Genomic DNA, 144,179 nt, shown 5'->3' with positions numbered 1-144,179 from the left:
TGTTTTAGCTTCCAGCAATTGCGTACAAATCCGTACAACATGGGGCCATGCATTATCATGGTGCAACATGAGGTGATGGTTGATGGTTTATTTGTGCATTCTAAATGTCTTCAATAAACTTCACCTTTGATCATGGACAGCCTAAGGTAGGGCTGCTTAACCTTGAGGTCGGGGCACAACTTTTCCACTACAAAGGAAGCGCCTGGGGCCCACTCAAATATTAACACTGAATTAGTGATCTAGTCTTGATTTTAATCATATTCATTAATTATATCTAACTTACTTACATCTTACAACCTTGTCCAATGCTATGAAAGCATGTGTTAATTAAAAATATTATTATTTATTTAACACATAAACTGTAGGCTTAGGTCAAACTGATTAAAAAAATAAGTACCGGTACTAACCAAATTTTGCATAAGAAGGGACTCATAAATAAATAATAAAAAATACATTACATACAATTATGTTGTGCTAAAATAAATAATCTAAATTAATAATACATTTCTTAACTAAACTGTCAATAAAATCAATGTGCAAATGAAAATACAGCTTCACTTTAGTCACATTTTTTGCGCTTAAGAAACTTCTCTATGACTTTAGCTCCAGACTTCTTCTGTTTATTTGATATTGTCATTACTGCCACAATTGATGGAAAAGTGTATTGCAACTTACGGACCACAGTTGAGAAACAGATATTTTTTGGCTTTCCTCTAGAGGGCGCTTGCACCCCAACAATAGGCCCCCGGCCTTATGGCTAGGAAACACAGGCCTAAGGCACACCTATGCAATAATTATGCTGTCTAATCAGCATCTTTATATGTTACATCTGTTAGGTAGATGCAATATCTCGGCTAAACAGAATTCTACATAGATTTGTCAGCAATATTTGTGGGAAATACGCCTTTTGTGTACGAAACATTTTAGTTCAGATGATGAAAAGGTAGGAGCAAAAACAAAAGTGTAGCATTCATATTTTGTTTAATACAAGAACTCATTGCTGTTTTTTGCAGGCCTGAACTGCACTCAAATTAATATTTATTACTCACAATTTGTATTATATTTTATATTATTTACATTTTAGAATGAGCCCAGCATATAAAAAGGACAGTGCTCTTTGTAGATTGGGTCCATTAAACAGGGTTTATACACTTTTTCATCGGTAATTTTCGATGATTTCGCCTAACTTTTTAATGAATTTCTGTGGCCAAAATAAATTGTTTTATCTCTATGGGACCACAGAAAACTAAGTATAATTCCACTGATACAAAATTATTAGGTACGTACTATTTTACTTGTGGTAGTCATTAGGCTAAATTTGGAACCTCAGGTTCTACATTTTGTGACATTTTATGTGTGCTGCTATGACAATAAGTTCCTGGAACCCTACATAAAATCAAATACTGGTGAAATGTATGGTGCCTCTCAAAAACAAAAAATACTTAACAGGCACACTTAGATGCATTGTCTCATATTTTAGTTCCAACATATTTAGTCTTTATTTTTCTCCAGTCCACACCGTCACGTACAAATCCATTTGCTGGACAATTGGTTGTTTAGTCTTTTGTCAAACAGCACAATATGGGCTCTTTGGTTGGGACACTAATGGGAGTAAAAGGCTTTGAAAGTGCAGAGCAAGTCCAAAAGCACAGAAATAGGCACACTTGTTCTCACCACAGGTACATTTCGCTGCAATCTGTCTGGGAACAAAGCGGAGAAAAGGCAGCTCTCTCCTCGGATTACTTGAATAAGTTTCAGAAATTCACACATTTAAGTGTATCTCAGCTTTGAGAACTTAATTTTTTCCCCAAAGTTGTCTGTTTTGTTGTTGTGGAAACTGCAGTAAAGTTGCTAGCTGTTCTCACAGGATCAGCGTTCACTGACCTCTGAATATTGCACTGCTAGCAACTGTGGCTACAGTTTCATACGTTCCCCACTTCAAGTGGCAAACTAGCACTGTCTCACCCACATTACAAATGTCAAATGTTTCACAGCACAGTTTGCATTTAGCACGTCTTGGGTCATTGTCTTTTGCCAACCACAAAAATACATGATCAGTTGATGAAATGTCAGGAGCAAAACCAAAATTGTTGCATTCATATTTTGTTTAGTACAATAACTCATCGCTGCAATGACCTCTGAAAGTGCCATACATGTAAAAAAAAAACATGTATTATTGAAGCTAGTGGGCGTGTCTGCAGGTCGATGCGCTTGCACGCCACATGCTAACACAGACTAGACTGAATACATTTTTAACACTACCAAAACATGACGACCCATTGCAATTCACATTTAATCACGGCACAAAGATATATTTCAATAACTTTTCAAGACTTTTGAAAAATTATAATTTTCCATTACTTTTTCAGGGCCTGAAAATTGAAATTTAAAATTATGTGACTTCCAGGTTTGACCCTGATATAAGTATTGTTTGTTTGTGAGACCATTATTACAGAGTATTTATTTCGAGACTTTCACACAATACCGACAGCAAAGTTCCTTTTTCTCTTGCTTACTTGTCAATTCAAGAAGATACGAGTACAAAGGCAGCATAATGACCAAATCTATCACTTTTATCATTTGGTAAAAAGACACTTCCATCTCGTAACCTATCCTTGTGCGCTCTCATTTGACTTTAATGAAGTCTTAACACTCTTCATCAGTGCATTCAGACTTAATGACAAAGAAGTCATTCAGTTTGTGTTGGCAAACACTTTAATTTGTGCTTTTAAACAGACTAAATCAGTGTGGGTTTGCGTTGTGTACTAATGGACGCTAACATTAGATACTCCTGTTCATTAAAGCTAATATCTAATGTAGCAATCAATACATTGGGGTATGGTGCTTGCGGTCTACTTAAAGGGGAAATGCACTTTTTTTCTCTATTTTTGTGCCTATCGTTCACAATCATTATGAGAGACATGACGATGGATGATTTTTTTTTTGCATTCTAAATATTTAAATAAATGCGATCAAAGGTCTGCCTAAAATGGAGCCTAAGGGAGCCACTTTATTCCGCCTATAGAGCCCTATAAAAACATCCAAACACCTTCATGTATATGTAATGTAGTAACGGGTACGTTCATAATAACATTTAATATTTAAGTATTTGAATCATTTTAAGCATACGCGGCGCAATAATTAAAAAACCGCATAACATCGTTTGCTTTTTTTCATCATTGATTACTGCTTACTGCAGAATTCATGAGAGCCAACAAACATAAAACATCACTTATTAGTGTCTTCTCGTCTCGTTCCCGCCATTTCCGGGTCCTAAAAGGCTGTTAAAGTGTACCAACTTGTCAGAATATATCCTCTGATTTCTTCTGTCCAGGCAAAACGCATGATTTATGATCTACAATAAACTTCCAGGGAGCAAGGAAGCGAGGAAACACCTTGCCAGTTGATCATGCCGAAATTGTACACAGGCTTGCGATCACAGCGCCGCTATAAATAGTTTGTCCGCGTTAAAATTCAAATCACCAAATGTAAATGGGAGTATTGTTGGCGGTTTTTGAATGACTATTTATTGGATTTTATGGGATAATTAGAGGACCTTCCATTGGCTCCGCCGTAAGCAGACTTTTATTTACGTTTATTTACAAGAATGCATTAAAAAATTCCATCCGTCCTCATGGCTTTCATAATGATTGTGAGCAATAGGATATATTCCAAAAAAAGTGCAGTTCGTCTTTGAGAGCGTCATAAAGCTGACTTAGGAGTGTGGAAGGGATGTCGGTCCCAGATGGGTGGGTGGTTTTCACACTGAATTAAAATTATACAGAAAAAAAACAAAAATCCAGTGTGTGTGAAAAGCAAAGACTTGATCAAGTATGTTTATGTTAAGTATATTAACTATAATGTGTGATCAAGTACATCTGTATTGAAACACCCCATTTAGCCCAAATATGTACAGTATGCGATATTGATGTGTTTGTGTGAATGTGTTCAGTTACCTGCTCCTCTGACAGTTGGGAGATGTGGTTCACAGAAGCATACGACTCAATCTTCGGATTAAAATGGTTTATGATCGCCCTTGAAGACAAAATAATTATGGACTTTACACAAGGTGGATAGCTGTATGTGAACTCATTCCAAATCTACGAAATGTAATCCTCTGCGTAAGCTTTTGGAAGCATGCTGCAGATATACTCCTCCAAAACACCAACAGGAGCATTAAGAACACAGGGCACTGATGAAGACCTGGTTTAGTCTGATACCAATTTATCTCAGAGGTGGGAGATGAGGTCAAGACTCCAGCAGAGTGGCCACTTTGCACATTGAAGTTTGGACTGCCCAGACTGAGATGAAAATGTTTTAAATTACATTTCACCTTGCAAATGATCGATCGAATACCTTGGTGCGGTTTTGATTAAATGTAAAGTCACTAAACAGCGATCAGTTATCCTGATTGGCTACGTCTAAATTTGACCTTTACTGAAATATAGGAGGAAATGATGGTGTGTTAATAATGCACATTTATTAAAGTGCAGCTAGCAAGTGAAATTATTTGATTACAGTAATAAATACAGTCATCCCTCGCTTATTGTGGTTAATTGGTTCCGGACATGACCGTGATAAACAAATCTCCGCAAAGTAGGAATCATTCATTATAAATAGACTATTTTCATAACTATAGCATTAAAAATGTTTTACTACCTTCTCAGTATTTTTTTTTAACATTATGAGAGCCCTCCAGACATGAAATAACACATTAAGTCACCTTTACACTTGTTTAATCCAATATAGTACTGCTTCCTGAGGCTTAGCCAATCAGTCGCCCCAATACAGTACAGCGTGCTCTGATTGGTTTGGTCTCCCCTAGCGGCCAATTCTACTATATTATTGATAATTTTAGTTCATTTAGCCATTGTTGTGCTTGAAAATGCTACATTTATACATTACATATTATAGAATATGCTTTAAAAAAAAATCTGCGGTATGGGGACGTGTGCAGTTTTGGAATGTAGACGGGACATTTGAGGATGTTATATAACAGTTGGTTATTTAAACACCTCGTTTTTTTTGCTTACCATTTGATTGGATTTGCCCGTTTCATATCGTGCCAGCCCACTAGGGAATTTCAAAGACAATATTTTCCTGCATTAGCATTAATATATTCGGAATAAACAACTTTATGATGCCATAAGCAGAGCCGTGAGATAGAAAGGCTTAACTTGTACTTGCAATTGATATAAAATAAATGATGGTGACAACAACAAAGACAAATTATATTCTATACTTTGTCAGGAAGGCTAGTGAATTGTTGGAACAGGATGAGAACTATCTCAGCTCTTTATCTGTCTCTACTTTCATGGAAGAAGTGCAAAGTTGGATGAGGTCAGGGTAAACAAACATAATTAAATTAAATACCTTTTCTCCAGCCTATGTTTGTGTGCAATTCCTCCAATCATATATGGCTCTTTTCTCCTTTGCAAGATGCACACAATATTTACTGTTTAAATGTCTGGAAGCGTGTTCTTACCGAATGTTAATAAGGGCATGTGTGACTTTACTGGCAGCTTCCTTCCACTGGCCGGTGTTTGTTGACACTCTCAGCACTGAAATGCAAATGTGTATTTAGGACAATTAACAGAATTGCTGGTAATATCAAAATTTATTTTAAACTTCTATTTTTTTAATAATTAACACGTAGGATAATCTGGAGCCAGTCTATTATGCTTCCACAAAACCCTGTAGCTGTCAGGGCTATGAAGCATTCAGACTGACTTGAACGAATTGTTTGAGGCCTTCATCTGGACTCATGTTTGAAAAAATGTTGTAGAACTAACATACCCATACAGTAGAGGTTGTCGAAAACTTGGTGCATTCGTACAATCTCATAGTAGAGCTCGTCATAGCTGTTGGAAGTGGGCAGAAATGTGTCGCCGTATGTGATGAACATGTTAAACAGGTTTACCACCTGGATGGAGAGAAAGAGAGAGCAAGCCAACCAACATCTTTCAGTAGATGCACAAATACTTTCTACAAAGTGAATAAATATTCTTGGGAATGTGCAAGTGTGTGTTTCTCACCAGGAGAGCCAGCTGAAAAATGTTGTGCTTGGACAGCAGTGTGGTTTCATTTGACAGGAGAAACTTGAGAAGGTTGATTAATGCTGCAAAGAGAGAGATGTGCACGCGTTATTGAAACAATTGTGATGATTGAGATGTTTACGAGCAGGAACTTATGGGAAATCGCTAATTTTTTAAATTTTTAACAAATACGTAAGCGTAAGAATAAGTAGCCGCATGCCACTTTTACAATTTTCACACAAATTGTCCCTTCATCATATCTACCAAGTGTAACACTTTTCTTCTATAGGCAGAGCGTCAAAAAAAGGAAAGTGAAAAGTGAAGTGTAATTAGACATCGTAAAATGCACAAAAAGTGGAGAATTGACTATCTTTTTTGTAATGTTCATAACTTCTCATATATATATATATATATATATATATATATATATATATATATATATATATGTATATATGCTGTGAAAATCTGCTGCGTATGTGTGATTGGGTCCTATTTTTAGGAACACTAATACAAAACCTCACAATAATGTCTGTTTGAATGCTAAAAACATTATGACAGAAAGCCTTAAAAAAAATGATTCTACATTTTTTTACTGAATGAGACACCCAGAATAATGTACATGAAAATAAAGAATGTGGGATTTACAATATTAACTATGAACGATAAAACCCTGAATATTGACAACATATGAACGTCACACCCTCTCTCAATCAACATATTTTACAATCAAGCGAAACGCAACAAAAATGCAACCAACACAGCAAAATAAATATACAATCTGATACATCACTAAGCTTTAGAACTTTGTTGTAAAAATCTCTGTCCGCGTCTGTCCCTGACACCCGCATTTCAGGCTAGCCGCTCTGGAAACACTCTGTGGAAACGCACCCCAACCACACTGCTTGGTGCTTCTTCTGAGCTGCTGTGACTTAGATTACCATCGTAACTTAAATTTAGACAAACTTTAATGATCCACAAGGGATCACTAGTATATAATGCAAAAGCGCAGATTCCTACCATTGAAATACTTTGTATAGTTCAAGACTTACGGTCCTTTGAAAACATCACTGCACATCATAATGGCAGCTAGTTTCCATCTTAAGATCTAAAAAGTTTTTTCGAGAATGTCCGGCGGGCCAGATTGAAAATATTAACGGCCCGCAGTCCTTAATTTGCCAATATCTGGTGCACAATATAGTGTGCAAGGTTCTATCGTTCAGGATATGTTTTGTTTCGCCAACTATTCCAATACTTTTTGCTAATTTGACACTTACATATATGACGTGAGGTTTCTAGCAGAACTTGTGATCCAGTGGCATCCCCAAAAACATACTTTTATATGCTCGATCAATCTTTTATCAATTTCCAGTTTTACATAGATTTGTACTTTCTGATTTCCAAACGTGAAATTGTTTTTCTTCAAGTTTAGAGGTAGTTTGCTTTTGTCAAAGTAACATTTTAATGTATTAATTTCTTTCATTACTACTGCCAAGAACTGCTGCAAGTGTTTCCCGGAATAGAAAATATTTGTGTCATCAGCAAAAACCACTAACGTCAATGTATCGGATAACTTATAAATGTTGGTGATACACATAATGGAAAGTAGCGGACCCCATTCGGACCCCTGTGGGACACCACATGTAATACAGAAGTTTTCTGACCTACATTGACCAATTTGTAGAAACTGTTTTATCCAATGTAAAGCCACTCATCTAGCTTTCCATTTTCATTATCAATATGTAACAGTGGTTGGAGTATATTTGTACCAAGATGCTGGTGCAGTCGAAAGATAATTTACCGTATTTTTCGGACTATAAGGCGCACTTAAAATCCTTTCATTTTCTTAAAACTCGACAGTGTGCCTTATAACGCATAATAAAGAATAATTTTGGTTGTGCTTACCGACCTCGAAGCTATATTTGGTACATGGTGAAATGATAAGTGTGACCAGTAGATGGCATTCACACATAAGAGACAAGTGTAGACTGCAATATGACTCAAGTAAACAACACATAAATGTTATATGTTCCACTGAAAATATATAATATTACACGTGGCGCTCAAAAATCCATCAAAATGTTTTAGTACGACTTTGGTAAGCTATGAAGCCGCACTGCTTGATGGATTGTACTGTGCTTCAACATACCAGTATTATTATGGTGTGTGTATAAGGTAAGACATATTATCTGGCGTTTTGTTTCGCAATATCATGCAAGAGCAACTTTTCTTACCTTCTGGTACCTGCTGATCTGTATTTGGGATCTGCATAAGTCCAGAAAATTTGCGTGAATCCACCTTTGTAGTACATGCCGACAACGTAGTTGATAAGCTTCTTTTTTTTCTCTATCTTCTTGTTATGGGACATTCATCCTCCGCTGTTGCCATTTCTAATATAAAGTAGGGTAAAGTTCTTACTTATATCTGTTAGTAAACTCGCCATGAACGCGCTAAAACATACTGGTGTAGTGAGTTTACATTATTCCTTACTAAAGCCTTCCGGTCGGACGTGTTTTCACGGGACACATTTCCAGCGTTGTTATTGCACTAATGAGCCACTGATGAGGAGATGCTGCTCTGTTATTGATTGAAGTAAAGTCTGAATGTCATTAAAACAGTTAGCTCCATTTTTTGACACTTCTTCCCCTCCCGTCCTTGCACGCTACACCGCTACAACAAAGATGACGGAAAAAAGACGCTGCCGAAGGTGAGCCACGTAAATAAGACCGCCCACAAAACCGCGCATCCTGAAGCGACTGTCAGAAAGTATCTTGAAGATGATCTGTACAACATAATCTATGCAACATTTTGACCAAATAACCACCATTAAATGTTATGTAGACCAGTGGTACCCAACCACCGGTCCGTGGATCGATTGGTACCGGGCCACACAAGAAATAAAAATAAAAAAATAAAACTTTTTTTTTTTAGTTTATTTTTTATTTTTATTAAATCAACATGAAAAATACAAGATACACTTACAATTAGTGCACCAACGCAAAAAACCTCCCTCCACCATTTATACTCACTTTTTTATGACAAAAAAAAAAAAAAAAAAAGTATCCTCCAAATTTTCAAGCGTTGACCGGTCCGCAGTTACAAAAAGGTTCAGGACCACTAATGTAGACCACAAGGAAGTGTTTTCAATTTAGAAAAAAATAATAATAATGACCCCTTTAATGCGCCCTATAATATGGTGCGCCTTTTGTATGAAAACAGAACTGACTAGACCCGATTATAAGGCAGTGCGCCTTATAATCCGGTGCACCCTATGGTCCGGAAAATACGGTATTTAGGGAAAACAGGAACGCTTGCGAGGAGGAGCAGGCCACTCAAATGTGTGAGTTACAAAGTGCAACAAAAATACAGAGGCTGGCAAGAGAGTACAGCTGAGGCACAAGTAGGCAGCTTCAACCCAACTGTGCGTATTGTGCTAACAACGTATTCTAAACACAAGAAGCCGTGATACAAAATAAGTGTCTTTCAAGGGAATAATGTACATAAAGGAAAACAAAAAAAGTCCAACCTAAGTATATTGTATTTGTATATAGCACTTCTCAAATATAAACTCACAAAGTGCTTCACAGGTGGTACAAACAAACATTACAATCAAATGTCTATAAATGTTCTCATTCATATAGTTCATTGTAATCTCAGCGCATTCAATTGTTTCAATCGATTGAATGCCCTGAGATTACAATCAAATATCAGCATGTACTATAATCAAAACAACAAATGGTGCACCAATATTGATTTATTAAATTTTGTATTTAATCTTTTTATTATGGTATATTGTATGCAATTCATATGTTCTGTGAAGTGTGAGTGTTGATGCAGGTACAATTTAGATGTGTTCCGATTTACATTAAAACTTGACTTACAACACAGTTGTAGGAACAGAACTTGCAAGAAGAATCAGTACCTCCCGCACGTTGTTATTAAACCATATAGCAGTAAATAACAGAGGAAAACGAAAAGCCAAGGGGATAAAGCATTAAATAAATAGGTTTTAAAAACATACTGAATAAAAACAAGCGTCTCCCAGATTCATTTGACTCGTTCTATTTACTCGCATGTGATGGTGTCCCATTATCACCACCACAAGGAGAGCACTCAGGGAATGAGGCTGATTATGAGTCTGATTAGACGAATCAGTATTTTAATGAGACACAATGCAATGGGACCATTAAAGAGTGCAATGTGATCTTGCTTTGTGTTGACCAGGCTGAAACCGAGGCCACCATGATGGATTGTGCTTCCTTTAGAGACTCATTATCCAAAGTCAATGGTGCAATATATTTCCAAATGCGCATGACAACGACTTCGGAAGGAAATTACTTTCAGCTCGCAGAGGGTGTAAACTCTTACACACTGATGCCCAGCAAAGAGAAACATCAAGAGGTTTACGACGCACATCCTAGAAATAGAACCTTGTATTTTGTTCAAGTGAGAATAGTTATTTAAAAAAAAAATAGTGGTCAAGTAAGTAATGTTCCAGGTAAAATGGATTTCATTGTTCGCAACGGTTCATACCTGACCAGAGCTCTCTCCAAGTGTAGTGTAACCTGATCCGACACTTCTTCTGGTAGCAGAGGAGTTTATGAATGATCTGAACACAGCGCCTGTTAAGGATGGATAGAAACACAAAAATGTAATGGATGGATGCAATGGATAGACTTTTGTGTGTGTGTGTGTTCTTGTATTTCTACCCTACTTGAGATATCAACAAGGGAAAGTACCTTCCATGGACCGGTGAACAAGTTAGGACCGATATCATTTGCACCACTGGTGGTGAAATCTATCAAAATTAGGGTGGTCCCAAATTGACTGTGTGTCGGTTTTAAAAGTGCTCCCCCTCTGGTCAACATATAAAATAACAAGTGTGTGTAAAAATTTGAAGTGCTCCCCCTCTGGCCAACATATGTAATAACAAGTGCGTGTAAGAAATTGAAATGCGCGCCCTTTGGCCAAAATTGATGAAAAAAATTAAGTAAATATGTATATAGAGACATACTGTAATAACTTGAAGTAAATAATGAAGATTAAAAACCAATTACAAACAAAACATTTAAAACATTTAAATAGATTACCTAAAAGCAGTCTTTTCTCACAATGTGTCGACTTCTTTCTTATAAAATTGGGAACAATTTCTCATAGTCTTTCAGTTTCTGTAATATTGCAATATTTTCTCGTAAAGTTATTATTTATTAATGCAAAATGGTGATATTTGTCATTAAAAATTCTGACTTTAATCACAATATTGCCCACTTTTTTGTTGTTCTTGTAAAATAGTGAAATTGTTTGAGTAAAACTTTTACTTTTTCATAATTTTGCCAAGTAAAATTCAGATTATTATTATAATATTGCCAAAATTGTGAAAGTTACTTTTGTCGAGTAAAATTACGAGTCTTATCATAAAATTGCCAAAATTTTAAGCTTTTCCTGTAAAATTACGACTGTTATTGAGTACAATTCCAACTTGTATCATAATATTGCACAAATGTTCAGTTTTTCTTGTTAACTTTTGACTTGCGTTAGGTAAAATTACGACTTTTATTATATTACTGCCAACATTCTAAGTTTTTCTTTGTGAAATTATGACCTTTTTCTTGTGAAATTCCAACAAATTTTTCACAACAAGCTTTTTTATATTTGCATAGTTTGTATATATTATTAATGATGTAAATACACATCTTTATATATCTAGAAAGGGTGGTCTTAAAGAGGTAACAAATACAATAATGTGTGTGTGTGTGTGTGTGTGTGTGTACTCACAAGTATAAATCCATGGGAAATTCTTTCATCATATGGGTGACGACAAATTCTACCATCAAATCTGGAAAATTTTAAAATAAATAAAAATATCATATACCAATTAAAACTAAAACATATTGACGCACAAATGTAAGTTTTATGCAAATAGTAACTAGGAGACGCCAACAACAGTTTCTAATTTAAATTGGAAATGAAGGTAAAAATGTTAAACCGCATGATCTACATACCTAGAACTGCACACACCATTGGCCGAGAAGGGATGTTCTTGTCCACTGCTTTTTTTCTGTGCCTCATGGGCTGCAAAAGATGTACAAATTGCACGGAAGTATATACATGAGTAGACTGCAGTGCACATGCTAAAGATGGCAGTTACGTGAGCAATTACACAAAAATATGATATGTTACTATTTGTATATATACACGTGCATTTACTACTGCCTTAAGACCATGAGAACACTTAAAAAGGTGACACGCAAAACACAGCGCTTTCCATGCATTTATTTATTTGGGGCGGCCTGCCACAAACAAATTTGAACCGCCACAATGAGATTTGGCACATTATTATGTAACTATTATGCAGCTTGTTGTTAGATCTGTGTACAGTAAATGGCGTCATAACTGTGCTCATTAACACACATGGATACGATCAGGGATCAGTGTTGCCAACTTATTTGAGTGCGTATTAATTATGATTAGGGATTTGCTTACTTCCCATTTTTTATGAAGTTGACGAACATGATAGTCAAGTCGGCATCAACCAGGTCGCTGATCTGTCATTCATATTTTTCTCCCGTCAAAAATAAAAACCCTAGAGTAGTGAATGCTTTGCAACAATTTGTATTCACTGACAATAGTCCTTAATGCACAGCAACGCCCCTCTCTCTCCCCCAATGTGTTTACATGTTTTTTTTAAAATTATTATTATTACTTGTTATACAGCGGGAGGGGCAGCATGGTGGAAGAGGGGTTAGTGCATCTGCCTCACAATACGAAGGTCCTGAGTAGTCCTAAATTCAATCCCGGGCTCGGGATCTTTCTGTATGGAGTTTGCATGTCCTCCCCGTGACTGCGTGGGTTCCCTCCGGGTACTCTGGCTTCCTCCCACCTCCAAAGACATGCACCTGGGGATAGGTTGATTGGCAACACTAAATTGGCCCTTGTGTGTGAATGCGAGTGTGAATGTTGTCTTTCTATCTCTGTTGGCCCTGCGATGAGGTGGCGACTTGTTCAGGGTGTAGCCCGCCTTCCGCCTGATTGTAGCTGAGATAGGCTACAGCACCCCCCGCTACCCCAAAGGGAATAAGCGGTACAAAATGGATGGATATAAAGCAGGAGGCAAGAAGTGGCAATGTCCGTGTTTAAATCAATGTATTCGTTTATTGATGCCTATGCATCTGATTCCTTTTTTACATTTTACAAATGTTTTTTTAAATACTGTTTTATTGTAATTGTGTCCTGGACCCAAGGTTAATAATTAATCTTGAATTTAATCAGACCCCTCAAGATTGTCTTTTTCATACAGGTGATCAGCAACATTTTCTGGTCTTATAGGACACTTTGAGAAAGCACATATTGTTCACGGATAATTATGCAAAATAAAAAATGGCATTGTCTACTGCCACCCCTACACCCCACAGACACATTATATATTACTGCCTTTGTATATGTCAATGTTTATTTTTGTATTAATAATAAATCAACACAAAATCCGTACTTTTGTGCAATGTTCACGGAGTCTCGTGTGCTTCCCGTAGCAGTTGAGCTAGGATAGTTGTGGACTCATGGTTGAGTGAAGAATTGTTTGATGTTGGATGCTAAAAAAAGGCCGATTTGTTGCAACAGTTAAACATTCAGTCATTGTTGGAGTGCGATGATTTATGAGCACGTCATTCAATGCGCGTTTGCGAGACAGTCACTGTTGCAGCGCGATGATTTATGAGCACGTCATGCGATGCGCGTTTGTAAGACGAGTGGGTGTAGCGCACGGCCGCGCTCAGGGTGTGTGACCGCGGTGTCGAGAACCGCGTGATCTGAGGCCAAAGAGAGACAGAGGCGTGCGGGTGTGTTCGGGGGTTAAAATGGGTGCCTGTTTGCGGTTCTGTTGGTCATTTTCGGTTGGGGGTGTCGCTGATGCCATATTCTTTTTCTTTCTAATATTTTCGCGATTAACCGGTAGGGTCCCAAAGGTCGACTGGTCGATTGCGATCGACGGGTTGGCGACCCCTGCCTGAGACTTACCATTTTATGTAGATTGACCCTGAAGTTGATATTGTCATCATGCAGAAAGGCATTAGCATACTGGTCCTGTAACACACACAATGCAGTAAAGACAAATAAGATGCATGGCTCAGTAGATTGGAGAATGTGAAAGTATGTACACTGGTCCTACTTCAGCTATACATGTGAGGATGATTAGGCACAGTCTGCCACTGTTCAGACGATGCTCATCTGAAATTACAGAAACATTAAAGCAAATGAGTCAAACTTGGTTATTAAAGGCTTTGAGGGATATTGTTAAATTTGAACACTATCAAAAGTTCAGTGTTTCCCAGACAATCATTTATTCGTGGCAGCAGAGTTGGAGTACCACAAAGAGATTTGGCGCTATGTTTTCGTCTTAACTGATAAACGCATTATAACAACCTGGGCCCTCATGTATTAAGCTTGCGTACACACAAAAATCTGCACTTTGCATGGCCACATTTGATTTTTACAACGCAAAAAAGATTGAGGCAAGGACACAATATTAACTTTTTGACCAATGCATTTAATGCTTCATTATCATATTAATATTTGTAAGGACATATATTAATTTATCGAGGCGATCATTTTGCCACCTATTGTTGTCATGATCCTGTGACTCCATGGCCATGTCAAGCGGACAGTAACAGCGGCACCGGAGACCAAGGAGGATGTTAAGTATTCAGCTGCTACTGCAAGACGCTCTTCTTTATTTTATTAATAAATAGGGATGATGTTCGAAAACCGGTTCTACCGATTGTTCAATAAGAAAACAACCGATTCCATGGATTCGAATCCCTTTTTGAGAAACGGTTCCCGTTATCGAAGCCACTATAGTAAAGAAAAAGATTTGGTTCTTTATTTGAATCCTTGGGAACAAATCCTGTGTCACAGGAAATGTCCTGTGGCACGTCACAAGAAATTACGTAGCTCAGTCATTCCTTAGTAGGAGCTCCAAGGCATGGCTTCACTTTACTAAGAAATATGACAAGGAAACGGCTATCTGCAATTATTGCCAGGCTTCGCTTTCCTGTAAGGGGAGCAGTACAACAAACATGATGAAACATGTTCAGGCCGTACATAACCTGAAGGATAGAGAAACGTGTCGCGTCTTCGACACATGGAGAAGCAGCAACAGAGATGACAAAGCACGCCCCTCTTCCTCTGCTTCAACCTGCAGTCCCAGTAATAGTGCCGGTGAGTAACTAACGTTAACTGTTGCCGGTTAATTTCCATATCTGTTCACTTGTAGCCTTTAGGCTAAAATAGCGTTACCTTTTATGTCAACCAGGACTGCAGTAATGTTAGCTAGACTAACGTTACCTAAGCATAGTCAGTGGCTAACGGTAACGGTAGCTTTTTTGTATGTGTCTGATAACGCTAACGGTATCTTGTAGCCTACCCCACAACTCCAGAGTTTGCAGGTCTGTCTAATAAATTAGTGCTTGCAAGATGTGAATTAAGATAATGTTAACTTTATCCTATTTCAGATGATGACATTCATGACAGCCAGAGTGACCAGGGCAGTGTTTGCTCTGTTTATTTTATTTTTTTCTTAAAAAATAAAAGTGAGCTTTTGTTAAACTAAGTATTGTGTGTTTTTTTCCATATACAACAACCTATCTGGATTCTATAAGAGAATCGATAAGGAATCGGTGTGATAAGAGGATTCGATAATGGCATCGAAATCAATCATTTCTTAAACATCATCCCTATTAATAAATTGTGTAATCGAACAAGAGTCAAATTATTTTGTATCCTTTGTGATAAGCTGGGATGTTTACGTTTAAAAGATGTCAAACATATATCCATCCATTTTCTACCACAATTGTCTCTCTCAAGATCGAGAGGGACACTTTTGGTGTAAGTTACAACAATTATTTTTGTTTATTTATTTATGGGGTAATCACTCACCCACCTATTGTAAAGTTACTTATCATTGTAGCGACTATATTTTCAGATGGAGTGCAGCACTAATTTCTCCGAGTCAGTTTTGGACACGCACATCTATCTTCTTTTTCCCTTTCTTACTGACACAACCGTCTCTTTTTTTTCCGCCAGTGTTCAGTTCTCGGAGACACAGCAATGACAGGCACACAATTGCTGTGCCGTTCACTCGAAACACGAGAAAGAAGCCGTGCTTAGCTCAAGCACATGCCTATTTTCAATACGATTTGCATATTTATAAGGATCATGGTCTGGGCGTGGTCTGAGCGTGCCAAGCCATGTACACGCCTGAGGCGGATTCCAAGTAAATTGAAATGTAGCAAAGAAATGTGCTCTGATTTGTGCGTGCAAATACTTTAATACATCTGAATGTTTACTTGCGTACGCCATTTTATGGATTTGATCATATGTCCATATTTAGTAGGAAAACCCACACAACTGTTGTTACATGAGGGCCCTGGTCTGCCGGAGCATAAGAAGACGGAGCATGAGGGATCATTAGCATTGCCAACTTAGCGACTTTGTTGCTATATTCAGTGAATAATTATAGCCCTGTAAATACTCTATATCAAAAAGCAACTAAAAACACATTTTGTGGATACTTTTGGAGACTCTGAAATGAATGAGTCTATCACGTTTCTGAACAATCACTGGAATCTGCTGTGGGCCCCTTCCTAATCTAAAAGCACTGTAATGTCTACCATTCATATTGCAAAAACAAAACAGGCTACTTTCAGCCACAACAACGCCAGAACAACATCAGAAAACTCAACTCTCCTCTCTACACGCAGCTGTCCTCCTAGGCTCTGTTCATGTTCACAGCCTCTAAGACAGTTGGAAATCACAGAACTCTTACACTACACATAAGTGCCAGGTTGCTACAACACTCATACAAGAGAAAAAGTAGCAACATATGAAAGTTTGTCTGTTTTAACATTTTTGTTTTAATTTTTTACTTTTTTAAAATGCATTAATGCCAATTATTATTATTATTAATTTTTGTTGCCGCCACCCAAATACCCACCACCGCCACAAACACATTGCAGTACTGTGGAAAACACTGAGGATAAATAATGAAAGGGGGAAAAGGGAAGCACTTAAAGAAAGCAGATTAACCATGAAGATAAACATTTTATTGGTTTACCTTTAGTGTCCTGCATTACAATTGATGCGTACTTGAGGAAGGTGATGAGAAGGTTGCTCGTCTGCAGGTTTGGATCTAGTGGTAGCTCAGGGTTGTTCATCACTACACAGAGAACCAACAATTAAAACTTGTAGCCAACAAAAGTGCACAAAAACTATAGTGAATATAGTAAATGAGCTTAAAAAAGACCAACGCTTCACCCAAAGTCTGTCAAGTCAGTTCCAGGTCAGCTATTGATTTAACATACTGTTTCAATGACCTCTTTAAAAAATCCCTGCACCTTAAACTGGGCTTCTAAAAATGAGAAAACCCTCTTCTAGCGGTTTTGCTCATTCAAGCAAACATTGACAGAAGAAGGAACATCTGAACTTTTTCACTGAAGCTTCTGTGTCATCCAGACAATTTATGTTCGCTACAGATCGTTTCATACATGAAGATGTCAACATTTATATTCCCTTCCTTTCCTAAAACCTTTATCTGTTTTTGACTTATTTTAGACTACTGCAGACCCACAGGAGAAAAGCATTTCCCGCTGTCTGTACACATCCATCACAGGGAGATGTAGTGTGCTTCAACATCCATGACAAGAGTACACGTGCGACCAGGTTGCAACTAGCAAAGCATGCAGCATGTGACAGGTTCATCTTAACAGGTGTTAAAATTTCATATAGAAAATGGCTCTCGTGTTTGAAGCAGCCACAGAGAACGAGCCTGAAATAGAAACGTGTACCTATTAAAAGCAACAGTGTTTGTGCATCCCAAATGCTATGTATGTGGAAAGAAGAAACCTGAAGCAACAGTCATGCATCACACTTCAAAAAGAATAAATGCTTTTGGTTTGAGGAACAATGTGAGCATTAAAGGTGTCTTACACCTGTCAAAGTGCATTTAACTCAACCAACCTTATTTATACAAAAAAAAAAAAAACTGGTAATATTTGAAAAGGTTCCTGGTAAGAAAATGTGTGTTAAAAGAGATCTTGCCTGTAGCTGGAGAAGGTTGCAGTGTTTTGTGGGGTACTTATAAAAAAAATGGATGTAACAACTAAGTTTACCTCAAACTGAAACAAAGATGCAGCTTTTAAATTCTTTGTTGCATTTGGCTACCCCTTCAGATGCTTCAAATTGTTTAAAAGGTGTGTTGAGGTTTTACACTTCTCTAAGCACTATAAGCCCTATTCTCTCGTTTGCGTTAAAGTGTTTTTGTACGCATTTGGAGTTACGCACGTTTCTCTTATTCAAATTTTCCCATCAAGACCCTGGACACGCCCACCCTGCATAAATAAGACATGCACGTATGTTACGAATAAAGGCGGTCTCATAACATTCATTTAACTCGGAGGACCAGACTTTCCCATTAGCCTTTTTTTGGCTGTGAGAAAACTATGTAACATGGAGCTTTACTAGCACTTGTGAATGTCATTGAAATCTATGAAAAAGATAACACTTTACATTCCAAGAGGCCAATGGTCATTTGAGTGTGTGTGTATGCACGTGCAACAGCCTCTTCGTCCTGGCTGGATGTAATTTCATAGATGTATTATTTAGTGCCGCCACTCTAAAGGATAGTGTGATATTAAGAGTTCTGTTACAAATGTTCGTAAAGCCTTTACACATTAGAGGGGCTCAGACAGCTGCTTGTGTGTCTGTGCTTCTCTCTGTGTGTGTGTGTGTGTGTGTGTGTGTGTGTGTGTGTGTGTGTGTGTGTGTGTGTGTGTGTGTGTGTGTGTGTGTGTGTGTGTGTGTGTGTGTGTGTGTGTGTGTGTGAGAGAAGGGAAGAGTGACAACTGACAGTTTGACATTAACTGTCCAAAAATAAATTATTTTTATGGCATCTCTCAGACACTACATTATATTTTTATTCAATAGTCACATAGTTCTGTGATGGCTTCTCTTCCACTCAAGCAAATGAGACAAAACCAGGTAAACAATGAGCATTTAGATTTTGATAGTTAATACAGTTACATTGTGTTCCCTTTATGTGCATCTAAATAGATGTTTACAGATGTCTCCAATTGAAGTGATCAGAATATTTTAGTCATCTTTTATCATTTTATTATGTGTCGTGTATACTGCATCCAAACTTCAAGTGCAACATAATGTTTTACCTTCCAGGGGGGTTGGATTAATCACAGCGCATAAGAGCAAAAGTATTTAAGTCAATGGGAGAATACGAGCAATGCCAGATTTGACACGGAACGCCCACATTTTAGGGTTGCTCCACCCAGAGTGCACATACTGGATGAAGGCGCGCAGTGCCGGACTTATGTCTAGGGGTAGAATCCGCACAACAGCTTTTTTACGTAAAAGCATAGGAGAATAGGGCCCATAATGTAGAAACAGTGGAGCGTCCTTAAAAAGTTAGTTTGCTAGTAGTGGGGAAAATAAATTGTTATTCTTTGAATTTAAAGGTTCAGTGCAGGGGTGTCCATGGAGCAGCCCAGGGTTGCATGGTTCAAAACAGCAAAGATTGGAAAAAACATAGCAAAAAAAGGCACAATCTAAAGATATGATACTAAAATGTGCATTAAATTAATCACAAACTATCACATTAATCATGTACAAATGCAGATTTATCCCACAATTTGTTTTGACCGCACATGCTCCTTTACCTTAACATTGGATAGATATAAATATGGCCACCGAGTGGCCGTATTTATTCTGTAAATTAAGCTCATAACGCAGTTAGCTGAATGTTGGGACACATATGTTACTTGATATAATACGTTTCTGTCTTGGAGACTGTATTTGTAAGTAATATGCAACTCTGATTAGCTGTTTATATTGACAAATAAGGTGTTTTAGACTGCTATATTGTTCAAATAAGGACACTTATTAGATATGTATCGCTGGTGTGCTATTGTGGTGTTAGATGTTGTCTAGATCAGTGGTCCCCAACCACCGGGCCGCGGCCCGGTACCAGTCCGTGGATCGATTGGTAACGGGTCGCACAAGAAATTAAATTTTTTTTTTTTTTTTTTTTTTTTTTTTTTTTTTTTAATTAAATCAACATAAAAAACACAAGATACACTTACAATTAGTGCATCAACCCAAAAAACCTCCCTCCTCCATTTACACTCATTCACACTCATTCGCACAAAAGGGTTGTTTCTTTCTGTTATTAATATTTCTGGTTCCTACATTATATATCAATATAGATCAATACAGTCTGCAGGGATACAGTGCGTAAACATGCATGATTGTATTTTTTTATGACAAAAAAAAATAATAATACCGTATTTTTTAATTAATTAAAATTATGCAACCAATACATTTATTGCAATTAATCGGGATTAATCAAAACTCTGAAGTGGGATCAATCTGATTTTAGAAATAAGAAATATCAATGTGGCCTCCACGTCCCATGATTGTTTTATGATGTTGCCCTCGGTGGTAAAAGTTAAGACACCTCTGGTTTAGGGCATAAAAAACCTATGCTGCGACTCTATGAACTATGTGGGTAACAACAAGAAAAAGAATGTGACATACTGTCTAGGGAGGGTGGCGTTGTGCCAAGTGGTGTTGTTGGTGTGGTTGGAGCAGGGCTGGCAGGGGTCACAACAATGTCAATCTCAGGGTGGCTCTGTTGCAAGACCGAAGACATGGAAGATGTTATTCAAAAGTGTCACTCAGTGAACAACAGTCTTCCCATCTACGTGCTAAAAAGAACAAAACTGTCATTTGACTCGCATAAAAACAACTACATTTTAGGCAATTTCAGCTAAATCTTGTCCCTTGCCAGTAAAAATGGCAATTAAGATACAAATGAATATTTTGTAAATGCTGCCACCATGAAATGTGAAATCATGAAATGTACTATAATGTAAATTTTGCATCAACAACTTTGTAAATACACAGAGGAAACCCACATGTAAACAAAAAATGGTTACCTGTGCTAATACAGTGATGAAGTTGCGGTTAAGGTGCACAGCTTCATACAGCGCCAGCAAAATTGCTTCATTGGTCCTACAGGCAAAACAGAAATGATTATTGAGAGTTCAGGGTTTCCCCCAGCTTGCCAATATACTTGTGGCGATGGGAGCGTGGCTAGGGGTGCGGTCAATACGATATCAACATATAATTTGCAAAATCACAGATGATGCATATATTTTCTGAACAGGCTACTTTTTTTTTTTTTTTAAACAAATCTGTGTTACTAGTAATTAGCATGAACATATATGTTTTTATATCTTAGATAGTTTTGCTCTATTTTCTTGATTATTATTGTTGTACAATGTAAACTGAACAAAAATATAAACACAACACTTTTGTTTTTGCTCCCATTTTTCACGAGTTTAACTCAAATATCTAAAACTTTTACTATACAGGTAAAAGCCAGTAAATTAGAATATTTTGAAAAACTTGATTTATTTCAGTAATTGCATTCAAAAGGTGTAACTTGTACATTATATTTATTCATTGCACACAGACTGATGCATTCAAATGTTTATTTCATTTAATTTTGATGATTTGAAGTGGCAACAAATGAAAATCCAAAATTCCGTGTGTCACAAAATTAGAATATTACTTAAGGCTAATACAAAAAAGGGATTTTTAGAAATGTTGGCCAACTCAAAAGTATGAAAATGAAAAACATGAGCATGTACAATACTCAATACTTGGTTGGAGCTCCTTTTGCCTCAATTACTGCGTTAATGCGGCGTGGCATGGAGTCGATGAGTTTCTGGCACTGCTCAGGTGTTATGAGAGCCCAGGTTGCTCTGATAGTGGCCTTCAACTCTTCTGCGTTTTTGGGTCTGGCATTCTGCATCTTCCTTTTCACAATACCCCACAGATTTTCTATGGGGCTAAGGTCAGGGGAGTTGGCGGGCCAATTTAGAACAGAAATACCATGGTCCGTAAACCAGGCACGGGTAGATTTTGCGCTGTGTGCAGGCGCCAAGTCCTGTTGGAACTTGAAATCTCCATCTCCATAGAGCAGGTCAGCAGCAGGAAGCATGAAGTGCTCTAAAACTTGCTGGTAGACGGCTGCGTTGACCCTGGATCTCAGGAAACAGAGTGGACCGACACCAGCAGATGACATGGCACCCCAAACCATCACTGATGGTGGAAACTTTACACTAGACTTCAGGCAACGTGGATCCTGTGCCTCTCCTGTCTTCCTCCAGACTCTGGGACCTCGATTTCCAAAGGAAATGCAAAATTTGCATGGTTGGGTGATGGTTTGGGGTGCCATGTCATCTGCTGGTGTCGGTCCACTCTGTTTCCTGAGATCCAGTGTCAACGCAGCCGTCTACCAGCAAGTTTTAGAGCACTTCATGCTTCCTGCTGCTGACCTGCTCTATGGAGATGGAGATTTCAAGTTCCAACAGGACTTGGCGCCTGCACACAGCGCAAAATCTACCCGTTCCTGGTTTACGGACCATGGTATTTCTGTTCTAAATTGGCCCGCCAACTCCCCTGACCTTAGCCCCATAGAAAATCTGTGGGGTATTGTGAAAAGGAAGATGCAGAATGCCAGACCCAAAAACGCAGAAGAGTTGAAGGCCACTATCAGAGCAACCTGGGTTCTCATAACACCTGAGCAGTGCCAGAAACTCATCGACTCCATGCCACGCCGCATTAACGCAGTAATTGAGGCAAAAGGAGCTCCAACCAAGTATTGAGTATTGTACATGCTCATATTTTTCATTTTCATACTTTTCAGTTGGCCAACATTTCTAAAAATCCCTTTTTTGTATTAGCCTTAACTAATATTCTAATTTTGTGACACACGGAATTTTGGATTTTCATTTGTTGCCACTTCAAATCATCAAAATTAAATGAAATAAACATTTGAATGCATCAGTCTGTGTGCAATGAATAAATATAATGTACAAGTTACACCTTTTGAATGCAATTACTGAAATAAATCAAGTTTTTCAAAATATTCTAATTTACTGGCTTTTACCTGTATACACAAAATACCTATTCCTCTCAAATATTGTTAACAAATCTGTCTAAATATGTTAGTAAGCACTTGTTTTTTGCAAAGATAAACTTCACAGGTGTGATATATCAAGAACCTGATGGTTATTGGGGGCCTGGGGGGAGGGGGGATGGGGGGGGGGGGGGGCAGAAAAGCAGTCAGTATCTGGTGTGACCACCATTTGCCTCACACAGTGCAACACATCTCCTTCTCATAGAGTTGATCAGATTGTTGATTGTGGAATGTTAGTTCATTCCTCTTCAATGGTTGTGTGAATTTGTTTGATATTTGCAGGAATTGGAACACGCTGTCATATACGCCGATCCACAGCATCCTAAACATGCTCAATGAGTGACATGTCTGGTGAGTATGCTGGCCATGCAAGAACTGGGTTGTTTTCAGCTTCCAAGAATTGCATACAGATCCTTGCAACACGGGGCTGTGAATTGTCATGTTGCAACATGAGGTGATGTTTTCAAGTGAATGGCACCACAATGGGCCTCATGATCTTGTCACGCTATCTCTGTGTATTCAAAATGCCATCAATAAAATGCACTTGCGTTTGTTGTCTGTACGCCTGCTCATACTATAACCCCACCCCCGGGCCACTCGATTCACAACGTTGACATCAGCAAGCCGCGCTCCCACATGACGCCACACACACACTGTCTGCCCCCTGCCCTGAACAGTGAAAACCGAGAACACCTCTCCAACGTGCCAGACGCCATCGAATGTGAGCATTTGCCCACTCAAGTCGGTTACGACGACGAACTGGAATCAGATCGAGACCCCCGCTGCTCGTCATGAGCATGAAGATGAGCTTCCCTGAAACGGTTTCTCATAGGTTGTACAGAAAAAATAATTGGTTATGCAAACCAATTGTTGCAGCAGACAATCATGGAGGTGCACTTGCTGGATGTGGAGGTCCTGAGCTGGTGTGATTACACGTGGTCTGCGGTTGTGAGGCTGGTTGGATGTACTGCCAAATTCTCTGAAACGCCTTTGGAGACAGTTTATGGTAGAGAAATGAACATTCAATTCACAGGCAACAGCTTTAGTGGACATTCCTGCAGTCAGCATGCCAACTGTACGTTCTTTCAAAACTTGCAACATCTGTGGCATTGTGGTGTGTGATAAAACTGCACATTTCTGAGAGGCCTTTTATTGTGGGCAGCCTAAGGCACACCTGTGCAAAAATCAGGCTGTTTAATCAGCATCTTAAAATGCCACACCTGTGAGGTGGGATGGTTTATCTTGGCAAGGAAGAAATGCTCACGAACACAGATTTAGACAGATTTGTTCACACTATTTGAGAGGAACAGGTCTTGTGAACACAGTAAAAGTTTTGGATCTTTTGAGTTCAACTCGTGAAAAATGGGAGCAAAAACAAGTGTTGGGTTTATATTTTTGTTCAGTAGCAACAGGCTGTGGCGGCTGCTGGAATTTCAATTAGGGGAAAGCTCATTTTCAGCTAATCTCTAAACACGAATCCAGTCTCCGATAACAGATAAAAGATATAAAGATGTTAGATTTTACAAAGAAAACGTCACTTAAGGGGTTGTAAAATTCTCCATATCAACACAGAACAACGGAATGAAACGTGAAAAATTCTGACAGTGGTTTACATTTCAATATTGCTGTTTCGCTCATTTTGCTGTCAATGAAAAAGGGATTCAGCCTTAGACAGATCATCCAATCATCATGCAGAAGATCAGTGTCCAGGCCAGCCGAGCCCACTTCATTCACTTTTCTAGTTTTGCTGCAGTGGAACAACCCACTCTATGCTCCCCTATTGAAGGCAATGAACGCTGGGCTTCAACACTGTTTAATGCACTGTGACGCTACCACAATGAATGTGAAGAAAGTTGCGTCAGCTGTCGCGAAAGTAGCTAATTCTAAACAAAAGTTCAACGCATTCAATGAACTGTAAACACAAAGGTTCCTATTTAAAAACTTATTTTTTATGTTTTAGAAGAAGCTGAGCTTCCCTTCCAGTCTTTGAGCAATTGCCATTGCTGTATACCCAAAACCCAGCAGGTCACCAAGGTCAACAGCCTTCTGGAATGTTTGAACAAGGTGAGTAAGGGAAGTCTGTAAGTCAGATTCGTAACTTCAGGACAAGGATTGGCTCCAAGGGCCTGGTTGGTCAGGCTGGAGTGCGAAGTTGGGATGTGCGCATGCCGTGGTTGGAGGAGCTGCTGCCTCAATGCCTAAGCCGCCAGCCGCGAGAGCTAAGGTTCCGGCAGCGCCTCAGTCTTACCGCCGACACTAGCCACCCGCGCCATTTCTCTCCTTCAAAGAACGGCACTATCCTCTTAATATTTGCGCATTGCACATTTTGTAGATTGCTGTGCGGGGGGTGGGTATATCTTGGATATATTAAAGTACCTCCAAATTGCAGACATGCTGCCAGGATGTATTTTAACAAGGCGTCTTGCTTACGGTTGATGAAAGTTTTTTGGTGGCCAAACCTTCGGTGCATCAATAGTCAATACTGCGCAAATAATAAGCTATATATATCTGTACATACAATGTATTACTTTGATTTGTTTTGACATAAAATACACTTATTTTCAAGCATAGCAGCTTTTATTTTGCCATAGCGCCACGATCAAGTGCATGTTGGGGAAACCCTGGAGTTATAGTCAATATATGAAAAAAGCTATGGTCATAACTGGTACTGGACGGAATGAAACAATATATAATGTGTATATATGTGCCTGTGCGTGTTTTAATATTAATTTTGTTTTTCAACACAATGACTCCCCTCTTTTTTATTTATGATGATAAATTTAATTTACAAATTTGCTAAATTAAAGAAATTGCAATAAAAAAACAAAGGACTACTTTTACTGTGTAAAATGTCCTCATCTGTTCTTCATGTTGCACTTTATTTGATTTGAGTGAGCAAAGGTTTTGTAGCTTTATGGTGGAATCACATAAAAAAAGTGTCATTTGAGAGGCGCACTTACTGCACTGAGAGCTTCTCATCTGCATCTGCTATAAACATGTTGCCCACCTGCAAGCAGTTAGAAAAACACGGCATTGTTCAATTTGAAGAAACAGACTTTGAAAGGAAAACTCCACTTTTTTGTTTCATTTTGCCCATCATCCACAATCTCTATATGAGGCATGTCCGTTTTCTGTGTGTTCTAAATAGTGAAAAACTAAGTACAAGGCAGTTAACAATACAGGTAACTGGGATTCATCTATTAAGCCTAGAAAGCATTCTAAAAATATTTTCCTTTAATAGTAAATAGTCTCAATGAAACAAGAGAACCTGACCTGATGATATCAATATTTTCAACATGTTGAAGATGAGGTAAAAAAGTCAATGTTTTTAGTTGCACTGCTACTTTCAACACCTACCATAGTGGTGAGGGTGGAGAAGAAGCCACCCTGGTTCTCTTCTTCTTTGTCTTTGTACTGCCTGTAGTACATAAGAGAATGAGGAGAAACAATCAGCAGGGAGTCAGGGGTAATGAACGTTCCAGAATTACAGGTTAAAACACACACAGGCAAGTAAACAAAGAGGCTTTTTGTATTACACACACACACACACACACACACACACACACACACACACACACACACACACACACACACACACACACACACACACACACACACACACACACACACACACACACACAGACACACAGACAGACACACAGACACACAGACAGACACACAGACACACAGACACACACTCATTAACAGACTACGCAAAGTTGCTCATCACATAAATAATCTTTCTCTACAAACAGCATTTTGTCTCATGCAAACACACGACTGAACTGTTAGCTATGCATACCTTTTTGTATTTTTTATGAGTTAAGTAGAAATAGAATTTAAAACATCAACACAAACTCATGGGGCTATTGGCATGATCATTCTACACTCTTGTTTTTGTTTTTCACCTGTTATATTCTGTTAAAGCTTGGTGAACAACCATGCCCATTCCCTGGGGAAGAAAAACAATTATATTTCAATCTGATTTGTTTTGAAACATCAAATAAAGACAGGCTGTTTATTGAAACTACAATTATAATTGTGGGTGTGATAACAGCATACTTACATCCAGTGTCGGCTCATCATCCACGATAGAGAGCTTCACAATATATGGATTTACTGACTGAGAGAGACAAATAAAAGGTCAATTTTATGCACATTATGTCAATAGTTAAATTGAATATTAATGACCAGTGACTGAAGTTATTTTCTGCAAAGTGCATATATATAATTACCAATAATAAGACACAGACAATATGCAATATGTGCAAAGAACAAACCTCATACTTTCTGTAGTTGACCAGAAGGGCCAGTAGAACCACAGCATCATAACCATGCTGCCCTCTACTGGTCGCATCTGAAAGAATCTGTTGGGTAGAAATACAACAGCACTGAGAAGTGTTGAAAGCCACCATCTGTCATTTAGACACATTCAATTCCTCAAAAGTATAATATACAACACAATAGGGTTGCGCGATACAGATGGCATATGACATTAACATTATAAATTTGACCGATGAAAGAGCTTTTAATACTATCCTTATATTGTGATAATGCATGTTGAGGACACATTCTAGCTGTGTTTGCAAACTTGACAGCAACAAGCGAATGAACGCGTCCCCAACACTGTAGTATTCTTGCTAGCGGCTAATAGTCCTCCACAGTGCAAAGCCACTTCTAAGTCTGTAAGTACACTATATTGCCAAAAGTTTTTGGCCACCTGCCTTGACTCACATATGAACTTGAAATGCCATCCTATTCCTAACCTATAGAGTTCAATATGATGTCAGTCCACCTTTTGCAGCAATCACAGCTTCAACTCTTCTCGGAAGGCTGTCCATAAGGTTGCGGAGTGTTTATAGGAATTTTCCACCATTCTTCCAAAAGTGCATTGGTGAGGTCACACACTGATGTTGGTCGAAAAGGCCTGGCTCTTAGTTTCCGTTCTAATTCATCCCAAAGGTGTTCTATCGGGTTCAGGTCAGGACTCTGTGCAGGCCAGTCAAGTTCATCCACACCAGACTCTGTCATCCATGTCTTTATGGACTTTGCTTTGTGCACTGGTGCACAGTCATGTTGGAAGAGGAAGAGGCCTGCTCCAAACTGTTCCCCCAAGGTTGGGAGCATGGAATTGTCCAAAATATTTTTTAGTATCCTGGAGAATTCAAAGTTCATTTCATTAGAACTGAGGGGCCAAGTCCAACTCCTGAAAAACAACCCCACACTATAATTCCTCCTCCACCAAATTTCACACTCGGCACAATGCGGTCCGAAATGTACCGTTCTCCTGGCAACCTCCAAACCCAGACTCGTGATTTCTCAATCCAGAGAACGCGTCTCCACTGCTCTAGAGTCCAGTGACGACGTGCTTTACACCCCTGCATCCGACGCTTTGCATTGGACTTGGTGATGTATGGCTTATATCATGGGTGTCAAACTCTTGCCAACCCTCCCGGGAGACTCCCAAATTTCAGTGCCCCTCCCAAAAATCTGCCCCGAGCTGTCGTCACGTCCGCTTTTCATCCAGTCCAACGACCTGCTGGCTCAGTCACATAATATGTGCGGCTTCTGCAAGCACCAACACAAGTGAATGCAAGCATACTAGATCAACAGCCATACAGGTCACAATGAGGGTGGCCGTATAAACAACTTTAACACTGTTACAAATATGTGCCACACTGATAAACACATTTCGGGGGAACATACGCACGGTAACACAACATAAACACAACAGAACAAATACCCAGAACCCTTTGCAGCACTAACTCTTCCGGGACGCTACAATGTGTGTGTGTGTGTGTGTGTGTGTGTGTGTGTGCGTGTGCGTGTGTGTGGTTTGGTGGTAGTGGGGGTGTATTTTGTAGCGTCCTGGAAGAGTTAATGCTGCAAAGGGTTCTGGGTATTTGTTCTGTTGTGTTTATGTTGTGTTACGGTGCGGATGTTCTCCCGAAATGTGTTTGTCATTCTTGTTTGGTGTGGGTTCACAGTGTGGCGCATATTTGTAACAGTGTTAAAGTTGTTTATATGGCCACCCTCAGTGTAACCTGTATGGCTGATGATTCTCGGGAGGGGCAATTCCCGGGAAATTCGAGAGGGTTGGCAAGTATGCTCTACCGCCGTGTGCACACAGTTTGCTGGAAAACTCAGTGTACTCGGCGCTGAGTTAAGCCGGCGATTTGGCGACTTTAATGGTCAGAAATGTAGATTTGAACTGCTTAGTAATCTCTTCGCAGTTGATGTGGAAAACGCACCAATTAACCTCCAAATGGAGCTGATTGAACTCCAGTGTGATGACACGCTGAAGTCAAAGTATGATGCTGTTGGCGCCGCATAGTTTCCACAATTCATCCCTGACACAATGCCTCAGCTCCGCACCCAAGCTGCTCAAACTGCTCCATGTTCGGCAGCACTTATCTATGTGAGCAACTTTTCTCCTCAATGAAGATGACGAAAACGTCTCACAGGATACGTCTGACTGATGAACACCTTCATTCGATAATGAAGGTTGCCTCAGCTCAAAGCCTGAGCCCCGACATTAATGAATTAGCATCCAAGAAAAGATGCCAGGTATCTGGCTTGGGCACATCAGATTAGATCAGTGTGTTGTAAACTGAGCAGCTTAAAGTCCTGAATGGTTGGTTTATTCACTGCTATTTTATTTTCAAATGTATTAGCCTGTGGAAAAAGTTAATGTTGATATTTACCTCAGAAGGCTGCAAATAGAAAATAGGCATTCAATGTTTATTTAAATTGTATTTGATATGCCATTGATATTTTTTAATAATTATTATTATTATTTGAAACTCGATTTTGCATGTCACTATAAAGTTATATAAGCCTTGCTTGTTCAATATTCAATGCAAAACTTGTTTGGGTCCCTATTAAAAGGTTAATTTGTTCAACCTTGGCCCACGGCTTTGTTCAGTTTTAAATTTTGGCCCACTCTGTATTTGAGTTTGACACCCCTGGCTTAGATGCAGCTGGTCGGCCATTGAAACCCATTCCATGAAGCTCTCTGCATACTATACATGGGCTAATTGGAAGGTCACATGAAGTTTGGAGCTCTGTAGCAACTGACTGTGCAGAAAGTCGGTGACCTCTTTGCATTATGCGCTTCAGCATCCGCTGACCCCTCTCTGTCAGTTTACGTAGGCTACCACTCCGTGGCTGAGTTGCTGTTGTTCCCAAACTCTTACATTTTCTTACAATAAAGCCGACGATTGACTTTGGAGAATTTAGGAGCGAGGAAATTTCACGACTAGATTTGTTGCACAGGTGGCATCCTATGACAGTTCCACGCTGGAAATCAGAGCTCCTGAGAGCGGCCCATTCTTTCACAAATGTTTGTAGAAACAGTCTCCATGCCTAAGTGCTTGAATTTATACACCTGTGGCCGGGCCAAGTGATTCGGACACCTGATTCTGATCATTTGGATGGGTGGCCAAATACTTTTGGCAATATAGTGTATCTAAACATGCTACACTATACACCGGAAGAGGATATGCTAATGCAAGCTAGAGCTATTGAATGACAACAAATATTAACAGTAACAATACCAATTATAGTATCAGTATATGGGTAATACTACAATGATTAAATTGACATTTATTATCAAAAATATTTACAGTGGTTGGATCGATATCCTTTTACTATCAAAAATAATTGTGTCATTTCTTTATATTGCTTTACAAACTTAGGGGGGAAAAAGTCTATGGACGCAAAAGGACTTTAAAGACGTTCTATTATGCAAAATACAATGTTCTTACCTTATGGAACATGTTTTTTTTGTATTTGGGATCTCCATAAGTCTTGAAAATGTAAATCAAAACATGGAGGCATGGCAGAAATATTCATAAAACAATCTTGCCTTCCTTCATATTTTCTCCAAACGAGGCGTTTGGAATTTGAGTAGCTATGTTAGTATTTGTCACTTGTCAGTGGATATCCCCATTTACAGGTATGGTAAAGTTTTGGGCCGAGTCGTTATGGTCCTTTTTCTCTATCCTCTTGTTGTTGGGCCGACTGTATAAACACACACATTCTAAAATCCTCCGCTGTTGTCATTTACTTATCTGTCAGTGAACTCTATTTGGAAGCGCTAAAAACTACAACATGGTTGATGGTGAGAAGTCGCAGTCAAAGTGGAGGCACATAAATAAGACCGCTCATAAAACAGCGCACCCTGAAGAGACTGTCAGAAAGTGACTTGAAAACAGTTTATAAAATATAGTTATGCAAAATTTTGACCAAAGCACTATCCTGTTCCCATGAGGAGGTGTTTTAAATATGACCCATTCAACGGCAAAAACTAAATGATTTAAAAATCTAAACCAATATAAGGAAATAGTCTAAATATTTAATTGCTATTGTTACACCACCAACCTGTGTTCTTGTCTGGTGTAATTAATAATCAATTTAATGATCAAAATTTTAATTATTAAATGATGTTGAAAAGTATCAGAATTGGTATGACCGATACTGTCCCTGTTATGACTTGGTACTAGAAGGATTGATAGCCAAATTTGTAGTATAGCCTAAGACTAATGTATCTAAACAACAGAAGAATATGTGCTTTATACATTTTAACAGAAGAGTAGATAGAACCATGTTACAACAGAAAGAAACCAGCTATTAACAGTAAATTATCAAGTAAGTTATTTATAGTTCTGATGCATACGTCAGCAGCCAATTTAGGAGCCTTTGTAACTCGTTTTAAAATGGTTCTATTATCATTTATATACCAAATAATATATTATGATATATAAAGTTGGCTGCAATATAGATTGTGATAAAGATTTTAGGCCATATCGCCCATCCCTACAACACATAAAAATAGTATTTCTAATTTAAAACATGTCTTCTTTGTCAATTAATACTCACATTAATAATTTTAGTTTTTACAACTTTCCAATGGCTGAGTGTTGGGGCCCTGGTGGGGAATCGAACCTGAGTCATCTGCACAAAAAGTAGCAACTACACGACCAGTGCCCAGTCTGCAATACTACTTAATGCTACACTAAATACTAAAAAACGACTAAATGACAACAAGGCAAACCTCTTATCTTGAAATGTAATATTATTGTTTTCATTAATACTACTTTGTTATTGAAATACATATTTTTTATTTACTTATATTTGAGAATTGAGGAAAATAATTTAATAATCTAACTTTAATACTTATTTTATTCCGCAATTATAGGCCGTTATACATAGAAGTAAAAAAAAATATTTTTGTATTTTTACTGGCACACAGATGTGAAGTTGCAGGTTTGCTTATAACTTACCTGCAGAATGGCTTCAAATATGCTATTGATCATCACATATTCCAAGATGGTATTCTGACTGATATTGTCGGTTACCTGCAAACACATAGATTGAAGTGATTTCCCCCCCCACTTAAGTAAAATAATCTGTTACATGAAGGTCTTCTATATTGTCTCACCGTCACCAGACACAGCAGAAGTTTGAGACAAAGGCTCTTTAGACTTTCTGAACCATCTCCACAAAGAAGGCTATCCAGGCTCTCCATTAAGTCCTGCAGCAAGCACAAACCCCTTGTAATTCTTTTAACGTGACGCTGTGTATTCATGCTGGAGATTCTCTGTATACCTTCATCCTTTGCTCGGCTTTGTCAAAGCCCATGAGCATATTAATGATGTCAAAGCCAGACGCCGACTTGTTCTTTTGATGAACCCCACGAAAAAGTGCACATAGAGTCTGGGGGAGAAGCACACACAGGTTGCAATAAGAGAGAACTGCGTTACATATTCTACATGCTAAGATAGTAAATGTAGTCACCTGGAGAGCATTGACTACTTTGATCTGATGCTCCTCTCCAAGAGCCTGAACGCTGTGATGGAACAGCGAGTTAATGTTGTCCTGGATCCGCTGAACCTCCTCGCCATCGACACTCTCGAGCTTCGACTCAAGGTACTCTAAGTTCACCTGGAAGAGCAATGCAGTCATTTTGAAGTGTACAAAAAAGCAGTGCTTAATTGTGTTAATGCAAATGACTGGAGGATGATAACACATTTGAGCATGAAGGAATTGTTCACTTGGCCATCTCTTAATTCCCTACAGACAACACAGCACACTCTCTGCCTAATCCGGCCCAGGAATGACACCAACCCAAGTTCAGTTCAAAACTTGGGAAAGACTAACATAGGGGTCCCCAAACCTGGGGGCCACATTGGGTTGAAAGAATTTGGCCGGGAACCGGGCTATTCATTTGTGTGTGTGTGTATATATATACACACATATTACTACATATACAGTACAGGCCAAAAGTTTGGACACACCTTCTCATTCTTTGAAGGAATAAAGGAAGTCTTTATTTTCATTCTCCAGCAGAGCCAACAGCAATGCTAGCTCGACAAGCAAGATATATATATATATATATATATATATATATATATATATATACATACACACACGTTAGGTCAGGAAAAAACACAGGCTATTTCATCCCTACAAGCCTGTTTCCCAGGTTTCACTGCTCTTCAGGGGATTTTATAACATTTCATACAAATTTTCCTGACCTAACGTATATTCCACTCTACCCCGGTATTGAGCACTGTATAACGGATAAACCACAGAAACCTCGACTATAGATATATACATATATATGTGTGCGTGTGTGTAAGCAGATATTAACAGGAAATCAACAAGTAGATTAATAAGAGTCTAGAAGGGAATATAATAACTGCTGGTGTCACAGTCAGGGCAGATCGATCCATAAAATGGTGAAGTCGATACCAGGGGTAGTAACAGTATATACTAGAGTGATTAGGTCAATATTTCAATGTTCTCAAAATCTTTTTTGTTTTTGTTAATGTTTACAAATTCAGGGAAATATTTCCTGGACACAGGGAAACTTTGAGGGATATAAAAGAGTAGTTGATAGTAGTTTTTGCTTTTCTTTAGTTATTGTGTACTATTGACTTTATTTTGCTCAAGCAATTGTATTGTAAAAAAAGGGAATAAGGAACTTGTTTAAATATTGTGTTGATATTATCAAACTGTCAATAGCACTAAGCATAAATAATTTGAAATATTTACAGTTAATACATGGGATGTATAGGCTGATCTCAATATACGAGTCGGCAGCAAAAAACCCTCATCGCAATTTAGTAATGTTAGAAATAGTATATTCACGTTTAGTGGCAAGTATTTATGCATTACTTAGGGTTTCCGAGATGGTAAAATCATATTTGCCACAACAAAATCTGTCGCCACAGCTTGAAAATATAAATATATTTTTTTTTACATGAAACCAAATAAAAGTAATATAATGTATTGTAGCCTCCAGAAGAATTCACACAAAGTCTGACACTATTTTTTACTTGTTTTGCCAATCTTATGATAACCGGAACACTCTAAATAACTAAAGTTCCTTGGGTGAATTAAATAAACTCACTACACCGGTATGTTTTAGCACTTTCTTGGCGAGTTTACTGACAGTTATACAGTAAGTAAGAACTTTACACTACTTTGCATTAGAAATGGCAACAGCGGAGGATGAATGCCCCATAACAAGAAGATAGAGAAAAAATAGGAAGCTTATCCACTACAGGCACTGACCTCAAAGGCGGACGCGTGCAATTTTTCAGGATTTATGCAGATCCCAAATACAGACCAGCAAGTACCAGAAGGTAAGAAAACTTGCTTTTGCATAATATTGCGAAACAAAACGCCAGATAATATGTCTTACCTTATACACACACCATAATAATACTCCTATGTTGAAGCACACCAAGCGGTGCGGCTTCATAGCTTACCAAAGTCGTACTAAAACATTTTGATAGATTTTTGAGTGCCGTATGTAATGTTCTATATTTTCGATGGAACATATAAAATGTTGGTGTTGTTTACTTGAGTCATATTGCCATCATAGTGCAGTGTACATGTATCTCTTATGTTTGACTGCCATCTACTGGTCACACTTACAAAATTGCTTCGAGGTTGGTAAGCAAAACCAGAATTATTCCGTACAATAGGCGCACCGGGTTCTAAGGCGCACTGTCGAGTTTTGAAAAAAAAATAAAACAATTTTTAAGTGTGCCTTATAGTCCGAAAAATACGGTAATTTAAAAATGTTTAATACTGATTTTTTATAACTTTTTGAGCATTTTTAAAGAAAATCTTATCATCATAGCAAATTATACAATGAAGACATGCAGACCACACCCCCACTGCCACAGATATCTCGTCAATCTAGGTGAAACCCTGATCACTCTACTGTACCTTCATTAGAAACAGCTCATCCCAGAAGCGAGGGCTGTTTTTAGCAGGGTCTTCTTTCTGAATTGAACAGACAACGCATCGTTTCAATAAACATATTTAACATTCCTAATATAGTTTGCAGTTGTCATGCTCATGATACTCACTGCAAAGATCTCATCGTACATCAACACCACCTTCTCCTTTAGGGGTTTCTTAGAGGACGACGTCCTCCTTAGCAAACCTGCCTTCTTCTCCACCTGAGACATGACTGGGCCTGGGGACGAGGACAGATACACACTACAGCAGTGTTTTTCAACCTTTTTTGAGCCATGGCACATTTTTTACGTTGAAAATATCTGGAGGCAAACCACCAGCAGAAATGATTAAAAAACGAAACTCAGTTGACAGTAAAAAGTCTTTGTCGCAATTGTTGGATATGACTTTAAACCAAAACCAAGCATGCATCACTATAGCTCTTGTCTCTAAGTAGGTGTACTGTCACCATCTGTCACATCACGCTGTGACTTATTTTGACTTTTTTTGCTGTTTTCCTGTGTGTAGTGTTTTAGTTCTTGTCTTGCGCTCCTATTTTGGTGGCTTTTTCTCTTTTTGGTATTTTCCTGTTGCAGTTTCATGTCTTGCTTTGAGCGATATTTCCCACATCTACTTTGTTTTAGCAATCAAGAATATTTCAGTTGCTTTTATCCTTATTTGTGGGGACATTGCTCCACAGTAAGTCTTTGCTGTCGTCCAGCATTCTATTTTGGTTAACTTTGTAGCCAGTTCAGTTTTAGTTTCGTTCTGCATGGCCTTCCCTAAGCTTCAATGCCTTTTCTTAGTGGCACTCACCTTTTGTTTATTTTTGGTTTAAGCATTAGACACCTTTTTACCTGCACACTGCCTCCCGCTGTTTCCGACATCTACAAAGCAATTAGCTATCGGCTTCCACCTACTGATATGGTATGGTATAACATGGTTACTCTGCAGAGCTCTAGACAGCACCGACACTCAACAACAACACATCATTTGCAGACTATAATTACTGGTTTGCAAAAAAATATTTTTACCCCAAATAGGTGAAATTAGATAATCTCCCACGGCACACCAGACAGAAAATTACTGCACTACAGTACTGACAAAGAGTTGGGTGTATTTGGATAGACCTAAAATGTATTATCCAACTGTTTTTTACTGTTTCGCACCTTTTTGCACGAGTTGCCGTTCTCTAACAAGGAACTGAATGAAACAGATCACAAGTGTGTGATCCATAAATGGACCAATAAATGTCCTAGTTTAATGAGAATTGGTATTTAAACATTCCACATTTGATATCATCAGACCAAGACAGCACCTAAGGTTTGATCAACGTTATCTCGTCATTTCGAGGCTTCAAAAAGAATGTTCTCAGAGGCAAGTAGCCACTGATCTTTGATTGTCAACAGCAGTATTGCAACAGAGCTACAGACTGGAAGAGTCAAATAAAGGCATACTGTATAAAATGCAGTGTTCCCATACATTTATTTGTGATGAATTGTTGTTACAACTCTGTACAGTGGATGATATTGTAACTCCGCTCGGGATGGGCGATATATATTGTAGCCTCCTGTGATGACGACATATATTACAATGTATTCTTTGGTATATAACGGGAACCATTTCAAAACGGGTTACAAAGGCTCCTAATTTGGCTGCTGACATATGCGGTAACATAGTGTCATTTCCAGTTGTAGTATTTTCTCAAAACTATCGGTATTATTTATCTAGTTGCTAATGTACTGTTAATAACTGTTTACTTTCTTTTGCAACATAATTCTATCTACATTTCTGTTAAAATGAAAATACACACTTATTATGAAAATACATACTTATTATTTATCTAGTTGGTAATGTACTGTTAATAACTATTTACTTTCGTTTGTAACATGTTTCTATCTACACTTCTGTTAAAATGAAAATACACACTTATTATGAAAATACACACTTATTCTTCTGTGTTGTTTGGCTACTTCAAATTAGTTTTGGCGATACTATAAATGTGGGTATCGATCAAATAAAGTAGTTACAGGGGCAGTAATGGGCACACCAATGCACACAAATGCTGATAATTCAGATTGTCAACATCATTGAACAACTACATTTTTTATCAAATGTATAAATCAGACAAAAACAGGACAGCGGTGAAAGAATATCAATCAAATATTAATTTATTTCCTGCTACTGGCTCTGATGGCCCTGTGATGAGGTGGCGACTTGTCCAGGGTGTACCCCGCCTAACGCCCGAATGCAGCTGAGATAGGCTCCAGCACCCCCCACGACCCGAACGAGACAAGCGGTAGAAAATGGATGGATGGATGGGCTCTGATTTAAATAATAAATTTTTTCCCCCCCTTAAAATCTTTGTGTTAAGGGACTTATTTTCTGAGCTGGTAAACAACAACAAAACCACTGTAACCAACTGGAAGTATCAGCCATATACTGACACTATACTTGGTATTGTTACTGTCGATATTTCTATTGACACGCCCACCTTTGTTAACATTCAAGACCTCTAGCTTGCGGTTAGCGTATCCTTCTACGGTGTGTAGTGTAGAATGTTTAGCTATTCCTCGTCCTCCACTGACGAGAAAAGGAAAAAATAGTTTATTTGTTACGTGCATTCCTCGACGCGCACCGCTGGGCACGCTCCTACTGTTACGGTTCAAACACCTGCCGCCTCTCACTCTGCTGTGTGCGCCTCGGGACAGGCCCACGGGCGTTCCTCTCCTGCAGCGCGGCTGCACGCACTTTGCAATCAACACACGCTGATGAGACTCCTGCCGTCTTAAGCCAGCGTGTACTGCGTTCCAGGGCCAGAACGTAGCTACTTGTACATGTACAGTTAGCCGTACACGTCGCTAGCTTCCTTGCTCCTTGTGTTTTGCTTCCGTTGTGCTCATTGTGTCTTGTCCTGTGTTGCCATCCAGCAGCCCTTCGTCATCCCCTGGTTTCTAGCTGTGTGTCTTGTCTTCCTGGATCCCCTCTGGACTATCTGCTGCCTTCCTGGATCTCGACCTCACGCCTGCCCTCAGACAACGACACCTCGCTCAAGCCCCTGACCTTCTGTCTGACCCTGGACCTTCGAGCCTGCCTTACACTTCCTGGACTTCTGCATCTGCCTCAACACGCACCTCCAACACCTCCCGGTAACACTCAACAGATAATCGCTTCACATAGTCACACATCACATATTTGGTTTAATTACACATGTCACACATTTGTGCAAATACACATGCTCCAAGCTAACGACGTCCCTGCCTCCGTGCCGTCTCTCTCTCCCACTGTACCGTTACATTATTTGCCGCCATGGAGGTGAGGATTGCTGACTTAGAAGTGGCTTTGCACTGTTAGGGACAATAGTCGCTAACAAAAATGCTCCACTGTGTTGAGGATAGGGTTGTACGGTATAGCGGTATTAGTATAGTACCGTGATACTAATGAATCATATTCGGTACTATACAGCCTCTAAAAATAAAATGTACCGGTCCCGCCCCTGTCGTCATCAGGTCATGACATTGCTGGTTTACAAGCAGACGAGCATGTTCAGCACCGCACAATCACTGAGTAAATGGTAAATGGCTTGTACTTGTGTAGCGCTTTTCTACCTTTTTTAAGGAACTCAAAGCGCTTTGACACTATTTCCACATTCACCCATTCACACACACATTCACACACTGACGGCGGGACCTGCCATGCAAGGCCCTGACCAGGACCCATCAGGAGCAAGGGTGAAGTGTCTTGCTCAAGGACACAACGGATGTGAATAGGATGGTAGAAGGTGGGGATTGAACCAGGAACCCTCAGGTTGCTGGCACAGCCACTCTCCCAACCGCGCCACGCCGTCCCCAAGCAGCTACTTACAAGCAGACACAGTGTGTAGACAGAAAAGGGAGAACGGACGCATTTTGGCTTAAAAACGATAAAGGTGAAGTTATAACACTGAAACGCCCTCGGGAAGAGGTGCTTTAAGACATGGCTAGCTACCTAGCGGCGAAAGTCCATCCGCAGTCTGCAGTGTTGTAGAAATTTCTAAATCACTAATTCTCGTCTCCGTGGCTACAAATAAAGTAAGTTTCTTACAAGTATCATCCCTGCAGGACGAGGAATTGCTAAACGTGCTTCACTACACACCATAGCTCACCGGCGTCACAATGTAAACAAACGCCATGGGTGGATCTACACCTGACATCCACTGTAATGATACCAAGTACAGGAGCGTATCTAGGCGATACTACTATGATTACGTCAATATTTTTTGGCATCACAACATCTTCTTTCATTTTTTTTAAATGTATATTATGTTTGTAAACTCAGGAAATATGTCCCTGAACACATGAGGACTTTGAATATGACCAATGTATGATCCTGTAACGACTTGGTATCGGATTGATACCCAAATTTGTGGTATCATCCAAAACTAATGTAAAGTATCCAAACAACAAAAGAATAAGCGAAACTCAGTTGACAGTAAAAGGTTGTTGTCGCAATTGTTGGATATGACTTTAAACCATAACCAAGCATGCATCACTATAGCTCTTGTCTCAAAGTAGGTGTACTGTCACGACCTGACATCATGCCGTGACTTATTTTGAGTTTTTTGGTGTTTTCCTGTGTGTAGTGTTTTAATTCCTGTCTCGTGCTCCTATTTTGGTGGCTTTTTTTTTCTTTTTTTGGTATTTTCTTGTAGCAGTTTCATGTCTTCCTTTGAGCGCTATTTCCCGCATCTACTTGGTTTTAGCAATCAAGAATATTTCAGTTGTTTTTATCCTTCTTTGTGTGAACATTGTTGATTGTCATGCCATGTTCGGATGTACATTGTGGACGTTGTCTTTGCTCCACGGTAAGTCTTTGCTGTCGTCCATCATTCTGTATTTGTTTACTTTGCAACCAGTTCAGTTTTATTTTCGTTTTGCATAGCCATCCTTAAGCTTCAATGCCTTTTCTTAGCTGCACTCGCCCTTTGTTTATTTTTGGTTTAAGCATTAGACCTTTTTACCTGCACACTGTCGTCTGCATATTGTGATCACGACAAACCATGTTCCCGACATCGACAAAGCAATTAGCTACTTGCTGCCACCTGCTGATATGGAAGAGTATTACTCTGCCGAGCTCGAGACAGCACAGACACTCAAAAACGGCATGTTTGCAGATTATTATTACTGGTTTGCAAAAAATATTTTTAACCCAAATAGGTGAAAATACATAATCTCCTACGGCACACCAGACTGTATCTCACGACACACTAAATAAGTGTAATATATTTTGACTCTGTACCTACCCTAATAATATCTTATACCAGTGTTTTTCAACCTTTTTCGAGCCAAGGCACATTTTGTTCATAAAAAAAATACAGAGGGAGACCACCAGCAGAAAAGGTTAAAAAATGAAACTCCACCAGGTTGTTGTGCCTTATTTTGAGTTTGTTGTTGTTTCCTGTGTGTAGTGCTTTAGTTCCTGTCTGGCGCTGATTATTTGGTGACCCTTCCTGTTTTGTTGGTGTTCTCCTGTAGCAGCTTCACGTCTTCCTTTGAGTACTATTGCCCGCACCTGCTTTGTTTTTGCAATCAACACTATTGAAGTTGTGCGTACGCTATCCTTCTTTGTGGGGACTAAAGCTGCAACTAACAACTAATTTGATAATCGATTAATCTGTCGATTATTACTTCGATCAACCGATTAATAATCGGATAAAAGAGACAAACTACATTTCTATCCTTTCCAGTATTTTATTGGGAAAAAAAACAGCATACTGGCACCATACTTATTTTGATTATTGTTTCTCAGCTGTTTGTAAATGTTGCAGTTTATAAATAAAGGTTTATAAAAAAAATATTTTTTAAATAAATTAATTTTAAAAAAGTGGCCTCCGCGCATGCTCATAGCATAGATCCAACGAATCAATGACTAAATTAATCGCCAACTATTTTTTATAATCGATTTTAATCGATTTAATCGATTAGTTGTTGCAGCCCTAGTGGGGACATTGTTGATTGTCGTGTCATGTACGGATGTGCTGTGTGGACGCCGTCTTTGCTCCACACGCTGCAAGTTTTTGCTGTCGTCCAGCATTCTGTTTTTGTTGACTTTGTAGCCAGTTCAGTTTTACTTTTGTTTTAAATAGCCATCCCTATGCTTCAGTGACTTTTCCTAGCGGGACATGCCTTTTGTTGATTTTTGGTTTAAGCGTTACATACCTTTTTACCTGCACGCTGTCTCCCGCTGTGCTCTGCATATTGGGATCACGACAAACCATCGTCGACGCGCTCCGACTTCTACAAAGCAATGAACTACCTGCTGCCACCTACTGATATGGAGTATTACAAGATTACCCTGCCAAGCTCTACACAGCACAGGCACTAGACCAGTGTTTTTCAACCTTTTTTGAGCCAAGGCACATTTTTTGCGTTGAAAGAAATCCGGAGGCACACCACCATCAGAAATCATTAAAAAACGAAACTCAGTTGACAGTAAAAAGTCTTTGTAGCAATTGTTGGATATGACTTTAAACCATAATCAACCATGCATCCATATAGCTCTTGTCTCAAAGTAGGTCTACTGTCATGACCTGTCACATCTGACTAATTTTGAGTTTTTTGCTGTTTTCCTGTGTGCAGTGTTTTAGCTCTTGTCTTGCGCTCCTATTTTGGTGTCTTTTTCTCTTTTTTTGGTGTTTTCCTGTAGCAGTTTCATGTCTTCCTTTGAGCGATATTTCCCGCATCTACTTTGTTTTAGCAATCAAGAATATATCAGTTGTTTTTTTATACTTATTTGTGGGGACATTGTTGATTGTCATGTCATGTTCGGATGTACATTGTGGACACCGTCTTTGCTCCACAGTAAGTCTTTGCTGTCGTCCAGCATTCTGTTTTTGCTTACTTTGTAGCCAGTTCAGTTTCAGTTTCGTTCTGCATGGCCTTCCCTAAGCTTCAATGCCTTTTCTTAGGTGCACTTACCTTTTGTTTATTTTTGGTTTAAGCATTAGACACCATGAACAAGACTCCGAGGTACTTGAACTCCTCCACTTGGGGCAAGATCTCCTCCCCAACACGGAGATGGCACTCCACCCTTTTCCGGTCGAGAACCATGGACTCGGATTTGGAGGTGCTGATTCTCATCCCAGTCGCTTCACACTCAGCTGCGAACCGATCCAGTGAGAGCTGAAGGTCCTGGCCAGATGAAGCCATCAGGACCACATCATCTGCAAAAAGCAGAGACCTAATCCTGCAGCCACCAAACCAGATCCCCTCAACGCCTTGACTGCGCCTAGAAATTCTGTCCATAAAAGTTATGAACAGAATCGGTGACAAAGGGCAGCCTTGGCGGAGTCCAACCCTCACTGGAAACGTGTCCGACTTACTACCGGCAATGCGGACCAAGCTCTGGCACTGATCATACAGGGAGCGGACTGCCACAATCAGACAGTCCGATACCCCATACTCTCTGAGCACTCCCCACAGGACTTCCCGAGGGACACGGTCGAATTGTGGTGAAGAAGGAGCTGAGCCGGAAGGCAAAGCTCTCAATTTACCGGTCGATCTACGTTCCCATCCTCACCTATGGTCATGAGCTTTGGGTTATGGCCGAAAGGACAAGATCACGGGTACAAGCGGCCGAAATGAGTTTCCTCCGCCGGGTGGCGGGGCTCTCCCTTAGAGATAGGGTGAGAAGCTCTGCCATCCGGGAGGAGCTCAAAGTAAAGCCGCTGCTCCTCCACATCGAGAGGAGCCAGATGAGGTGGTTCGGGCATCTGGTCAGGATGCCACCCGAACGCCTCCCTAGGGAGGTGTTTATGGCACGTCCGACCGGTAGGAGGCCGCGGGGAAGACCCAGGACACGTTGGGAAGACTATGTCTCCCGGCTGGCCTGGGAACGCCTCGGGGTCCCACAGGAAGAGCTGGACGAAGTGGCTGGGGAGAGGGAAGTCTGGGCTTCCCTGCTTAGGCTGCTGCCCCCGCGACCCGACCTCGGATAAGCGGAAGAAGATGGATGGATGGATGGCATTAGACACCTTTTTACCTGCACGCTGCCTTCCGCTGTTTCCGACATCTACAAAGCAATTAGCCACCGGCTGCCACCTACTGATATGGAAGAGTATTACACGGTTACTCTGCCGAGCTCTAGACAGCACCAACACATCATTTGCAGACTATAATTACTGGTTTGCAAAAAATATTTTTAACCCAAATAGGTGAAATTAGATAATCTCCCACGGCACACCAGACTGTATCTCACGGCACACCAGTGTGCCGCGGCACAGTGGTTGAAAAACACTGCACTAGACAACGGCACATTATTATGATTATTGATTTGCAAAAAATATTTTTTGGACCAATTAGGTGAAGTTGCATAATTTCCCACGGCACACCAGACAATTGCTGCGGCACAGTGGTTGAAAACCACTGCCTTATACACTAAGGTATTATTAGGGTAGGTTCTGTACCTACCCTAATAATACCTTATGCTATAAGGTATTATTAGGGTAGGTACAGAGTCAACATATATTACATTTATTTGTACCCCGCCTTCCGCCCGATTGTAGCTGAGATAGGCTCCAGCGCCCCCGCGACCCCAAAGGGAATAAGCGGTAGCAAATGGATGGATGGATGGATGAATAACAGGCCTTATTGCCCAAATAACTGTTTTAGGCTTTTCAAATGGACAAAATGCATGAAATTGTGGTTTTTAATATTCAGGCTAACATTGTGTTAGCCATGTAACTTGTTGTCATCAACTTTCAACGTTTTGTTTATAACATCATGCATGGCACAGGATGTGTGGGATGGGATGCTAACCAGTTAATGTTACTTTGTTCGGTAATGTTTGTTAACTTACGTGTAAGTCTGCGAAACAAACACAACACAACGTTGGACGTGTTCATATTTTAGCATTGCTAATAGCCGATTGCATTATATCTGTTGGCCAATGCGCAGCTAATGCTAGCTAGCTAAAGCCTGGCCAGACAAGGTTGTTATCATTAACGTAGCGAGCTTCGACGACAAAACGGTTGACATGGACGCATTTAAGTGCTAGTTGCGTTGCGTTGTTATTATATTGATTCTAAGAGCGTCTTCCATTCTTACCTCACTTTCAATGTATGGAGTGTGTATGTAGTTCATAAATCCTTCACACAGCAATAGCTTTTGCTAGCATGCTGCTAACTCTCCAGCCCCCTAGTGGTCGACAGTGTCCCTGCACCCAAACATGGCAACAATAATACGATACGGTACAGTCAGTAATCATTTTTATACACTTAGCTCGAAGCGGCATCTATCCTATTTCAATAACTGGTATTATTATTATGTCGTTTTGTTGTTTTTGAATAATGTTTTTTTTGTGTGTCCAAAGTGCGTTAACCTCGGCCCTTATAGAAGTAGAATAATTGTCTCACATCAACTTATATACAAACCTCGTTTCCATATGAGTTGGGAAATTGTGTTAGATGTAAATATAAACGGAATACAATGATTTGCAAATCCTTTTCAACCCATATTCAATTGAATGCACTACAAAGACAAGATATTTGATGTTCAAACTAATAAACTTTATTTATTTTTTTTGCAAATAATAATTCACTTAGAATTTCATGGCTGCAACACGTGCCAAAGTAGTTGGGAAAGGGCATGTTCACCACTGTGTTACATGGCCTTTCCTTTTAACAACACTCAGTAAACGTTTGGGAACTGAGGAGACACATTTTTTAAGCTTCTCAGGTGGAATTATTTCCTATTCTTGCTTGATGTACAGCTTAAGTTGTTCAACAGTCCGGGGTCTCCGTTGTGGTATTTTAGGCTTCATAATGCGCCACACATTTTCAATGGGAGACAGGTCTGGACTACAGGCAGGCCAGTCTAGTACCCGCACTCTTTTACTATGAAGCCACGTTGATGTAACACGTGGCTTGGCATTGTCTTGCTGAAATAAGCAGGGGCGTCCATGGTAACGTTGCTTGGATGGCAACATATGTTGCTCCAAAACCTGTATGTACCTTTCAGCATTAATGGTGCTTTCACAGATGTGTAAGTTACCCATGTCTTGGGCACTAATACACCCCCATACCATCACAGATGCTGGCTTTTGCGCCTATAACAATCCGGATGGTTCTTTTCCTCTTTGGTCCGGAGGACACGACGTCCACAGTTTCCAAAAACAATTTGAAATGTGGACTCGTCAGACCACAGAACACTTTTCCACTTTGTATCAGTCCATCTTAGATGAGCTCAGGCCCAGCGAAGCCGACGGCGTTTCTGGGTGTTGTTGATAAACGGTTTTCGCCTTGCATAGGAGAGTTTTAACTTGCACTTACAGATGTAGCGACCAACTGTAGTTACTGACAGTGGGTTTCTGAAGTGTTCCTGAGCCCATGTGGTGATATCCTTTACACATTGATGTCGCTTGTTGATGCAGTACAGCCTGAGGGATCGAAGGTCACAGGCTTAGCTGCTTACGTGCAGTGATTACTCCAGATTCTCTGAACCCTTTGATGATATTACGGACCGTAGATGGTGAAATCCCTAAATTCCTTGCAATAGCTGGTTGAGAAAGGTTTTTCTTAAACTGTTCAACAATTTGCTCATGCATTTATTGACAAAGTAGTGACCCTCGCCCCATCCTTGTTTGTGAATGACTGAGCATTTCATGGAATCTACTTTTATACCCAATCATGGCACCCACCTGTTCCCAATTTGCCTGTTCACCTGTGGGATGTTCCAAATAAGTGTTTGATGAGCATTCCTCAACTTTATCAGTATTTATTGCCACCTTTCCCAACTACTTTGTCACGTGTTGCTGGCATCAAATTCTAAAGTTAATGATTACTTGCAAAAAAAACATGTTTATCAGTTTCAACATCAAATATGTTGTCTTTGTAGCATATTCAACTGAATATGGGTTGAAAATGATTTGCAAATCATTGTATTCCGTTTATATTTACATCAAACATAATTTCCCAACTCATATGGAAACGGGGTTTGTATATCAATATGATATTAATACATATGCATATATTAATACATAAACGAATACAAATACAAATGTGATATACAGATAAATAAATAATTTGTATACATAAATGCATATTTGTACATTTATTTTGGAGGTTTGAAAATATATACAAATCCATCCATCCATTTTCTACCGCTTGTCCCTTTTGGGGTCACGGGGGGTGCTGGAGCCTATCGCAGCTGCATTTGGGCGGAAGGCGGGGAAATAAAATGTATAAATACAAAAATGTGACATACAAATAAATCAAGAATGTGTATAAATAAACGTGTATTTATAAATATATTTTTGAGATTTGAATATTAATATGCTTGATTTTGTATTTGTATTTGTATTGAATTTGCTTACAGGGGTTAGTGCATGTGCCTGACAATATGAAGGTCCTGAGGAATCCTGAGTTAAATCCCGGGCTCGGGATCTTTCTGTGTGGAGTTTGCATGTTCTCCCCGTGACTGCGTGGGTTCCCTCCGGGTACTCCGGCTTCCTCCCACCTCCAAAGACATGCACCTGGGGATAGGTTGATTGGCAACACTAAATTGGCCCTAGTGTGTGAATGTGAGTGTGAATGTTGTCTGTCTATCTGTGTTGGCCCTGCGATGAGGTGGCGACTTGTCCAGGGTGTACCCCGCCTTCCGCCCGAATGCAGCTGGGATAGGCTCCAGCACCCCCGTGACCCCGAAATGGACAAGCGGTAGAAAATGGATGGATGGATGGACCGCTTTTTTGCTTTTGTGTCAATGAGACATTCCTCCCACAAACCAGATGCACAAATAAATGTGACCTACACACTCGCCTGAACAACCAGCAGAGGGCACTGCAGCCAGAGCGTGTTGGTCATAGACATGGTCAGAACCTGGCAAGCCAATCAGAGGCACACTAGGGAGGGTCATATGATGATTGATATATGATGATGATTCAACACACATTGCACTGATAAGAGATCAGTATCTACATCAGGACAAGGTCATTAAACGGCATTGATATAATAAAATAATCAGCTAGCACGGTCTTTCAGATGAACTGGATGAATTAGCATTAGCTAATACAACGCTAACGTTAGCTAGCTCAGGCCCGTTGTGCGTTCTCTCTGAAAAGACGTGGATTGTTTTTGTGCAGAGAACTCCGAGCATTTTGCACGAAATGCATATAATGCGCTGTGACCCAGACCGCTCTGGCTGCAGTGCCCTCTGCTGGTTGTTCAGGGGAGTGTGTAGGTCACATTTATGTGTGCATCTGGTTTGTGGGAGGAATGTCTCATCGACACAAAAGCAAAAAAGCGATCCACATATGCAAATTCAATACACATACAAATACAATATTTATATTCAATTCTAAAATATATTTACAAATACACGTTTATTTATACACATTCTTGATTTATTTGTATGTCACATTTTTATACTTATACATTTTATTTGTATATATTTTCAAATCTCAAAAATATATTTACAAATACGCGTTTATTTATACAAATTATTTATTTATTTGCATATCACATTTGTGTTTGTATTTGTATATTTAATAATATATGCATATGTATTAATATCATATTGATATATATAAGTTGATGTGAGACAATTCTACTTCCATAGACCCTGACCTCTGACCCCCGTTTCCAGTACAAGCCTAATAATGAATATGATTAATAAATAATATTAATGAGTGTTGAAATTACAAAACAATCTACACAACTTGTGGCACTTGACAGCTTTGCCCTAAATATAAATATAAATGAATTGATTAACGTCGACCCCGACTTAAACAAGTTGAAAAACTTATTGGGGTGTTACCATTTAGTGGTCAATTGTACGTAATATGTACTGTACTGTGCAATCTACTAATAAAAGTCTCAATCAAGCAATCATATTCTAAATGTTGAATGTTTTGGTTCCGCACTGTTAGTCTTTTTCATCTGTTTTTAACATTGTTAACTAGAGATGGCCCTGCCATGAGGTGGCGACTTATCCAGGGTGTACCCCGCCTTCTGCCCGATTGTAGCTGAGATAGGCTCCAGCGCCCCCCGCGACCCCAAAAGGAATAAGCGGTAGAAAATAGATGGAAAATGGATAACTAGAGATGTCCGATAATATCGGCAGTCCGATAAATGCTCTAAAATGTAATATCGGAAATGATCGGTATCGGTTTCAAAAAGTAAAATGTATGACTTTTTAAAACGCCGCTGTACGGAGTGGTACACGGACGTAGGGAGAAGTACAGAGCGCCAATAAACCTTAAAGGCACTGCCTTTGCAATCACATAATATCTATGGCTTTTCACACACACAAGTGAATGCAATCCATACTTGGTCAACAGCCATACAGGTCACACTGAGGGTGGCCGTATAAACAACTTTAACACGGTTACAAATATGCGCCACACTGTGAACCCACACCAAACAAGAATGACAAACACATTTCGGGAGAACATCCGCACCGTAACACAACATAACAACATACAGAACAAATACCCAGAACCCCTTGCAGCACTAACTCTTCCAGGACGCTACAATATACGCTACCCCCCACCCCACCTCAACCCCGCCCACCTCAACCTCCTCATGCTCTCTCAGGGAGAGCATGTTCCAAATTCCAAGCTGCGGTTTTGAGGCATGTTAAAAGAAATAATGCACTTTGTGACTTCAATAATAAATATGGCAGTGCCATGTTGGTATTTTTTTCCATAACTTGAGTTGATTTATTTTGGAAAACCTTGTTACATTGTTTAATGCATCCAGCGGGGCATCACAACAAAATTAGGCATAATAATGTGTTAATTCCACGACTGTATATATCGGTATCGGTTGATATCGGAATCGGTAATTAAGAGTTGGACAATATCGGAATATCGGATATCGGCAAAAAAGCCATTATCGGACATCTCTATTGTTAACTGTACTTTTTGACTTATTTTGTTTTTAACTGATGCCTAGCATTGTCAAAGGTACGTTTTAATCATTATCCTTTTATTTGATCTAGAAAGAGGTTCCGCAGCCTCCGTAGCAGAACCTCTAGGTTCTATAACAGCTTCTTCCCTCATGCCATAAGACTCTTGAACGCATCAAAATAATCCCCTCAATTCCCATCAAAAACTGATTAACTGGCTGGAATATAAAGACAATATAACATACATCCATAAACGTGGATGCATATGCAAAAGTGCAATATATTTATCTGAACAGTAATCTATTTATTTATATCTGCACCTTATTGCTCTTTGATCCTGCACTACAACGAACTAATGCAACAAAATTGCGTTCTTATCTGTACTGTAAAGTTCTAATTTGAATGACAATAAAAAGAAGTCTAAGTCTAAGTCTAAGTCTAAGTCTAAGTCTCTTAAGGTAAGACACATGATTCTGTACTTACAATGTTTCTGTCAACGCTTACTCTTTATTTATATTACTGTAAAAGCTACCAAATAGTGATGGGTAAATGACGCCTGAGGGAATGAATGTGTCGCACACTTACTAGCTGTATTGACACTGCACTGATACGGCGTTGGTGTCTCACGGCCGCTGCTGCTGCTCACTGCTCCCCTCACCTCCCAGGGGGTGATCAAGAGTGATGGGTCAAATGCAGAGAATAATTTTGCCACACCTAGTGTGTGTGTGACAATCATAGGTACTAATAATAATTATGGTCAGCCGCCATCTGCTGGATTTAAATAGTCACTACATTAGACCTGAAAATAAATCTATTAGAAAATACGATTGTTTTTTTCTAATAGCTGTGCAAAAAGGAATATGAAAAACACAACTGTGGCGGTGTAAAATTAATTAATTGTTTTTTACTTTTTCTTAGTCCAACTTAGATCGATGGAGTGATATAGATGAAAACTGGTGTGAAATTAATTTAGCAAGAGTTACACCGAAAGTTTGTCTCTTCGCAGTTTCATAAGTTTCAGTCATTATCAAAGTGTGGTACGTGTACCACTAGTGATATGCGGGCTCTATCTAGTGCGGGGGTCAGCAATACGCGGCTCTAGAGCCACATGCGGCTCTTCAACACTGCCCTAGTGTCTCCCTTGACCTCTTTCAGACATGTGTGGAAATGGAAAAAAAAATTAAGAAAAAACAATATTTTTTGTTTTAATATATTTTCTGTAGGAGAACAAACATGACACAAACCTTCCTAATTGTTAGGAATCCCACTGTTTATGTTAAACATGCTTCACTGATGACAGTATTTGACAAGCACCATTTTGTCCTACCAATTTCAGCGATCCTTGAACTCATCGTAGTTTGTTTACATGTACAACTTTCTCCGATGCTGCCACAGAAAGACGTGTTTTATGCCACTCCTTCTTTGTCTCATTTTGTCCACCAAACATTTTATGCTGTGCGCGAATGCACAAAAGTGCGCTTTGTTGATGTTATTGACTTGTTGGAGTGTTAATCAGGCATAATGGGTCAATCCATGACTGCAAGCTAATCGATGCTAACATACTATTTAGGCTAGCTGTATGTACATATTGCATCATTATGCCTCGTTTGTAGGTATATTTGAGCTCATTTAATTTCCTTTATTTATGTGCTCTGTGTATTTAATTTATATTTGCATGTCTCATGACACATTATCTGTATGTAATATTGGCTGCATTTCTCATAGTTGTTTGTGTGCCATGTTGTTCCAGACCACAGCAAACGTTACCCAGCTTGCAAAGATTGTAATAAATCCATTAAAAGAAGACAGCCTGCCGTTTCTTTTAACTTGGACACACACATCTATACCTTTGGCCATTCTAAGACAGTAATTTCCAGAAGTTATCTCATCCTGTGAGAAGTCTCCATTTTACTAATGATTTCCAATGTTGCAAAAATGTGTAGAATAAAAATTTAAATACAACATTTCTGTCAACCAAGATTTGCGTCAGCCTTTGATAGCCTAGACACTTACATCATGTGTTGCCTTCATTGTAACACTTATTTAAGGCTTTTAATTTTTTGTGGCTCCAGACAGTTTTTAAAAAAATATATTTTTGGTCCAATATGGCTCTTTCAACATTTTTGGTTGCCGACCCCTGGTCTAGTGGTACGCCAAATAATCACTTGATTCAAGTATATTGTTTTATTTTCCTATACTGAAACACAGTGAGGGCAGCACGGTGGAAGAGGGGTTAGTGCATCTGCCTCACAATACGAAGGTCCTGAGTAGTCTTGGGTTCAATCCCAGGCTCGGGATCTTTCTGTGTGGAGTTTGCATGTTCTCCCCGTGACTGCGTGGGTTCCCTCCGGGTACTCCGGCTTCCTCCCACCTCCAAAAGACGTGCACCTGGGGATAGGTTGATTGGCGACACTAAATTGGCCCTAGTGTGTGAATGTGAGTGTGAATGTTGTCTGTCTATCTGTGTTGGCCCTGCGATGAGGTGGCGACTTGTCCAGGGTGTACACCGCCTTCCGCCCGATTGTAGCTGAGATAGGCTCCAGCGCCCCCCGCGACCCCAAAGGGAATAAGCGGTAGAAAATGGATGGATGGATGAAACACAGTGTTACTGTTCAAACTGTGTGTAATGTTACAGTAGACACAAATATTAGAAGCACTTGTGAAATAAAATCGCTGCCTTGTTTTCAATCAATTCTTAAGCCTACTGCGCTACTGTATTTTAATATTTGTCATTTGTCAAGATTTTTCTGAGGTGGTACTTGAGGAAAGAAGTTTGAGAACCACTGCAATATAGCAATGTTGCCTGAGGCTGAGACAATCATTGGTTTGGTCTCATCGAGTGTCCAATACTACTGTGTGGGGATATTTTTTCGTTTATTTAGGCCGGGGGTCAGCAACCCGCGGCTCTCGAGCCGCATGCGGCACTTTGGTGCAGCCCGAGTGGCTCCCAGGAGTATTTTTTTAAAAGGACTGAAAATGGAAAGCGATGGGGGAAATTTTTTTTAAATTTGTTTTAGTATGTTTTTTGTTTGAGGACAAACATGACACAAACCTTCCCAATTGTTAGAAAGTCCACTGTTTAATATGTTTGTGTGTATGCTTCACTGATGAGACTATTAAGTGAACATCGTTTTGTCCTACTAATTTCGACGGTTCTTGAACTCACCATAGTGTGGACTGTGACGTTTGCTTACATGTATAATCTTCCACTCCTTCTTTGTCTCATTTTGTCCACCAAAAGTTTTATGCTGTGCATGAATGCACAAAGGTGCGCTTTGTTGATGTTGTTGACTTGTTGGAATGTTAATCAGGCATATTTGGTCAGTGCATGACTGCATGCTAATCAATGCTAAAATGCTATTTAGACTGGCTGTATGTACATATTGCATCATTATGCCTCGTTTGTAGGTATATTTGAGCTCTATTTATATCCTTTACTTGTATCCTCTTTGTATATAATCTATATTTGCAAGTCTCATGACACAGTATCTGTATGTAATATTGGCTGCATTTCAGATAGTTGTTTGTGTGCCATGTTGTTCCAGACCACAGCAAACATTACGTAAGTTGCCAAAGATTGTAATAAATCTAGTAAAAGAAGACAGCCTGCCGTTTCCTTTAACTTGAACACACACATCTATACCTTTGGTCATTAAAAGTCAGTAATTTCCAGAAGTTATCTCACCTTCTGAGTAACCTCTGATGTACTAATGATTTCTAAAGTTGCAAAAATGGGTAGAATAAATATTAAATTTCAACATTTCTGTCAACAAAGATTTGCTTCAGCCTGCGACACAGTCGTTTTGATAGTAGGCTATTATAGTTAATATAGACACATCATGTGTTGCCTTCATTATAAGACTTATATACAGATTTTCAATTTTTGCGGCTCGAGATTTGTTTTTTGGTCCAATATGGCTCTTTCAACGTTTTGGGTTGCCGACCCCTGATTTAGCCATTCTTATGCTTGAAAATGCCTACTACCAACAAATTGTAGAATATGCATTAAAAATCTGTGATGTTCTAAATCATGTGCTGAGACACAAAGGAGTGCTTGGATTTAGGCTCGGCTTCCTCCTACTCACTTTCTCTGTAAACATGTAACGTTCAATACATGTCCCAAACAAACTAAACCATCACCAGACGGTATACAATTATTTCAAGTGTTTTATTTGTACTAAATCCAATTTTTGTAAAGACTTCAGAAACAGTTTCTTAAAGTGAAAATGTATCTTTTTTTTATTGGTACCATACATTAATTAGCAAGGGCAGAATCTAACCAAATCAAAAAATAGATATCAAACAATGATTCTACAGGGTTTTGCGGAAGGTACAAGTCACCATTTGAACTGAATTGTAGGTGTTTGACAAAATAGAAATTTACAAAGAGTCAGAATGTTCCACATCACATGTAATCATGATGGATCCCAGAGGGGCTAAATCGAGGACAGCAGGACGTGTCAATGAACTTTGACCTGAATTGTTTGGCTCCAAACAAGTGTTGTTTTTTTTTGCGACTTAACCCAATTGACAGACTGCTGTGCTACAAAGTACAATGGATAAACAATGTTAGGCTGGTCTTGGAACAGTTTTGAATGAATAGCAACAAAAAGTCATCGAAAAACATTACTTTTGAAGCCAGTAATCGACGTGAAGATCACTGGTTAAAAGCAACAATTTCAGCATATTCACTTGACATCAGGTTGAAAATTGTGACAAATGTGGAGAGAAAAAAAAAACATGAAAGTGACTTTCTGTCTAAATAAATACAGAAGAAAAACAAGACAGAAGAAGACTTCCCATGGTGCCTTTGTACCCCCAGGGTTTTGGTAACTTCAATTTACACTACCCTTTAAAAAAAAGAGGGAGGGGATAAAGCTGGGGGAGGATAGAGGGTCCAAGTTCATGAGTGTTTTTCCTCATTTTTCCTATTTTTGTTTCTTTACATTAGATCAGGATGGCTTTAGGTTTATCTAAGTAAGAATACATCTTATTACAGTCAGACATAACTTTGCTACTACCTTAAATATACAAGCACAAATACACAAAATGTCAAAAGGAACAGAAAAGACAAAATAAAACATCCACACTAAATAATTTTTCTTTTTATAAACACAAAAGATAAAAACAATATATTTTAGGGGAGGAATAAAAGTCCTGTGTTGCTCCTTGGTCTGTAGCTTTTCAGTATTGGTAAAAAGAAAAAAAAAAAAAAAAGAAAACAGTTTAAATGAATATGTTTATTAAAAATTAAAACAAAAGCAGTCTAGGGAAATATATACTGTATAAAAAATCTTAAAAGGTGTAAGTGTGTATGTTTATGTTCTCGGCTTAGGAGAACAGCTTACACTGTAGTCCACTCAGAGGGACTGAGACTCCTTCCATCAAGTATGTGTGTGTGTGTGTATAGATGTGTGTGCTTTGGGTGTGTTTAGTGTGAGTTGACTCATAAGGAGTGTAAATATTCTGACCATTTTCAGAACAGATTCTCAATTCTGATCTGCTTGATTTGACAAAGCCACAATCAAGTTTAGACTGCTTCTCTCCCCTTCTCTCGCTCACTCACACACATCAACCGACACACACTATTAGCAAAGGTTTTAAGTGACTTGATGCATCAGAGCAGCCAATAATAGAGAGTCGCTGTAGAGGCCGGGAGGACACGCCGTCACTAAGCAACTTGCCACCATTGCCGAGCCACATCGCTTTGTTTGTAGCGTTTAGCGTAGGGTGCACCCTTCTGTCCTGGCTTCAATCCCTATTTCTTCATCTTAGTCGCCACTAAGGAGTCAGGACATTTTGAGTATGAGAAATGGGAAAAGGACCAGACGGGGGAGGGGGCCCACAGTGCCTGTAAATTGGGAAGCCCTGTGATACTTCCTGTAGATCAGTAGAGCTGGCAGGAGGTCAAACTGAGCTCTGTCAGGCGACGCGTGTTTGAAGAGTCTGAGCTCTAAATGCATGTTGGGGGCCGGTGAGCAAGCGGTTACTCTCATGACGTTTGGCTTAGGGTCGGGGTCGGATAAAGGAGCGAGGGATTTGTGTTGCAGACGTGGGGCCCCGACTTTATTGCGATGCTTGCGAAGTGGGGTTGTCGCTCTTGCTCTCCTGGCTGGAGGGCGCTTTGTTGTTCCACGGCGAGTTGGATCCCAGAGCCGGGGAGTTGTTGAAGCTGTCCTCGTCGTCGATGCCGTTGGCCGCGTCAAACTGTGTGTTCTCCAGCCGCGTGATCAAACGCTCGTCTTCGTCACCAAACTCCCCTCCCATCAGCGTGGGCTCTCCCACCACCATCACATCCTGTAAAGGCAAGACAAATTGAAAGGGACCTTTTATTCAAAACCCACTTTTCTTACATACTTTTGTGTATTTGGGATCCCCATAAGTCCCGAAAATTTAAAATCAAACCATGGAGCCATGGCGGGGATATTTATAACACAATTTTGCAGGGTTGTACGGTACACTGGTATTAGTATAGTACCGCGAAACTAATGCTTGTAATCTGTCAAGAGGAAGAAGGAATTTAATGATCGCAACTGAATACAAATGGCGGACTTGCGCTATGCTTTTCGGGTAAACCTCTGCCGCAAACTACATAACTTCCAAACAGTACGTTGGGAGCAAGTTTGAAAGAAGGCGAGATTATAGTGTTGTCCCGATACCAATATTTGGGTACTGGTACCAAAATTATTTCGATACTTTTCTAAATAAAGGGGACCACAAAAAATTGCATTATTGACTTTATTTTATTAAACGTATGTTTCTTATTGCACGTTTGTCCTTAAATAAAATAGTGAACTTACAAGACAACTTGTCTTTTTAGTAGTAAGTAAGCAAACAAAGGCTCCTAATTTAGCTGCTGACATATGCAGTAACATATTGTGTCATTTATCATTCTATTATTTTGTCAAAATTATTAAGGACAAGTGTTGGAAAATTAATTATTAATCTACTTGTTCATTTACTGTTAATATCTGCTTACTTTCTCTTTTAACATGTTCTATCTACACTTCTGTTAAAATGTAATAATCACTTATTCTTCTGTTGTTTGGATGCTTTAAATTTGTTTTGGATGATACCACAAATGTGGGTATCAATCCGATACCAAGTTGTTACAGGATCATACATTGGTCATATTCAAAGTCCTCATGTGTCCAGGGACATATTTCCTGAGTTTATAAACATACCGTATTTTCCACCATGTCCTGTACCCACGCCCCCGTCGTTGTCACGTCATGACATTGCTGGTTTACGAGCAGAGGAGCATGTTCGGCAGCGCACAATTACGGAGTACTTACAAGCAGACACAGTGTGTAGACAGAAAAGGGAGAATGGACGCATTTTGGCTTAAAAACTAACAATAAAGGTGAGGCTATAACACTGAAACGCCCACCGGAAGAGGTGCTTTAAGACATGGCTAGCTAGCTAGCGGCTAACATCCAGCCCCAGTCGGCAGTTTTTTAGCTACTTCTAAATCACTAATCCTCGCCTCCATGGCGACAAATAAAGTAAGTTTCTTACAAGTATCATCCCTGCAGGACGAGGAATAGCTAAACATGCTTCACTACACACCGTAGCTCACCGGCGTCAAAATGTAAACAAACGCCATTGGTGGATCTACACCTGACATCCACTGTAATGGGCGTATCAAGTCGATACTACTATGATTACATCGATATTTTTTGGCATCACAACATCTTCTTTCGTTTTTTAAAAATGTATATTACCGTATTTTCCGCACTATAAGGCGCACCTAAAATCCTCCATTTTCTTCAAAAGCTGACAGTGTGCCTTATAATCCGGTGCGTCTAATATATGGACCAATATTGAGCCACAACAGGTCTCGCATTTACGGTAACTACGCCGACTTCATTTTCCCCCTTCTATGGCTGCTTATTGTAGAAGAAGAAGCGCTTCTTCTTCTACGGGGGAAAATGAAGTTGGCGGCTGCTCACCATAGTTGCGAGACCTAAACTTTATGTAAAGACCCAAAATGGCTCCTATTAAGAGACACGCTTACGACACAGAGTTTAAACTTAAGACGATCAGTCATGCAGTAGAACACGGGAATAGAGCAGCAGCGAGAGAATTTAACATAAACGAATCAATAGTGTTTGATTCGGACACTGAAGAAGAAGAATTCGAGGGATTCGTGGATGAGGAATAACTTCATAAAGTGAACTTTACATGTTTATTTTGTGTGTTGTGTTGTGTGACATTAAAGTTTGAGCAACGTTTAGTTGTTAATATGTTGTTATTGCTCTGCACTATTTCGAGTGTTACTATATTGTGATTGCACTAACATTTGATTTACCGTAACAGTATCACTGTTTTTTACGTGTTTATTGAATCAGGGAAAAGTTCCCCTCCACTATGTGATATAAATGTTGCACTACATGTTATACCTTGCTGTTGTTAAAAGATAAACAAAACACCACGTCACTGACTTTACCTCGGGGAAAATAATAAAACAGCTGTTTATTCATTTTGGGAGTGAACAGAGTTGTCAGAACGCTGGTTTGTAATCTATTTATAAAGTTTGACTGACCTATCTGACTGTTTTGTTGACATTCCCTTTAGCCCAGCTCCATCTAATGGATGCATAACGTAACCCCAGCCTCTACTGTAGCGTCTATTCTATGCGCCTTATAATGCGGTGCGCCTTATAGTGCTGAAAATACGGTATGTTTATAAACTCAGGAAATACATCCCTGGACACATGAGGACTTTGAATATGACCAATGTATGATCCTGTAACGACTTGGTATCGGATGGATACCCACATTTGTGGTATCATCAAAAACTAATTTAAAGCATCCAAACAACAGAAGAATAAGTGATTATTACATTTTAACAGAAGTGTAGATAGAAAATGTTAAAAGAGAAAGTAAGCAGATATTAACAGTAAATGAACAAGTAGATTAATAATACATTTTCCAACACTTGTCCTTAATAATGTTGACAAAATAATAGAATGATAAATGACACAATATGTTACTGCATATGTCAGCAGCTAAATTAGGAGCCTTTGTTTGCTTAATTACTACTAAAAAGACAAGTTGTCTTGTATGTTCACTATTTTATTTAAGGACAAACTTGTAATAAGAAACATACGTTTAATGTACCGTAAGATTTTTTGTTAAAATAAAGTCAATAATGCAATTTTTTGTGGTCCCCTTTATTTAGAAAAGTATCAAAATCATTTTGGTACCGGTACCCAAATATTGGTATCGGGACAACACTACAATCTCGCCTTCTTTCAAACTTGCTCCCAACGTGCTGTTTGGAAGTTATGTAGTTTGCTTTATATGGCAGAGGTTTACCCGAAAAGCATAGCGCAAGTCCACCATTTCTATTCAGTTGCGATCATTAAATTCCTTCTTCCTCTTGACAGATGAAGACATGTGATGATAATCTCTCATTGCCTATCATTTACCAACAAAAAGCATTCAATGGCGTTCAATGGTTCCCAACATTCTCAACGAAAGCGGGGGTAAATTATGTGCAATGTGTTGAAACGAGTGCTGTCAATGATTACATTTTATCAGATTAATTACACTTTTGGATTTGGATTGATCATGATCAGTCATTGAAATGAACTTTAAAAAAAAGGCCTGAATATTTGGACACAAATACAATTTTATTGTCAGAATGTCATGTCAATGTTTCAAATTGTTTTATTTGAATTCACGTTTTGGCTAAAGTCACATTAGCCTGCTCAGTGGCCTTGTGGCTAGAGTGTCCGCCCTGACATTGGTAGGTCGTGAGTTCAAACCCCGGCCGAGTCATACCAAAGACTATAAAAATGGGACCCATAACCTCCCTGCTTGCCACTCAGCATCAAGGGTTGGAATTGGGGGTTAAATCACCAAAATGATTCCCGAGCGTGGCCACCGCTGCTGCTCCCTGCTCCTCTCACCTCCCAGGGGGTGGAACAAGGGGATGGGTCAAATGCAGAGGGTAATTTCACCACACCTAGTGTGTGTGTGACTATCAGTGGTACTTTAACTTTATTTGGGTTTATTTTGAAGTGAAATTGTCCAACAAGCACACCAGCCTTAGTCACCTCACTACTCTTTGCACTGACCTGATCACTGACCGTATAACACATTTTCAGGTAACCAACCACGGTAAGGTAGAAGAGCATGTGCGGTCAAAATAAATTGCGTGATTTATCTGCGTTTATACATGATCAATGCAACAATTTTTTATGATTAGCCACACATTAATTTTGATAGTCCTGATTAGAACATAAATTAAAGTTTAATAGACAAGACACACGGAGAATGTCCGCAACTTGTGAGCAACATAGCAGACAATGAGGAGAGCCTTGGTGTTAATTTTAATAACAGAGTAATTGGGCAACGTGCTTAGAGGATGTATTTTACTGCCATCTACTTGTAAGCTGGTTGTTTGTTTCTGTGTGTAGTAATAAAAACGAGTGACACATCAATATTCGTTTTCATATTTGTCAGAAAATGTGGTGTATTTTGTTATACGGGTTAAAATCCAGTGCTTTTTGGGGTTAGGGTTACAAAGAACATGTAAAACATTGAAAAATTCATAAAATCACAAGTGGACGCAATGTTATTGAACAAATTAGCCTTAAACCATCACAACTTTGAATGCAACTTTTAGAAAAAAATCCCCCAAAAGCCAGTGAAACCCTGGAGGGACTAGTTTGATGTGTACTGTGATTACATTCTACATTGAAGGTGAAATATTAGCACAGTTAGTGCCTCTATTCACACCACCTTGAACAGGCTGAGTAAGTAAGTTATTCACTGGTATGTAGTAAACATGTTTTCTAGTACCAATGGTACACACAAAAAAATATTACACTAATGTACTTACTGGAACCTGGCTGGACAGAGGGAAGCCACTGCCAGGACTCTTCTTTTTGTTATTATTGTTGTTATTAGTTCCTCCTCCTCCGCTGATGGTACTGCCACCTGACATCTTCCGCTTCCGCCGCTTACTTGGGGCCTGTCTTGATGGCTCAGCTACAGGGAGAGTTACACAGAGTGTGGGCATTGTGTACTGTTTGAATGCATGCTCACAGTTCATCTACCTGGTGGTGCCACCATTCGCTGCCATTTCTGGAAGAGGCAGGTCTTGAGGCAGTCTCTGGGGCTAAGGCTGTATGTCTTGTGTCGGGACATCAGTTCTTGCATGGGCTCCAGAATCACACACAGCTGGAGCAGAGAAAGCACGGTTAGAATGCTAGAATTTTCGAGAATGTAAAAGCTCCTATTTGAGGAGTTTTTAATATATTAACATTTAAAAAATCTGTATCCAGTATTGTGGATCAAGGTTTTTTAGGGTTCAAAAGATGATGCAATGTAAACTGACGGAACAGAACCGTATTGGGAATAAAATAAGATTGTGTTCTTGTGAACTCGATCCAAAGGAGACATGAGTTAAAGTCACTACTTGGTAGCAACCAGCAGAGGGCGCCAGGAATGAGAACACATTAGTCTACAATGGATCTTAAACCACTGCAGAAGAAAAGTTGTGTTTTGGTCTCTCCAGCTTATTAGGTTTTTTAGTTGATTTAAACCAAGACTACAGAGTACAATTGTTGTGAGAAGTGCTGTGAATTGTAGTAAATGTGTTTGTTTTTGTGTCTGTGTGCATCTCAGGTATTTTCACCATGGAAAACTTACCAAAACTAAAATAGTTGAGTCGAGTTGGTGTTTATTTCGAACATGGATGCATACAACATGATACGTCACAATTTCCAGTTCCTCTATTCAACATGTTCGAAAAGGAGTAGGAAGAAGCCGAGCTTATTTAATCCTACCCCTTTTCCTTTACATAGCAGTTGCTAAAACTTTTGTTCACTTCCTGTTCTCAATTTATTCACAATATACTCTATTACTAATAAATTTAAAATAAATAAATAATAATTAATGAAGTAAGCTATATTTCATATGGTGAAATTAATAAGATTATCTAGAAAATGAATGGATGGTTAAAATAAATTCAGAATGTTTATCTTTTTTGTACTTTGTAAACCCTTTGAGTTTGAAGAGTTTCTTGAAGTGGATCATATTAGTACATTGTTTGAATTATTTGGTTAATCAATTCCATACTTTAATTCCACATACTGATATACTGAAGGTCTTAAGTGTTGTATGTGCATACAAATGTTTTAAATAAAAAATTTTCTCTAAAATTATAATTCTCCTCTTTTGTTGAAAATAATTGTTGTACATTCTTGGGTAGCAGATTATAGTTTGCTTTGTGTATAATTTTAGCTGTTTGCAAATTCACTATAACGTGGACTTTCAGTATTTTCGATTCAATGAGTTTGAATGTTCTCTATATCCAACATTATGTATTATTCTAAATTATCTTTTTTGTAACACGGTTAATGAATGAAGTGCACTTTTGTAGTTATTTCCCCATATTTCTGCACAATAACTCAGATATGGTAACACTAGCAAGCAGTAGAGAATATGGAGTGATTTTTGGTCTAGAACATGTTTTGCTGTATTCATTATTGACGTGTTTCTTGACACTTTACGTTGGATATTTTTTATATGAGATTTCCAGTTCATTTGATCATCAATCATTATATCTCGAAATTTGGTTTAATTTACTCTTTCAATTTCTATTCCGTCTATTTGTATTTGTGTTTGACTTTATAGTGACCATAGACCAAGAAAATGTCTTGGATTCCCGATCCCCATTTGGTAACTTCACCAGGTTTGTTCAGGTTTGGTGGGCTCTTAAGTTCTTCTTTCATGTTTACTTGAGAAAACTTGTAAGAGCCGATAACCAATATTTGGAGCCCATATCCATTTGCAGTGAAATTTATTCAAACATGAATATTATATATAGTAAGTAGTAAACAGCTGGCCAAGACTTTAAGTTGTTTTAACAATATTTTTAAGGAAACTGCAGGCCAGAGGAGAATCAACATTTGAATTTCAAAACATGGGAAATCTCCCACGAAAATTGTTAAAAATATAGGATTCTTTTCTACATCACAAGAATTCGCCATCTACTTAATTTTATAAAATTTTATAGCAGTGGTGGATGGTTGGATGGTGGGTGTGGCCGCGTGAGCACTGCAGTGAAAAAAGAAGGCCATTTTTCTTAAGCAGGGCAATTGGGCTGGTGCTTGAGCAATTATTACTTTCTACTTCACTAATTATTTTGTGAATTACTAAATACTGGTATCATATGTGTATATATTGTATCTGCTGATGTAGATGAAGAAGAAGAAGAAGAAAAAAAGGCCGATACCAATCAAAACGCCAAATAATGGCCCGGCTGATAATCGGTCCAACTCTAGAATTTATCTTTTTTTCAATACTGCTTATTGATTTGGTTCTTAATCAATTTTAATTAGTAAAAAAACAAAAAACAAACAGGTTGCTTGCAAACCCAACACTGAAATCTTAAGAGGGGTGCGAGAAAAACATTTTTTTTTTTTTTAAATAACTATAAAATAATGATAACACAATGACTATTATCAAAATCCCTGCCTTATTATTGTAATAAAAATAATAAATACAATTTTCTATCAAAATTAACAAAATACAACATAAGTTATCCTGTGGTTATTACACAAGAATGCCCAGGAACATGTTGGACATTTTTGTAATATAAAATACACTTCTCCTTTTTAAAAAATAATTTAACCTAAGCACTCAAAAAGAAAAAAAAAAAGAATCGAAACACTTGAAACCTGTTTACAACAAGAAAAGGTTTTCAATTCCCATTCCTTGCACTCACAAAACATACTACACTCATTTTGTACTCAAAAACTCTATGAAACAACTTTATGCCTCCACAGAAAAAGTCTTAACCTGGACGGTTCTATAGTGTAGATATATGATAAAATTAAATACAGAAGTTTGGAGCAACCACAGATCAACATCAGGTAGAGATTCCATCTTTTGTATATTTAACTTACTCGGAGGTAGTTTAGAGTAGAGTTTGACAAGCCACATCTTGTAATATTTTTGGACAGCTGGTCCAACATCTGAGGGTCATGGGCCTTGCATGAACAAGACAAAATAAATTCATAAATACACAGAGAGAACAAGACAAATTTGCAATAGTTGCCATCTACTCACGTGCATGGCCAGTATACTGCGAGGGATGAGTTCACGGTGTTGTCTGATGCTGAAGTGCCACGTTTTTATCCTCATCATGTCATCAAACATGAACTCCAAATATAATCGTCCCTCTACACAAACCTGCAAAAGTTTAAAAAATTGAGGTTAGGATAAGCAAGGTATGACCACATGTGTACATAGTGCATCTCACCCAGTGTTATAAACTAAGCTTGTTGTTTTATTGATTATTATAATAACTATAAGACGATTAACAACAAAATATGTGTCCCAGTGAACAGAGCAAGGTCTACAAACACGCTGCTGGCTGACACAGCATAAAAAGACTTGAAACCAATCACTTTGGTGAACAATAGCAACAATTTTGAGCCAGTAACAGTAACTTCTAAATGAAGGGACAAACAAATCCCCAAATGCAAACTTTAAAATATTATAGAATTGGTCACTAGGGTTGCAGCTATTGAATATTTTAGTGGTTAAGTATTCTACTGAAAATGTATTAGAGCAATCGGACAAAACATATTTTTGCTTGTTTAACGCGTAAACAAATACACAAGAGAAAATAACAAAATTCACTTAATATTGAAAAACCAATTTGTTTCATTTTGAGTTGACTAAGATGTTCATGGCTGTGCGTCAAAGGGTCAAATTATGATTTTTCCCCCCACATTTAAAACACTTCATTGTGGTCTACATAACATGTAATGGTGGTTCTTTAGTCAACATTTTTACAGACGATTTTCAAGCCGTTTTCATAATGTGGGTGGTTTTATTTACGTGGCTCTACTTCGACTGCGTCAGCCATGTTGTAGATTTTAGCGCTTCCATATTGAGTCTATAGACAAAAATAAGTTGGAACTATGCGCTACATTGTTTTAGAAATGACCATAGCAGAGAATGCATGTGCATGTACCAGCCATGTTGCCCCACAACAAGAGGATAGAGACAAAAAAGAGGTTATTGACTACAATGTTGGACTACAATATCGGACTAGCGCAAAGTTCTTTGGATAAAAAGTTATCATATATGGAGACATCTGGTGACATCACACGTCACAAATCGATCCTCCAAACGAATCGTTTGGAGGAAGTATAAAGGAAAGCAAGATTGTCTTATTAATCTCTCCGCCATACCTCCATGGTTTGTTTTCACATTTTCGGGACTTATCCTGATTCCAATTCCCAAATTCACAAAAACAGGTACCAGTGGGTAAGAAACGTTTGTTTTGCATAAAAGGTCCACTTTAACTTAGACTGGCTAGCTAGATATAACATAAATATTATTTTTAAGGTGTAGAGTTTTTATAGTGTTTGAACCAAAATGAAGACACACACGTGACCAGCTACTGATGAGTGAGATAAAATGTTTTTATTTTTCATCTCTTCAACTGACAGCGTTGTTTTGAAGTCATCATGTAATTTGTTACGAAATGAGATAATAAAGTATATTTTTTAAATATCAAATCCATACATATTTATTCTAAGACAAATCTTTGTGTTTTTACTTGTTAGTATCAACATTTCTGTCTTTTTGCTTTAAATTACATTTCTTTAATCAGTTTTTCCATTTGTGCTGGTTTTTTGTTTATTTATTTTCTACAATGTGTCATGGGCCCTGAAAACAGAGTCATGTTCCACAAATGACTCATTGTCCAAAGTTGCTACATTGGAAGCGCACATTGCTTATTCTACGTCTCTGACAAAGCAGGTGTGTATGTGTGTTGTGAAGCGGAGTTACGATGCATGCCACCACACTTTCATTATAATTTTTTTATGAGTGAGGATGAACCGGAAAGGGCAAATATTTATTGGTGGCCAGACCAATTTCATCTATTTGGGGCGGCATGGCGTAGTGGGTAGAGCAACCGTGCCAGAAACCTGAGGGTTGCAGGTTCGCTCCCCGCCTCATACCATCCAAAAATCGCTGCCGTTGTGTCCTTGGGCGGGACACTTCACCCTTTGCCCCCGGTGCCACTCACACCGGTGAATTGAATGATGAATGATTGGTGGTGGTCGGAGGGGCCGTTGGCGCAAATTGCAGCCACGCTTCCGTCAGTCTACCCCAGGGCAGCTGTGGCTATGAAAGTAGCTTACCACCACCAGGTGTGAATGAATGATGGGTTCTACATGTAAAGCGACTTTGGGTACTTAGAAAAGCGCTATATAAATCCCAGTTATTATTATTATTATTATTAATGTCCGCTACAAATAAATGAATGAATGGGAAACACTGCATCGACTCCTTTCTTCCTCTGCGTGGGTGACATAAGTGTGTTCGATGTAGGTCTACAACGATTAATCGACTGAATAGTTAAAAACATTTTAAATCAATGTATATTCTGTTGCTTCAATGAGCTATTAAATGAGTGTCACTAATAAACATTTATGTAATCCAGACCACATGGCGAGCCCAAAACTTTATATACCGTATGTGGACGTAGTTTCTGCGCGGTTGTTGCAATAGAGTGAACATGAGAGTCGTGGTGTGTGGTAGTTGTGATCTTTTTTCATAATTAATAAAGCACACATGTTAAAAGTGCGATTTCAATATAAATGATTTGCATTTATTAGAAAAAATTAATGATAGCTATGACAAGCAAAAACATTTTTTATTTAAACTATTTTCCCCAAATTACGCATTGAGGCTATAACGTTTGTTTTATCAGACTACTCCATTAATCGAACAAACTAATCAATTGATTGCGGGATTACTAAAATAATCGATAGCTGCAGCCCTTGTTGTTAAAAGTTGTCATGCTTTTTAATTTACCATTAAATAAAAGATTCTTCGAAGCAGAGAAAATTACTTCCTAATTTTTTGTAATCAAGTTAGTCTATGAATCGTTTCACCTCTATTGGCCACTCTTTCCCTCCCATTTTTTCAGTGCTTATCCTAATACTTTTGTCTACTTTGAGCAGGGATCGGGAACCTTTTGAAACCCAAATATTTTTAAATGTATTTCCATGAGAGTCACATGACATGTTTTAGCACTGAGATAAACAGTTTTAGAGTATAAGTCTAAATGTATTATTCATAACTTTATACTGAAGCGAACAAATAAAGAATTGAATACTTCTTACTTTTAAGTGTTGCTTCACATTTGACCGTTTCACTGAGAAAATGTTACCATTGCATATTAGACAAACCGCAGCGCTTGTTCTCTCCACAAAGGCAAATTCCTCTGTCCATTCCTCCTGAAATGTACTGCACTCATCTTTTTATATTTATTTATCAACATAAGCTATCGAAACAAATATTTGGTTGAAGTGCGTGGCGTTTACTTGTATCACTTTAGTTAGTCTCGTCTATTTAATTAGTGTACCAATTTATACAGCGCTCACGTGCACAAGCACACACACTAACTCACTTGTGTGAACATTGGTTTTCCATTCTGGGAGACCATTGTGCACTGATCGCAGTCAAGGGAGACAAAGTTGTTGTGGAATGACTCCTTTGGATGTTTCAGCACATAGTAGAGTTCAGTGGCACCACCTTCAAATATACTCCGAAAGTACCTTGGAATCAACGTACGACCAATTGCTTCACAAAAAGAAAGAAAACAAAAGGGGTTTGATTATACAGCTGATTTGGGATCGTGATTAAGCAGCAAGTCATCGGAGTGATAAGTTCATGTGGCATTCTTTCTTACTATAACGCTTAGGCCCATCCTCCAGACAGAAAGTAATGGTCAACATGGCGTCATCTTCAAAAAACTCTGTAGTAAATGCATCCCACCAGAGGTTGTCGCACTCCTGGAGTTTGGAAAAGGGACAAATATGATGTTATTAAACACTGTTCCTTTGTTGAGCAAAAGAGCGAGATAAGAGTTTTACAGACCTCTGTCCAGTTCTGTAGCCGTTTGTTTAACTCAAATATTCTGTAGTCTGTCTGGTTGCCATATGGCGTGTGCCTCCTACACCATAAAACAAGAGGTGAAAACAAAAGGGAGGAAATTCAGTTGAGAACAGTTGGTTTCGGCCAGTAAACAGAAGGGAGCTTCGGTACTTTCATGGCTGTTAAACAACCTAATTTAGCCTGGTCAGACTTAATGCTCAATTGGATGCGAGATGAGACCGCAACATTATCTATAGAGATTAATGTTCTCTTACCCAATGCCTGGCTCCAGGTATGTGGGAGGATACATTGGGGTTGGACTGGAGAAGCAAGAAACAGAGATCTGTTTAATCACATATAGTGCTACTAATCTAGAACACAAAATTGTGTCACAAATCGGATATGACCATAAATATAACACGTCATCTACATGATTCTCAAGATACAGCCTCATGTTTTTTTCCTTAACTGAATGAGCATCATGAACACTCGCCTTAATAACACAAAGCCTCACAGGTACAACGATTGCAGTTTCACCTAATACAGTTAGTACGGAAAGTATTCAGACCATTTGCTAAAATCAAAAAAGCTCATTTTATTTTTCATTAATGTATACTCAGCACCCAATCTTGATAGAAAAAAACAGATACGTAGAATGTTTTGCAAATGTATTAAAAGAAAAAACTCAAATAACACGTGGTCATAAGTATTCAGTCCCTTGCTGTGACACTTACAGTCGTGGTCAAAAGTTTACATACACTTGTAAAGAACATAATGACATGGCTGTCTTGAGTTTCGTAATAATTTCTACAACTCTTTTTTTTTGTGATAGAGTGATTGGAGCACATACTCGTTAGTCACAAAAAACATTCATGAAGTTTGGTTCTTTTATGAATTTATTATGGGTCTACTGAAAATGTGAGCAAATCTGCTGGGTCAAAAGTATACTTACAGCAATGTTAATATTTGCTTACATGTCCCTTGGCAAGTTTCATTGCAATAAGGCGCTTTTGGTTGCCATCCACAAGCTTCTGGTTGAATTTTTGACCACTCCTCTGGACAAAAATGGTGCAGTTCAACTAAATTTGCTGGTTTTCCGACATGGACTTGTTTCTTCAGCATTGTCCACACGTTTAAGTCAGGACTTTGGGAAGGTCATTCTAAAACCTTAATTGTAGCCTGATTTAGCCCTTCCTTTACCACTGTTGACGTGTGTTTGGAGTCATTGTCCTGTTGGAACACCCAACAGCGCCCAAAACCCAAGCTCCGGGCTGATTATTTTAGGTTGTCCTGAAGAATTTGGAGTTAATCCTTTCCTTACTAATGCTCAATATTTGTTTCATCTGACATCACATGGACAAAGATAAATAAGACCTTCTGGAGGAAAGTTCTGTGGTCAGATGAAACAAAAATTTAGCTCCTTGACTACAATACCCAGCAATATGTTGGGAGGAGAAAAGCTGAGGCCTTTAATTCCAGGAACACCATAACTACCGTCAAGCATGGTGGTGGTAGTATTATGCTCTAGGCCTGTTTTGCTGCCAATGGAACTGGTGCTTTACAGAGAGTAAATGGGACAGTGAAAAAGGAGGATTACCTCCAAAATCTTCAGGACAACCTAAAATCATCAGCCCGGAGGTTGGGTGTTGCAACAGGACAATGACCCCAAACACACGTCAAAAGTGGTAAAGGAATGGCTAAATCAGGCTAGAACTAATGTTTTAGAATGGCTTTCCCAAAGTCCTGACTTTAACGTGTGGACAATGCTGAAGAAACAAGTTCATGTCAGAAAACCATCAAATTTAGCTGAACTGAATCTTGTCAAGAGGAGTGGTCAAAAATTAAATCAGAAGCTTGCGGATGGCTACCAAAAGCGCTTTATTGTAGTGAAACTTGCCAAGGGACATGTAACCAAATATTAACATTGCTGTAAGTATACTTTTGACCAAGCAGATTTGGTCACATTTTCAGTAGACCCATAATAAATTCATAAAAGAACCAAACTTCATGAATGTTTTTTGTGACAAACAAGTATGTGCTCCAATCACTCTATCACAAAAAAATAAGAGTTGTAGAAATTATTGGAAACTCAAGACAGCCATGACATTATGTTATTTACAAGTGTATGTAAAGTTTTGACCACGACTGTATTTTACACAGATGCTACCCATTTATTCTAATCCTTGAGATTGTTCTGCTCATTCATTGGAGTCCAGCTGTGTTTCAATACCTGGTTGGACTTGATTAGGAAAGGCACACACCTGTCTATATATGACTTTACAGATCACAGTGCATGTCAGAGCAAATGAGAATCATGAGATCGAAGGAACTGGCCAAAGAGCTCAGAGACAGAATTGTGGCAAAGCACAGATCTGGCCATGGTTGCAAAATAATTTCTGCAGCACTCAAGGTTCCTAAGAGCACAGTGGCCTCCTAATCCCTAAATGGAAGAAGTTTGGGGCGAGCACAACTCTTCCTAGACCTGGCCGCCCAGCCAAACTGAGCAATCGTGGGAGAAGAGCCTTGGTGAGAGAGGTAAAGAACCCAAAGATCACTGTGGCTGAGCTCCATAGATTCAGTAGGAAGATGGTAGAAAGTACCACAAAGTCAACGAAGCCCTCCTCCACCAGTCGGGGCTTTATGGCAGAGTGGCCCAACGGAAGCCTCTCCTCAGTGCAAGACATATGAAAGTCTGCATAGTTTGCCAAAAAAAAACACATGAAGGACTCCCAGACTATGAGAAATAAGATTATTTGGTCTGATGAGACCAAGAGTGAAGTTTTTGTAGTTATTCTCAGCGGTATGTATGAAGAAAACAGCTGCAGGGACAGAACGACTGGTTGCAATTGAATGAAAGATGAATGCGGCCAAGTACAGAGATATCCTGGAAGAAAACCTTTTCCAAAGTGCTCAGCACCTCAGAATGGGTCGAAGGTTCACCTTTCCACAAGACAATGACCCTAAGCACACAGCTAAATTAACAAAGGAGTGGTTTCGGAAAAATTCTGTGACCATTTTTGACTGGCCCAGCCAGAGACCTGACCTGAATCCAATTGAGCATCTCTGGAGCGACCTGAAAATGGCTGTAGTGTATACAAATGTTCACCATCCACCCTGAGATAGCTGGAATAGATCTACAAGAAAGAACGGAAGAAGATCCCCAAATCCAGGTGTGAAAAACTTGTTCCATCATTTTGGCCCTTTTTTGATTTTAGCAAATGGCTGCGATGAAACAAAGAGTGAAACATTTAAAAGGGGTTTGAATACATATAATGATGCTTTATGCATAAATAATAATGTCAAAGTTGTGCATCAGTCGCTACAGTGGAAACTAGGCCTGGGCGATATGGCCTAAAATTGAATACAAATGACAAAGATAATTCAAAACACATCTTTTGTTTATTTGGTCAAAAACTAGTAGATTGAAATGACACTTCATACTCTTACTCATAGCAAATTTCTAATTTGAATAATGTTGTTCTTTTCAGACCAGATACAAATTTTACTTTTTATGCAATCATTTTCATAGAACTAAATTAAAAGCTTTATCTGGTAAGCAATATTTCTGTCTTGAATAAAATACTTCTGTTAACAAAAATGTATTGCATGCAAATAAATAATCTTTAACATTGTGCAAACAATAAAGTGCAAACTTAAAACTTCTGTCTTGAGTAAAATACTTCTGTAAATAAAAATATAGTTCTATACATTGCATGCAAATAAATAATCAAGTAAAAACATTGAGAGGACTATATTCTGTTTCAGTAAGTGGATAAACGCAGGCTTTTTCATTTACACATTTTGGCGGTGTGCAAAGCGACTGCTTTAGTGATCATTCTGCATTGTGTTTGTTTGTTGTTGCATACAGTCTTGTTCGCCTTGTAAACAGTAGTATTTCCCGCACTCGACTGGGGGCTTTGGTTTCAGATGCAGGAATAAGTTAATTTTGCTGCTGTCTTTTTTAAAATAAAACTTTGCAGCATGCAGTCACTTGTTCCATGCCTGTTGTTGCAAAACCAAAGTACTGACAACACTTTTCTTTACTTTGCAACAAACGCCTCGCTCTCCTAAGAGTTAGCATTAGCCATGTTTTGCGAGGTGGGCCGCTAAGAAAATAAGCGAGCTACGGAAGCTCCTATGGGGCAAAAAGTATGTCGGAGTAAGAAGAATTTTCTTTTCTTTTTTTTTTAATCGTTTGCAACAACAATCTCAAATGTATCAATAAAATCGATATATCGCCCAAGCCTAGTGGGAACTATTGTCTTGCCATGTGCTGGCACCCATTAGTCAGCTGTTGCAAAAAAAAAAAGAGGATGTTATAAGCAGGGAAGGAATATCTGCCCATATTCTATCCTTGCAGTAAGGGTGTCATCCATCCATCCATCCATTTTCTACCGCTTATATTATACAGATATTGAAGCCTTGCGTATTGGGCGATTCCGATATTGATTCAATACGATATCAGCACAATCATTCATACTTTTATTATTTTGTAGTGTGGAATGCTAGAAAAGACTCGATCAAGTAAAATTACTCAGAGGACAATGGTAGGTAGTTCTGTGCGATATTACGTTACACATCGTAGTACGACAAAAACAAATAAAAAAATGTGTTTGTTTTTGTTACGACATGAAAAACAATTTTTTGTCGTACCACGATGTATAACGTACTATCTATCTCTATTAGGGATGTCACGGTATAAACATTTCTTATTATGTTATTATTATAAAAGTTAAAGTACCAATGATTGTCACACACACACTAGGTGTGGCAAAATTATTCTCTGCATTTGACGCATCACCCTTGATCACCCCCTGGGAGGTAAGGGGAGCAGTGAGCAGCAGCGGTGGCCACGCCCGGGAATCATTTTTGGTGATTAACCCCCGATTCCAACCCTTGATGCTGAGTGCCAAGCAGGGAGGTAATGGGTCCCATTTTTATAGTCTTTGGCATGACTCGGCCGCGGTTTGAACTCACGACCTACCGATCTCAGGGCGGACACTCTAACCACTAGGCCACTGAGTAGGTTATCACGGCATTTTTAAATGTGCTCAAAATAATACTTGCTTATACTAACATATTTTAACCAAGTTTTATCTGAAAACAAGCAACACATTCAAAATGATTTACTTTGTAGAAGAAACATTATTGTAGATGAAAACACTCTTTCATGGACCTCAAGCAGTCACAGCTGATTGACGCTGTATTGAGAAAATAAAAGCAACATCAAATAATTTTCTCCTTTACTGTATACTTTTAATGTGAGACAAATGAGTCTGTCTCCAATATTGTCCACACCCGTCGCCATCGAAAAACAGCAATGCGCTCTTAAATGCACGCCGAGCCTCCACGGAAATGAAGCTCGGGAAAATCATGTTGAACCAAGCGCTCAGCTCTGTTTACTCTGAGGGGAAATATCCGTAGCAAAGTCCGTGCAATTGTGTCCCGTCATGTTCTTCAAGCCAAATGATGCATGTGCGCATGCGGCTGCGCTGCCCTGACTATGTATCCAGGAAGTAAGCAGTGTTGCCCAAATGCATTAATAAATGACGGTATTTCGGTAATTAAAAATTTAAAGGGTAATACTAACCGTCAGAAAAGTCAGATAAACATGCTTTGTTTTTCAACAACCATGTACAGTGCAACAGTTTGGCCAACAAAAATAAACAAGAGTGATACCTTTCACACCTAACACACAATCTTTGTGCCTCACCGACAACTCAGCCTGCGTTCAATTCGATGAGATGACAAAACATTTTAGCTAGTGTTGATGTTATTGGAACATTGACAATGTTAGTAGTTAAAATAAAGGATGAGTGAGCATACCAGTAACCAAACTAAAGACTTTATAAACAAGTTGTAACAACGTTCCCGACACGTCGACTGCTGCATGGTAACTGTCAGTCTCAGCAGCTGACGGAAGGACGCTAGTTGCACGTTCAAAATGAAATCGCGACATCAAATATTTTTCTCCTCCAACAGTATTGCGCTCTTAAACACAAGCCAAAACTCAACGGAAGTAGGAACGAGTGAAATGTAGTGAAACTAAGCGATCGGCTTCGTTTACTCGGAGGAAACATTTTCAAAGCAAAGTCCGTGGACTCTCCGCCATGTTTGCTCGGCTCTTGTGCGCAGGCGCTACGATGCTTCCAGTTTTCAGGAAGTAAGCAATGTTGCCTAAAATACATTAATAAATGACGGTTTTTCGGTAATTAAAAATTTAAACAGTATAACTAACCGTCTGGAATTGTATCACGGTTTATCATGATACCGTTACATTCCTAAGTCATTCAAACTATAAAGACCTGCTGGTGTAAATGATTAATGTTCGTGTGGTTTGGATTTAATATTAGTTTTCCCCATGTTTGCAAACACATCGTCTGTGTCTGAAAGGTGATTGGCGGAGAATGAGGATGTGTTGTTCTGTGTCAAGCGCGGACTCACGGAGACGAAAGTGTGTACACGGGAGGTAAAACCTGTTGGAATTGTGCCATTTGTTATAAGATTGGTAATAAAAGCTAAAAATAGAATCAGACATTGTTTAATTTCTTCTGGGGACTATAATATATTATATTACTTTAATTTGTTTAAAAAAAATAAAATCAAAATATTATTTACAAGGTGTGGCAGTAATAGGAATGCCGTGGCGGTGGGGTGTACATTAGAGATGCGCGGATAGGCAATTTATTTCATCCGCAACCGCGTCAGAAAGTCGTCAACCATCCGCCATCCACCCGATGTAACGTTTGATCAGAACTGCACCCGCCCGCCATCCGCCCGAAGTTTTATTTACGGAGGCAATAATTGAGCATGGATTTCCAATCGCACTGGCTGATCACATGGGACAGTAAATGTTTGTAATGCAACCTTTAAAAATCATTACGCGGTGATCGCGGTCCCAAAAATAAACTTTTCTTGCATGATAATGTCCAGAAAAATTCGCTTTATATTACTATAGAGTCCTTTTAACGAATGAGTTTGATGGTTTATCACAAACCTTAAATGAAAGAAGTCCTTTGTTCTCCTGCACCATGCGCGCGTGGGCTTTGGCCTTGCTTCATGTTTGGTGCGCAATCCTGTCGGCTGTATTTCACAGCACGACATACTGTTAAAAGTCCAAGTTGAAGAAATCTTGTTAAATGTTGACAGCATAACTACCAAAATACAGAAGTATGTCCTTAATATTTTTGCAGTGCTATTTCTGTTGAAAAGTTCAAATGATTACATTAGAGATGTGATGTGCCACTTTTCAAGTGTCTGATGGCTTAAATTAATTTTCATTAATTTTTCATATTTTGAATTCTTTTGAAAGGCTTACAAAAAAACTACATTTGAATTGTAATTCCATGCTATTGACAGGACTATTAATTTTAATGAAGTTAGCTTACCATGTTTACAGTATGATAATTGTGATAGAAATGTGAATTTTAGGCACAGAATATTTTTTTACAATTGAACAAGGCAGTAGATTATACAAGCTTGGACAGAAAGTTAATAATGACACCAATTTTTTTTTTTATGGAATTGTTTAGTACTGTTTTACCATTTGTTTACTGTAAAAAGTGTTTATACTGTTTATACTTTCAATTAACAAATTGAAGTCTTGTGAAAGGTTGACAGGATAACTGGCATTAACTGTCAAAATAATTTCAAACTATTGAAGTTAGCTTACAGAATAAACATGCCAATCAACCCATATGATTTGTGCTGTAATATTTTTGTTTTGAAAAGTCACTGTGACTGATAGAAAAGTGATGGTTTTAGCAACATTTTAACCTGTCTGAATGCTAATAATCATTTTGCGTCGGGGGGCGAAGCCCTGAACCCTCCACCAGGACTTTGTCCTGGACCTACCGGGGCCTGCGGCCCTTGGACCCTGGCTACTAGGTTTTTCTGATTTCAAAAGTTGGCAGGTATGGTGAGGTTATAAAGCTTTTGCCTGTTAAAGAAAGGAGACTGATCCAATGCAGCATAGACTTTCGCGTGCCACGCTGTCACGACCCAGACGCACACCAGTGCGCAATCATATGGGAGCCGCGCTGAGCGCACCTCCAAGCGTGTCTCGCTGCCGGCGACGGCCAGGTATGGGCCCACGCTCCAGCGCCATCCATTTTCAGGGCTAGTTGATTCGGCAGGTGGGTTGTTACACACTCCTTAGCGGGTTCCGACTTCCATGGCCACCGTCCTGCTCTCTATATAAACCAGGGTGAGCCCCACCCCTTTCGTGAGCGCACTGCGCGTGGAGTGACCCCTGTTACGCGCCCCCGGCAACAGGGGTGGCGGGCAGGTAAGCTGCGCGGGCGGAGCGCGCGGAGTGACCCATGTTACGAGCCCCCGGCCACGGGGGTGGCGGGCAGGTAAGCTGCTTACCTGCTGCGCGTGACGCCGGCCGCGGCGAAGGCGGACGAGGCGGGGTGTCGGTGCGGTGGGCGCGGTAGTGACACTGGACGTGCGTCGGGCCCTTCTCGCGGATCGCCTCAGCTACGGCTCCCGGTGGGTCCCTCTCGGGGGAAGGGGCCTTGGTCCCGGACCCCGGCGAGGCGTCCCTTCTCCGCTCCGTAAAAGTGTCCATCTCTTTTCTTTTTTCTTCTTCTGTTGTGGCATATGCAGCAGGTGCCTGCTCGTTTTTCGTATGTGGGTAACAACATTTAACTATGTATATATATTTTCGAATTGGTTTAACTGCCACCCGCAAAAAAAAAAATAAAAAAATAAAAAATATTTTAATTAATCCGCCCGACCCGACCCGCGCGCGGATAAAATCTTATTTTTTTTAATTTCATCCGCCCGATCCGCGGATAATCCGCGGACTCCGCGGATAATCCGCGGACTCCGCGGTTGTGCCCGCAAACCGCGCATCTCTAGTGTACATTCAATTACATGAGGGGGAAGCCCTGATATATCGTGATATGTATTTCAGGCCATATCGACCAACCATATGTTCTATCTGTAAGTAATATGTAACTATAATTATTTGATACTTATGTTATCAAATGTCATATTTTAGACTGCAATATTGTTCAATTAAGAGCACTTATTACGTAGTTTGTGTGCTATTTTCTGCTTATCTGTTGGGTTGCTGCTAGCTCCTCGTAGCCTATAGCCAACAATGTTTACTTTTGGTAAATGACTTGACTAAAATACAAGAAAATACCAACCTGGTGTGCTTAATGGAGAACTTTTAGATGTTAGTGGCTGTCCAGCTTTGCACAGGTGAACGCGCTGCAGGACTGCTTGTACCAGAGCGCTTATATTGGAGAGTTTATATGCAAGCTGATATAATACAATATTTGTTTTTTGCTCATATCAGACCGATAGCCAATATCAATATTGGGTTGGGACACCCCTACCTTGCAGGTAAAAAAGTATTGGGACACCAAGCAACAATATCAAATGTCTAAGTATTGATTATGTGATTTGAGAAAAGTGTGATTACTCATGTGCGCACTAAATAGGACAAAAGCGCCACTGGATATATTTATACTGCCAAGTATGATAATGCTGCAACTTTGTTGTTTAAATAAAAACACTCAGTGTGCAGTAACATTTTGGTTGCAAATAGGGATGTTAAGATATGAAAATTTCAAATCATGGTTATTGTGATCAAAATTATCACGTTTATCATTATCCTGGTATTGTTGAATGTGCTTAAAACGTACCTACACACACACACACACACACACAGACTCAAATCTTTTAACAGAGGTTATTTTTTAATTAATTGATAAACAGAAAGACAATATACTTTTATCTGCACCTTAAAGAGCACATTATTGTTATTTGAATGTTTAAATATGTTTATTTTCCTCCATTTTTATTTGTAAAGGTTTTAGATAGTTTTAAAGGTGACCTACAGCGGAACCTCACCTGACAAGTACCTTAACTTAAAGAGTAATTTGAGATATGAGCTGTCTTTCAGCTTTTTGTTGGGGTTTAAATTGCGGGCATACCTCAATTTAAGTGCATTTACACTGTCGGTTGTTCCTGTTTCATTTAGACATGTAACAAAACTGTTGACGCAATAAAGCTTTAATATATTGTTGCATGTTGTTGTTTCTTAGTTTACACAATGATTCGACAGTCAACATGCGTGTTTGAGCCAGTTCTCCAACCATCAAGCGTCAGGCTGCATCACACAAGCTGCAGGCGGCCACAAATGACAAACATTTGTCTATAAAAATACTGAGAAGCTGCAGATGCTGTGTTTACTGTGTTTCATTTAGGGCTGCAACGATTAGTCGACGTTGTCGACAATAAAATTTGTCGCCGACAATTATATTTGTTGACAATAGTCATCACTCGTGTTTTAACGGGCAAAACATCGCCAGTGACAACATGTAAAGATTGATGATATTTATTGTTAAAACATGAATATCTTGCTCATTTTGCAAAGCGGACCTTGTTTTTATGGCAGTACATCTGTGATACGCGAGCATTTAAAGCGGAGACATGATGTCGGACATTTGGAGGGAGGATACATCTCAACTAAGCTTCTAACTTGCTAGCTAGCTAACAAGAGTGAGACGAAATTGTGTGAAAAATAACTATCATTTTAGCCAAAGTCAGCCAGCTAAACTTTGTCTACAACGATCCATGAACGTTTTAAAGCAGCGTCAATTTGCAATGCCGAAGAAAAGGCACTTTACCAACGCGAACCGGGCACGCGTCAACAGACACAACACACGCAGAGAGACAGGCAGGCACGAATGCAAAGGTATCATTAGATTACACATACAATCTATTAAATAGCCAACATTTTAAGAAGTAAACAAATATAGAATTCTACACATTGAGTCTAGTAGCAATCCCGTTAAAAAAAGGCACCTTAACTAACGCGACCCGCACGCACACCAATGCGGAGGTATCATAAGAGTCAACATAAAATCTATTAAATAGCCAACATTTTAAGAATTAATCAAAGATACAATTCAACACATTGAGTCAATTAGAGTGCTAAAACTGCCAAGAGTTAATCAATAGTCAACATATCAGTGTGCAGCTTTTTAAACATCACAACATGCTTTATTTCTTTTTAAGGAAGTTAGATTGTGTGTTTTGTTAAATACATAAACAAGGTTACTGGTAATAGTTTTTTTAAGCACTTTGCCATTGTTTTTTTTTTTTTTTTAAAAAGGAGAACATTTTATTTGTCATTTAAATTTTTGTAAAAGCTGAATGAGCAGCACAGTTACGGTATAAATACATATTTATGAATCAATTAGCCATCTTTGTTGTTCGTAAGCACTAAAATAACTTAAGCTGCATTTAGAAGTCGATGGAAAAATTATAGCCATTAAATGTGTGTATGCTTTATTATCTGATTAGTGAACTAATCGTTAAGGTAATCGTTGACTAATCAACAATCAAAATAATCGTTAGTTGCAGCCCTAGTTTCAATGTGTTCGGTCTAATCCTGACTCAACAAACTGGACAGTCAAGCATTACCTTTGGTACACAGACATACATACATACATATCACTTGTTGTCAATTCACTATTCACAATCAAATACGTCCGTGTGCAACATAAACAGCAATTTCCTGGAGGCATCCAAAACTGAGTGCAAGCTCATGCCCAAATGCATGAACCTTATTATTTGTAGCTTTAGTTCAATGAATCTCTAATAATGTAACAACATTCAAAAGTCTGAAGAGAAAACTCATAATAAGTCCCCTTTAATGATAAAGGCCAAACGGTGTGCTTCACTTCCGGTTATGGGATGTCTCACAGGTTCGCTGTGTAGTGGACATGGCGCATGTACGGCTCTTCACATTTACCACACTCGTAGGGGTGGGAATTAATAAGATTTTTCCAGCTAGGATTCAACTTTCGATTCGGTCCATTTTTGGTTCCATTATCGATTCTTATTAGGAAAAACAAAATGCAAAACGGTAGATTAGCATCAATTTTGTTTAGGGTACAAAGCCAACAGTGAGGTACTAAAAGGCACATAGCAAAGGGATTTTTTTTTTTTTAATTAATATACAAAATTCATTAAATTAAATTATAAAAAAAGGCTTGACATTACACTTTGCATGAATTTATATCACATATTACTTTCACATTTTAAGTTGAATTGCTGACATGAATGGACTTTTGCACGATATTCTAATTTTATGAGTTTCACCTGTATAATGGAAAAGCCTGAGTGAAAATGTGGTTGCAGAAAAACATGCAACTTTTCTCTGACTGCAATTGAACATTCACCTCTTCAAAATTAGGAGCACTGTGGCAAGTGGGTTCAAGCTTTTGACCAAAAGCCTATTCATTTCTTGTCTGTCCTGTGTACTCTTCTCCACCGTGGTGAAATAGAAGTTAGCGGCAGACGTGAACTGGAGCAAGTACTTATGGTCCGCCTCAGAGCCAGTCAGAATCTGTCTCTCGTCTTTTTTATCTAAGTGAGAACACATTAATTTAAATTGAACAAATAATAGTGTTAACATGATAGGCGCTGAGTTAGTACCTGTTGAATTTACAGCAGATGACGTGCTAGCGTTAGTGCTGCTGGGATGAGATCTAGATCAACGCGATTCAAAAACGCGATTTTCATTAATAGTTATTGCATGCTGTATGTTCAAATGTTTCAATATATTGCTTGTATGTCCTCCTCTTGATGAAATAGCAATCTTGCAATTATTGCAAGTAGCGTTGTTGCAATCTTTTTTTGTAAATTGTAACTTTGGAGCGTTTGTTCCGCCCGGGCGCCGCCTCTTTGCTGTCTGACGTTATAACGCAATCCCATTCATTGGCATCATTAAGGTAATCGTTTGAAAAATTGGCGAGCGATTCCAATTAATTTAAAAACTGGGTTATCAATTCTCATCCCTAACCACTCTGTCAATATGCAGAGTTTAATAGCTTAGTTGTTCAGACCGTAATGTGTTTATACAAGATTAGATTAGGGCTATCAATTCTTTTAGCAATCGAGTATTGTTCAGTTTGTTCGATTATTTGAGAAATCTGATAAAAACACACTTTTATGGAAAGTTGTTGAAATAAACCAAAAATAATTCTGCTTGCCATAACCTTAATTTTTTACTAAAAAAATGCACATCTTTAACATTGAAATTGCACTTTTAATATGTTTGCACAAAAAACCGCTCTGCTGCTTGCCGCCACACAGATCATGGCACAGACACACCACTGCTCTCATAGGCCCTCTACTGCAGTGGCTAAGTAGAAACTATAGGACACTCCAAGTGGTCGGGATTTTACAATTTTTTATTAGTTACACTCATTAAACGATTATTTGAAGCAACATACTATTAAATGAAGCTTTTTTTTTAAATCAAATTAATCGATTAACTGTTGCAGCCCTAGTTTAGATTGAGGTATGACGCTTGTAATGGGGAAAACAATGTGTCTTGTTTTCATGTTACCATTTAGAATACATAGCGATTAGTGCGCTGGCTTGATTCTCCAGGAAGTGAGCAGTATCTGTGGTCCAAGAGTTTATCTAAGTGGGTTTATTAATCATAGTTTACGGTAATTTTAATTTAAAACGGCAATACGAACCGTCGGTTGCCGCAGTTTAACATTAATACTGGTAATCTTTACACCCCTAGTTGCAAATCAATTAATTTAGCTTACTAGAATGTAGTTTTTATTAAGATGTAGCAATATTTTGTGGGTATTAGTCCGGAAATTTTCCACAAAGATATTTCATAAAGTTAAAGTACCAATGATAGTCACACAGACACTACTAGGTGTGGTGAAATTACCCTCTGCATTTGATCAATCCCCTTGTCCCACCCCCTGGGAGGTGAGGGGAGCAGTGAGCAGCAGCGGTGGCTGCGCTCGGGAATCATTTTGGAGATTTAACCCCCAATTCCAACCCTTGATGCTGAGTGCCAAGCAGGGAGGTAATGGGTACCATTTTTATAGTGTTTGGTTGAACTCACAACCTACCGATCTCAGGGCGGACACTATAATCTTACAAGGCCCCCGAGCATAATAAGTCAAGAGGTCGCAATGTCATTTAAAGTACCAGGAGAGTGGAAAAACTAAGTTTTTGATCAAAATAGTATAAATCTCACAGAGATTCCCTAGCCATTTTAAGAGATAATAAGCTAGCCAGACACGTGATTGCGTGATGCAGAAGTATGAACCGCAGAGATCATTCCCTACCAATAACAATGCAAATCATGCAGGCTTGTAACATTAATTGTGTTACAAAAAAGATCACTTAGAATAATACCCTGTGTTGGATATAGAGAACATACAAACCCTTTATTGAATAAAAAATATAAAAATTCAACAAGCTTGTACATTTGCAAACAGCTAAAATGATGTACAAAGCAAACTATAACTTGCTACCCAAGAATGTACAACAATTCTTCTCAACAAAAGAGGACAAATATAACCTTAGAGGAAAATCTCATTTAAAACATTTGTATGCATGTACAACACTTAATACCTTTAGCATATCCGTATGTGGAATTAAATTATGGAATGGATTAAAAAAAAGAAATCAAACAAAGCACTAATATGATTCAGTTCAAGAGACTGTTCAAACTACAAGTGTTCACAAAGTACAAAAAAGAACATTTATCATAAATATCTTGAACCTTTATTTTCTTTCTTTCTTTTTTTAAAGAGAGAGAAAAGTATTATTTATGTATTTAATATTTGTTTACTTACTTATGGTATGTTTAGTTATTATAGCCTCTTCCTACTCCTTTTCGGACATGCTGTAATGAAACAACTGGAAATATGTGATGCATCACATTGTAATTGTATTGTATGAATGTTAGAAATAAACTGAACTGAACTTTGTTGGCGCCAAGAACGACTACCTTGGGACAATATGTTCAATATTTACCGTATTTTGATCATTTTAATAATTTCCGGGACTGATTTCTTCAGCGCAAAACGCTTGTGTGTTTTCTAATCATGGCAGATTTGATAACAGACAACGAATACGACTATTTTTGCACAAATGAGGATTCACAACCTTATACTTTTGAAGCTACACAAACGGAACTAGGAGCCAAGCTATTTCGACATAAATGGTATGCTCCCCAAAATCAACAGGAAACGTCCCCGGCGAGCTGGACTGGTGTGTCCTCAGTGTTCGCTCTTACAATAACAATGAGTCTACAGCTTGGTTATTATAGGGGTTACGGAACGTGAATGACGTATTGTTAATGTTTTTTAATACATTTTTAAAGTGATTTAGTTGTAGAATAGATTGCTCCCATTAGCTGCATTGCTAACCACCTAGAACGAGCAGATTTGTATATGTTAGAAAGCGGAAGAAAAACAAACTTTAGTCTTCTTGTCTCTTATCAGGATTGTGAACGGGGGGGGCAGGGTGCGATGCCCCCGGGAACATGCTTTATCAGTATCATGCTTCAAAAAACAAAAAGCTTTGCACTACAAAACGTGCTCGTTGTAGCCATTAATTCATTCAAATGTTTTGCTTGAAAATTGTTTTGTAAGTTCAAGTGTAGGGCTTGGCAATATGGCAAAAAAATTATCACGATTAATTTTTTCATATAATCGGATGTCGATTAATGTCACAATTTTTTTGAATTAAAGCGGATTGTCCCGTGCACGATAATAATGGATTAGATTTATATAGCGCTTTTCTAGACACTCAAAGCGCTTCACAGAGAAGTGAGAACCCATCATTCATCGGTGGTGGTGGTAAGCTACATTTGTAGACACAGCTGGCCTGGGGTAGACTGACGGGAAGCGTGGCTGCCAGTTCGCGCTTACGGCCCCTCCGACCACCACCCATCATTCATTCACCAGTGTGAGCGGCACTGGGGCAAGGGTGAAGTGTCCTGCCCAAGGACACAACGGCAGTGATTTGGATGGCAAGAGGCGGGGAGCTGCAACTCTCAGGTTTCTGGCACTGCTGCTCTACTCACCACGCCATGCCACCCCGATTATACAGAGTACCGCATCCTACAACATGCAGTGCATTACATTTTAAAGGTGCAATATACACATGACATCTTTCATATAATCGACAGTATTACTGTTTTTCTTAATTTTTTTCTTTTCATAACATGGTCACTACTGCCTAGTTTCTCTTGTTATATTCTTATTTTTACTGTTATATTGTTATTCTTAGTTACTTTTTATTTTTATTATTATATTTTCTATTTTACTTCCATGTATACCTCCATTATTTACAATAAAAATTCTGTACACTGCTGCTGGAATTTTTATTTTCCTGAGGGAACTTTCCTGAAGGAATCAATAAAGTACCATCTATCTATCTATCTATTGCAGTATCTTGTGACAAACATTTCCACCATGTTTGATTGAGGTAATATAAGCTAACAGCTGACAACTGTTATTTTGTCCATATATATAATCGTGCTTAGAGTAGTAGAGGCGTAATGGTACAGGTAACCCACGATCAGTACCTGGTTTTAGGGCCACGGTTTTGCTTCTTTTTCAGTATGTTTTTTCAGGGTAAAGATAAAATGTTTTTAGTTATTTGTTTTTTTTTTGCTCGTCATCACAAACATTCTGCTGTAAACCAAGTATCAGTGGTGTAGTTAATACTATAATACTTTTATTTCAAGTTAACATTTACTAAACAACACTTTTAATAATTTATTTGATTACTTGTATACATCAGTGCTTCTCACCAGTGCTTTGGCAAACAAGTGGTGACCCACATTGTGGAGTTTTTAAATCTCAAATTCTGTAGCTTATATTGAATGAAAAGACATTAAAGTGCAATTTGAATTTGAGGTATGTGTAAAATAATGTGTACCAACAGATAAAACAAGTTTAATGATTATTTCAGGAACAAAATATTTTTCTATCCACAAGTACCTTTTATATCAGAGGAGTGGAATATTTGCAGACATATAAACAAAAAGTTGGATTAAAAATATTTAGATATAAAAGTGCCTTTTCTGATTAAATTAGTGGGTGTGTTGATTCTCCCAGTCGGGACTAATACAGTCACAGAAGTGTGAGTGCCTGAAAGTCCACAGTCAGGGCAGGATTACTGGTGCGCTGCAGTAGATAGTGAAAGTAAAGTGTGTCACTAAAGCCGCCCCTCCTTCTAAATATTGTTTCAACTTATATGCTAGTGTAGTCATATTTCTTTATTTTGTTCTTCTGTGCTGCACTTCCAGCTGGTAAGGGGGAAGAGGCAGATTGAACATAATTACGTCGTGACGAGACTGACTTTCGCAACGGTGGAACAGGATGGTCGTGCACACACCGACACAAACACACGCTAACGTACACAAACACACGCACGCATCAAATGATTCAAGTTGGTCAGAAATGTTTATAGTTTAAATAAGGATAACCATTTAAGGAATTTCAGGCATTTGATGAAATTCAAATATTTTCTGTCGCAAACTAAAAACAATAGTAACAAAGTTATTCCTTGTTGTAAGTAGGGATGATGTTTGATAAGAAATTATCGAGTTCGAGCCTATTATCGAATCCTATTATCGAACCGATTCCTTATCGATTCTCTTATCGAGCCCAGATAGATTGTTGTATATGGAAAAAAACACAATATTTGGTTAAACAAATCACTTCACATTCTCTACTGCTCGCTACTATAGTATTACCATATCTGGGTTATTGTGCAGAAATGTGGGGAAATAACTACAAATGTGCGCTACATTCGTTAACCGTGTTACAAAAAAGATCAATTAGACTGATACATAATGTTGAAAATAGAGAACATACAAACACTTTATTTATTGAGTCAAAAATATTAAAGTTCGATGATTTGGTAAAATTGCAAACAGCTAAAATGATGTGGAATTAAATGATGGAATGGATTAAGTAAATAAGTTAAACATTGTACTGATATGATCCATTTTAAGAGGATGTTCAAATTAATAGTGCTTACAAAGTACAAAGAAGAAGAATTATGAGAAATACTTTCAACCTTATTGAAAATAAGATATTCTTCATCTCAGTATATTAATAATGACTGAATTAATTAATTACATATTACAAAACTGTTGTATATACTAATTCACAGATATTTTATTATAAAAAGGTCAGTAAATGATGTATATATTTGTATGAAGTAGGAAAGGGGTAAGATTAAATAAGCTTTACTTCTTCCTACTCCTGTAAAGTGAAATGACATGAAACTGTGATGTATAATGATGTGGTCGGATCATGTTTTGTTTAGTTATGTTCTGTTAGTTTTGGACTTCCTTAGTTGTTTTGTGCACTTCGGGGTTTTTTTTTTCGTCACCATGGTTACTTATGATTTTCACCTGCCTTTTACGCCACCTGTTGCTCATCAGAGACTCTATTTAAGCCTGCCTTTTCCGGTCACTCGTCGTGGCTTCATTGTTTGCATTTACAACAGTTACGTTGGCATTCTGGCTTTCGAGCTCATGATTCCTGTGCTAAGTTACCTTAGCTTTTAGTAATTCCTGTGCTAAGTAAGTTTTTGCTTAAGCTTCTCGTGCGAACGGCACGCTTTTCTTTTGTTTCGTTCCTGTCTGTTGTAATGTGTATGATTTATGAGAAATAAATCATCTCCTACCTGCACGCTTTCGTCCGGAGCCGTCAGTTTTGCGTCCCGGGAACTAACCGCAGCACGCTGCACCCCACCGTGACTAATGACTGAGCTACGTGAAGTAATTTCTTGTAATGTCACACGGGGCATTTCTAGTCGGGACGGGAGTCGTTCCCAGGGATTCGAATAAAGAACCAACTCTTTTTCTTTACTATGGTGGTCTCGATAACGGGTACCGGTTCTCAAAAAGGGATTTGAGTCCGAGGACTCGGTTCTTTTCTTATCGAACAACCGGGAAAACCGGTTTCGAGCATCATCCCTAGTTGTAAGTTGATCTATATTTATTTGTTTTGTTTTCTTCAACGTTAGTAAGGATACAATGTAATGCAAAAGTGTACTTATAACAATTTTATACACAAATTATACTATTTAAAGTCGTGGTGGCCAGGTAGGGGGCGCGAAATGTTTCCTTCTTCCTGGGGGAGCAAAACAGCAAATAATTGAGAAGCACTGCTCTAAGGCTACTCCATTAAAAATGTATGTTTTTAAAAAGTTTTATTTTTTTCCACACCTTGAGAGTAATAAAACCCAAATGGGAAAAGTCCTGAAGTAGGTTATAATTCATGCATGACAGGGTTAAATTCAATTGTAAACATTGAGAAACTAGTACAAGCATCCGGTATTCAGTATTGCCAAATCAATCACGTCTTGTCAAAGCATCTACTTTTCTGAATTCATTGCCGTAACACTCTTTTTTTCCTCCTGCAGATAACACCATCAAGCCACTTTCTATTTATGTTTCCATTAAAAACATTTCATGCAAAGAACAGAAATGTGCAAATATGCAGGCTCACAAATGCCGAACCACAAACAAGCACGGATCTACTGTATTAAAATGTAGCAACAACTTTGTCCCAAAGACTAAACTTGCACTCTGCTAAGACTGGAATTATCACGCATGTGTAATATTTCTACCAAAGAAATGATCGCAGGTTGGCAAGGCTACAGGATTTTCCGGATCCGGAGTGTTTCACACTTCACCAGCAGAAAATTCTGCAGCATGTATTCTCCAGGGAGATATTGAGCCAGTAGCATCAGACATCCTTATGACTTTCGTGTTTTTAATGATATAAAATATAAGCATGACTTCTGCGTCCCTCATCAATATGTCTTCTTGGATGTTGGAATGCGTACCCAACACACATTGAGTATGAAGTGCTGGATAGTACCAGTCTGACATTCATGAAAATAAGACTTTGAACAAGCCACTAAATGATAAGATAGTGTTTATGTAATAACAATGTTAAAATGTTATAGTGAGTGTTGTTATTGTCAACAACACTCACTATGACATTCTTTGTTCTACAGGTCAATCAATCAATCAATCAATGTTTATTTATATAGCCCTAAATCACAAGTGTCTCAAAGGGCTGCACAAGCCACAACGACATCCTCGGTACAAAGCCCACATAAGGGCAAGGAAAAACTCACCCCAGTGGGACGTCGATGTGAATGACTATGAGAAACCTTGGAGAGGACCGCATATGTGGGTAACCCCCCCCTGTAGGTCACATTTGCCAAATTATCCACCAGTGTTTAAAAAAAGCAGATATTTCGATCTAATCTACAGAATCTCACTTGAAAAAATTGGTTGAATATTTGAAACACTATTCAAAAAAGTAGTTTGAATGTATCCTAATCATGAGCTGTTATTTAATAACAGCGAAAAGTCAGTTTCCAAAGCCATTGAGACAATCTGAATGGTGCGTGTAAATCTTTGGATTCTGACTCCAACCGTTTTGCCATCCAAGGTTAATGTCATGTTGTTGCTCTTTCCTCTACAAAACACACATGCGTACACAAATAGCAAAATGACCAATTAGGGCAGGATTAATCGGATCAATACAACATTTTCACTACCAGTGTGGGAGGAGTGAATTACCCCGCCTAGTGAAGTTAGCACATAGGGCTAGCAAAGTTAATGTCAGTATCTCTGCATTGCTTCAACAGTGTTTGCTAGACCAGTGGTCCCCAACAAGTAGCTTAACTAAGTTTGAGTACCTCTCCAAAAGGTCAAAGAATATTTGCTTGAATTCTCTTGTCCTAACTGTTTAACTCAGACAGTGAGCCTATATTTAAATATCAAGTACCACAAAATAGTATAAAGACCATGACTGTATTGTTTGAGTGGAGATCTGCTTTGTAAATAAATTAAAAATGTAAATGTTGGCATCTATGTTTCCCTATAAAGAAAACACAAATGGCTAAAATGTCTCCAAGTAACTGATGATGATGATGAAGGTTGGAGACCCCTGTAGTGGACTAACTGTCACTCAACAGTGTTGATATTTATCCACAAAAAACTCCTAAGAAGTAGGTATGGGGGGTCTTTGGGTGGTTTGACTGTCTTTCAGCTATTGTTTGTTTCTTATATTTACATTCAATCTTGTAAAAAAATATTGTCCTAAAAATAAAAGGAAAACTTTTCATTAATACTTTCTGCCATCTGAAATTTGTATACAACTCCAATGTAGGACCATATGTGCAATGCATGTGGTGAAGGCCAAAAAGAAATATAGAGTCCTATAAAAGTCATATAAATATGAGTCATATAAAACTCACCCCACGTCTCTGTCCAGCATGGTGCCGGGATGGAAAGGGGGAAACGTGCTACCGTTTGGAGGCTCCTTGGGGGAGTACAGCTTGAACGACTTGGAGGAACAGCCTGAAAGATAAATAAGTCAACAATTAGAAAGATAATATAAAGGTCAGTTCTATTTGTTGTGGGTTAAGGACGAGAATGTTGATTATTTCCAAATAGTGGTACATTTCAAAGTACATACACACATAGCATGAACAAGCTGAAGCAAAACGTATAATTGTGGCTATGAAAGGTTGCTCAATCTTCTCAGTAACAATGCTCTCACAGCTCGACAAGAAGTCTCTCACACGTCTCATCCCCCTGAATTACTCTAATTGGCCAGCTCTCTAAAGGCGATCCAGGCATCGCAGTCTCCAGGTCATGACCCTAGCCGTTACCATGGCGAAGCCCCGCCTCATATATGACCCTGTCTTGTCTAAACAAAATAAACCTGTTTGCGCAAGACAGAATATCAAGCTAAAAAAAATTACGAACAGGTGCACATTTCACCTTTGGATTAAGGCATTACGCTAATTTTAAAATATAAAACATCTGAATGTAAAATGACCAATTGTTAGTCCAGTGTTTCCCACAGGACTGCAATCAATTTGAGGGGGTTGGTTGTGGGCGGAGAGTGTCTTACATGACATAATCATCAACTGAGTTGGCCATAACACATGTGCATGTATTTATTAAAGGCTCAAAAACTGTTATTGTAGGTGTTCTGCACACTTTCTCGTTGCTATTTAGCCTAACGCACACTCCCTGGACTTGTGGAGGTGCCCTGCTTGTATAAATCTCCGCTCCTGCGGCGAGTACTTCGCCATTCGTTACAGTTTGTATTTGATAACAGAGCAAATACATGACACAAGCAACACTCCCTGTCTCACTACTTGGGCATTCGGCACACCTCCGTATCGCTCTTTACTAGAAAGTCTCAACATGAAATAAATATTTACCGTTATAACCATTGTATCTAAAACAAGGGTGTCAAACTCATTTTAGATGCTGGGCCACATGGAGAAAAAATCAACTCCCAAGTGGGCCAGACTATATTTACTTTATTTGTCGTTATTTATATTTTTTTTTAAATAAATGATGTGATAATGTTCATCAGTCAAGTCACTGGTGTTAATTTTCAAACTATCAAGATAAAAAAATTATATCAAAATCAAATTACAGGATGTTATTTATGTAGTTTGATCATTTTCCTCGACTGATGTACTAACATCATGTGGTTTATTTTGTACATATGTAGCATCATCTACAAAGATACAAATAATTGCTATTTGAACATCCACTGGACACATTTACAACAGCTGTTTCTTTCATTCAAAAATTTCAGGTTACATTTTATACTTAGCAAACTCATCCCGCGGGCCGGATAAAACCTGTTTGCTGGCATGATCCGGCCCTCGGGCCGTACGTTTGAAACCACTGATCGAAAAGAGGTCTTATTAACCATTGAATATTTGCAACATCGATCCCTCCGGTTATGTCGTCTTATTCTCTGGTAGACTAAGCGAGCTGTTAAAAAAACAAGTCTTACAAAGCATATTGCCAGCAAAAAAGTAGAGCTAAATCTGTTTGTGACGGTCCAAAATTATTTAAGGCGGGTTGCAACAAATAGAAGAGAAAGTCAAACACAAATACAAATAGACGGAATAGAAATTGAAAGAGTAAATGAAACTACATTTCTAGGTATAATGATTGATGATAAATTGAACTGGAAATCTCATGTAAAAAATAAACAACAGAAAGTAGCACGAAACACGTCAATAATGAATAAAGCAAAACATGTTCTAGACCAAAAATCACTCCATATTCTCTATTGCTCGCTAGTGTTACCATATCTGAGTTATTGTGTAGAAATATGGGGAAACAACTACAAAAGTACACTTCATTCATTAACGATGTTACAACAAAGATCAGTTAGAATAATAAATAATGTTGGATATAGAGAACATCAAACCCTTATTCATTGAATCAAAAATACTGAAATTCCACGACATAGTGAATTTGCAAACAGCTAAAATTATACACAAAGCAAACTATAATCTGCTACCCAAGAATATACAACATTTTTTCTCAACACAAGGAGAAATATAATCTTAGAGAAAAATGTAATTTAAAACATTTGTATGTACGTACAACACTTAAGACCTTCAGTATATAAGTATGTGGAATTAAATCATGGAATGGATTAAGCAAAGCAATCAAACAATGTACTACTAATATGATCCACTTCAAGAAACTCTTCAAACTTAAAGTGTTTACAAAGTACAAAGAAGAAGAACCATGATAAACATTCTGAATTTATTTCATCCATCCGTTCATTTTCTAGATAATCTTACTCAACTCACCATATGAAATATAACTTACTTCACCAATTATTATTTATTTATTTTTATTGTTATTTCTTATGGAGTATATTTTGAATAAATTGAGAACAGGAAGTGAACACAAGTTTTAGCAACTGCTATGTAAAGGAAAAGGGGTAGGATTAAATAAGATCTGCTTCTTCCCACTCCTTTTCGAACATGTTGAATAGAGAAACTGGAAATTGTGATGTATCATGTTGTATGCATGCATGTTCCAAATAAACTCCAACTCAATAAGTGAGTGTATGTAAAACAACACTATGCTAGATCTAACTTTTCTCTGCTTTTCTGGCTTGCAACAGCGAGTCATTTGTATTACATAGAGTTTTTGCATCAGATTACAGCCTTCCTGACTCAATCATCTCATTTATCCAGGCTTGGGACTGGCACTGGGAATCTTTAATGGCTGGGTGTTGGGGCCGGGAATCAAACTCGCACCACCTGCATGTAAAGGCAGCAGCATGTACCATAAGAGAATTGTTGTGTCAGGAATTTAAACAAGTTTCTCAACGTCAAGTAGAAAACTATGCCTTAACAGGGCCTAGCAGTAGTATGCAAAGGGCTGAGTGCAACAGCAAGATAAAGGGGGGGTGAGGGAAAACAACACAAATGGAGTTGATAAATAAATAAATAAATAATCGATGGTTATGTGTCCATTAGATGGTGAGAGCTCCATTAGCTCCTCTCCTCCCCTGTTAGCGGTTAATGACAGGCAGTCACAATCACATCAGCAGGATTCCACTTCCTCCATTGGGAATTTGCTCATTTCTGTCGAACAAGCAAACGCTGTTCTGTACAACTACAATAAGCTCAATATGTCGGCTCAAAACACAAATGGTGAAAGTTAAGAGGCGACATCTGCGCACATCAGACAACAATATACACAGAATTAACTTTGTAGATCGTAGCATAGTTTTACTGTGTTGAGTTGAGTTTATTTGGAACATGCATGCATACAACATGATACATCACAATTTCCAGTTTCTCTATTCTACATGTTCGAAAAGGAGTAGGAAGAAGCAGAGCTTATTTAATCCTCCCCCTTTTCCTTTACATAGCAGTTGCTGACAATTGTGTTCACTTCCTGTTCTCAATTTATTCACAATATACTCCAAAAGTAATACAAAATAAATAAACAATAATTGGTGAAGTAAGTTATATTTCATATGAGATGAGTAAAAGTATCTAGAAAATGAATGGATGGATGAAATAAATTCAAAATGTTTATCATGGTTTTTCTTCTTTGTACTTTGTAAACACTTTAAGTTTGAAGAGTTTCTTGAAGTGGAGCATATTAGTACATTGTTGGATTTCTTTGCTAAATCCATTCCATAATTTAATTCCACATACTGATATACTGAAGGTATTAAGTGTCGTATGTACGTACAAATGTTTTAAATTACATTTTGCTCTAAGATTATATTTCTCCTCTTTTGTTGAGAAGAATTGTTGTATATTCTTAGGTAGCAGATTATAGTGTGCATTGTGTAGAATTTTAGCTGTTTGCAAATTCACTATGTCGTGGAATTTCAGTATTTTTGATTCAATAAATAAAGTGTAGTTTAGGTCAGTGTTTTTCAACCACGCCACACTGGTGTGCCGTGAGATATTGTCTGGTGTGCCGTGGAAAATTATGCAACTTCACCTAATTGGTCCGAAAAATATATTTTTGCAAATCAATAATTATAATCTGCCGTTGTCGAGTGTCTGTGCCGTGTAGAGCTCGGCAGGGTAACCATGTAGCACTCCATATCAGCAGGTGGCCGCAGGTAGTTAATTGCTTTGTAGAAGTCGGAACGCGTCTAGGATGGTTTTTCGTGATCCCAATATGCAGAGCACAGTGGGAGACGATGCGCAGGTAAAAAGGTATGTAATACTTAAACAAAAAATAAACAAAAGGGAAAGGAAAAGGCACTGAAGCATAGGGATGGCTATGCAAAACAAAAGGAAAACTGAACTTGCTACTATGTAAACAAAAACAGAATGCTGGACGACAGCAAAGACTTACAGTGTGTGTCCATACATGACATGACAATCAACAATGTCCCCACAAAGAATATTAAATAGTCTTGTTTACCAATAGAAAGCAGGTCAGGCAATAGCACACAAAGGAAGATGTGAAGCTTCTACATGAAAAATAACAACAAAACAAGAAGGGCAACCAAAATAACAGCACAAGACAGGAACTAAAGCACTACACACAGGAAAACATCAACAAACTACAAAAAAAAGACAACCTGGTGGAGTTTCATTTTTTAACCTTTCCTGCTGGTGGTGTGCCTCCGTACTTTCTTTATTTAAAAAATGTGCTTTGGCTCAAAATAGGTTGAGAAACACTGGTTTATAGGTTGTCAGCTAGCACTGAAACAACACTTTCAACTTTTCGCAAAAACAAAAGTGACTGTAAACCCAAGGGTTCGTTTGAGTTAGAAGTTAGTCAGCGTTTTACGAATATATATGTATGTTTGTCTCTAAATCCGTCCACGTACATTTTACCACAGGCTGCAGGGTTACAAAGGCAATTAGAAAAGGCACCAGGCGCGTAATGCTAACCTAGCGTAATGCTAACCACTAGCAGTTAGCTAGGCCCAAATAATAACACAGCATATTCGGGGCAAAAGTAAACATTTACCCACATGTGCAAATCATGGATACCGGAGCCAACATAGCGTTATATGATGTACAAAAAAATATCGCTTTAGTTTGACATAACACCGAGAAGAGGGCCTATGCCGGCGAAGCTAGCGTTAGCTCGCTCGGGTAGCAGCTGGCTAGCGCCTTAGCATTAAATCCCTTTCCTAAGAGAAACACGCAAAATTAGCCAAATTAAGTACAACTTTATTCGGTCATTGTCCGCAATTATTATCATCAGCAGAACGTGAGGCGAAGAAGAGTGTGGATGAGACGAGGGAGCGTTTACCTGCGCGGAGGTCCAATGAGAAAAAAGAATGTTTACAGATCCCAGTGTGTGTGCGTGAGTGTGTGTTTGTGTGTACGCACCGTGCGTAAAGACGGATCTGCCCGCTGAATGGACGCCTGGGCGCAGCGTAGCAACACAACACGTCCGAATCAACGCGATCGATCAAAGCATCCAGGAAGCCAAACAGCCCAAAAAGCCGGGGAAAGTGTCGGCTATGTTTTGTCCCGCATGGGGCCTTGTCAGAGGGCTGGAGCCTGTTGTGGGTTTACATACGGACCCCGATGAGCCCTTTGTTCACTGGAGGACATGAACAATAGCTCTAGGCCCTCCTCCTCCTCTTCCTCTTCCTCCTCCTCTCTCTCCGCAGTACATTTGCTCTTCTCTACCCTGACCGCCAGCCCCCCCCCTCCTCTTCACTCCCCACCGATGCTCAGAAAGCTTGCCTGCTAAGCATTTTTTCCCCCATCTTCCACCCTCTTCATCCTCATCCCATGCCTTCATGGCTGGCAAGCCACACAGATGACAATTTGGCTTGATGCAAGGGGGTCTAAAGTGCGCTTCCCAGTTTTTTTACTGGCCTAGTCTGGGCCATGTCCACAGGAACTTGGATATTTCCCCACTACGTGGTTTAAAACAATCATCCACACAAGTCTATCCATCCATCCATCCATCTTCTTCCGCTTATCCGAGGTCGGGTCGCGGGGGCAGCAGCCTAAGCAGGGAAGCCCAGACTTCCCTTTCCCCAGCCACTTGGTCCAGCTCTACCGGGGGTCCCGAGGCGTTCCCAGGCCAGCCGGGAGACATAGTCTTCCCAACGTGTCCTGGGTCTTCCCGGTGGCCTCCTACCGGTCGGACATGCCCGAAACACCTCCCTAGGGAGGCGTTCGGGTGGCATCCTGACCAGATGCCCGAACCACCTCATCTGGCTCCTCTCGATGTGGAGGAGCAGCGGCTTTACTTTGAGCTCCCCCCGGATATCTCTAAGGGAGAGACCCGCCACCCGGCGGAGGAAACTCATTTTGGCCGCTTGTACTCATGATCTTGTCCTTTCGGTCATAACCCAAAGTTCATGACCATAGGTAAGGATGGGAACATAGATCGACCGGTAAATTGAGAGCTTTGCCTTCCGGCTCAGCTCCTTCTTCACCACAACGGATCGATACAGCGTCCGCATTACTGAAGACGCCGCACCGATCCGCCTGTCGATGTCATGATCCACTCTTCCCTCACTCGTGAACAAGACTCCAAGGTACTTGAACTCCTCCACTTGGGGCAGGGTCTCCTCCCCAACCCGGAGATGGCACTCCACCCTTTTCCGGGCGAGAACCATGGACTCGGACTTGGAGGTGCTGATTCCCATCCCAGTTGCTTCACACTCGGCTGTGAACCGATCCAGTGAGAGCTGAAGATCTTGGCCAGATGAAGCCATCAGGACCACATCATCTGCAAAAAGCAGAGACCTAATCCTGCAGCCACCAAACCAGATCCCCTCAACGCCCTGACTCGCCTAGAAATTCTGTCCATAAAAGTTATGAACAGAATCGGTGACAAAGGGCAGCCTTGGCGGAGTCCAACCTTCACTGGAAACGGTATTTTTTTAAAGTGAAGTGAATTATATTTATATAGTGCTTTTCTCTAGTGACTCAAAGTGCTTTACATAGTGAAATCCAATATCTAAGTTACATTTAAACCAGTGTGGGTAGCACTGGGAGCAGTTGGGTAAAGTGTCTTGCCCAAGGACACAACAGCAGTGACTAGGATGGCGGAAGCGGGGATCGAACCTGCAACCCTCAAGTTGCTGGCACGGCTGCTCTACCAACCGAGCTATACCGCCCCAAAAATGGTTGACCCTCCACCGGCAGCACGGTGTAACAGGGGTTAGTGCATGTGCCACACAATACGAAGGTCCTGAGTAGTCCTGAGTTCAATCCCGGGCTCGGGATCTTTCTGTGTGGAGTTTGCATGTTCTCCCCGTGACTGCGTGGGTTCCCTCCGAGTATTCCGGCTTCCTCCCACCTCCAAAGACATGCACCTGGGGATAGGTTGATTGGCAACACTAAATTGGCCCTAGTGTGTGAATGTGAGTGTGAATGTTGTCTGTCTATCTGTGTTGACCCTGCGATGAGGTGGCGACTTGTCCAGGGTGTACCCCGCCTTCCGCTCGAATGCAGCTGAGATAGGCTCCAGCACACCCCCGCGACCCCAAAAAAGGGACAAGTGGTAGAAAATGGATTTCTGAGCTGCCACCTTATCGTGGTAGAGGAGTTTGCGTGTCCCAATGATCCTAGGGGCTATGTTGTCTGGGGGGTTCTATGCCCCCTGGTAGGGTCTCCCAAGACAAACAGGCCCTAAGAGCAATCTTTGAGCTGCTTCCCTGCTTGGGTTCTGCCCCTGTGACCCAATCTCGGATAAGCGGAAGAAAATGGATGGCTGGATGGATGGATAAACAAAAAATCAGCTACTATTTTGCCTATCTTTCACAATCACAATCAGAGAGACAAAAACACAGATGTACTTTGTTTTGGCATTCTAAACATAAAAAAAAAAAACACTCGTAAGATGCGGCTAATGGGAGTCTCCAGTGTTACCTTCAAAGCCCTCTTAAGTATCTTCAAAACATCCATCAACGTTGTATATACAAAACCCAAAACCAGTGAAGTTGGCACGTTGTGTAAATGGTAAATAAAAACACAATAAAATGATTTGCAGATCCTTTTATAAATGATAAATGGGTTATACTTGTATAGCACTTTTCTACCTTCAGGGTACTCAAAGCGCTTTTGACAGTGTTTCCACTTTCACACACACATTCACACACTGATGGCGCTCGGAGCTGCCATGCAAGGCGCTAACTAGCAGCCATCAGGAGCAAAGGTGAAGTGTCTTGCCCAAGGACACAACAGACGTGACTAGGATGGTAGAAGGTGGGGATTGACCTCCAGTAACCAGCAACCCTCCGATTGCTGGCACGGCCACTCTACCAACTTCGCCACACCGTCCCTTTTCAACCTATATTCAAATGAATAGACTGCAAAGACAAAATAATTAATGTTCGAACTGGGAAACTTAGTTTTTTTTTTTGCAAATATTAGCTCATCTGATGATGCCTGCAATATGTTTCAAAAAAGCTGTCACAAGTGGCAAAAAAGACTGAGAAAGTTGAGGAATGCTCATCAAACACTTATTTGGAACATCCCACAGGTGAACAGGCTAGTTGGGAACAAGTGGGTGCTATGATTGAGTATAAGAGCAGCTTCCATGAAATGCTCAGTCATTCACAAACAAGGATGGGGTGAGGGTCACCACTTTGAGAACACATGCGTGAGCAAATTGTCAAACAGTTTAAGAAAAACATTTCATATCCTCTTTGTATATAATTTAGTTTTGCATGTCTCATGACACATTATCTGTATGTAATATTGGCTGCATTTCAAATAGTTGTGTGTGTGCCATGTTCCATGTTCCATGATCGACTTTGTAGTTGTGTCATCGGATTTGCGGCCTCATGTTTTGGACACTCGGGTGAAGAGAGGGGCGGAGCTTTCTACCGATCACCACCTGGTGGTGAGTTGGCTGCGATGGTGGGGGAGGATGCCGGACAGACCTGGCAGGCCCAAACGCATTGTGAGGGTTTGCTGGGAACGTCTGGCAGAGTCTCCTGTCAGAGAGAGTTTCAATTCCCACCTCCGGAAGAACTTTGAACATGTCACGAGGGAGGTGCTGGACATTGAGTCCGAATGGACCATGTTCCGCGCCTCTATTGTCGAGGCGGCTGATTGGAGCTGTGGCCGCAAGGTAGTTGGTGCTTGTCGTGGCGGTAATCCTAGAACCCGTTGGTGGACACCGGCGGTGAGGGATGCCGTCAAGCTGAAGAAGGAGTCCTATCGGGTTCTTTTGGCTCATAGGACTCCTGAGGCAGCGGACAAGTACCGACAGGCCAAGCGGTGTGCGGCTTCAGCGGTCGCAGAGGCTAAAACTCGGACATGGGAAGAGTTCGTGAGGCCATGGAAAACGACTTCCGGACGGCTTCGAAGCAATTCTGGTCCACCATCCGCCGCCTCAGGAAGGGGAAGCAGTGCACTATCAACACCGTGTATGGCGAGGATGGTGTTCTGCTGACCTCGACTGCGGATGTTGTGGATCGGTGGAGGGAATACTTCGAAGACCTCCTCAATCCCACCAACACATCTTCCTATGAGGAAGCAGTGCCTGGGGAGTCTGTGGTGGGCTCTCCTATTTCTGGGGCTGAGGTTGCTGAGGTAGTTAAAAAGCTCCTCGGTGGCAAGGCCCCGGGGGTAGATGAGATCCGCCCGGAGTTCCTTAAGGCTCTGGATGCTGTGGGGCTGTCTTGGTTGACAAGACTCTGCAGCATCGCGTGGACATCGGGGGCGGTACCTCTGGATTGGCAGACCGGGGTGGTGGTTCCTCTCTTTAAGAAGGGGAACCGGAGGGTGTGTTCTAACTATCGTGGGATCACACTCCTCAGCCTTCCCGGTAAGGTCTATTCAGGTGTACTGGAGAGGAGGCTACGCCGGATAGTCGAACCTCGGATTCAGGAGGAACAGTGTGGTTTTCGTCCTGGTCGTGGAACTGTGGACCAGCTCTATACTCTCGGCAGGGTCCTTGAGGGTGCATGGGAGTTTGCCCAACCAGTCTACATGTGTTTTGTGGACTTGGAGAAGGCATTCGACCGTGTCCCTCGGGAAGTCCTGTGGGGAGTGCTCAGAGAGTACGGGGTATCGGACTGTCTGATTGTGGCAGTCCGCTCCCTGTATGATCAGTGCCAGAGCTTGGTCCGCATTGCCGGTAGTAAGTCGGACACGTTTCCAGTGAGGGTTGGACTTTGCCAAGGCTGCCCTTTGTCACCGATTCTGTTCATAACTTTTATGGACAGAATTTCTAGGCGCAGTCAAGGCGTTGAGGGGATCTGGTTTGGTGGCTGCAGGATTAGGTCTCTGCTTTTTGCAGATGATGTGGTCCTGATGGCTTCATCTGGCCAGGATCTTCAGCTCTCACTGGATCGGTTCGCAGCTGAATGTGAAGCGACTGGGATGAGAATCAGCACCTCCAAGTCCGAGTCCATGGTTCTCGCCCGGAAAAGGGTGGAGTGCCATCTCCGGGTTGGGGAGGAGATCTTGCCCCAAGTGGAGGAGTTCAAGTACCTCGGAGTCTTGTTCACGAGTGAGGGAAGAGTGGATCGTGAGATCGACAGGCGGATCGGTGCGGCGTCTTCAGTAATGCGGACGCTGTATCGATCCGTTGTGGTGAAGAAGGAGCTGAGCCGGAAGGCAAAGCTCTCAATTTACCGGTCGATCTACGTTCCCATCCTCACCTATGGTCATGAGCTTTGGGTTATGACCGAAAGGACAAGATCACGGGTACAAGCGGCCGAAATGAGTTTCCTCCGCCGGGTGGCGGGGCTCTCCCTTAGAGATAGGGTGAGAAGCTCTGCCATCCGGGGGGAGCTCAAAGTAAAGCCGCTGCTCCTCCACATCGAGAGGAGCCAGATGAGGTGGTTCGGGCATCTGGTCAGGATGCCACCCGAACGCCTCCCTAGGGAGGTGTTTAGGGCACGTCCCACCGGTAGGAGGCCGCGGGGAAGACCCAGGACACGTTGGGAAGACTATGTCTCCCGGCTGGCCTGGGAACGCCTCGGGGTCCCACAGGAAGAGCTGGACGAAGTGGCTGGGGAGAGGGAAGTCTGGGCTTCCCTGCTTAAGCTGCTGCCCCCGCGACCCGACCTCGGATAAGCGGACGAAGATGGATGGATGGATGGATGGATGGGTGTGCCATGTTGTTCCAGACCACAGCAAACGTTACCCAGCTTGCCAAAGATTGTAATAAATCCATTAGAAGAAGACAGCCTGCCGTTTCCTTTAACTTGGACACACACATCTATACCTTTGGCCATTCTGAGCCAGTCATTTCCAGGAGTTATCTCACCCTCTGAGAGTCCTCTGTTTTACTAATGGTTTCTAATGTTGTAAAAATGTGTAGAATAAATATTACATTTCAACATTTCTATCAACGAAGATTTGCTTCAGCTTGCGACACATAGTCATTTTGATAGTAGGCTAATATAGCTAATATAGACATTTACGTCATGTGTTGGCTTCATTATTACATTTATAAAAGGCTTTTCATTTTTTGCAGCTCCAGACAGATTTGTTTTTTGTATTTTTGGTCCAATATGGCTCTTTTAACATTGTGGGTTGCCGACCCCTGGTATAGGTCTACATTGCAACTGAAGCCATCACGTCAAGGGGCAACTTTCACAACATATTGTCAAATCTGTACTTATTCTCCAGATGATACCATACCATGTATATATATGTATATATATATATATATATATATAGAAGGGAATAAGCGGTAGAAAATGGATGGATGGATGGATATATATATATATACATATATATATATATATATATATATATAAATATATATATATATATATACATATATATATATATATATATATATATATATATATATATATATATATATATATATATATATATATATATATATATATATATATATAAACATATATATATATATATATATATATATATATATATATTTATATATATATATATATATATATATATATATATATATATATATATATATATACACAGTATATACAGCCCGGCCCCCGGCCCAATTTTTTTAACCCAATGCGGCCCCCGAGTCAAAAAGTTTGGGGACACCTGGTAGTCACGGTGAAGCGAAGCGCTACATACCATACACATCTTCATATTTTAATACGGCAAAAAAAGGTCACATGCACCTAGTCCCCACAGGGAGGCCCTCTCGTCCCCACACTTTTTGAGAAGGACTGAACTATAAAGATACTACTGGAAGTATTGCAAAGGAATGTATTTTTCTTTTAAACACACACACACACACACACACACACACACACACACACACACACACACACACACACACACACACACACACACACACACACACACACACACACACACAAAGCACTAAGCCCAAAAGAAGAATTCCACGGCCTCTAAATCTGCTTAAATCGCCTCAAAATATAATCAGATATTCAGATCACAGCCAGAAAGACCTCACCCATATGTAATAGGTTGGGATATAAAAAGAACAAGTCGTATTAAGTGTGTGTCTGTCATGTGAACCGGCAGCACAAACGCAGACCGTATTTCTGCATGTTTCATACAAGCTTTGTTTGAGAAAAAAAAAAGCTGTTATTGTGAGAGTTCTCTGCAAACTCTAAACAAGATCACCCATGCATACTGGCAATGTTACGGTAACATCATGTTTTTAATCTATTTTGGTCTGGTTTGAGAATACAAGCAATAAAGTTTGCATATACCGTATTTTCCGGACCATAGGGCGCACCTGATTATAAGGCGCACAGCCAATGAATGGTCTATTTTTTATATTTTTGCATATATAAGGTGCGATTAGAGGGTGCATTAAAGGAGTCATATTATCATTATTATTTTCTAAATGTAAAACACTTCCTTGTGGTCTACATAACATGTAATGGTGGTTCTTTGGTCAAAATGTTGCATAGATTATGTTTTACAGATCATCTTCAAGCCGCTTTCTGACAGTCGCTTCAGGATGCGCCGTTTTGTGGCCGGTCTTATTTACGTGGCTCACCTTCGGCAGCGTCTTCTCCCCGTCATCTTTGTTGTAGCGGTGTAGCGTGCAAGGACGGGTGTGGAAGAAGTGTCAAAAGATGGAGCTAACTGTTTTAATGACATTCACACTTTACCTCAATCAATAACGGAGCAGCATCTCCTCATCCGTGGCTCACTACAACAACAACAACAACGCCGGAAATGTTTCCCGTGAAAAACCGTCAGACCGGAACTCTCTAATAACTAAAGTTCCTTGGGTGAATAATGTAAACTCACTACACCGGTATGTTTTAGCGCATTCATGGCGAGTTTACTGACGGATATAAGTAAGAACTTTACACTACTTTATATTAGAAATGGTAACAGTGGAAGATGAATGTCCCATAACAAGAAGATAAAGAAAAAGACCAAGCTTATCGACTACGGTGTCAGCACGGACTACAAAGGCGGTCGCACGCAATTTTTCAGGATTTATGCAGATCCCAAATACAGATCAGCAGGTACCAGAAGGTAAGAAAAGTTGCTTTTGCATAATATTGCGAAACAAAACGCCAGATAATATGTCTTACCTTATACACACACCATAATAATACTCCTATGTTGAAGCACAAGCGGTGCAGCTTCATAGCTTACCAAAGTCATACTACAACATCCATCCATCCATCCATTTTCTACCGCTTATTCCCTTCGGGGTCGCGGGGGGCGCTGGAGCCTATCTCAGCTACAATCGAACAGAAGGCGGGGTACACCCTGGACAAGTCGCCACCTCATCGCAGGGCCAACACAGATAGACAGACAACATTCACACTCACATCCACACACTAGGGCCAATTTAGTGTTGCCAATCAACCTATCCCCAGGTGCATGTCTTTGGAGGTGGGAGGAAGCCGGAGTACCCGGAGGGAACCCACGCAGTCACGGGGAGAACATGTAAACTCCACACAGAAAGATCCCGAGCCCGGGATTGAACCCAAGACTACTCAGGACCTTCGTATTGCAACATTTTGATAGTATTTGAGCGCCGTGCGTAATGTTCTTTATTTTCAAAGGAACATAGACAATGTTAGTTTTGTTTACTTGAGTCATAATGCCATTTTAGTGCAGTCTACGCGTATCTCTTATCACACTTATCATTACACCATGTACCAATTAAAAATTGCTTTGAGGTCGGTAAGCAAAACCAGAATTAATCCGTACATTAGGCGCACCGGGTTATTAAGCGCACTGTGGAGTTTTGAGAAAAAAAAAAGATTTTAAGTGCGCCTTATAGTCCGGAAAATACGGTACTGTATGTTAATAGAGAAGCGTGCTGACTTCAAGAGTTATGATACTGGGAAGCTAAACGTTACCTGAAACAGACGTTTATAAAAAATAAAAAATACATTGTTTTGTGCTACAGTGAAGAGATATACCGTATTTTTCGGACTATAAGTCGCAGTTATTTTCATAGTTTGGCCGGGGGTGCGACTTATACTCAGGAGCGACTTATGTGTGAAATTGTTAACACATTACCGTAAAATATCAAACAATATTATTTAGCTCATTCACGTAAGAGACTAGATGTAAAATATTTCATGGGCTTTAGTGATTAGGAGTGACAGATTATTTGGTAAATGTATAGCATGTTCTATATGTTATAGTTATTTGAATGACTCTTACCATAATATGTTACGTTAACATACCAGGCACGTTCTCAGTTGGTTATTTATGCGTCATATAACGTACACTTATTCAGCCTTTTGTTCACTATTCTTTATTTATTTTAAATTGCCTTTCAAGTGTCTATTCTTGGTGTTGGGTTTTATCAAATACATTTCCCCCAAAAAATGCGACTTATACTCCAGTGCGACTTATATATGTTTTTTCCTTCTTTATTATGCATTTTTGGCAGGTGCGACTTATACTCCAGTGCGACTTATACTCCGAAAAATACGGTACCTTATGCAATATTTCGTACATATACTTTCCATTTATTTAAACCAAAAAAAATAACCTACAGCCATGCTAGTGGCTTTCTCGGACAATGAACTAAAAACTAATTGTGCTGGGACAGGACAAAGTGGTATTTGCCTGCTGCAGTTTATGAACCTCTAATTGTACGTGCGTTTCAATTTACAACCCACAGACCAAAAAAAAAAAATGCTTTGGTGTACGAACGTTTAATCCACCAGTTCTGTGTCTCACAGCACAGCCATTTTGTGCCTGGCAGCACATCCATTGTGGGCGGGCTGATCGATCTCAGGTGGTCTTCGGTCAGCTAAATGCTGCTGTTAGCTACTGTGCTACTTGTTTAGTTTATCAGCTCAATATCAGAATCGGAATCAGCTTTATTGGCCAAATATATTTCACACACAATACATTTGACTTGGTAGACTGTATTATCTTTGAGTACATAGGAAGTATTCACAGCGTTGTCGACTCTGCCTTTCCCCTTAATTCCGCTACAGGCAAAGAAGATTAACAGGCAAGGCAAAGTGGATTTATTTTTTTTATTCCTAATCATTGTAGCGACCTGGCCGTTACAGTTAAGGAACATTCTGTCACTTTTAATCTTCTCCAGTGGCATCACAAGAAAAGACAACGTCAAAAAAAGCCAAAACTGAGCTGTATATTTTGTGTATTAGTGCGTAAAATATACAAAACCCAAAACCAGTGAAGTTGGCACGTTGCGTAAATAAAAACAGAATATAATGATTTGCCAATCCTTTTCAACTTATATTCAATTGAACACACTGCAAAGACAAGATATTTAATGTTCAAACTGTGAAACTGATTTTTTTTTGCAAATAGTCATTAACTTATAATTTAATGGCAGCAATATATTGCAAAAAAATTGTCACAGGGGCATTTTTACCACTGTGTTACATGGCCTTTCCTTTTAACAACACTTAGTAAACATTTGTGAACTGAGGAGACCAATTTTTTAAGCTTCTCAGGTGGAATTATTTCCCATTCTTGCTTGATGTACAGCTTAAGTTGTTCAACAGTCCGGGGTCTCCGTTGTGGTATTTTAGGCTTCATAATGCGCCACACATTTTCAATGGGAGACATGTCTATATAATTCTGCATAGGTTCTTTTCGTCTTTGGTCCGGAGGACACGACGTCCACAGTTTCCAAAAATAATTTGAAATGTGGACTCGTCAGACCACAGAAAACCTTTCCACTTTGCATCAGTCCATTATAGATGAGCTCGGGCCCAGTGAAGCCGGCTGTGTTTCTGGGTGTTGTTGATAAATGGCTTTCGCTTTGCATAATATAGTTTTAACTTGCACTTACAGATGTAGCGACCAACTGTAATTACTGACAGTGGTTTTCTGAAGTGTTCCTGAGCCCATGTGGTGATATCCTTTACATACTGATGTCGCTTTTTGATGCAGGGATCGAAAGTCATGGACATTGCCGCTTACGTGCAGTGATTTCTCCAGATTCTCTGAACCTTGTGATGATATTACGGACCGTAGTTGTTGGAATCCCTAAATTGCTTGCAATAGCTCGTTGAGAAATGTTGTTCTTAAACTGTTCAACAAATTGCTCACGCATTTGTTCACAAAGTGGTGACCCTCACTCCATCCTTGTTTGTGAATGACTGAGCATTTCATTGAAGCTGCTTTTATACGCAATCATGGCACCCACCTGTTTCCAATTAGCCTGTTCACCTGTGGGATGTTCCAAATAAGTGTTTGATGAGCATTCCTCAACTTTCTCAGTCTTTTTTGCCACTTGTGCCAGCTTTTTTGAAACATGTTGCAGGCATCAAATTCCAAATGAGCTAATATTTGCAAAAAATAACAAAGTTTTCCACTTTGAACGTTAAGTATCTTGTCTTTGCAGTCTATTTAATTGAATATAAGTTACATAAATGATAAATGGGTTATACTTGTATAGCGCTTTTCTACCTTCAAGGTACTCAAAGCGCTTTGACAGTATTTCCACATTCACCCTTTCACACACACATTCACACACTGATGGCGGGAGCTGCCATGCAAGGCGCTAACCAGCAGCCATCAGGAGCAAGGGTGAAGTGTCTTGAAAAGGATTTGCAAATCATTGTATTCTGTTTTTATTTACGACTTACACAACGTGCCAACTTCACTGGTTTTGGGTGTTGTACATGGGTGGTAACAAAGTGCATACTTGCCAACCTTGAGACCTCCGATTTCGGGATGTGAGGGGGGGTGTGGTTGGGGGCGTGGTTAAGAGGGGAGGAGTATATTTACAGCTAGAATTCACCAAGTCAAGTATTTCATATATATATATATATATATATATATATTTCAGTGAATTCTAGCTATATATATATATATACATATATACTGTATATATATATATATATATATATATATATATATATATATATATATATATAAGAGAAATACTTGAATTTCAGTGTTCATTTATTTACACATATACACACACATAACACTCATCTACTCATTGTTGAGTTAAGGGTTGAATTGTCCATCCTTGTTCTATTCTCTGTCACTATTTTACTAACCATGCTGAACACCCTCTCTGATGATGCATTCTACTTCGTCTCGTTGTTGTGTGCGCAGTTGTGCACTGCACTCTCTAAAAGCTGTAGATGTTATTGTCACATATGCATGTACAGTAGATGGCAGTATTGTCCTGTTTAAGAGTGTCACAACATTGCTGTTTACGGCAGACGAACTGCTTTACAGTAGACGAAAACGTGACTGCTGTTGTTGTGTGTTGTTACCGCGCTGGGAGGACGTTAATGAAACTGCCAAACAATAAACCCACATAAGAAACCAAGAACTCGCCCTCCATCATTCTACAGTTATAAAGTGATTGGGCAGGCACGCTGTTTATATTGTGGGAAAGCGGACGTGAAAAGAGGCTGTCGACATGTCACTCAGTTCTGCATGGAGCTGGAGGGGGCGTGGCCTCCAGCTCGGCCTGAATTTTGGGAGATTTTATGGAGAAAATTTGTCCCAGGAGGTTTTCGGGAGAGGCGCTGAATTTCGGGAGTCCCGGAAAATCCAGGAGGGTTGGCAAGATTGCAAAGTGTAAATTGAACAACTTTTATTCTATATTTATTCTCCCAGTTACAGATGAAATAAAATGATGATGCATCAGCTGAATGTCCCAGAACTGGACATACCCACCCGGGCCGAAAAGATGCTGAGGTTGACTTTATGCATATTTGCTGTACAAACATGTCCGTCTCACGCACACACACGTCTGTCTTCTTTATGGCAACATCTTTGTGTGTCCCGTACCAGGGGGTGTTGTAGTCACTCGTAGCCGCAGTGTGTGATTTATGTGGATTTGCCTATCTTACATTCTGTGGTCACAGTAGCCATGGTAACACAAGCAAGCTGTCACAACTGGTGAGAGGCTAAGAATCATCTATGGACACACAAGGGTTAATCCCCTCTGTGAGTGTGTACGTGCATGGGTGTGTGTGTGTGTGTGTGTGTGTGTTTGTGTGTTGTGGGTTCTGCCATTGAAATGTTACATGACTGGGTTAATCCACAGATCAAGTGTGTGTGCTGGGTGATGGAGAGGAGGTGGGGGTGGGAGGTGTGTCAGGATAAGGCTTTAAGGGCTTACACACACTGTCTCTTTCGCTATGAGGCACAGGGCAGGCCTTATCTTCAAGCAGCACCCTAGCCAGCCACACACACACACACACACACACACACACACACACACACACACACACACACACACACACACTACTGCCTAACCTTCTGTGTAGTGAGTTCCCTCACACCAACAGATATACAGCCATGGATTATTTACAGTCCTGCACATGTATACCAGAATAGCCCCTATTGGATAAAGTCTAGTTTATTGCCGAGGACTTTTGCAGACCGGGGATTGTCTGTTTTTATTTGTGCGACCACAATGTGACCAACAGCAGTTTGTGCAATCAACAGCGTGCGCTCTGACAAGATCGAGGCTGTAAATTATGACTCTGGTGCAGTGGTTTTTAACCTTGTTGGAGGTACCGAACCCCACCAGTTTCATATGCACATTCACCGAACGCTTCTTTCGTGAAAAATAAAATGTTTTTTTTTTTTCAAATTCAAGACAAAGTTGTATGTTTTTGGTAACACTTTAGTATAGGGAACATATTCTAAGTAAAAAAAGACTTAATTTAGAGTTATTTGGTTAGGGTTAGGGTTAGAGGGTTAGGGTTATAATAAGGCCATAAGGCATCAATAAGTACTTAATGACTAGTTAAGAGCCAATATGTTACTAATTTGCATGTTAATAAGCAACTAATTAATGGTGAAGATGTTCCCCATACTAAAGTGTTACCATGTTTTATTACTGGTGCACAAAATGAACCGTGCATGAACATCACCTTGTTCAAACAACAAAACCAACACAGTGCATAAACTCACAACAAATTACATATCAGTGTGACTTCTGCTGTTGCCGTATCCTTAATACGCCGGCCGATAGGGAGAAGTTTTTATTTACACAATGAGTCGGGTGTGTCTTGACCTCCGCCGAATCCCTGAGCCCGACTCACCGAACCCCTAGTGTTCGATAGAACCCAGGTTAAGAACCACTGCTCTGGTGGTTGGGTGGCAAAAACAAAAATGAGAATCATGTAACAAAAGTGTAAAAATGTTCTGTTCATCTGTATCTATGGTAATATTCAGCCTACTTTCTTTTTACCATTACCCATTTTAATCGAAATAACAGTGTACACTAATTGTACACCAGTGATGTGAAGTGAAGTGAATTACATTTATATAGCGCTTTTTCTCAAGTGACTCAAAGCGCTTTACATTGTGAAACCCAATATCTAAGTTACATTTAAACCAGTGTGGGTGGCACTGGGAGCAGGTGGGTAAAGTGTCTTGCCCAAGGACACAACGGCAGTGACTAGGATGGCGGAAGCGGGGATCGAACCTGCAACCCTCAAGTTGCTGGCACGGCCGCTCAACCAACCGAGCTATACCGCCCCAAATGTGTGGAATAGACAGGTGAAACAAAACCTAAAAAACTAATAACATTAAAGTAGACATGAATATTAATCAATTAAACTGTGTTATGAATATATTTTCTGCAGGATTCCAGTTGTTTAACATTTTCTTTAGTAAAAATGGCTGAATTTGTTTTCTTGATCAGATATAGGGCAGAAACCTGAGATGAAGCTGCACCAACCAAGCCCAACGGGGTGTCCAAAGTGCCGCCCGGGAGACATTTGAGGCCCTCAGCTAAATTTTAACGGTAAATGGGTTATACTCTACCTTCAAGGTACTCAAAGCGCTTTGACACTATTTCCACATTCACCCATTCACACACACATTCACACACTGATGGCGGGAGCTGCCATGCAAGGCCCTAACCACGACCCATCAGGAGCAAGGGAGGAGTGTCTTGCTCAAGGACACGAACGTGACGAGGTTGGTAGAAGGTGGGGATTGAACCAATAACCCTCAGGTTGCTGGCACGGCCACTCTCCCAAATGTGCCACGCCGAATATACCACGGTCTGTGGCATATTCTAAAAATATACATACAGTACAGGCCAAAGGTTTGGACACACCTTCTCCTCATTCAATGCGTTTTCTTTATTTTCATGTTTATTTTACATTGTAGATTGTCACTGAAGGCATCAAAACTATGAAAGAACCAAGGTTATACGGTATACCGGTATTAGTATAGTACCGCGATACAAATGAATCATATTCGGTACTATACCGCCTCCGAAAAGTACTGGTCTGCCACCCCCACGCCCCCGCGTCTCCGTCGTCGTCACGTTGTGTCAATGCTGGTTTACGAGCAGAGGAGCATGTTCGGCAGCGCACAATCACAGAGTACTTACAAGCAGACACAGTGTGTAGACAGAAAAGGGAGAACGGACGCATTTTGGCTTAAAAACTAACGATAAAGGTGAAGTTATAACACTGAAACGCCCTCAGGAAGAGGTGCTTTAAGACTTGGCTAGCTAGCTAGCGGCTAACATTCAGCCCCAGTCAGCAGTGTTTTAGGTACTTCTAAATCACAAATCCTCGCCCTCATGGCGACAAATAAAGTAAGTTTCTTAAGTATCATCCCTGCAGGACGAGGAATAGCTAAACATGCTTCACTACACACCGTAGCTCACCGGCATCACAATGTAAACAAACACCATTGGTGGATCTACACCTGACATCCACTGTAATGATACCAAGTACAGGAGCGTATCTAGTTGATACTACTATGATTGCATCGATATTTTTTAGCATCACAAGATCTTTTTTTGTTTTTCAAAAATGTATATTATGTTTATAAACTCAGGAAATATGTCCCTGGACACATGACGACTTTGAATATGACCAATGTATGATCCTGTAACAACTTGGTATCGGATTGACACCCAAATTTGTGGTATCATCCAAAACTAATGTAAAGCATCCAAACAACAGAAGAATAAGTGATTATTACATTTTAACAGAAGTGTAGATAGAACATGTTAAAAGAGAAAGTAAGCAGATATTAACAGTAAATGAACAAGTTAATAATTAATAATTATTTTCTACCACTTGTCCTTAGTAATGTTGACAAAATAATAGAATGGAAAATGACACAATATGTTACTGCATATGTCAGCAGCTAAATTATAGGCCTTTTTTGTTTACTTACTACTAAAAGACAAGTTGTCTTGTATGTTCACTATTTTATATAAGGACAAACTTGCAATAAGAATGATATATTTAATGTACCCTAACATTTATTTAAAAAATAAAGCCAATGATGCAATTTTTTTGTGGTCCCTTTTATTTAGAAAAGCATCGAAAAGTAACGAAAAGTATCGAAATACATTTTGGTACCGGTACCGGTACTAAATTATTGGTATCCGGACAACACTAATGTATATATATATATATATATATATATATATATATATATATATATATATATATATATATATATATATATATATATATATATATATATATATATGTATATGTATATGTATATATATAAACTGTATATATATATATTTTTTTTTTTTTTTTTTTTAAATGGTGAAATATAAACATAAAAGGCTCCAGCCACCCCCGCGACTCCAAGAGGGACAGGCGGTAGAAAATAAGATGGATGGATGGAAGTTAAATAAAAAATCTAACAGGTGTAATGTAAAAGTTGAAATGATGACGCAAAGCTGACATGCAAGACTGTTTTTTTTTTGGTGACAAATTTTGTCTTTGACTCTGTTGGATACTCATAATAAACAACAGCAAAGTATTAACTCATAAGGTTCATGCATTTTGGTGTGAGCTTGCACGCAGTTTTGAATGGCTGTACGTGAGATGGTACGTTGTGACGTCACAGTGAGGTGGACGTACTTATTTGGACATTAAGTCAAGCTCTCAGCCAGGGGGGGAGGAGCGCCTCCTTAAGGCTATGAGGAAACAAAAAATGTTTAACAATCGAATCAAAGCATTTTCAAAATAGCGGCGATGACGTCAAGATACATATTTAAATATTTTTAAAAGCTACATTCTGACACTTTTGGAGAGGGTGGGGTGTGGTTTCATTTGCAATCTGAGAACTCTCGAATTGAACATCTTACAAACAGACTCAAAAAAGTGGTTATGAGTGTGACTGTGGAGAAAAATGTATACCAAAACATATCCAATACATAATATCTCGGCCACAAGGAAGTGTGTTAAATGGAGATTACAATTCCTTTAAATTTTTCAGAATGTGGCACTCGGTGGAAAAAGTTTGGGTCTGCTCTTTTTTTTACTTCTTTTTTTTTCTTTTTTTTTGTCCTGCCCAGCTACTCAGGCAAATCATATAGTTGATGTAGATGCCCATATAGGCTGTTCAGATTTACTTTACAAAAGAGAAGTGTAGGATACTTCTCTTGTTGCCTTACTTGCATTTGACTTTATTAAATGGATTTATATTATTATTTGGAGCAGCCGGGCTGTAGCAGAAGGGGATGGAAAGAGAGAGGAAAAAAAGACAGAGGGGGAAATTGTGGGGACAAGGCAAGGAGACAACAACAACAAAGAAAACAACAACAACAACAACAACTACAGAACAGCATCAGTGAATAGGATATGTACAAATTTGATGTTACAAGTGATAGCAAAGAAGCAGTTAGTGAAATAAGTATTAATAACACAGAAATGACAATGAGCATTATTACACTACAAATGGAGCAATACAAATATCAATAGAAATAGCACTATTAATAATGAATAAGAACAATAATAACCTCTATTATCAACAATACAATTGTTTTATATGCAACAATACATATATCTGACAATAACTTGAGATAGCAGACAAATGGAGGGGAAGCAAATGGAGGGGAAGCAAGAGAAGCCAACTATATTAACCTTGTAGATTGTTATAGTAACAATAGGTGAAGCTTTGTCAGTGTGCCATGTGTTACCCAGTTTCTCCTAGGGGAACAACATTAATATATGTTTGATGAAACGTGATTATATGCATGACTGTATTTATGCATATGTACTTGTATATGTACAGTATGTGTATATGTATGTTTGTACAGTGACTGTATATGTACAGTATGTATATATGTATGTTTGTACAGTAAATGTATATGTACAGTATTTATATATGTATGTTTGTACAGTAAATGTATATGTACAGCAGAGGTGGGTAGTAACGCGCTACATTTACTCCGTTACATCTACTTGAGTAACTTTTGGGATAAATTGTACTTCTAAGAGTAGTTTTAATGCAACTTACTTTTACTTTTACTTGAGTATATTTATAGAGAAGAAACGCTACTTTTACTCCGCTACTTTTACTCCGCTACTTTTATCTACATTCAGCTCGCTACTCGCTACTAATTTTTATCGATCTGTTAATGCACGCTTTGTTTGTTTTGGTCTGTCAGACAGACCTTCAAAGTGCCTGCCTTACTGGTGACGTTTCACTCCGTTCCACCAATAAAATGCAGTCACTAATGACGTTTGACTCCGTTCCACCAATCAGATGCAGTCACTGGTGACGTTGGACCAATCAAACAGAGCCAGGCGGTCACATGACCTGACTTAAACAAGTTGAAAAACTTATTGGGGTGTTACCATTTAGTGGTCAATTGTACAGAATATGTACTGTACTGTGCAATCTACTAATACAAGTTTCAATCAATCAATCAAAAGTGTGAAGGAAAAAAGACACTTTTTTATTTCAAACGTACATCCCGTCACAAGCCTAAAGACTGACTGCACAGTTCCTGTCTTCACAATAAAAGTGCCGCTCCATCACGCCTGCGCTTTCAAAATAAGAGTCTCCAAAAGCCAGCGCAAACAAGCTAGCAAGCTACGGAATTTGCCGCCAATGTATTTCTTGTAAAGTGTGTGAAAACGAATATGGAAGCTGGACAAATAAGATACCAAAAACCAACCGCTTTCATGTGGTATTAGACAGAAAGGAGGAACTTTTTTTCTCCTGCATTTGAAAACGTGGACGTTATCAGCACTACTGTCTGATTACAATCAATGCAAGTCATCAGAATCAGGTAATACACCAACTTATATTCTTGTCAACATGAAAGAAAGGAATCTATATGTGTTAAACATGCATGTATATTCAGTAAAACACCTTTAACATATAAACAAAAACGGCAAAATAAATAAATATAAATGATATACTGTATATATCAATGTATGTGTATATATGTATATATATATATACATATATATATATATATATATATATATATATATATATATATATATATATATATGTGTGTGTGTATGTTACTCATCAGTTACTCAGTACTTGAGTAGTTTTTTCACAACATACTTTTTACTTTTACTCAAGTAAATATTTGGGTGACTACTCATTACTTTTACTTGAGTAATAAATCTCTAAAGTAACAGTACTTTTACTTGAGTACAATTTCTGGCTACTCTACCCACCTCTGATGTACAGTATGTATATATATGTGTTTGTACAGTGAATGTATGTGTACAGTATGTAAATACAGTATGTATGTTTGTACAGTAGATGTATATGTACAGTATGTATATATGTATGTTTGTACAGTAAATGTATATGTACAGTATGTATATATGTATGTTTGTACAGTATATGTATATGTACAGTATGTGTATATGTATGTTTGTACAATGAATATATATGTACAGTATGTGTATATGTATGTTTTTACAGTGAATATATATGTACAGTATGTATATATGTATGTTTGTACTGTGAATGTATATGTACAGTATGTGTATATGTATGTTTGTACAATGAATATATATGTACAGTATGTGTATATGTATGTTTGTACAGTGAATATATATGTACAGTATGTGTATATGTATGTTTGTACAATGAATATATATGTACAGTATGTGTATATGTATGTTTGTACAATGAATATATATGTACAGTATGTGTATATGTATGTTTGTCCAATAAATATATATGTACAGTATGTGTATATGTATGTTTGTACAATGAATATATATGTACAGTATGTGTATATGTATGTTTGTACAGTGAATATATATGTACAGTATGTGTATATGTATGTTTGTACAGTGAATGTACTGTATATGTACAGTATGTATATATGTATGTTTGTACAGTGAATGTACTGTATATGTACAGTATGTATATATGTATGTTTGTACTGTGAATGTATATGTACAGTATGTGTATATGTATGTTTGTACAATGAATATATATGTACAGTATGTGTATCTGTATGTTTGTACAGTGAATGTACTGTATATGTACAGTATGTATATATGTATGTTTGTACAGTGAATGTACTGTATATGTACAGTATGTATATATGTATGTTTGTACTGTGAATGTATATGTACAGTATGTGTATATGTATGTTTGTACAATGAATATATATGTACAGTATGTGTATATGTATGTTTGTACAATAAATATATATGTACAGTATGTGTATACAGTATGTATGTTTGTACTGTGACTATGTGTGTGGATGTACGAACTTTGAGTGTGTAGGTATGTACTGTATTTGTGTATGTATGTGGGAGCGTAGGTACATATGTGTGCGCGCGCGTATGTATGTATATATATATGAATAATTGCGTGTATATGAGTATATATGTGTATTTGTATGTAAAATATATTTGACGGTTGGCCCTGCTCTAATTGCACAATATTTCATAAATAGTGTTGAATGGCGTGCGCTGTGCTGTTTGTCGGCATGTTGCCAATATGTTTGCAGAAACGTTTATTATGCAGCATGTGTAATGTCTTTAATGTAAGTATGACATCATTATTCTAGCTAATCAGACGATAAAACCGCAGGGAAAAATGTCATACGGTGAGGTGCACAGTGCTATGGCTCAATGTGGGGGTGTGAGCTGGCAGGTGCTTGTCGCTGCCGTCCTTGTAAAGAGAGCTACAGCAGCTGAGAGACTTTTAAAACTGAAAGAAGACTAGAAAAGCACTCGGAGAGCACAGACCTCTGCCAGGCCCTATCTTCAAATAGTAGAGACTCCTTTAAAAAGCCAGATGGTGAGCCAGTATGTTTTGATCGTCTGTCGCTTCCATCCACACTTATTTAATAATACCACCTTAACATTTGACAACCAATTACACAAAGCGACTCGGTAAAGAATTTGGGTATTACCTTTTACCCAACTCTCTTGTTTGGGTCACACATTAAGAGTGTCACTAAAACATTCTTCTTATAACCCGGTGCGCCTAATGTACCGAATAATGTTGGTTGGGCTGACCAACCTCGAAGCTATTTTAATTGGTACATGGAGAAATGATAAGTGTGACCAGTAGATGGCAGTCACACATAAGAGATATGTGTAGACTGCAATATAATGGCCATCACACATAAAAGATATATGTAGACTGCAATATGACTCAAGTAAACAACACAACAATTTTATATGTTCCATTGAAAATATAGAACATTACACACGGCGCTCAAAAATCCATCAAAATGTTTTAGTACGACTTTGGTAAGCTATGAAGCCACACCGCTTGATGGATTGTACTGTGCTTCAACATAGGAGTATTATTATGGTGTGTGTATAAGGTAAGACATATTATCTGGCATATTGTTTTGCAATATTATGCAAAAACAACTTTTCTTACCTTCTGGTACCTGCTGATCTGTATTTGGGATCTCCATAAGTCCTAAAAATGTGCACGGGTCCGCCTTTGTAGTTCGTGCCGACCCCGTTGACGATAAGCTTCTTCTTTTTCTCTATCTTCTTGTTATGGGACATTCATCCTCCGCTGTTGCCATTTCTAATATAAAGTAGCGTAAAGTTCTTACTTATATCTGTCAGTAAACTCGCCATGAAAGCACTAAAACATACCGGTATAGTGAGTTTACATTATTCACCCAAGGAACTTTAGTTAATAGAGAGTTCCGGTCGGACGGGTTTTCACTGGACACAATTCCGGTGTTGTTATTGCACTAATGCTCCCTATAATCTGGTGCGCCTTTTATATGAAAATAGACTTGACAAGACCTGCTCATCGGCAGTCCGCCTTATAATCCGGTGCGACCTATGATCCGAAAAATACGGTAAGTTTGTTGTTAAAACAACACAAAACTAAAGGATACAAATCAGGGCTGTCAAAAATACCAAGTTAATTCATGTGATTATTCACACAAAATGATCGCATTAATCATGTACATACGCAAATTAATCACTGAATTTATTTTGACTGCATAATGTCCTTTACCTTAACCGCGGCTGGTTACCTGATGTCAATAATCAAGTCAATGCATAGGTCTGTGCAAAGGGGAGTGAGGACACTCCTACTGGCGTGAACCTTCACTGCAAAATACACCCTGACTGGACATTGGATACAATTTTTACCAAGTTTTGAGCAAATAAAAGACGTTCATTTGAGTAAAACATTTTAAATAATGCTTCTCTATGACATTGTATTCATGTCAAGTTCATTTAAATCAGGGGTGTCAAACGTACGGCCCGAGGGCCGGAACAGGCCCGCGGGATGAGTTTAAAGTATAAAAATGAGCCGACATTTTTGAATGAAAGAAACTGCTGTTCTAAATGTGTCCACAAGATGTCGCAATAGTAATTATTTGCATTTTTGTAGATGATGCTACATATGTACAAAATAAACCACATGTTCGTGCACCGGTCGAGGAAAATGAGCCAACCACATAAATAACATCCTGTAATTTGATTTTGATATTATTTTTTTATCTTGATAGATTAAAAATTAACACCAATGACTTGACTGATGAACATTATCACATCATTTATTCAGAAAGTATAAATAACGACAAACATAGAATACTATTAACCACAACATGTAAGTGTAAAAAAAAAAAAAAAAACATTATGATTTGTCCATTTTCAGAATGTGCTTGTTCTATTTTTAAACAAAGAAAACAATCTGAAGTTGTCTTTATTTTTAAGTTATCGTGCCGTGATTTTACCAGTTCGGCCCACTTGGGAGTAGATGTTTCTCCATGTGGCCCCCCATCTAAAATGAGTTTGACACCCCTGATTTGAATAATGCACGCAAGTAATAAACGGTGATTAATGTCACGGCCCGGGCGCATGCCAATGCGCACTCATCAATGAGCACCTCGGGACACGCGTCACTCCGGTGGCATCAAGCGGCTGCAATCAATCAGCACTCAGCGCACCTGTCTTTGATGATCTTCCTGGGCTTCTTAAGCCAGTACAGACCAGCGTTCCGGGCCAGAACGTAACCATCTGTTCGAGTACCGTAAGCAATCATCAAGCTCTATGCAAACCTTGCTCTCTCTCTGTGTTTTCTCTCCCGTCGTGTTATTGATTGTCTCGCGTCCTCCTTGTCGCTCCAACTGCAGACCTCCGTTCCCGCGTTGACGAGCTGTGTGTCTCGTCATTCCTTGTTTCTCTGCTTCCCGGACTGCCTCTTGGATCTCGACCTCCCGCCTGAACACGGACCTCTTACGCCCCCGCTACAGCTTGTCTCACGGATCTATGAGCCTGCCCTGCCCCTTTTGGACTTGCCTCTCGCTCAATACTACCGGTAACACTCAACAGCTAATCTCCACATGTAGTCTCACACACCATACACTCTCTTGGATTTTGTCACTCTCCATTTCCCTTGGTTTTTTATATTATTATTTATTTTATATATATATATATATATATATATATATATATATATATATATATATATATATATATATATATATATATATATATATATATATATTGTATGTATATAAATAAATCTAGAGCTAAATACCACGCCCTTGTTGTCTGTGCCGCCTACTCCCTACCGTACACTACAAAAAATGTTTGGCAACACTAATAATAATCAATTGTGTAATAATATCATGTGAAATTGATACATTTATATGGTTTCAAAGTTACAGGCTGTCTTTTTAGCGCAGCGTAAACATGATTTGACAGACTAAGTTCAAGGGAGCATGCAGTCATGAAGTAAACTCTCTAACGTGTGCTGAGTGATATTTTCCCGATCTTACAAGTGAACCTAAAAGTGAGACCTGTTGAGTCTAATTTCATCAAAGCATAATAATCAAGTGGAAAGCGAGCTGATAACTCATCGGAGCGTCAACAAAGCTGCAACGAAAGCAGTCGGGCGCTGAATCAGCTGTGCGAGAGGCCAGAATGAAAAGGTCATCTTACCTCCCTCCGTCTCTAGCTGTTCAGACATGGCCATTTTGTCACCCGTAAGCACACTGGGACTGCTTTACACTGCTCCTGCTCACTCTAAGTGTGCCTCTTCATGCCTCTGCCCATATCTCCAGTGTCCAGACTATCAGCTCGGAGGCAATGGGGGGGTGGTGGTGTGGTGGTGGTGGGGGGGTGGGGTGCTTCCACTCACTAGTCAACAGGAAACCGAACAGCACGAACGTCTGCCTTGGTTCTGATAACCACTATCCCATTGCACCTCTCTTACCAACATCTGTGGTCAGCTGACCGATCCAAAATGACTTCATTATGATGGTGTTTTTTCATTGTGTGGGGAGCAAAGTCAATATAAACAATGAGGATGCAATAAGGTACAGCATTTTTTTTTAAATATTAATGACAAGAAAAAGAATATAACTCAATTTCGGTTTCAAAAATTGTTTTTCAAATACTTTTTAATTAGTCGTCCCTCTAGGAATTCGAGATGATCGTGCCAATTCACGCAAATAAATAAATAAATAAATAATAAATTCAACCAAATTTGTCCAATGCCTGGAACTTCCTTGCACATTTTGGCCAATCAGCGTGATTTTCACTAATCGAATTGGTATCTGAGCGCCACTCAAACGCACGCATCAACTGTCTAATTAAAACGTATGTGACTTTCTTGTGTAGACGAAACATGAACATCATGTAACAATATATCAACTTTTTATCACTCAAACCCATCCCCTCTGTGTATCTCAGACCTATTTCCGGTTCCTGTCAACAGTGCTAACCCTTCTGTGTAATGTACTATACCATACCATACCATACCAACTTTATTTATAAAGCCCTTTGTTCTTCAAGTGTGGTTGTTTTTAAAGGGCTTTATAAATAAAGTTGGTATGGTATGGTATGGTATACAAACATTTACGTCCTAGTTTACATGTATTTATATATATACTGTATATAGATAGATACATACATATACAGTACATATATATATACATACATACATGCAGCCGCGATCAAAAGTTTACATACACTTATAAATAAATAACATAATGTCATGGCTGTCTTGAGTTTCCAATACTTTCTACAACTCTTGTTTTTTTGTGATAGAGTGATTGGAGCACATACTTGTTGGTTAGCTTGTTTTAGATGCTACTATATATATATATATATATATATATATATATACAAACCCCGTTTCCATATGAGTTGGGAAATTGTGTTAGATGTAAATATAAACGGAATACAATGATTTACAAATCCCTCTCAACCCATATTCAATTGAATGCACTACAAAGACAAGATATTTGATGTTCAAACTCATAAACTTTTTTTTTTTTTTTTCAAATAATAATTAACTTAGAATTTCATGGCTGCAACATGTGCTAAAGTAGTTGGGAAAGGGCATGTTCACCACTGTGTTACATGGCCTTTCCTTTTAACAACACTAATACACCCCCATACCATCACAGATGCTGGCTTTTCAACTTTGCGCCTATAACAATCCAGATGGTTCTTTTCCTCTTTGGTCCGGAGGACACGACGTCCACAGTTTCCAAAAACAATTTGAAATGTGGACTCGTCAGACCACAGAACACTTTTCCACTTTGTATCAGTCCATCTTAGATGAGCTCAGGCCCAGCGAAGCCGACTGCGTTTCTGGGTGTTGTTGATAAACGGTTTTCGCCTTGCATAGGAGAGTTTTAACTTGCACTTACAGATGTAGCGACCAACTGTAGTTACTGACAGTGGGTTTCTGAAGTGTTCCTGAGCCCATGTGGTGATATCCTTTACCCACTGATGTCGCTTGTTGATGCAGTACAGCCTGAGGGATCAAAGGTCACGGGCTTAGCTGCTTACGTGCAGTGATTTCTCCAGATTCTCTGAACCCTTTGATTATATTACGGACCGTAGATGGTGAAATCTCTAAATTCCTTGCAAAAGCTGGTTGAGAAATGTTGTTCTTAAACTGTTCAACAATTTGCTCACGCATTTGTTGACAAAGTGGTGACCCTTGCCCCATCCTTGTTTGTGAATGACTGAGCATTTCATGGAATCTACTTTTATACCCAATCATGGCACCCACCTGTTCCCAATTTGCCTGTTCACCTGCTCCTCTCTGAGCTGCCACCTTAACGTGGTAGAGGAGTTTGCGTGTCCCAATGATCCTAGGAGCTATGTTGTCCGGGGGCTTTATGCCCCCTGGTAGGGTCTCCCAAGACAAACTGGTCCTAGGTGAGGGATCAGACAAAGAGCAGCTCAAAGACCTCCATGAAAAATAAAAACCTAGGACCCAGATTTCCCTCGCCCGGACGCGGGTCACGGGGGCCCCCCTCTGGAGCCAGGCCCGGAGGTGGGGCACGATGGCGAGCGCCTGGTGGCCGGGCCTGTCCCCATGGGGCCCGGCCGGGCACAGCCCGAAGAGGCAACGTGGGTCCCCCCTCCAATGGGCTCACCACCCATAGCAGGGGTCATAGAGGTCGGGTGCGATGTGAGCTGGGCGGCAGCCGAAGGCAGGGCACTTGGCGGTCCAATGCTGGGCTACAGAAGCTAGCTCTTGGGACGTGGAACGTCACCTCGCTGGGGGGGAAGGAGCCTGAGCTAGTGCGCGAGGTGGAGAAGTTCCGGCTAGATATGGTCGGACTCACTTCGACGCACAGCAAGGGCTCTGGAACCAGTTCTCTCGAGAGGGGCTGGACTCTCTTCCACTCTGGCGTTGCCGGCAGTGAGAGGCGACGGGCTGGGGTGGCAATTCTTGTTTCCCCCCGGCTCAGAGCCTGTACGTTGGAGTTCAACCCGGTGGACGAGAGGGTAGCTTCCCTCCGCCTTCGGGTGGGGGAACGGGTCCTGACTGTGGTTTGCGCTTACGCGCCAAACCGCAGCTCAGAGTACCCACCCTTTTTGGATTCAATCAAGGGAGTACTTGAGAGTGCTCCCCCGGGTGATTCCCTCGTTCTACTGGGGGGCTTCAATGCTCATGTTGGCAACGACAGTGAAACCTGGTGAGGCGTGATTGGGAAGAATGGCTGTCCGGATCTGAACCCGAGCGGTGTTTTGTTATTGGACTTTTGTGCCCGTCACAGATTGTCCATAACGAACACCATGTTCAAACATAAGGGTGTCCATATGTGCACTTGGCACCAGGACACCCTAGGCCGCAGTTCCATGATCGACTTTGTAGTTGTGTCATCGGATTTGCGGCCTCATGTTTTGGACACTCGGGTGAAGAGAGGGGCGGAGCTTTCTACTGATCACCACCTGGTGGTGAGTTGGCTGCGATGGAGGGGGAGGATGCCGGACAGACCTGGCAGGCCCAAACGCATTGTGAGGGTTTGCTGGGAACGTTTGGCAGAGTCTCCTGTCAGAGAGAGTTTCAATTCCCACCTCCGGAAGAACTTTGAACATGTCACGAGGGAGGTGCTGGACATTGAGTCCGAGTGGACCATGTTCCGCACCTCTATTGTCGAGGCGGCTGATTGGAGCTGTGGCCGCAAGGTAGTTGGTGCTTGTCGTGGCGGTAATCCTAGAACCCGTTGGTGGACACCGGCGGTGAGGGATGCCGTCAAGCTGAAGAAGGAGTCCTATCGGGTTCTTTTGGCTCATAGGACTCCTGAGGCAGCGGACAGGTACCGACAGGCCAAGCGGTGTGCGGCTTCAGCGGTCGCAGAGGCAAAAACTCGGACATGGGAGGGGTTCGGGGAAGCCATGGAAAACGACTTCCGGACGGCTTCGAAGCAATTCTGGACCACCATCCGCCGCCTCAGGAAGGGGAAGCAGTGCACTATCAACACCGTGTATGGCGAGGATGGTGTTCTGCTGACCTCGACTGCGGATGTTGTGGATCGGTAGAGGGAATACTTCGAAGACCTCCTCAATCCCACCAACACGTCTTCCTATGAGGAAGCAGTGCCTGGGGACTCTGTGGTGGGCTCTCCTATTTCTGGGGTTGAGGTTGCTGAGGTAGTTAAAAAGCTCCTCGGTGGCAAGGCCCCAGGGGTAGATGAGATCCGCCCGGAGTTCCTTAAGGCTCTGGATGCTGTGGGGCTGTCTTGGTTGACAAGACTCTGCAGCATCGCGTGGACATCGGGGGCGGTACCTCTGGATTGGCAGACCGGGGTGGTGGTTCCTCTCTTTAAGAAGGGGAACCGGAGGGTGTGCTCTAACTATCGTGGGATCACACTCCTCAGCCTTCCCGGTAAGGTCTATTCAGGTGTACTGGAGAGGAGGCTACGCCGGATAGTCGAACCTCGGATTCAGGAGGAACAGTGTGGTTTTCGTCCTGGTCGTGGAACTGTGGACCAGCTCTATACTCTCGGCAGGGTCCTTGAGGGTGCATGGGAGTTTGCCCAACCAGTCTACATGTGTTTTGTGGACTTGGAGAAGGCATTCGACCGTGTCCCTCGGGAAGTCCTGTGGGAAGTGCTCAGAGAGTATGGGGTATCGGACTGTCTGATTGTGGCAGTCCGCTCCCTGTATGCTCAGTGCCAGAGCTTGGTCCGCATTGCCGGCAGTAAGTCGGACACGTTTCCAGTGAGGGTTGGACTCCGCCAAGGCTGCCCTTTGTCACCGATTCTGTTCATAACTTTTATGGACAGAATTCTAGGCACAGTCAAGGCGTTGAGGGGATCTGGTTTGGTGGCTCTCACTGGATCGGTTTGCAGCCGAGTGTGAAGCGACTGGCATGAGAATCAGCACCTCCAAGTCCGAGTCCATGGTTCTCGCCCGGAAAAGGGTGGAGTGCCATCTCCGGGTTGGGGAGGAGATCTTGTCCCAAGTGGAGGAGTTCAAGTACCTCGGAGTCTTGTTCACGAGTGAGGGAAGAGTGGATCGTGAGATCGACAGGCGGATCGGTGCGGCGTCTTCAGTAATGCGTACGCTGTATCGATCCGTTGTGGTGAAGAAGGAGCTGAGCCGGAAGGCAAAGCTCTCAATTTACCGGTCGATCTACGTTCCCATCCTCACCTATGGTCATGAGCTTTGGGTTATGACCGAAAGGACAAGATCACGGGTACAAGCGGCCGAAATGAACTTCCTCCGCCGGGTGGCGGGGCTCTCCCTTAGAGATAGGGTGAGAAGCTCTGCCATCCGGGGGGAGCTCAAAGTAAAGCCGCTGCTCCTCCACATCGAGAGGAGCCAGATGAGGTGGTTCGGGCATCTGGTCAGGATGCCACCCGAATGCCTCCCTAGGGAGGTGTTTAGGGCACGTCCGACCGGTAGGAGGCCGCGGGGAAGACCCAGGGCACGTTGGGAAGACTATGTCTCCCGGCTGGCCTGGGAATGCCTCGGGGTCCCACAGGAAGAGCTGGACGAAGTGGCTGGGGAGAGGGAAGTCTGGGCTTCCCTGCTTAGGCTGCTGCCCCCGCGACTCGACCTCGGATAAGCGGAAGAAGATGGATGGATGGATGGACCTGTGGGATGTTCCAAATAAGTGTTTGATGAGCATTCCTCATCTTTATCAGTATTTATTGCCACCATCCCCAAATTCTTTGTCACGTGTTGCTGGCATCAAATTCTAAAGTTAATGATTATTTGCAAAAAAAAAAAGTTTATCAGTTTGAACATCAAATATGTTGTCTTTGTAGCATATTCAACTGAATACGGGTTGAAAATGATTTTCAAATCATTGTATTCCGTTTATATTTACATCTAACACAATTTCCCAACTCATATGGAAACAGGGTTTGTATATACATATTTGTATGTATAGGTATATACATTTGGTTATTGTGATTTTTATCTATATTTGCCAGAAAAACAATCCAATACATATCGATTTGCAATGCTAACCTGACAAAGAGGTAACAGCATCTACATGACAGAGATGCTGACGTGTGATGATCATCTCCACCACTATGGATTGCTCTCAACGGTTCACAAATGGTCTTAACGTGTTGAAACACAAATTGATGTTTAAAAAGGACAAACATTTTTCAAGTGCATAACATCCACATAGAATGTCTGCATCTAGTGGACAATAAGGTGGTGTTTCTTTCTGTAATTATAATTAAGTATTTTTTTTATTATCACTTAGAATTAATTAGACATAATTATTACATAATTTGACAATGAGATCTGAGTAAGTGATTTTACTGCCAAGGAACACTTATAACATCGATAGCCAATTCATAAAATCACAAAAGTAAGCCTCAAAATATCGTAACATTTTAGGCATGTTAGGCCGCAACAATGACCAAAAAAAAGCCTGCAACAATGACCAAAAAAAAAGCCTGCAAAATCCTAGAGGGACTGATTAGTTTTATGAAACTGAAAAACATTTGTGGTCTTACTTGTATACTTTTATACAAAATGTGCCAATCTGTGGTGTGATGTGCACTGCAGAGACAGGAGGGAGGGAGCAAATAGGTAATGATTTCCGAGTAGAGAGAGTGCAGAGGAGGCTAATACAGGCACATAGTGCAATAAACACACCTTTAAAACGCACGTAGTGTATTGTGGCCATCATTAGTCACCAAGGGATTGTTTAAATTCACTTCAGCTTGCTTTTAGGAAAGTTGTTCGAACAATAGTCAATACTACACTAAACTGAACTGAGCAACACAATGGAGAGCCACCACAAAGAATTCTGACTTAACAATACAATGTGCACAAAAAGTTGATAAACACACAAAGCACAACAAGGCAACTATTACTACCACAGGGAATAAACAACTCAAAGTAGCGACAAACATCCAATTCCAACAACCGTCTACAAAAAAGTGTAGCAGTGCACCATTCTTCTCCATGAAAAGATGTCAATTTGTTGTAAAAGTCCTTGATTTATTATAGTTGCTTTTTTATATACAGTATATATATATCATCACATACTGTGAGCCTTGCTGTATGACAATTATCCAATTATTGTTAATAATGATGTTACACTTACTAAATATTGCAGTGATTACATACTGTATATACAATGGTACCTCCACTTAGGAGTGGCCTAAGCCATACTTGCCAACCCTCCCGGATTTTCCGGGAGACTCCCGAAATTCAGCGCCTCTCCCGAAAACCTCCCCCCAATCACTTTATAACTGTAGAATGATGGAGGGCGAGTTCTTGGTTTCTTATGTGGGTTTATTGTTAGGCAGTTTCATTAACGTCCTCCCAGCGCGGCAACAACACACAACAACAGCAGTCACGTTTTTGTCTACCGTAAAGCAGTTTGTCTGCCGTAAACAGCAATGTTGTGACACTCTTAAACAGGACAATACTGCCATCTACTGTACATGCATATGTGACAATAACATCTACGACTTTTAGAGAGTGCAGTGCACAACTGCGCACACAACAAGGAGACGAAGCAGAATGCATCATCAGAGAGGGTGTTCAGCATGGTTAGAAAAATAGTGACAGAGAATAGAACAAGGATGGACAATTCAACCCTTAACTCAACAATGAGTAGATGAGTGTTATGTGTGTGTATATGTGTAAATAAATGAACACTGAAATTCAAGTATTTCTCTTATATATATATATATATATATATATATATATTTATATATATATATATATATATATATATATATATATATATATATATGTGTGTATATATATATATATATATATATATATATATATATATATATATATATATATATATATAGCTAGAATTCACTGAAAGTCAAGTATTTCTTATATATATATATATATATATATATATATATATCCATCCATCCATCCATTTTCTACCGCTTATTCCCTTTGGGGTCGCGGGGGGCGCTGGAGCCTATCTCAGCTACAATCGGGCGGAAGGCGGGGTACACCCTGGACAAGTCGCCACCTCATCGCAGGGCCAACACAGATAGACAGACAACATTCACACTCACATCCACACACTAGGGCCAATTTAGTGTTGCCAATCAACTTATCCCCAGGTGCATGTCTTTGGAAGTGGGAGGAAGCCGGAGTACCCGGAGGGAACCCACGCAGTCACGGGGAGGACATGCAAACTCCACACAGAAAGATCCCGAGCCCGGGATTGAACCCAAGACTACTCAGGACCTTCGTATTGTGAGGCAGATGCACTAACCCCTCTGCCACCGTGAATATATATATATATATATATATATATGAAATACTTGACTTGGTGAATTCTAGCTGTAAATATACTCCTCCCCTCTTAACCACGCCCCGCCCCACCACCCCTCCCCCCACACACACACACCTCCCGAAATCGGAGGTCTCAAGGTTGGCAAGTATGGCCTAAGCTGATTATGCTCTAGGTTGAAAGTTATGAGCCGCAGCTGGTCTGTATTTATATAGCACTTTACTCTACCTGGAATCATCCTCAAAACATTATACGTCACATCCAACCATTCACACACACATTCACACACTGATGGCGGAAGCTGACCCATCAGGAGCAAAGGTGAAGTGTCTTGCCCAAGGACACAACAGCCGTGACTCGGATGGCGTAAGCTGGAATCGAACCTGGAACCTTCAAGTTGCTGGAAAGTGATTTTAGAGGATTTTCATTGAATTAAAAAAATAGATTAGAGATATCCGATAATATCGGACTGCCGATATTATCGGCCGATAAATGCTTTAAAATGTAATATCGGAAATTATCGGTATCGGTTTCAAAAAGTAAAATTTATGACTTTTTAAAACGCCGCTGTGTACACGGCCGTAGGGAGAAGAACAGAGCGCCAATAAACCTTAAAGGCACTGCCTTTGCATGCCGGCCGACTAACATAATATCTACGGCTTTTCACACACTCACACAAGTGAATGCAACGCATACTTGGTCAACAGCCATACAGGTCACACTGAGGGTGGCTGTATAAACAACTTTAACACTGTTACAAATATGCGCCACACTGTGAACCCACACCAAACAAGAATGACAAACACATTTCGGGAGAACATCCGCACCGTAACACAACATAAACACAACAGAACAAATACCCAGAACCCCTTGCAGCACTAACTTTTCCGGGACGCTACAATATACCCCCCCCGCCCCCCCCCCCCCCCGCTACCCCCTACCCCCCACCTCAACTCCGCCCCCCCGACCCCACCCACCTCAACTTCCCCATGCTCTCTCATGGAGAGCATGTCCCAAATTCCAAGCTGCTGTTTTGAGGCATGTTAAAAAAAATAATGCACTTTGTGACTTCAATAATAAATATAGCAGTGCCATGTTGGCTTTTTTTTCCATAACTTGAGTTGATTTATTTTGGAAAACCTTTTTACATTGTTTAATGCATCCAGCGGGGCATCACAACAAAATTAGGCATAATAACGTGTTAATTCCACAACTGTATATATCGGTATCGGTTGATATCGGAATCGGTAATTAAGAGTTGGACAATATCGGCATAAAAAACATTATCAGACATCTCTAAAATAAATCATCAAAAAACATGACTGAGTATGTAGCCGTCTTGGCGAAGCAGCACAGCGCAAGCGTAGCATTGCTCGTCTGCACCATTGTGAAGCTTCAGCCAAAACAGGATATTTATCCATGAAAATTTAGAGAAGCTGCTGAGGGTGTGTTTGACGGAGAAGCAGCTCGAAGGAGATACTGTAAAGTCTGCTCTAAAAGACAAATGCTGAGCATCATTATTACATTCTCTCTCTCTCTCTCTCTCTCTCTCTCTCTCTCTCTGCCCACTACTTGCTGTCCATATCCTACCAAGTCAGACCTACACTGTTCCAATATCCATTTCTCTGTTCTCAATTGTTGATGACTGACGATAACAACCAAACCTACCCCCCCCCCCCCACCCCCCCTCCACACCCCGGATTGTAAATAATGTAAATAATTCAATGTGATTATCTTGTGTGATGACTGTATAATGATGATAGTATATATCTGATAGTATATATCTGTATCATGAATCAATTGAAGTGGACCCCGACTTAAACAAGTTGAAAAACTTATTCGGGTGTTACCATTTAGAGGTCAATTGTACGGAATATGCACTTCACTGTGCAACCTACTAATAAAAGTCTCAATCAATCAATCAATCAATCAATCAATCAAAATCTCCCCTCACCTCACAGGGGGTGAACAAGGGGATGGGTCAAATGCAGAGGACAAATTTCACCACACCTAGTGTGTGTGACAATCATTGGTACTTTAACTTTAACTTTAACTTAATACATTCTATTCTATTGTTTTTTATTTGTGATCAAAAACATTTTTTTCTCACAAAAAGCATTTTAAAATTGTGGTGTTTTTCTGAGGCCCGACCACAGATTAAATATATTTCAAATTATTTCAATGGAGAACTTGATTTGGGATACAATAAACTCATTACATATTTCTGCTAGCAATATATTGGCAACATTCGGACAAATGGAAACAGGCACAGGCCAGTCAACTCCGTTTATAAAGTATTGTATCTGAACTACAGTATAGTACAGACCTGGGCAAAATACGGCCCCGAGGGGTCACATGCGGCTTATTAAGATTTTCAATCTGGCCCGTCGGACGTTCTACATCTTTTTTTTTACACCTTTAACATCAAAACTGTCGCCGCCATTATGATGTGCAGTGCTGTTTTTAAATGACTGTAAGTCTTGAACTATATGAAGTATTTCAATGGTTGGAATCTGCACCTTTGGGTGTTATACGAGTTATTACGGTAATCTACATCAGTGTTTTTCAACCACTGTGCCGCGGTACACTAGTGTGCCGTGAGATACAGTCTGGTGTGCCGTGGGAGATGATCTAATTTGACATATTTGGGTTAAAAAATTATTTCGCAAACCAGTAATTATAGTCCGCAAATTATGTGTTGTTGTTGAGTGTCTAGAGCTCGGCAGTGTAACCGTGTAATACTCTTCCATATCAGTAGGTGGCAGCCGGTAGCTAATTGCATTGTAAATGCAGGTAAAAGGTGTCTTATGCTTGAACCAAAAATAAACAAAAGGTGAGTGCCCCTAAGAAAAGGCATTAAAGCTTAGGGAAGGCTATGCAGAACAAAAGTAAAACTGAACTGGCTGCAAAGTAAACAAAAACAGAATGCTGGACGACAGCAAAGACTTACTGTGGATCAAAGACGGCGTCCACAATGTACATCCGAACATGACAAGACAATCAACAATGTCCCCACAAAGAAGGATAAAAACAACTGAAATATTCTTGATTGCTATAACAAAGTAGATGCGGGAAATATAAGATATGAAACTGCTACAGGAAAATACCAACAAAGGAGAAAAAGCCACCAAAATAGGAGCGCAAGACAAGAACTAAAACACTAAAACACAGGAAAACAGCAAAAAACTCAATAAGTCAGGGTGTGATGTGACAGGCGGTGACAGTACACCTACTTTGAGACAAGAGCTATAGTGATGCATGCTCGGTTATGGTTTAAAGTCATATCCAACAATTGCGACAATGACTTTTAACTGTCAACTGAGTTTATGATTTCTGCTGGTGGTGTGCCTCCGGATTTTTTCAACGCAAAAAATGTGCCTTGGCTCAAAAAAGGTTGAAAAACACTGATCTACGTCACAGCAGCTCAGACCAGGAACAAAGCAGAGTGGGCGGGGTTTGTTTTCAGAGCAGCCAGCCCGAAACGCATGTGTCAGGAACAGATGCAGAAGCAAACTTTTACAACAACATTCTGCATAAAAGTGATAATATGTCATATTCATTACCCTTTTCATTCATATTTTGCTGTTTGTTACATTTTTGTTGCGCTTTGCTTGATTGTAAAAGATGTCTATTGAGGAGCTGGTCTGAGAAGTTTAAAAATGTTAATATTTAGTGTTTTATTGTTCATAGTTAATATTGTAAATCGCACTTTCTTTATTTTCATGTACATTTTGGGTGTCCCATGCAGTAAAAAACTGTTAAATTCCATTCCGTTTTTTTGAGGTGGTCTGTTTTTAGAACTCTATCGGACATTGTAACTTTTGTTATTAGTGTTCTTGAAAAAGCGGGACCCAAACACACATACTGTACAGCAGATTTTTACAGCTAAATATGTATAGATCATTTATACACACATACACATTGCCCCCTCCAGACACATTTTTTCTCTCAATTTGGCCCCCCAGTCAAAATATTTGCCCAGCTCTGGTACAGTACTATATAGGATAGGTAATATGTTCTATTTTTAGTTAAGAAAATTGTAAAAAACAAACAAACATTGGAATCGTTCAGAAAATACATTTACAGCACAATTCAATGGAAAAATATATATTTTATATCTTCATTATTTTTTACCTTCCTTTGCAAAAACATCTTATTTGTTGTTGTTCATATTGTTACATTGTTATTAATATACAGTTTAAAAACTCAGGGAATAAGTACTTGGAAACATGCAGAAAAAGGCTTTGGTGGCAAAAAGCCAAAGGATTTGATTGAGAGCCAACAGTGGCTTTTACTTTTGTTTACTTACCTTACACTATTGATTTTATTTTGCTTAATATGATGTAAGGTGTTTGCTCCTATTGTATTGTTGTTAAATTGTTCATAAATATTTTTGTGCCTAAAAATCTTTGTCCTGTCCTATTCTGATTATAATTATGAGGCTAAATCAGTAAAATGATTGAAAGACATTTCAAGCAAAAAGTGTCAATATCAGTATTGGTACATACTGATATCCCATAATGTTGAAATATCGAAGTTCAACAATTTGGTGCATTTGCAAACAGCTACAATGATGTACGAAGCAAACTATAACCTGCTATCCAAGAATGTACAACAATTCTTCTCAACAAAAGAGGAGAAATATAACCTTAGAGGAAACATTTGTATGCATGTATAACACTTAAAACCTTTAGTATATCAGTATGTGGAATTAAATTATGGAATGGATTAAGCAAAGAAATCAAACAAAGCACCAATATGATTCAGTTTAAGAGACTGTTCAAACTACAAGAGTTCACAAAGTAAATGTGTTTAGATAAAGATTAATTATATATATAAATATGTCTTTACTTACTATGGTGTATTATTTATTTATTATTTATTCACTGTTCTGTTACAGAGAACAAGGAAATGGGATAAAATTGCTATGGTATGAAAAAGGGGTAGGATTAAATCAGCTCAGCTTCTTCCTACTCCTTTTCGGACGTGCTGTCATGAAACAACTGGAAATATGTGATGCTTTACATTGTATCGTATGCATGTTCCAAATAAACTGAAACTTAACTGAACTGAACTAAACAGTCATTCCACGCCACATTGCCCTTCATATATTGCAGCTTCATCACGTTACATTTTTTTGGATATCAAAAAAATTTTATTCTACAATTTTTTGTTCCTAAATTACCGGTAGGCATGTTCAAGCATAACATGGCTAAATGAACTACAAATGTCAACACCAAAGTAGTATTGGCCATATAGAGGAGAGCAAACCAATAAGAGAGCGCTGTTCAGTATCGAGGCCACTGATTGGCTCAGCCTCAAGCAGCATTACTATATTGGATTGCAAAGGTGACTAAAGGGTGCTATTTTAATGTATTTAGCAGATCATTAACCATTCCTTTAATACTCTAGCTATGAAAATATTAGATGTATAATGAATGATTCCTACTTTGCGGGAATTCCTTTATCGTGGTCATGTCTGGAGCAAACTAACCAAGATAAGATTTTTAGATTTAGATTTAGATTAGATTTAGATTTATTGGTCCCCGTTGGGGAAATTCATTTTCACTGCCGTACATTTAAACGATACACATTACACATCACGAACACAAATAACAAAAAGACATCATACATGACCAACACATTTACAGGCTAGTCAGACAGGTCGGCCGGGCCTGCTGTTTAGGGCGGCTATAGTTGCGGGGGGAAGGCTTTTCCTGAGGGACAACACATTTGCAGCATCACCCAGCACATCAATATGTGCAACTCTGTGACAAAATACTTTTAATTTGAAGTGGAGTATTTTATTTAATGAAGAAACTACAATTACAAACACCTTTTTTGTGGTAAAATTACTTTTTATTATATTTAACACTATATGGTTTGTCAGGCCTTATTTATATTCAGCCATTACATTAAAGACCATTATGGAAAGTATCATAAAGACATTACATGTGCCTATATGCTGCAGGAAACATCACTCTGCTTCTGTATTGAGGACTTTCAACATATACTGTACATACATACAGTATGTACAGTATGAAATGAAACCAAATTTCTAGGTATAATGATTGATGATAAATTGAACTGGAAATCTTATGTAAAAAACATACAACATAAAGTAGCAAGAAACACGTCAATAATGAATAAAGCAAAACATGTTCTAGACCAAAAATCACTTCATATTCTCTACTGCTCGCTAGTGTTACCATATCTGAGTTATTTTGTAGAAATATGGAGAAATAACTACAAATATGCACTTCATCCATTAATGGTGTTACAAAAAAGATCAGTTCGAATAATACATAATGTTGAATATAGGGAACATCAAACCCTTTATTCATTTAATCAAAAATACTGAAATTCCACGACATAGTGAATTTGCAAACAGCTAAAATTATACACAAAGCAAACTATAACCTGCTACCCAAGAATGTACAACAATTCTTCTAAACAAAAGATGATAAATATAATTTTAGAGAAACATTTAATTCAAAACATTTGTACGCACGTATAACACTTAAGACCTTCAGTATATCAGTATGTGGAATTAAATCATGGAATGGATTAAGCAAAGAAATCAAGCAATGTACTAATATGATCCACTTCAAGAAACTCTTCAAACTTAAAGTGTTTACAAAGTACAAAGAACAAGAACCATGATAAACTGTCACGTGGGGGTCGCATCTTACTGCGGGGTTCGTTCTCTCGGGATGCAGACTGACAACTCCGGACAAAGCGTGCAGGTAGGAACATGATTTATTCCTCATAAATCATACACCATCAAAAGAAACAGGAAACAAACTAAAGGAAAGCGTGCCGATCGCACGGGAAGCTAAGGCGAGACTTAGCACAGGAATCAAGGAGCATAGGAGCATGAATTCCACAAACAACGAAGCCAGACTGAGCCTGGCGAGAAAGGTGAATAAATAGCTCTCTGATTAGTGCTCACAGCAGGTGAGCGTGCCAATTAGTACCCATGGAAACCAAAACAAACCCAGAGGTACACAAAACAGGAACTAAGGGAGTCCAAAACTAACAGAACATAACAAAACAAAACATGATCCGGGCCACGGATCATGACATAAACATTCTGAATTTATTTCATCCATCCATTCATTTTCAAGATAATCTTACTCATCTCACCATATGAAATATAACTTACTTCACCAATTATTATCTATTTATTTTTATTGTTATTACTTATGGAGTATATTGTGAATACATTGAGAACAGGAAGTGAACAAAAGTTTTAGCAACTGATATGTAAAAGAAAAGGAGTAGGATTAAATAAGATCTGCTTCTTCCTACTCCTTTTCGAACATGTTGAATAGAGAAACTGGAAATGGTGATGCATCATGTTGTATGCATGCATGTTCCCAATAAACTCACACTCAAACATACACACAGTGCATACATACATACATACGTCATCACTGGAGAAGACCAGACAGAATAGCTGTGACGCAACCAGAGGCGGACTGTGTTGCCTTTTGCTCGGCGCGCCCTCGTGTGGCCGCCCTGTGTAACTGTGTTTGTTTTCATCCTGATGGAGGACAAAAATCATGTCTGTCACTTGCTAAATCAGCACTCAGGATTCGGATTTGCAGACAAAACCACAAGGATGGCACGTGAAAGTACGAGCTTGTGTTAAACAAAAAAAAAAAAGCATGATGTGATGATATATGTATGTAATTGTGCACATGTGGCTTAGTCTTTGAGTGTGTGCGCGTGTGTGTGCAAGTGTGTGTGTCAGTGTTAACTGACAGCTGTGTGAGGAGAATATGACAGTGGCCTGATGCTGCGTTCTCTGTTCTTTGGGAGCCATTTTGTCTGTCTCTGATCTCAGAGTCAGGTCTGGCCCCCCCGCCTTCCCCGACACCCCCCCCCTCCCTCCAGCCAATCACGTCAGCGCTCAGCCTTGCAGAAAACACAGAAACAGTCTGATTTCTCAGCCTCTCCCGCCCTCCTCCTGCACCCCTGCAGCCTTCATCTCCCATTTGCTCCTCATCCCTCTGTCACACTCGCCTATCTCGGCCCTCCCTCTGACTCTTTCTTTCCCGAATCACATCTTTCTGCACTCCCTCTCTTCCCCCCCTTCATAATCCCCCCGCCGCTCCTCCTCTTCAGGCTGGCTTGTTGTGCAACGCGTTTTCAAACAGCTAAGCCTTTGTGCCTTTTTTTTTTTTTGTCTCTTGCCGTTTCAGCCAAGGCTGCGGTCGTTACTCATTTTCCTCCAATCAGGGACGCCGTGTGACCCTACGGGAGAGGGCAAAGTCCCTCCCCCTCCGAGATCTCACCCTCGACCTCACCATCTTTCCCAGCCAGCCATGCAACATACGTTAGCTATCACAGAGCGAGTGGGGGCGGGGGGAGGATGAGGAGGATGTGAGTGAAACAAGAGGAAGGTGAGGCCTGGGGGGGATATGATATAAAGGTGAAAAGATCGGTGAGACTAAGGAACAAAATGCATGGCGGCGTCACAAATTCTACTGCATCACCACATTCCGCTCAAGTGTGATGTCACCCACATGTGCACACGCACACACGTTGTACACTCTGGCACAAAAGAGCCCACACAAGAAGGAGGGGAGGGTCCCTTGCTGTTCAACATGGCAGTGGAATGTAAACAAGCAGGAAGGGGAGACTAGCTATCGGGGGGACCGTCATTTTATCACCTGTGTTTTGATTCCAGCAGGCAATGGTCAAGCTTTGTCTCATTTAGAGAAATGTGATGATGGGCATTGTACTATTTAGTCTTTCCTTAATAAACGATGGGGTGAATTCATTAATTAATCAATTGTTTCGTTTTTTAATCTTCACACTGCAAAAACTGAAATCTAAGTAAGATGAAATATCTCAAATAAGGGTGATATTTGCTTATTTTCTGTCTGATAAGATAATTCTTCTCTTTTATGTTAGAGTGTTTTTGTCATGTCTGTTGATCATGTTTTGTTTAAGTCATGTTCTGTTTGGTTTTTGGACACTTAGTTCCTGCCTTTTCACTCTTGTTTTGTCACCATAGCAACCATTAGTTTTCGCCTGTCCTCATGTCACGCACCTGTTTCACGTTTCCCCTGTTTTCACTGATCATGTCACTGCTATTTAAACCGGTCTGTTTCTGTTGTTCGTCCTGGTGACATTATCCTATCCATCCATACTACCTCTGCTACCCATGAGATTCCTGTTTATTGTAGTTCATGCTTCATGCCATGCCACAGTAAGTGTTTTTGTTTCGTGTTCATAGTTAATTGCCTTTGAGCTAGTCTTTTAGTTTCATTAGTCAAGTTTGTTCTCCGCCATTGTGCGCACCTTTTGTTTGCTTCCTTTTTTGTAGTTTGTTAGTGTTTTAATAAATCATGTACTTGCATTCACGCCTTGCCCGTGCCAACTTTCCTTTGCATTCCGGGAAAACAAACTCCAAGGTCCAAGTATTGACAGTTTTTACTTGTTTTAAGGGTTTTGGTCCTAAATGATCTCAGTAAGATATTACAGCTTGTTGCTGAGATTTGGTGACCTATATTGAGTAAAACATGCTTGAAACTAGAATATCAACTGTTGCAAAGCTGTGTCATCAACACTCACAAGTATAAAACTGCTTTTTCAAAGTAATAATTTCTTATTTCAAGCATGAAAAAAAAAATCATGACTTTGACACAATTGTGTCTCATAATCAAAATAGATGACAGCCAAATTGACTTTTCTGTTTTATTTTCAATGAAACAATAGAAAACACGTACTCATATAGTAGTACAGATGGCACAGTACAGTAAACTGACAGTTAATATTTAAACATTTAACATGTGACATTTCTAACAATTTTGAACAGAAATAGTTCATGCACATTCAGAAAAATTCATCAAAATTACAATTAAAATTAAAGCTGCAAGCAGCGATGGACGGGACCGACTTTGACGGCACATAAAATCCAAACCGGAGCAGTAATTAAAACTCTTTCGTCAACTTTTAATCAGAAGGGTTCAATCTCTCTCCTGTGCTAGTTTGAAGCCGACACGACAAACGCGCTCAGAGGAGATAATTTTTGAAAAAAGGTGACCGGTTTTTACAAAACTTTTGTTTTGAAGGGGGAATTGCAAACTTCCTGTTGATTTTAGCTGGGGGTTGTCAACACATGAAATGTAGGTCTAAGTGAGACCTACATAGAAGTTTTTTGTCTCTACGACATTCCTACTGGAAGTTACAGGCAGTTTTGTCTGAGTTTTCTTCCTAGGAGTAGTTGTGTCTGTGTTTTCTTCCTAGGGGGCGCTAGAGCGCAATTTTGAGTTTTGGGGTTGGGTTTTTTATTAGATCGCAATTTTTGCCAGTCCTGATGCGTGTGTTCAGTTTGGTGAGTTTTGAAGCATGTTAAGGGGGTCAAATTACAGCTCAAAGAGGCAAAAGTCACTGTTTTTACTAAAATTTTGTTTAGAAGGGGGAATTGCAAACTTTCTGTAGATTTTTGCTGAAGGATGTCAGTGTATGAAATCTAGGTCTAAGTCAGACCTACATAGAGGTTTTTGTTTCATGTCTCTACGACATTTCTACCGGAAGTTACAAGCAGTTTTGTCCTAGGAGGCGCTAGAGCGCAATTTTTAGTTTTAGGGTTTGGTTTTTTGATTAGATCGCAATTTTTGACAGTTCTGATGTGTGTGTCAAATATGGTGAGTTTTGAAGCATGTTAAGAGGGTCAAATTACAGCTGAAAGACGCAGCGGTATAATAATAAAGAAAGAAAGAATAAAACGCATGAAATTCAATAGGGTCCTCAGTCCCAAAGGGACATTGCGGTCCCTAAAAATTCTGGCCGGGGACCGGGCTGTATATATGCGCACTAATTGACTGAAAGAGCACGCACTTGGTGCGATGATGTCATGTTATCGATGGGAAAATGCATTTTTAGACGATATGATTTGCCTGAGCAGCTAGGAGACCCCGAGAGTAACAAGCGGTTGCCTTGTTGCCTTTCCATTAAGAATAATAAATTAGTTTTTAGTGTAAGTTTGCTGGTTTCAAGAAATGTAATGCCGAGCGCATATCATTATGTCAAGATAATGGCACTAGCATTTACTTAATTTAAGAATATTTTTCAACATATTTAGCAAAAAGGTCTCTTTTTTTTCTACCAACAAAAGTGCACTTGTTATTAGTGAGAATATACTTATTTTAAGGTATTTTTGGGTTCATTGAAATTAGCTAATTTTACTTGTTTTGGAAAGTCTTGACAAGCCACATTTTCTTGTTCTATTGACAGATAATTTTGCTTAGTTCAAATAAAATACCCCTCATTTTTGTATTTTTTTTCTTTTCTTGTTTTTGAACACTGATTTTTGCAGTGCATGAGTTTTTAAACAAAAACAAAAATTACAAACAAAGATGTTGATTGAAAAAATATCAATCTAATCACTACAGATGTCCGATAATATCGGCCGATAAATGCTTTAAAATGTATTATCGGAAATTATCGGTATCTCTTTCCTAAAGTAAAATTAATGACTTTTTAGAACGCCGCTGTACGGAGCGGCAAATATCCGGTAAAACACGGACGTCTAGTATACTCTGGACTGAAGCTGTGTGCCTTCATTGTTTTTGTAGCTGTTGTTTTGAGGCATGTTTAAAAAATTTTTTTAAATAATGCACTTTGTGAAAGTCAAAGTATAGTATTTCCCATAGTTGTAGTGAGTCTCAGGATTATCTCAGGGAGAGCATGTCCCAAATTCCAAGCTGCTGTTTTGAGGCATGTTTTTCCATAACTTGAGTTGATTTATTTTGGAAAACCTTGTTTTTGATTGATTGATTGATTGAAACTTGTATTAGTAGATTGCACAGTACAGTACATATTCCGTACAATTGACCACTAAATGGTAACACCCGAATAAGTTTTTCAACTTGTTTAAGTCGGGGTCCACGTTAATCAATTCATGGTAAAGTTACATTGTTTAATGCATCCAGCGGGGCATCACAACAAAATTAGGCATAATAATGTGTTAATTCCACGACTGTATATATCGGTATCGGTTGATATCAAAATCGGTAATTAAGAGTTGGACAATATCGGAATATTGGATATCGGCAAAAAAAAGCCATTATCGGACATCTCTACTAATCACTGTAGTATCAGATACTATACTTAGCATCATTACTGTTGATACTTGTATCGATCTGCCCACCTTTGTTCACTTTCCCGGCTTCAGCTTAGCGGTTAGAATATCCTCCTGCGATGTGTAGTGTAGCATGTTTAGCAACTCCTCATTCTCCATCAATAACATGTGCAATAAGTATATTCTGTTGAGGCGAGGATCGCTGATTTGGACCTGGCTTTGCGCTGTATAGGGACGTTAGCCGCTAGCTAAAATGTACATTGCACTGTGGACGCGTTCGTTTGCTTGTCGCTGTCACATATACAATTATATTGCCAAAAGTATTTGGCCACCCATCCAAATGATGAGAATCAGGTGTCCTAATCACTTGGCCTGGCCACAGGTGTATAAAATCAAGCACTTAGGCATGGAGACTGTTTCTACAAACATTTGTGAAAGAATGGGCCGCGCTCAGTGATTTCCAGCGTGGAACTGTCATAGAATGAGACCTGTGCAACAAATCCAGTCGTGACATTTCCTCGCTCCTAAATATTCCAAAGTCAACTTTATTATAAGAAAAGTGAAGAGTTTGGGAACAACAGCAACTCAGCCACCAAGTGGTAGGCCACGTAAACTGACTGAAGGAGGTCAGCGGATGCTGAAGCGCATAGTACAAAGACTTTTTGCACAGTCAGTTGCTACAGAGCTCCAAACTTCATGTGACATTCCAATTAGCCCACGTACAGTACGCAGAGAGCTTCAGGGAATGGATTTCCATGGCCGAGCAGCTGCATCTAAGTCATACATCACAAAGTCCAATGCAAAGCACGTCACCACTGGACTTTAGAGCGGTGGAGATGCGTTCTTTTCCATCTGGCAATCTGATGGACCAGTCTGGGTTTGGAGGTTGCCAGGAGAACACTACATTTCGGACTGCATTGTGCCGAGTGTGAAATTTGGTGGAGGAGGAATTATGGTGTGGGGTTGGTTTTTCAGGAGTTGGGCTTGGCCCCTTAGTTCCAGTGAAAGGAACTTTGAATGCTCCAGGATACCAAAAAAAAAATTTGGACAATTTCATGGGATGGCACTTCATGTTCATATGTGAGTAAAGGCAGGTGGCCAAATACTTTTGGCAATATAGTGTAGCATGTGTCATCAACATGCATTATCAAGATATGACCATAGTATTAAAAGCTCCATAATTGGCCAAATGAATATCATTTATGTTGTACGTTGTCTGTATTGCGCAACCTTAGTGGAAACCTGCAGTGGTGCCTCGGTTTTTGTACAACCTAACTTTCAATTGATTTATTTTTTGACAAAGAAGTTTGCTACTATTTTTATACCAGTCAAATATTGTACGGCCAAACACTGCGCGTAAAAAACTAGTCTGTTTGGCTATTAAACATTCCGCGGAATCGAATGCCAAAACAAAGAATTCCGAGCGGAAGTACTCAGTCTGTATTTTCATTATTGAGCACGACTGAAAAGTAATCCACCATGAGGTCTAAGAAAGTTGCGAGTGCAAGTACTTTGATGAAGAAGGTGAGAAACACTTTTGAATGCACCAAAAAAAATCATAGGCTTTCGTGTGACTCTTCATTCCCATTTACTCTCTCTCCGGTTTCACCAACAAGCCTTCAATAAAAGATAAAAGGGATGGGAAATGTTCATTTATTTGTTTCGTTCGTCATTTTTATGTATTTCATATTGTTTGCAGCTGAGATAGGCTCCAGCAACCCCCGCGACCCCGAAAGGGACAAGCGGTAGAAAATGGATGGATATTGTTTTCTGTATGTAAAACTGTAATTATTCTATACACAATGTGTTTGTGTAACGATATTTGGTGGTCTGGATTGAACAAATTAATTGGATTTACATTATGTATTATGGTCAAAATTGCTTCAGTTTTTGCCTGACCATTTGGAACGGACTACTTATGAAAATTATACCAAAATAATTAGGTCGGTTATGAACCTTCTACCATCTAGTAGAAGAGCATTTGATTGTTCTGCCTGTCACTACACACTGCTGCCATAGATTAGGGTTGTACGGTATACTGGTACTAGTTTAGTACCGCAATACTAATGAATCATATTCGGTACTAAAAAGTACCGGTTACCCCCCTTTTTTTAACGGGCATGATGGCGTCTCATCGTCATGTCGTGACATTGCTGGTTTTACGAGCAGAGGATCATTTTCGGCAACGTGTCTCGTATGTTCACTATTTTATTTAAGGACAAAATTGCAATAAAAAACATACACTATATTGCCAAAAGTATTTGGCCACCCATCCAAATGATCAGAATCAGGTGTCCTAATCACTTGGCCCGGCCACAGGTGTATACAATCAAGCACTTAGTGCGAAGTGGTAGGCCACGTAAACTAACAGAGAGGAGTCAGCGGATGCTGAAGCGCATAGTACAAAGACTTTCTGCACAGTCAGTTGCTACAGAGCTCCAAACTTCATGTGACCTTCCAATTAGCCCACGTACAGAGCGCAGAGAGCTTCATGGAATGGGTTTCCATGGCCGAGCAGCTGCATCTAAGTCATACATCACCAAGTCCAATGCACAGCGTGGGATGCAGTGGTGTAAAGCATGTCGCGTTCTCTGGAGTGATGAATCACGCTTTTCCATCTGGCAATCTGATGGACCAGTCTGGGTTAGGAGAACGGTACATTTCGGACTGCATTGTGCCGAGTGTGAAATTTGGTGCAGGAGGAATTATGGTGTGGGGTTGTTTTTCAGGAGTTGGGCTTGGTCCCTTAGTTCCAGTGAAAGGAACTTTGAATGTTCCAGGATACCAAAACATTTTGGACAATTCCATGCTCCCAACCTTGTGGGAACAGTTTGGAGCGGGCCCCTTCCTCTTCCTGTCACGGCGTGGACTATGGCGACGCAAATTACTGCGTGGATTGTTTTCCCATGATGCAAGCGAACCAGACTGGACATGGCGTGAAGGTAAATACATGATTTAATTTAACACTAACAAAAAGTGTAAACAAAAGGCGCGCACAAGGCATAGAACAAACTTGGCTATGAAAACAATAAGCTAGCACAAAGACAAAACTATGAACATAAAACAAACAACACTTACTGTGGCATGAGCGGAGCATGAAATTAACATCAGCATTAAACTATGAACAGGCATGAGTAGTAGAGGTCATGTCGCCAGGCTGACTGCCTGGCAGCTACAAGCTTAAATACTAGTGACATAATTAGTGACAGGTGCGTGAGTCCAAATGTGAACCAGTTGAAACTAATGGTTGTCATGGTGACAAAGCAAGGGAGTGAAAACAGGAACTAAAAGAGTCCAAAAACCAAACAGAACATAGCCAAACAAAAACATGATCAAAAGACATGACACTTCCAACATGCCTGTGCACCAGTGCACAAAGCAAGGTCCATAAAGACATGGATGACAGAGTCTGGTGTGGATGAACTTGACTGGCCTGCACAGTCGTGACCTAAACCCGATAGAGCACCTCAAAAAGTCCTATAAACATACTCCGCAACCTTGTGGACAGCCTTCCCAGAAGAGTTGAAGCTGTAATAGCTGCAAAAGGTGGATCGACATCATATTGAACCCTATGGGTTAGGAATGGGATGGCACTTCAAGTTCATATGTGAGTCAAGGCAGGTGGCCAAATACTCTTGGCAATATAGTGTATGTTTAATGTGCCGTAAGATTTTTTGTTAAAAAAAAGACACTAATGCCATTTTTTGTGGTCCCCTTTATTTAGAAAAATATCGAAAAGTATCGAAATACATGTTGGTATAGGTACCGGTACCAAAATATTGGTACCATAGATAGATGAACATATTAACATTATTCATAAAGGCACATGATTTCGCAATGCATTGTGGGGCCACGATCGCCATTTCTGCTGGTCAAAGTTTTTGTTTACATGGCTGTACTGTATCTCCGCTACTGTGAGAGGGAGCAACAAACCGGATGAAAATTGATCTTAAAAATAAAAAAATCAAGGGACCGGACCTAGACAAACTGAACACTGTTCTTTTGCTACAACCTTGGAAATGGGAAAAATTTTACCAGCTCGTTTTCTTTCCTAAAGCAGTCATGTGAACTATTGTAGCAGTTAGTGATGCAGCATGTTCGCACCGTATTTTCAACTTGTTAAAGAAAATAACTACACTTTAAGACACAGTCTTGAATTCAGCCCTGCAAATAAGATATTCAGATACTTTAATAGGGCTTGAAAGTGGGATGTAGAAACTAGGGCTGCGAATCTTTGGGTGTCCCACGATTCGATTCAATATCGATTCTTGGGGTCACGATTCGATTCAATATCGATTCTTGGGGTCACGATTCGATTCAAAATCGATTTTTTTTTTTCAATTCAACACGATTCTCGATTCAAAAACGATTTTTTCCCGATTCAAAAGGATTCTCTATTCATTCAATACATAGGATTTCAGCAGGATCTACCCCAGTCTGCTGACATGCAAGCAGAGTAGTAGATTTTTGTAAAAAGCTTTTATAATTGTAAAGGACAATGTTTTATCAACTGATTGCAATAATGTACATTTGTTTTAACTATTAAATGAACCAAAAATATGACTTATTTTATCTTTGTGAAAATATTGGACACAGTGTGTTGTCAAGCTTATGAGATGTGATGCAAGTGAAAGCCACTGTGACACTATTGTTCTTTTTTTTTTTTTATAAATGTCTAATGATAATGTCAATGAGGGATTTTTAATCACTGCTATGTTGAAATTGTAACTAATATTGATACTGTTGTTGATAATATTCATTTTTGTTTCACTACTTTTGGTTTGTTCTGTGTTGTGTTTGTGTCTCCTCTCAATTGCTCTGTTTATTGCTGTGTTGCTGGGTCGGGTTTGGTTTTGGAATTGGATTGCATTGTTATGGTATTGCTGTCTATTGTTTTGTTGGATTGATTAATTAAAAAAATTAAAATAAAATACAAAAATACAAAAATACAAATTAAAAAATTAGATTTAAAAAAAATGAGAATTGATTCTGAATCGCACAACGTGAGAATCACGATTCAAATTCGAATTGATTTTTTCCCACACCTATAGTAGAAACGCATTGCATTGTGGGTCTTGCTAGACTTACTGTATTTACATGGCTGAGTACAAGACTCTGTGCTTAAGTTTTGTTTTTCTTTAACAAGTTGAAAACATGGCGCGCACATGCCTTGTGTTTAGAGTGTCCGCCCTGAGATCGGTAGGTCGTGAGTTCAAACCCCGGCCGAGTCATACCAAAGACTATAAAAATGGGAGTCATTACCTCCCTGCTTGGCACTCAGCATCAAGGGTTGGAATTGGGGGTTGAATCACCAAAAATGATTACCGAGCGCTGGCACCGCTGCTGCTCACTGCTCCCCTCACCTCCCAGGGGGTGGAACAAGATGATGGGTCAAATGCAGAGGATAATTTCACCACACCTAGTGTGTGTGTGACTATCAGTGGTACTTTAACTTTTACTTTTTTAACTACCACAATCATGGTCATGATCCCTTCAGAAAATAAAAAAGGATTTGGTAAGATTTTTCTCATTTCTAGCGTGAGAGCAAAGCTGAAAGAAGTCGGATTATGAAGCTAACAAAGAACGATGAATAGCCTGGAAAGCAGCCGTGAGACGATTAAGTATAACTTTAACGCCATACCCTGTGTGTTGGTGTGTTCACGGCAATTTCACACTGGTAAGTTTGAATCAAAGCATGTTTTATTTTGTTGCACACGTAGCACTTAGTAGGATGTTAGCGTTAGCTAAGCTAAGCTAGCTGCGTGTCACGAACAACGTAGAGTATTTGGGGAAAAAGCAATACCCCTCATTCAATAACTGAGAATACTTTAAATATTTACCACCTGTATTTTGAGACTTGAAATATATTTAGTTTGAGACAAACCACACAGTGACAAGTCCTGTTGACTTACCTCTGAAAGGACGACAGTCTTCTCTTTCTGATGTAAAATTCAGAGGTTTTGCGCACACCCAAAGTTGGTTTGTCCGTGAGCCTTTCCCAACTTTGCATTACATTACATAAATGTAGCTAAGCTACAGAAGAAGTTATGCCCGGAGAATTGTAGCAAGCTACACTACAAGCTACACGGCAAAAGTAGCATCAAAGCTACATTTAACGGCATTTCAATCTATGGGCGCATGTGTATAATATTAATGTTAATGTAACTGAGCGTGTACAATAAGGGTCCATTACTATTAACTATGTATCATTTAGCTGTAATTTTCTTAACTAAAATTTAAGCTGGGGTCTCCACACCC

At 39.6% G+C, this 144,179-nt stretch overlaps 2 protein-coding genes across 4 annotated transcripts in view; both read right to left on the bottom strand.

Annotated features, from left to right (window-relative positions):
- The window catches only part of armh3 (armadillo like helical domain containing 3), a 51,183-nt gene extending 6,645 nt beyond the window's left edge, over positions 1–44,538 (bottom strand). For both annotated transcript variants that reach the window (XM_061988323.1, XM_061988324.1), the window contains exons 1-24: positions 44,418–44,538; positions 35,466–35,575; positions 35,323–35,379; positions 32,878–33,024; positions 32,689–32,796; positions 32,522–32,614; positions 32,364–32,438; positions 27,360–27,446; positions 27,146–27,202; positions 26,988–27,031; positions 26,437–26,497; positions 26,040–26,086; positions 21,029–21,104; positions 20,628–20,721; positions 17,140–17,241; positions 14,197–14,255; positions 14,046–14,111; positions 12,035–12,104; positions 11,808–11,868; positions 10,566–10,654; positions 6,036–6,118; positions 5,797–5,923; positions 5,486–5,561; positions 3,957–4,035 (exon numbers count right to left, since the gene is read on the bottom strand). In XM_061988323.1, coding sequence (XP_061844307.1) covers positions 3,957–4,035; positions 5,486–5,561; positions 5,797–5,923; positions 6,036–6,118; positions 10,566–10,654; positions 11,808–11,868; positions 12,035–12,104; positions 14,046–14,111; positions 14,197–14,255; positions 17,140–17,241; positions 20,628–20,721; positions 21,029–21,104; positions 26,040–26,086; positions 26,437–26,497; positions 26,988–27,031; positions 27,146–27,202; positions 27,360–27,446; positions 32,364–32,438; positions 32,522–32,614; positions 32,689–32,796; positions 32,878–33,024; positions 35,323–35,379; positions 35,466–35,567 — 1,860 coding nt within the window. In that variant the 5' untranslated portion in view covers positions 35,568–35,575; positions 44,418–44,538. The remainder of the gene's footprint in view (positions 1–3,956; positions 4,036–5,485; positions 5,562–5,796; positions 5,924–6,035; positions 6,119–10,565; positions 10,655–11,807; positions 11,869–12,034; positions 12,105–14,045; positions 14,112–14,196; positions 14,256–17,139; positions 17,242–20,627; positions 20,722–21,028; positions 21,105–26,039; positions 26,087–26,436; positions 26,498–26,987; positions 27,032–27,145; positions 27,203–27,359; positions 27,447–32,363; positions 32,439–32,521; positions 32,615–32,688; positions 32,797–32,877; positions 33,025–35,322; positions 35,380–35,465; positions 35,576–44,417) is intronic.
- Positions 44,539–53,428: 8,890 nt separating this feature from the next.
- On the bottom strand, positions 53,429–117,845 carry ldb1b (LIM-domain binding 1b). Of its 2 annotated transcripts, XM_061988325.2 has the most exons (11): positions 117,778–117,836; positions 88,229–88,331; positions 67,414–67,458; positions 67,142–67,217; positions 66,954–67,056; positions 66,672–66,844; positions 63,305–63,427; positions 63,142–63,225; positions 60,286–60,409; positions 60,069–60,217; positions 53,429–55,514 (listed from the first exon to the last, which is right to left on the bottom strand). In XM_061988325.2, exons 1-11 carry the CDS (start codon positions 117,809–117,811, stop codon positions 55,284–55,286), a joined length of 1,245 nt encoding a protein of 414 aa, XP_061844309.1. In that variant the 5' UTR covers positions 117,812–117,836; the 3' UTR covers positions 53,429–55,283. The 2 variants fall into 2 exon arrangements, with proteins under 2 accessions (XP_061844309.1, XP_061844310.1); XM_061988326.2 differs by lacking the exon at positions 63,142–63,225 and having other exon boundaries at positions 117,778–117,845.
- Between the last annotated feature and the right edge of the window lie 26,334 nt (positions 117,846–144,179).

This window comes from Nerophis lumbriciformis, linkage group LG27 (genome assembly GCF_033978685.3).
Source record: "Nerophis lumbriciformis linkage group LG27, RoL_Nlum_v2.1, whole genome shotgun sequence".
Classification (NCBI taxonomy): Eukaryota; Metazoa; Chordata; class Actinopteri; order Syngnathiformes; family Syngnathidae; genus Nerophis; species Nerophis lumbriciformis.
The sequence above is the reverse complement of the archived record's forward strand: the minus strand, read 5'-3'. Positions and strand labels throughout refer to the sequence as shown.

What these genes read in the sequence shown, in the direction of transcription:
- ldb1b (XM_061988325.2), bottom strand. Translation starts at nt 117,811, where the DNA reads ATGGCCATGTCTGAACAGCTAGAGACGGAGGGAG. An exon ending in GGATGGGCCTAAGCGTTATA is followed by an intron (nt 66,845 to 66,953) that starts GTAAGAAAGAAT and finishes CTTTTTGTGAAG; the next exon opens with CAATTGGTCGTACGTTGATT. An exon ending in GAAAACCAATGTTCACACAA is followed by an intron (nt 63,428 to 66,671) that starts GTGAGTTAGTGT and finishes AAACTTTTGCAG; the next exon opens with GTTTGTGTAGAGGGACGATT.